The sequence below is a fragment of the Scyliorhinus torazame genome, chromosome 31, assembly GCF_047496885.1.
Source record: "Scyliorhinus torazame isolate Kashiwa2021f chromosome 31, sScyTor2.1, whole genome shotgun sequence".
NCBI classification, from domain to species: Eukaryota; Metazoa; Chordata; class Chondrichthyes; order Carcharhiniformes; family Scyliorhinidae; genus Scyliorhinus; species Scyliorhinus torazame.
In genome coordinates, this window is record NC_092737.1 from 14,872,737 (window position 1) to 15,015,572 (window position 142,836).

At 50.9% G+C, this 142,836-nt stretch overlaps 4 protein-coding genes across 4 annotated transcripts in view; 2 read left to right on the forward strand and 2 right to left on the reverse strand.

Moving 5' to 3' along the window:
- Positions 1–2,256: 2,256 nt before the first annotated feature.
- LOC140404703 (histidine N-acetyltransferase-like) lies at positions 2,257–39,970 on the reverse strand. Its single transcript, XM_072493378.1, has 5 exons — positions 39,812–39,970; positions 38,206–38,299; positions 29,460–29,621; positions 19,252–19,464; positions 2,257–6,288 (listed from the first exon to the last, which is right to left on the reverse strand). The coding sequence occupies exons 1-5, from the start codon at positions 39,838–39,840 to the stop codon at positions 5,719–5,721; spliced, it is 1,068 nt and encodes a 355-aa protein (XP_072349479.1). The 5' UTR covers positions 39,841–39,970; the 3' UTR covers positions 2,257–5,718.
- A 22,196-nt stretch (positions 39,971–62,166) lies between these two features.
- On the reverse strand, positions 62,167–77,400 carry tm4sf5 (transmembrane 4 L six family member 5). The gene is made up of 5 exons (XM_072493380.1): positions 77,171–77,400; positions 68,687–68,767; positions 66,756–66,901; positions 65,193–65,379; positions 62,167–62,953 (listed from the first exon to the last, which is right to left on the reverse strand). Exons 1-5 carry the CDS (start codon positions 77,339–77,341, stop codon positions 62,939–62,941), a joined length of 600 nt encoding a protein of 199 aa, XP_072349481.1. The 5' UTR covers positions 77,342–77,400; the 3' UTR covers positions 62,167–62,938.
- Positions 77,401–81,540: 4,140 nt separating this feature from the next.
- On the forward strand, positions 81,541–127,982 carry LOC140404705 (proline-, glutamic acid- and leucine-rich protein 1-like). Its single transcript, XM_072493381.1, has 17 exons — positions 81,541–81,823; positions 84,995–85,059; positions 87,555–87,660; positions 87,813–87,962; positions 92,539–92,610; positions 97,241–97,300; positions 98,785–98,935; positions 100,878–101,007; positions 103,507–103,594; positions 104,769–104,857; positions 113,904–114,020; positions 117,065–117,215; positions 117,474–117,639; positions 118,250–118,305; positions 121,195–121,398; positions 124,070–125,617; positions 127,482–127,982. The coding sequence occupies exons 1-17, from the start codon at positions 81,683–81,685 to the stop codon at positions 127,602–127,604; spliced, it is 3,417 nt and encodes a 1,138-aa protein (XP_072349482.1). The 5' UTR covers positions 81,541–81,682; the 3' UTR covers positions 127,605–127,982.
- Positions 127,983–132,920: 4,938 nt separating this feature from the next.
- LOC140404575 (chymotrypsinogen B2-like) overlaps positions 132,921–142,836 on the forward strand; it is an 81,433-nt gene continuing 71,517 nt past the window's right edge. The window contains exon 1 of the mRNA XM_072493178.1: positions 132,921–133,041. Within this exon, the coding sequence (XP_072349279.1) occupies positions 132,921–133,041 (121 nt within the window). The remainder of the gene's footprint in view (positions 133,042–142,836) is intronic.

Sequence of the window (142,836 nt, forward strand, 5' to 3'; positions counted from 1 at the left end):
TATTTAATTGGAAAAAGTGAATTCGGTACTCTAAAATTAAAAAATAACTAATTCCTTCGTAATATTTTCGAATCTAATTGTGTAGTGTAATAAATTAGCTTTATTAAACACAGCTCGCACTACAACCTTCACTATCCTGAAAGAACTAAAACAAAAAACAGAACAAAAGGGTTTGACCTGATTATGACCTGACATCAGGGCAAGAGTGGCAGAGGTGCAGGAATAGATATTTACCTGAGGGCAGATTTGAGCTGATGTTCGCACAGATGGTCGAACTGCCAACTAACAGGTTCTGATCTGCATCCTAGCACAGTGATGTTGAAACCACAATGATCGTCGTGCAAACCCGAATACCAAAGGCAACATTCCACAGCTGGCTGAGCACAGGAACCCACACCGCAGGATGTCCCAGGCTTAGATATTAAATATTAAACTCGATCCTAATACATGGAACAAAAACCTTGTAAAGTCCCAAAAGAAGTCTCTGCCATCACGCCATTTTGATATTTATGGGGAAGAGAGTCAAATAGCTTCATTACAAGTGAATCCAGCACAAGGCCAAGGCCTCCGACCGCACCTCCAACACCCACTTCATTCCCACTATTTGCAATTGGTGAAGCAAATCGAGACTTGGTCTAAAGTCACACATGGGGATGGCGGCAACCTAGAGTTTAAATCGTTTTATTTTGTGCATTTCCTGAACACCCCTCTGTCAAAGAGACTGGTGTTGCTTGTATTTCTGATGCCAATACCTCATGTTATGCCCTGTACCCGTTTGTCACCAATTCTGCTGTCAATCTGTTTCATTTATTGTTCAAAAAGGGGGGGGGGGAACCTAATAAAAAATACACTCAAAGGAAATGACTGGAACTTCATTTCACAAATTGACCATCAGTAATGAATCGTTTATTAATTAGGCAAACAGCAATTTACATCAGCTGATGCTGAACCTCAAGAGGAACGTCCCAAACCACATAATTGAATAATCCCCAGAAACAGGATCTAAATACCATGCTCTCAAAGAGGAATTCTCAAATGATGTAACAATCCGAATACTGGGCATGTGTCCACCTTTTAAGTGCTCACATTTCCAACAGAGTTAAATAAGGGTTAGACAAGAGTTAGAAAAAGAGAGAGGTAGAGACAAGGACAGAGTGATGTCCGGTTCATGTGCACTGGGTTAATGATAGATGCTCTGTGTCAATCTGCGGCTCGGATACAAAGAACATAAGAACTAGGAGCAGGAGTAGGCCATCTGGCCCCTCGAGCCTGCTCCGCCATTCAATGAGATCATGGCTGATCTTTTGTGGACTCAGCTCCACTTTCCCGCCCGAACACCATAACCCTTAATCCCTTTATTCTTCAAAAAACTATCTATCTTTATCTTAAAAACATTTAATGAAGGAGCCTCTACTGCTTCTCTGGGCAAGGAATTCCATAGATTCACAACCCTTTGGGTGAAGAAGTTCCTCCTAAACTCAGTCCTAAATCTACTTCCCCTTATTTTGAGGCTATGCCCCCTAGTTCTGCTTTCACCCGCCAGTGGAAACAACCTGCCCGCATCTATCCTATCTATTCCCTTCATAATCTTATATGCTTCTATAAGATCCCCCCTCATCCTTCTAAATTCCAACGAGTACAGTCCCAGTCTACTCAACCTCTCCTCGTAATCCAACCCCTTCAGCTCTGGGATTAACCTAGTGAATCTCCTCTGCACACCCTCCAGTGTCAGTACGTCCTTTCTCAAGTAAGGAGACCAAAACTGAACACAATACTCCAGGTGTGGCCTCACTAACACCTTATACAATTGCAGCATAACCTCCCTAGTCTTAAACTCCATCCCTCTAGCAATGAAGGACAAAATTCCATTTGCCTTCTTAATCACCTGTTGCACCTGAAAACCAACTTTCTGCGACTCATGCACTAGCACACCCAGATCTCTCTGCACAGCAGCATGTTTTAATTTTTTATCATTTAAATAATAATCCCTTTTGCCGTTATTCTTACCAAAATGGATAACCTCACATTTGTCAACATTGTATTCCATCTGCCAGACCCTAGCCCATTCACTTAGCCTGTCCAAATCCCTCTGCAGACTTCCAGTATCCTCTGCACTTTTTGCTTTACCACTTATCTTAGTGTCGTCTGCAAACTTGGACACATTGCCCTTGGTCCCCAACTCCAAATCATCTATGTAAATTGTGAACAGTTGTGGGCCCAACACTGATCCCTGAGGGACACCACTAGCTACTGATTGCCAACCAGAGAAACACCCATTAATCCCCACTCTTTGCTTTCTATTAATTAACCAATCCTCTATCCATGCTCCTACTTTCCCCTTAATGCCATGCATCTTTATCTTATGCAACAACCTTTTGTGTGGCACCTTGTCAAAGGCTTTCTGGAAATCCAGATATACCACATCCATTGGCTCACCGTTATCTACCGCACTGTTAATGTCCTCAAAAAATTCCACTAAATTAACACGACCTGCCCTCTATGAACCCATGCTGCGTCTGTCCAATGGGACAATTTCCATCCAGATGCCTCGCTATTTCTTCCTTGATGATAGATTCCAGCATCTTCCCTACTACCGAAGTTAAGCTCACTGGCCTATAATTACCCACTTTCTGCCTACCTCCTTTTTTAAACAGTGGTGTCACGTTTGCTAATTTCCAATCCGCTGGGACCACCCCAGAGTCTAGTGAATTTTGGTAAATTATCACTAGTGCATTTGCAATTTCCCTAGCCATCTCTTTTAGCACTCTGGGATGCATTCCATCAGGGCCAGGAGACTTGTCTACGTTTAGCCCCATTAGCTTGCCCATCACTACCTCCTTGGTGATATCAATCCTCTCAAGGTCCTCACCTGTCATAGCCTCATTTCCATCAGTCACTGGCATGTTATTTGTGTCTTCCACTGTGAAGACCGACCCAAAAAACCTGTTCAGTTCCTCAGCCATTTCCTCATCTCCCATTATTAAATCTCCCTTCTCATCCTCTAAAGGACCAATATTTACCTTAGCCACTCTTTTTTGTTTTATGTATTTGTAGAAACTTTTACTATCTGTTTTTATATTCTGAGCAAGTTTACTCTCATAATCTATCTTACACTTCTTTATAGCTTTTTTAGTAGCTTTCTGTTGCCCCCTAAAGATTTCCCAGTCCTCTAGTCTCCTTGCTACTTTGTATGTTTTTTCCTTCAATTTGATACTCTCCCTTATTTCCTTACATATCCACGGTCGATTTTCCCTCTTTTTAACCGTCCTTCCTTTTTGTTGGTATAAACCTTTGCTGGGCACTGTGAAAAATCACTTGGAAGGTTCTCCACTGTTCCTCAACTGTTTCACCATAAAGTCTTTGCTCCCAGTCTACCTTAGCTAGTTCTTCTCTCATCCCATTGTAATCTCCTTTGTTTAAGCACAAAACACTAGTGCTTGATTTTACCTTCTCACCCTCCATCTGTATTTTAAATTCCACCATATTGTGATCGCTCCTTCCGAGAGGATCCCTAACTATGAGATCCTGAATCAATCCTGTCTCATTACACAGGACCAGATCTAGGACCGCTTGTTCCCTCGTAGGTTCCATTACATATTGTTCGAGGAAACTATCGCGGATACATTCTATAAACTCCTCCTCAAGGCTGCCTTGACCGACCTGGTTAAACCAATCAACATGTTGATTAAAATCCCCCATGATAACTGCTGTACCATTTCTACATGCATCTGTTATTTCTTTGTTTATTGCCTGCCCCACCATAATGTTACTATTTGGTGGCCTATAGATTACTCCTATCAGTGACTTTTTCGCCTTACTATTCCTGATTTCCACCCAAATGGATTCAACCTTATCCTCCATAGCACCGATGTCATCCCTTACTGTTGCCCGGATGTCATCCTTAAATAACAGAGCTACACCACCTCCCTTACCATCCACTCTGTCCTTCCGAAAAGTTTGATACCCTTGGATATTTAACTCCCAGTCGTGACCATCCTTTAACCATGTTTCAGTAATGGCCACTAAAGGATCAGGAAGATTGCGGCTTTGATACCCATCTTGGTTTCTGAATAAACCTCAGGCAGGGTGAGAGTTGCAGCAACAATTCCATTTTGATAAATGAGAGTAAGGAGCAAAGCCCATCGTGAAGGAATGTGGCGACATTGGAAAGACTATAGGAGGAGATTTAAATTCAATGAAACAATCTGGGATTGAAAGCAAGTCTCGGTCATGGTGATGGTGGGATGATCAGCGATTGACATAAAAACCCATCTGGTTCACTAATATCCCTGGGTCAAGGAAATCCGCCATGCTGACCCAATCTGGAAGGAGGAACAAAGGCATAGACTATTTTCTAAATGGGGAGATGCTTAGGAAATCAGAAGCACAAAGGGACTTGGGAGTCCTTGTTCACGATTCTCTTAAGGTTAACGTGCAGGTTCATTCGGCAGTTAGGAAGGCAAATGCAATGTTAGCATTCATGTCGAGAGGGCTAGAATACAAGAGCAGGGATGTACTTCTGAGGCTGCATAAGGCTCTGGTCAGACCCCATTTGGAGTATTGTGAGCAGTTTTGGGCCCCGTATCTAAGGAAGGATGTGCTGGCCTTGGAAAGGGTCCAGAGGAGGTTCACAAGAATGATCCCTGGAATGAGGAGCTTGTCATTTGAGGAGCGGTTGAGGACTCTGAGTCTGTAATTGATGGAGTTTAGAAGGATGAAAGGGGGGATCTTATTGAAACTTACAGGATACTGCGAGGCCTGGATAGAGTGGACGTGGAGAGGATGTTTCCACTTGTAGGAAAAACTAGAACCAGAGCGCAGAATCTCAGACTAAAGGGACGATCCTTTAAAACAGAGATGAGGAGGAATTTCTTCAGCCAGAGGGTGGTGAATCTGTGGAACTCTTTGCCGCAGAAGGCTGTGGAGGCCAAATCACTGAGTGTCTTTAAAACAGAGATGGATAGGTTTTTGATTATTAAGGGGATCAGGGGTTATGTGGAGAAGGCAGGAGAATGGGGATGAGAAAAATATCAGTCATGATTGAATGGCGGAGCAGACTCGATGGGCCGAATGGCCTAATTCTGCTCCTATGTCTTGTGGTCTTATGGTTTACTGGCCTGACCTACATGTCAGTGCAGACACACAGGAGTTCCTCTAAGTGTTTAACTGCTTTCTGAAGTGGCCAAGCAAGGCAGACACACAGTGTACAAAACAGCCAGAGATGTCGAAAGGGCAGCGGAGGTTCAAACAGGCGACTCATCTCTGTCTTGCCAACGGCAATTAGGGATGGAAAATAGGTGCTTTTCCCTTACTGGTTGTGGTAAACCACTGTTGCACCTATATTAGGTGATGTATGGTCGGACCTGTACAGGTACGACGGTAGTCGCTGCCTGCTGGCTCCGCCCAGTAGGTGGAGTATAAATATGTGTGTCCTCCGTGCAGCAGCCATTTTGCCAGCTGCTGTGGGAGGCCACACATCTTAGAGCAATAAAGCCTCAGTTGTATTCAACTCTCGTCTTTGTGCAATTGATCGTGCATCACTGGTGAAGCTCATGTCCCATGAAGCAATTGAAGAACAAAATCGCAGGTGGTCAGAATGACCGAGTGAAATAAGGATTGTCAGAGCTCTGAGATTATAGGGTAGAATTAGAGGAGGAGGCCCCAGTCTTTGGGGAGGGCGCATGGGAGGAATGTCAGTTCAGGTCTTGTTTGGTCTGATTATAATTTAGCCATAATTACGGACATATCTCCCTCTGCTATGTAGCGATTCATCAAGTGTGTCTTCCCTTTCTCAAGCCCCATTTCATTGATACAGAATTCCCACATCTGTGGGGAAAGTGATGGATTTACAGACAGGAGACAGATTACATTGTCTTGTAAAGGAGGCAGGCTTTGCAGCTGAGAGAGGAAGACACTTTTCACGGCTGATAAATCATCCCCAAACACGTCGATCACGAAAATGCGGTTCCCCATGGGACCTCTGTTGGGAGCTGAGCCCAAACTCAGAGCCTGTGGATTCCCCTTTCGATCAGCTCTCCAGACGATATCTCGCGACAGTAAAATATCCAGGTTACTCTCCAGCGGTTTGAACACGGATCCTCTCTGAATGATTCTCCCGCCTGGCAGCAACGTGTCGATCACGGTTCGGTTCAAGAATATCGACGGCACATCGTCCGGCTGGAGAGGAATCGGTTCGTAATATTCATCCCCACGTTTCTTCATGTTACTGATCACCTCGCTGATCAGAGTGGGAACATTTATCGATGGAACTCGAAGAAAACTCCGGGACTGGGAATGAAAGATATCGGGGAAAGTGTTAGTGAGAAAAATGTGGAATGAGGATGAAATATTGTCCCTTACCCTCTGCAGGGTGGCGATCTCCAACAGATTGCCACTCTCGCCAGACTGAGCTACGCTGCAATTACTAAGCTGCTCTCTTGCCCAATCCTCCTCACTCAGGCTGGGTGAGAGAGGAGCAGCGAAGACCACCCCCCGGCAGCATCATAATGGAGTAACTGGCGCAGAGAGGTAAGTCACTCCCTCTTTTTACACGATCAGCTGTCATAAAGAGGGAGGTTTAAAGGGACAATTTCCGGGGGGGGGGGGGTGTAAATTATAAGATTAGGGAATGGCGAGGGGGGAGCAGGTATTCGTACTCGATTGAGAGGGTGGCAGGGATTTTGAACGGCAGGGGGGCGAGTGGGGGGACTCAACTGGGAGGGAAGGAAGGATTTGGGGGGTCAGTCCAGGTGGATGATCTGTCCAGGAAAGAGGGAGAGGGATTTCTCCAGGATGGTAAGTTCGGGAGGATGGTCCTGGATGACCCTCTGATGGACTGAACTGATCTCTTCACGCGTCTTCTCTATTGAGTAGTGTCGTGTTGGGTGCTCTGCTACACAGACGAACCAACACGGTTGCAGATGGTACAATTCTGTTTTATTAATATCAATAACAACATCTGTAAGCTTGTTACTGTGGTTTGTTCATTACACTTCAACCTGTGGACCCAGCCCTAACACTGTCTTGGAGAGGCACTCAGCACATGGTGAATGTCTGAGTGGCTTGCTGTGAGCTCTGTGCCCTGAGCTGTCTCCTGCTGGAATCAGCGGGAACTGTGGTGTTCCCTGTTTTAGGGTGCGTGTGCCCTTGCATGTGATTGGCTGTGATGTTGCATGTGTGTTGATTGGTCCGTTGATCTGTCCATCAGTGTGTATGTGTGTTTGCACCATGATGTTTATCTGAATATCATGACATCCCCCCTTTTTTTGCAAAAATATGTGCCTATGTGTTAATAAATATAGATGTGTAGTGAGCGCAGCTGAATGTGTGTGTGCAATATCTACAACATGTACATGAGGCTAAACTATATACATAGAAAGGTGTCAGGTGCAACATAGCAACGATGTTGTACCATAAACAAAATAAGTGTAAACATTAAGCATCAAAACGAGCCCCTGTTCCGACAAAAACAGAAACATATTAACATTGTGGCATAAAACTTTAGTGAGTCCAATCTTCAAACAGGCTCATAAGTCCAGCCTAGTAGGTGGGCGACGAATTCGGGTTGACCGCCTCAAGGGTGGGTCAGGATCCACCGGCTGAGGAATGAGCCTGGCCACAGGCGACAGAGGAATGGGCATGGTGGCAGGAAGCTCCACAAAGTCGACATTAGGAACAACAGGAGGGCGTGGCACCGGTGTATGATCACGTAGCGAGCGCAGAAGCAGGCAAAGAGCCCGGCAATTGCGCCGGTGAATGGAGCCATCAGGCATGCGAACCAGGAACGAGCGGGGAGCCACGCGTTAGAGAACTTCGGCAGTTGCCGACCAGACACCCTCTGGTAGGTGGATGCGGACGTTGTCTCCAGGCGCCAAGGCAGGAAGATCAGTTGCCCAAGTGTCATGTGCCACCTTCTGCTGAGCACGCTGCTGTCGCATCCTTTGCAGTACTGGAGCATAGTCGGGTGTAGGAACAAGAATGGATGGCACAGTGGTCCTGAGGGCGCGACCCATCAACAGCTGGGCTGGTGAGAGGCCAGTAGCTAGTGGGGTCGAGCGATAGGCCAGCAGGGCTAAACAGAAGTCAGATCCGGCATCAGCAGCCTTGCAGAGGAGCCGCTTGACGATATGAACACCCTTTTCCACCTTGCCATTGGACTGGGGATGCAGAGGGCTGGACGTCACGTGTGTGAAGCCATACGAAGCAGCAAGACCATTCTTGGCTTGCAAAACAGGGCCCATTGTCCGACATGACAGTAAGTGGAATGCCATGGCGAGCGAAGGTCTCTTTGCATGCCCTGATGACAGCGGACGATGTTAAATCATGGAGGCGTATGACCTCTGGATAATTCGAAAAGTAATCTATGATGATGACATAGTCCCTACCAAGCGCATGAAAAAGGTCCACACCCACCTTTGCCCAGGGGGACGTCACCAACTCATGGGGCTGAAGCGTCTCGAGGGGTTGCGCTGGCTGAAACCTATGGCAGGTGGGGCAGTTGAGCACCATGTTGGCAATGTTGTCGCTGATGCCCGGCCAGTCGACAGCTTCTCTTGGCCCTCCGCCTGCACTTCTCAACCCCGAGATGGCCTTCCTGTAGTTGTTCGAGGACCAGCCTGTGCATGCTGTGTAGAATCACAATCTGGTCCAACTTTAGGAGGGCACCGTCAATGACGGCCAAGTCGTCCCGGACATTGTAGAATTGTGGGCACTGTCCTTTGAGCCACCCTCCCATCATGTGGCGCATCACACGTTGTAGAAGGGGGTCAGCCGCAGTCTCCCGGCGAATATGGGCCAGACATGAATCATTAGCTGGCAGACTGGCCGATGTGAAGGTCACATGCGCTTCGACCTGACAGACGAATCCCTCCGAATCGGGCGGTGTGCTCATGCTCTGGATAGGGCATCCTTTCCCGGGGTGTAGACCAGTTGGAAGTCGTACCTCCGGAGCTTGAGCAGAATGCGCTGGTCATCTCATTCAGGTCCTTTTGTATGATGCTGACCAGGGGGCGATGGTCGGTTTCCACAGTGAACTGAGGGAGACCATACACGTAGTCGTGGAACTTATCTATGCCGGTTAACAAACCCAGGCACTCCTTCTCGATCTGCGCATAGCGTTGTTCTGTGGGGGTCATGGCCCGCGAGGCATAGGCGACCGGGACCCATGATGCAGTGTCATCCCATTGCAGGAGTACCGCCCCAATGCCGGACTGGCTGGCATCAGTCGAGATCTTTGTATCTCGAGAGGTATCGAAGAACGCCAATACCGGTGCTGTGGTGAGCTTAATTTTGAGTTCTTCGCATTCCTTCTGGTGTGCGGGCAGCCACTGGAACTCCGTGGTCTTCTTCACTAGGTGGCGAAGAGCCGTTGTGTGGGAGGCAAGGATGGGAATGAACTTCCCCAGGAAGTTGACCATCCTGAGAAAGCGTAGCATTGCTTTCTTGTCTGCCGGCTGCGGCATGGCTGTAATGGCGCTCACTTTGTCTGCATCCGGACGCAATCCTGACCGGGATATGTGGTCCCCCAGAAACTTTAGCTCAGTCTGGCCAAAAGAACACTTGGCTTGGTTGAGGCGCAGGCCGTGTTCTCGTATCCGAGCAAAGACACGCTGGAGATGACTGATGTGCTCCTGTGGTGGACCAGATGATGACCTCGTCAACATAGACACGCACCCCTTCGATGCCCTCCATCATCTGTTCCATGATTCTGTGAAATACCTCGGATGCTGAGATGATGCAAACGGTTCTGTTGTACCTGCGGAAAGGAGTGTTGAAGGCGCACAGCCTTCCGCTGGACCGACCCAGCTGAACCCGCCAAAAACCCTTCGAGGCATCAAGCTCCGTAAAAACTTTAGTCCGGGCCATTTCACTCGTGACCTCTTCCCGTTTGGGTATGGGGTAGTGTTCCCCCATGATTTTGTTGTTCAAGTCTTTCGGGTCGAATCAGATCCGGAGTTCGCCAGAGGGCTTTTTAACGCACACCATGGAGCTGACCCACGGCGTGGGCTCCGTGACCCGGGACAGCACTCCTTGGTCCTGGAGATCCTGCAGCTGCTGCTCAAGGCGGTCTTTGAGTGGTGCTGGGACTGTACGAGGTGTGTGAATGACCGGGGTGGCGTCCGGCCCGAGCCGCACTCTGTAGGTGTAGGGCAGTGTGCCCATGACCCCAACTGCCTCCTATTTGTGGGCGAGGAGCAAGTGGAGCTGTGCAATAAATTCTGCATCGGGGAAGTCTGACGTGCCCCCTGGAGACAGAGCGTGCACCCGCTGAACGAGGTGGAGAACCTTGCACGCCTGTGTGCCTAGCAGGGAGTCCTTCGATGATCCTTCGTATCATCTCAAAGGACAGTGATGCTGAGTATGCATTGTGAGTCACCTGGAGCTGGCAGGATCCCATGGCCGGGATAACGTTTCAGTTGTAGTCGACCATCTTACAACGGGATGGCCGAATCGGTGGTCTGACCTTCAAGGCGTAGAAGGCTGACCATGCTATTAGGTTGGCGGAGGCACCAGTGTCTAAACGGAATGTGATTGGTGATCGGTTGACCGTTAGGGTGGCACACCATTCATCACCCGGATTGACACTTCACTGGCATCGGCTGGTGGGTCCTGCTTGGGGACATCCGGTTCCTGTCAATGACCGCAACACGGAAGGCTTCCCGGTCGTCTGCATCACCGGTCTGTATATCGTCAGGGTATGACTCGGTGTATGGAGGCTGAATGGTTCGCACATCCCTGCGAGGCTGGCGGAATTGGGGAGCGTTAGCAGGTTGAGCTGCTCGACAGCAGGCAGCGTCGTGGCCCATCTTGCCACAGCGGAGGCATTGTCGGTTCTTTGCAGGACATTGCCGCTTTAAATGTGTGGATCCAGTTGCCGCACGTCCAGATGGCGTCCGTTGCGCCATCGCGCATGCACAGTTCGGTCCTGCATAGAGCGCGCCTGCGCGTCATGTCCCTCTGCGTCGACGTCTCTTTTGGCGCGTGCAAGCGCGGCAGGCCGCGGAAAGCGTGCAAAATGACCGCCCTCGTCCGGGCCGCGAGGAATTCGATCGCCTGGACCTGCTCGACCTCGAAAGGTCCCCTGCTGTGCCGATTCGGCCACGTAGGACCCCTGCCGTGCCGATTCGGCCGCCTGGAATTGGGAGTAGCGGCTGGTCACGTTTTCATGGAGGACGCAGGCTTCGATGGCGGTGGCTAGGGTGAGGCATTTAATTGTGAGGAGCTGCTGGTATAGGGTGCCCGAGGTGACCCCAAAAACAATCTGGTCCTGAATCATGGAATCGGAGGTGGCCTCGTAACCGCAGGACTGCGCGAGGATACGGAGGTGTGTTAGGAAAGATTGAAAAGGCTCATCCTAACTCTGCAGGTGCTGCTGGAAGAGGTACCTCTCAAAGCTCTCATTTACCTCGACGCTGAAGTGTTGCTCAAGTTTAAGAAGGACCGTCTTGTACTTCGTCTTGTCCTCACCTTCCGCGAACACCAGGGAGTTGTCGATGTGGATGGCGTGTTGCCCTGCCGTGGAGAGGAGGAGGGCGATCTTCCTGGTGTCCGAAGCATTCTCCCTTTCTGTGGCTTCTAGGAAGAACTGGAAGCGCTGTTTACACAGCTTCCAGTTGACACCGAGGTTTCCAGCGATTTGGAGCAGCTGCGGCAGGCTGATGGTGTTCATGGCGGATTCCTGAAGATGTGTAGGTAGGTCACACAGTTGCTGGGTTCCAATCCTGGTACTATGTCGTGTTGGGTGCTCTGCTACACAGACGAACCAACATGGTTGCAGATGAAATGAAATGAAAATGAAAAATGAAATGAAAATCGCTTATTGTCACAAGTAGGCTTCAAATGAAGTTACTGTGAAAAGCCCCTAGTCGCCCCATTCCGGCGCCTGTTTGGGGAGGCTGGTACAGGAATTGAACCGTGCTGCTGGCCAGCTTTGGTCTGCTTTCAAAGCCAGCGATTTAGCCCCTGGTTTAGTACAGGGATGGTACAACTCTGTTTTATTACTATCAATAACAACATCTGTAAACTTGTTACTGTGGTTCGTTCATTACCCTTTAACCTGTGGACCTAGCCCTAACACTATCTTGAAGAGGCACTCAGCACATAGTGAATGTCTGAGTGGCTTGCTGTGAGCTCTGTGCCCTGAGCTGTCTCCTGCTGGAATCAGCGGGAACTGTGGTGTTCCCCGTTTTATAGTGCGTGTGCCCTTGCTTGTGATTGGTTGTGATGTTGCGTGTGTGTTGATTGGTCCGTTGATCTGTCCATCAGTGTGTTTGCACCAAATGCTTCACCCAATGTCTATGTCTATTTCACTGTATTTACCGTATGTGCTATGTTTTTCATGTGTGGGACGATCTGTCTGGACTGTACGCAGAACAATACTTTTCACTGTGCCTCGGAACACGTGACAATCAATCCAAATTGGACGTCAGCGGGGAAGGGAGGCAGACGTCTGTCCGGGAGGGAGGGGTGTCAGTCTGGGACGGAGTGAAGGAGGGGGCTGCGTCCAGGAGGTTTCTGCATTTGGATTTTTTAAAATAGTTACTCTGCAGTTAGGAGTGACTTCTTTCCTCTAACTCTTTCAGAGTAACTATCAGGGTGAAACTGGCAGGACCGTCTGAAGTTAGTGACCTAAATCATTTTCTGTCCAATGATTCCCAGCACAGCGTAATTGTCCAGATGAAGTTAGCACTTCCGGGAGGTTTTCGGGTAAACCTTTACTTGGGAACATCCGAGAGGGATTCCCAGGACATCACAGGGATATCCCCTACATGCGACACTGGAAAACCTGGAAGATATGGGTCATTGTCCTTCACTCATTAAAACTGTTCAGTGAGAAAGATTCAGTCAGAATCTCTCACTGACTCTGTCTGTGAAATTTATATTTCTGGTCGTTTGTTTCTGGAAAACATCATTCGAGTCAATTTTCCATCATTGCAGAGATTGGTCAGCACTGGAGTTTGTCAATGTTGTCCAGGAGAATACATTGTGTTCAATTACATGGTAAAAAACAGAGAAGCACAGATTTATATAATCGTTTGCAGCCAATGTGTGCACAGCAAGATCCCACAAAGAACACCGTGATAACGAGTGGATAATTTTTCTTATTCAGGGTAAATCTTTCCAGGGACAATGGTGAAATTCCCCATTTGTCTTACAGGAAGATATGGATGGGATACTTACAAAAGTGGCAGATGGAATTTAACACTGAAAAGTGTGAGGTGATTTACTTTGGAAGGAGTAACACGACAAAGGAGTATTCAATGAATGGCCTGACACTGGGAAGTTCCGAGAAACAAAGGGACCTTGGAGTGTTTGTCCATAGATCTCTGAAGGCGGATGGGCAGATTAATGGGATGGTCGAAAATGCATATGGGGCACTTGCCTTTATTAGTCACGGCATGGGTTACAAAAGCAGGGAGGTCATGTTGGAGTTGTGTAGAACTTTGGTGAGGCCACAGCTGGAGTTGTGTGCAATTCTGGTCGCCACACTATAGGAAGGATGTGATTGCGCTGGAGGGGGTGCAGGAGGAGATTCACCAGTTGCCTGGGATGGAAGTATTGCCGGGGTTATGAAGAGAGGTTGGAGAGGCTTGGGATGTTTTCCCTGGAGTAGAGAAGACTGAGGGGAGATCTGATCGAGGTGGACAAGATTATGAGGGGCATGGACAGGGTGGATAGGGAGCAGCTGTTCCCCTTAGTTGAAGGGTTGGTTACGAGGGGACACAAGTTCAACGTGAGGGGCAGGAGGTTTAGGAGGATTGTGAGGAAAATCGTTTTAACCCAGAGGGTGGTGACGGTCTGGAATGCACTGCCTGGGAGGGGGTAGAGGCGGGTTGCCTCACATCCTTTTTTTATAAATTTGTTTTTATTAAAGCATTTTTCAAACAGAATTTTTACATAACCAATAGCTGAAAAGTAATAAAAGAATATCTAACAAAACTAGGTGGCTGTTATCATTATACAAAAAGAGAATATACATTAAATGAACAGTTCCCCACCTAACACCCCCCGCCCCCCCCCCCCCCCGGATTGCTGCTGCTGCCGACATTTTAACGCTCTCCTAGAAAGTCAAGGAACGGTTGCCACCGCCGGGAGAACCCCAGCAAGGACCTTCTCAAGGCAAACTTTATTTGCTCCAGGCTGAGAAACCCAGCCATGTCACTAACCCAGGTCTCCACACTCGGGGGTTTCGCGTCTCTCCACATTAACAAGATCCGTCTCCGGGCTACCAGGGAGGCAAAGGCAAGAACCTCAGCCTCTTTCGCTTCCTGCACTCCCGGGCCCTCTGACACCCCAAAGATTGCTATCTCTGGACTCGGCTTCACCCGCGTGTCCAAGATCCTGGACATAGCCTTCGCAAACCCCTGCCAGAATTCTTTAAGCGCCGGGCATGCACAGAACATATGGACATAGTTTGCTGGACTCCCTGAACATCTCGCGCAGCTGTCCGCCACCCCAAAGAACTTGCTCATTCTCGCCATCGTCATGTGTGCCCGATGTACCACCTTAAACTGAATTAAGCTGAGCCTGGCACATGATGAGGAGGAATTTACCCTGCCTAGGGCATCAGCCCACAGGCCCTCATCCAGCTCCCCACCCAGCTCCTCCTCCCACTTGCCCTTCAGTTCCTCATCTGGGGCTTCCTCCGCCTCCTGCAGTTCTTGGTAGATGTCTGGCACCTTCCCCTCCCCTACCCAGATGCCAGACACCACCCTGTCCTGTATCCTACGAGGGGGTAGCAACGGAAATGTCCCCACCTGTTTTTTGAGAAAGTCGTGGACTTGGAGGTATCGGAAGGCATTTCCAGGGGGCAGGCTGAATTTTTCCTCCAGCGCCTTCAAGCTAGGGAAAGTCCCATCTATGAACAGGTTCCCCCTTCTTCTAATGCCTGCCCTGTGCCAGCTTTGAAACCCCCCCATCTATCTTGCCCGGAACAAATCTATGATTATTCCGTATCGGGGTCCAAACTGAGGTCCCCTCCTCCTTCCTGTGCCTTCTCCACTGACCCCAGACCCTCAGTGCCGCTGTCACCACCGAGCTTGTGGTGTATCGTGCCGGCGAGAACGACAGCGGTGCCGTTACTAGCGCCCCTAGGCTGGTGCCTTTGCATGACGCCGCCTCAAGCCGCCCCCACGCCGACCCCTCCTCCATTACCCATTTCCTAATCATGGCTACATTAGCCGCCCAGTGGTAAGTACAGAAGTTCGGTATGCAACGTCCCACCTTTTAAAGTCTCCCTCCATCTGCTCTACAAACCGAGACAGATTGAGCCTGTGGAGGGCATCCCCGTTCCTAGCCACCTGGTATACCTAGGTAACAAAAGCTCCTCTCCACCATCTTGCGTGGGAGCTCTCTGTCTCTCCTCCTGACCTCTAGCGTGGATTACAAACAACTGACTTTTCCCCAAGTTCAACTTGTACCCCGAGAAGCTCCCAAAGTCCCTTAGGATCCGCATGACCTCCCCATCCCCTCTAGCAGGTCCGAAATATACAATAGCAGGTCGTCTGCGTAGAGCGAAACCCGGTGCTCCTCCGCCCTTGGACCAGCCCCCTCCAGTTCCTTGAAGTCCTCAGCGCTATGGCCAACAGCTCAATTGCCAGGGCAAATAGTAGCGGGGATAGGGGGCACCCCTGCCTCGTCCCTCGGTGCAGCCTAAAATACTCCGACCTCAGCCGGTTCGTGGATACACTTGCTACGGGGGCCTGATACAATAGCGTGACCCACCCTATGAATCCCTCACCAAATCCAAACCTACCTAACGCTTCCCACAGGTACTCCCATTCCACCCGGTCAAAGGCTTTCTCTGCATCCATTGCAGCCACTTCTGCGTCCCCCTCCTTCTGAGGGCTTCATGATAATGTTTAGGAGCCTCCTCACATTTGTTTGCCCTTGCCGAAACCCGTCTGATCTTCATCAATCACTCCCGGACACAGTCCTCTATTCTAGTAGCTAAAATGTTAGCCAGCAGTTTGGCATCCACGTTCAGGAGCGATATCGGCCTGTGGGACCCACATTGGAGCGGATCCTTCTCCCTCTTCAGGATGAGCGAGATCGAAGCCCGCGACATCGTCGGGGGGAGGGTTCCTCTCTCCTTAGCCTCGTTAAAGGTTCTTAGCAGGAGTGGGCTCAGCAGCTCCGATAATTTCTTGTAAAATTCTACAGGGTAGCCGTCCGGTCCCGGGACCTTGCCCGACTGCATACTATCCAGGCCCTTAACAATCTCCTTCAACTCAATCGGGGCCCCCAGTCCCTCCGCCAGATCCTTGTCCACCCTTGGGAACCTCAATTGGTCCATAAATTGCTTCATCACTTCCCCTCCCACCGGGGGCTCCGACTCATACAGTTTACAATAAAACTCCTTGAAGACTTTGTTGATCCTCTCTGGGCCCAAGCCCGTGTTACCTGCCTTATCCCTAACTCCCCCAATTTCCCAGGCCGCCTCCCTCTTGCGAAGTTGGTGCGCCAGCATCCTACTTGCTTTCTCCCCATACTCGTAGACTGCCCCTTTCAACTTTCCTCAGCTGTGCCTTCGCCTTCCCAGTGGTCAGCAGATCGAACTCCGCCTGCAGTCTCCGGCGCATACTTCCTATCTACTCTGAGTATCTCACCCACCAGCCTCTCCCTCTCCACCCTCTCCCTCTTCTCTCTATGGGACCTAATGGAAATTAACTCCCCTCTAATAACTGCAATCATGGGCTCCCAGACCGTTGTTGCTGTTACCTCCCCTGTATCGTTTGTTGTCACATAGTTTTGGATGCTCCTCCTTATCTGCCCACACACTTCTTCATTCGCTAGCAGTCCCACATCCAATCTCCAGAGAGGGCGCTGCCCTCCCTCCGCCCCTAGTCGCAAGTCCACCCAGTGCGGGGCATGGTCTGAGACCGCAATGGCCGAATACTCAACCCCCTCCGCCCTTGGGATTAACGCTCTGCTCAACACAAAAAAGTCAATCCGAGAGTACACTTTGTGAACATGGGAGAAAAAGTAGAACTCCTTCGCCCTTGGCCGCGCGAATCTCCATGGGTCCACGCCCCCCCATCTGATCTATGAAATCCCACAGGGACCTGGCTGCCACTGGCCTCTTTCCCGACCTGCACTTAGACCGGTCCAACGCCGGATCCAGGACGGTGTTAAAGTTCCTCCCCATTATCAAATTACTTGACTCTAAGTCCGGGATTTTACACAGCATGCGTCTCATGAATTCCACGTCATCCCAGTTTGGGGCATAGACGTTCACGTTAAGTGCGAGAACACGCGAGCCCTCTTGACCGGCCTGTTCAGACCCCTCACATTCCACGTGACCAGCCTGGACGGGGGGTTAACTCCCCCTGCTGACTAGCTATTTCCCTTTCTCGGCCAGCCACGGGCCCGCGCCCCCCGCTCGCACAAGCCCTCCCGCCGGAGGCCCCCCAACCCGACTCTCCATCTGTTCCCAAAAGTTGGCTCCCCTTCAGTCAGCAAAGCAGCGCCCCATCCCCCCACCCCCCCCCCCCCCCACCCCCAGCCCCCCCAATCCCAATCCCCCATGTCAAGCACTCACTTAACACTGATTTCCCCCCATTACGCTTCCGTAGGTCAGCTGGCCCATGCTGACCCCGGCCGCTCCCACCTCTATCCCAAATCTTACTGTTGTCTCCTCCTTCGGGCCCCCAACCTCCCCTCCCCCAGAGGGTAAGAGAGCGACAGCCATCCACATTCTTCCCGTGAAACAAGAGACACACCCCGGGCGTTAACCTGCCCCCTGCAAAAAGAAACACAAAAGGAAAGCGTGCAACTTACATTCTACTACCAATCTTACATTAGGCCAACACCCGGTTACACATTCCCACCAAGGCGTTTCACCCACGTCCTTTAGCTCGAGTCCAGCTTTTCATGCATAATAAATGTCCACGCCTCGTCCGGCGTATCGAAGTAGTGGTGCCTGTCCTGGTACGTTACCCAAAGCCTCGCCGGATGCAGCAGCCCAAATTTCACCCTTTGTTGTGGAGGGCCGCCTTAGCCCGGTTGAATCCCGCACGCCTCTTAGCCAATTCTGCTCTCAGGTCCTGGTATATAGTTCTCCCACTTACTGCTCCGCTCCTTCTTTGCCCAACGCATGACACGCTCCCTGTCTGTGAAGCGGTGCAACCTTATCACCATCGCCCTCGGCGATTCGTTCGCCCTAGGCTTCCTCGCGAGGACTCTGTGCGCCCCGTCCAGTTCCAAGGGCCGCGGGATGGCCCCCGCGCCCATCAGCGTCTCCAGCATTGTGGTCACAAAAGCGCTCGCATCCGCCCCCTCCGCACCTTCAGAGAGGCCCAGAATTCGCAGATTTTGTCTCCTAGACCTATTTTTGAGGTCATCCAGTCTCTCCTGCCATCTCTTGTGCAGGGCCTCATGCGCCTCCACCCTGACCGCCAGGCCCAGGATCTCATCCTCGTTGTCAGATACCTTTCTCTCCACCTCTTGGATTGCCTTCTCCTGGACCTTCTGAATCTCCACCATCCTTTCCATGGAGACCTTTATGGGGGCCAGCATCTCCGTTTTCAGCTCTGCGAAGCAGCTTCTTAGGAACACCTGCTGCTCCCGTGACCACTGGGCCCACGCTGCTTGGTCAGCGCCGGCCGCCATTTTGTCTTCTCGGACCCGTTCCCCTCGCTTCCCCGCAATTGCTCTCTTCACGGCCCCACTCCTGGTCCCCTCCATGCAACAGTGAGGGGAACCTCTCCAGCGTCTCTTGCACGCTGGGAATCACCGCCGAAGTGCCGCTACAGCTCCGTTAAAGGGCCCAAATGTCGGTGGGAGCTGCCGTGTGCACGACCTATCCGGACATGGCCGCTACCGGAGGTCCCCGCCTCACATCCTTTTAACAGTACCTGGATGAGTACTTGGCACGTCATAATATTCAAGGCTATGGACCAAGTGCTGACAAATGTGATCAGATCGGCAGGTCAGGTGTTTTTCATGCTCAGTGTAGATTCGGTGGGTCTATGGTCCTCTTCTGCACTCTATTATCCTGAGATCCTTTGAAATAGTGCAATGAGAACCTTTACACTCAACTGATCAGACACTTGGGAAATCAGTGCACTTCATCCAAAAGACAGCATCACTGACAGTGCAACACTCCCTCCGAACTGCGCTGCGAGTAGCAGCTTTGGTTTTTATGCTCCATCTCTGATAGGAACACCAGCCCAGAACCTTACAGCTCAGAGACAGGAGTGTGACACAGTGAAACATAGCTGGTGTGCGAGTATAACTGCACGCAAACTGTACCTGTTTGCTTAAAACACGATATCCTCTGTAGATCTTGAGCGCCGTGACAAAACTTTGCTTCTGAACCTCTGGGGACATCGCTCTCATCAGCTTGATACACTTTTTGTGAAGCAAGCGGCCAACTCCTTTGCCCCACTCTGAAGCAGCTACTTTAACCAGTTCAATTAGGGCTGTGTGTCCGTCATCCACAATGTGAGCAGATCCCAGACCGATCTGAAAATAGAGAGATTAAATTCTATGATAATCTATGATTAATCTAGGACAAAGGTTCGGCACAACATCGTGGGCCGAAAGGCCTGTTCTGTGCTGTATTTTCTATGTTCTATGTTCTAGAGAGGAACACAGGGAGGATTCACACTGAGCTGATGCACTGGAAACACAAATGGAATAATAATGAGTGACTGAAGTGTAGGTGCCCTGGGTATAGATTTGGCAATTTTGCTTTAGAATTCGAGGTGTGATGATTGTTGGGATTCCAGATCTATTGTGTTATATGTATTTGGTGCAGAAAGGGTTAAAAGCCTGAGTTAGAATGTGTATGACAGCTGCAGTAGCATCTTAGGAAATCCAGGTTTGCAAGGCAGCTGGGCTTTTTGGGAGCCAGAAATGCAATTAAAGCATCGTAAAAGTTTGGGCTAATGCAATTTTGTTTGGATTAAGATAGTTTCCTGTGGGGTTAATTAGATACATTGTACTTCAGCTTGCAAAGGTGTTGTCTAATGGCAGGAGCTCAAGAACCAGGCATTTTGAAAAGAAGCCATTAATTTCAGTTGGGAGTTGAAAGTCAAACCATGAAGACAGTTTCTGAAGACTTCAGCTACAGATCCTGCATTGTTCTGACAGGGTTCAGGTCTATCTCTTAAAGCAGTCTCAAAGAATATCACTGTGCAACAAGTATCCCTGGGTCTGCTAACTGTGATTAAAAGTAGATTGAGAGCTGATATTGTTATGTTGTTTGAGTGTGAATAAAGATAGCAGTTAAGGGTTATTGTGTCAGTGTATTGATTATATCAGAGATTGTTGAGAGTTATTTGTTGTTTGATGTTAAAGATATTTTAATACTGTGTTAATAATAAAGTTTGTTTTAAAATACCATATCCCTATATTTGCATGAAATCACTCCTGGAGTGTGGCATCCTTTCCTCACAGACTTACTAAATTAAAATAACGTTATTGGGGTTTCGGTCCAGTATTGTGGCTACTGCCGGGGTCTGGTTTGGGATCTTTATAAAATTGGGGGCTGGTCCGGGATCTTAATCCCTTGTTCGGTTAGGGATTATTGAACTTAAAGACAATGGGTGTGCGTGGAATAGTTGTTTTCTTTCAGGTTTTGAAATGTAAATAGGGAGAGACTGGAGATGGTTCTTTCAGTAGTAAAAATCATCCTGGGTGCTGAAGTGGTCACTCGGGCTGGTTTACAAAGGGTGGCTAAATCAAAACTTTTGAGTTTCATGAACAAGCTGCAGTTGACTTTATTTGAAGGGATTGGGAAGGTAGAGATAACACAAGCAATAGCTCAGCATTTACATTTGCTAGAGATACAGCCTGAATCTTTAGAATTAGCTAGAATTCAATTACAAATTAAACTATTAGAAAAGCAGGAAAAAGATAAAAAGAAAGAAATAGAGCTGAAGAAATTGGAAAAGAAAGAAAAGGAGAGAATGGTTATGGTAGAAGTAAGTTACTCCAAAGAATAAAGATAGATGGGTGACGGTGAGAGGGGCTGGGAGGAAGCAGTCAGTACAGGGGTCCCCTGTGGTTGTTCCCCTTAGTAACAAGTATACCGCTTTGGATACTGTTGGGGGGGATGACTTACCAGGGGTAAGCCATGGGGTACAGGTCTCTGGCAAAGAGTCTGTCCCTGCTGTTCCGAAGGGAAGGGGGTGAGGAGTAGAGCATTAATCATTAGAGACTCCATGGTTAGGGGGATAGATAGGAGATTCTGTGGGAACGAGAGTTGGTGTGTTGCCTCCCAGGTGCCAGGGTCCGTGATGTCTCAGATCGTGTTTTCGGGATCCTTAAGGGGGAGGGGGAGCAGCCCCAAGTCATGGTCCACATAGGTACCAACGACATAGGTAGGAAAAGGGATAGGGATGTGAGGCAGAAATTCAGGGAGCTAGGGTGTAAACTTAGATCTAGGACAAACAGAGTTATTATCTCTGAGTTGTTAACCGTGCCACGTGCTAGCGAGAAGAGGAATAGGGAGAGAGAGGAGTTGAACACGTGGCTACAGGGATGGTGCAGGAGGGAGGGTTTCAGATTTCTGGATAATTGGGGCTCATTCTGGGGTCGGTGGGACCTCTACAAACGGGATGGTCTACACCTGGACCAGAGGGGTACCAATATCCTGGGGGGGAAATTTGCTAATGCTCTTTGGGAGGGTTTAAACTAGTACAGCAGGGGATTGGGAACCTGAATTGTAGCTCCAGTATACAGGAGGTTGAGAGTAGTGAGGTCATGAGTAAGGTTTCAAAGTTGCAGTAGCGTACCGGCAGGCAGGAAGGTGGTTTAAAGTGTGTCTTCTTCAATGCCAGGAACATCCGGAATAAGGTGGATGAACTTGCGGTATGGGTTGGTACCTGGAACTTCGATGTTGTGGCCATTTGGGAGCCATGGATAGAGCAGGGACAGGAATGGTTGTTGCAGATGCCGGGGTTTAGATATTTCAGTAAGCTCAGGGAAGGTGGTAAAAGAGGGGGAGGGGTGGCATTGTTAGTCAAGGACAGTATTCCGATGGCAGAAAGGACGTTTGATGAGGACTCGTCTACTGAGGTAGTATGGGCTGAGGTTAGAAACAGGAAAGGAGAGGTCACCCTGTTAGGGGTTTTCTATAGGCCTCCGAAAAGTTCCAGAGATGTAGAGGAAAGGATTGCAAAGATGATTCTGGATAGGAGCGAAAGCAATAGGGTAGTTGTTATGAGGGACATTAATTTTCCAAATATTGACTGGAAACGCTATAGTTCAAGTACTTTAGATGGGTCCGTTTTTGTCCAATGTGTGCAGGAGGGTTTCCTGACACAGTATGTAGGTAGGCCAACAAGAGACGAGGCCATATTGGATTTGGCACTGGGTAATGAACCAGGACAGGTGTTAGATTTGGAGGTAGGTAAGCACTTTGGTGATAGTGGCCACAATTCGATTCCGTTTAATTTAGTGATGGAAAGGGATAGGTATATACCGCAGGGCTAGAGTTATATCTGGGGGAAAGGCAATTATGATGCGATGAGGCAAGACTTAGGATGCATCGGATGGAGAGGAAAACTGCAGGGGATGGGCACAATGGAAATGTGGAGCTTGTTCAAGGAACAGCTACTGCGTGTCCTTGATAAGTATGTACCTGTCAGACAGAGAGAAAGTGGTCGAGCGAGGGAACTGTGGTTTACTAAAGTAGTCAAAACACTTGTCAAGAGGAAGAAGGAGGCTTATGTAAAGATGAGACATGAAGGTTCAGTTAGGGCGCTCGAGAGTTACAACTTAGCTAGGAAGGACCTAAAGAGAGATCTAAGAAGAGCCAGGAGGGTACATGAGAAGTCTTTGGCAGGTAGGATCAAGGATAACCCTAAAGCTTTCTATAGATATGTCAGGAATAAAAGAATGACTAAGGTAAGAGTAGGACAGTAGTGGGAAGGTGTGCGTGGAGTCCGAGGAGATAGGAGAGGTGCTAAATGAATATTTTTCGTCAGTATTCACACAGGAAAAAGACAATGTTGTCGAGGAGAATACTGAGATTCAGGCTACTAGACTAGAAGGGCTTGAGGTTCATAAGGAGGAGGTGTTAGCAATTCTGGAAAGTGTGAAAATAGATAAGTCCTCTGGGCCGGATGGGATTTATCCTAGGATTCTCTGGAAGCTAGGGAGGAGATTGCTGAGCCTTTGGCTTTGATCTTTAAGTCATCTTTGTCTACAGGAATAGTGCCAGAAGACTGGAGGATAGCAAATGTTGTCCCCTTGTTCCAGAAGGGGAGTAGAGACAACCCCGGTAACTATAGACCAGTGAGCCTTACTTCTGTTGTGAGCAAAGTCTTGGAAAGGTTGATAAGAGATAGGATGTATAATCATCTGGAAAGGAATAATTTGACTAGAGATTATCATAGATTATCATAGAATTTACAGTGCAGAAGGAGGCCATTCGGCCCATCGAGTCTGCACCGGCTCTTGGAAAGAGCACCCTACCCAAGGTCAACACCTCCACCCTATCCCAGTAACCCCACCCAACATTAAGGGCAATTTTGGACACTAAAGGCAATTTATCATGGCCAATCCACCTAACCTGCACATCTTTGGACTGTGGGAGGAAGCCGGAGCACCCGGAGGAAACCCACGCACACACGGGGAGGATGTGCAGACTCCGCACAGACAGTGACCCAAGCCAGAATCGAACATGGGACCCTGGAGCTGTGAAGCAATTGTGCTATCCACAATGCTACCGTGCTGCCCTATAGTCAACACGGTTTTGTGAAGGGTAGGCCGTGCCTCACAAACCTTATTGAGTTCTTTGAGAAGGTGACCAAACAGGTGGATGAGGGTAAAGCAGTTGATGTGGTATATATGGATTTCAGTAAAGCGTTTGATAAGGTTCCCCACGGTAGGCTACTGTAGAAGCCAGGTATTTTGAATACAACTAGTATAGGTAAAAGATAGCTGTTTAAGCATAAATATTAAGCCCTAGTTTTAAATACTCATTTAAAAATGAGAATTTCAGTACACATAAATTTAGGTCTTCAATACATGAAACAGCATAAAATTCCATCATAGATTAAAACAGCACAGTTGCAAGACAATTTGACACTGCTTGTGCTAATTGTCAAGGACAAGGACTGAGTTCCATGGCAATGAGGTGACAGGTGTCCAATGCAGTTTGTAAGAGCATTGAATCATATATATATTTTACTCAATCTTTCTCGATATGAAGTCTCCATTGTTACATTAGCCAAGCTAGTTTAAAACCAGTCTATTGCTGGTAAAGATTAGCAGAATATCACATTCCATAACATGTAGACATGAAACAATTAAAAGCTGATGTTGCACATTGAAGATGGACGGCTTGCCATCAAATCAAATGTGTTTGAGTCTAACCCAAACCAATTAGGATTATATTGGGGTGTGATTAGATGACTTAAGACAGACATGAAAATGTATAACTGAAAAGTTTCCGCCCGCCATTTTAGTCTTTCTGTAGTGTCTTTGTGTTATGTTCTGTTCGTGTTGTTGTGTTGTCTGTCCTTAATTGCTGTCTTTAATTCTCTTAGTCTTTCTGTTAGTGAGCCTTTGTGTTGTTGTGTTGTCTTTCTGTTAGTTTAGTCAGTTTTGTCTTTCTGTTGTGTTGTGTTGAGTTGTCTTTTGGGGTTCTGTCTTTCTGTCTTTGATTCTGTCAGTCTGTTAGTCTGCTTTTGACTTTGAATTTGAGTTTAGCTGAAGATTAGCTCTCTCTCTCTCTTCATGTTTCATTTCCAGACTTTGACCTTTTAAAAGTTACTTTCGAGCTGTCTGCCTAAGCAAAAAAGATAATGTCTGTAATTCTCTGAAAGCTTTGAATTGTCTACAAATTGCCTTTTAAACGACTTTCAAATTGTAATCAAGCAACTACAAATAAAACAATTATTTTTGGCACCTGAGAAGTTTTAACTTAAATTTCTGCTGAGTCCCAGTATTCGCAAAGTGCTACTGGTAACCGAATAGTGGAAATGATATAAATTCCTTCAACTTTACACAGTCGAATAATACTAGGAATCCAACAACTTGGTATAGTCTAGTAATATTACAAATCTTACAACTTGTCTTATTGCGCCAGGACTTTGATTCATCAACTAACCTTCCCCCAAACTTGGCGTAGTTCGGCAGGTTAAGATTCCCTTCAAATTAAAGATTCTAACAGCTACTACAGAAAATACAGAGGCATGGGATTCAGGGTGATTTAGCAGTTTGGATCAGAAATTGGCTAGCTGGAAGAAGACAAAGGGTGGTGGTTGATGGGAAATGTTCAGACTGGAGTCCAGTTACTATTGGTGTACCACAAGGATCTGTTTTGGGACCACTGCTGTTTGTCATTTCTATAAATGACCTGGAGGAGGGCGTAGAAGGATGAGTGAGTAAATTTGCAGATGACACTAAAGTCGGTGGAGTTGTGGACAGTGCAGAAGGATGTTACAAGTTACAGAAGGACATAGATAAGCTACAGCGCTGGGCTGAGAGGCGGCAAATGGAGTTTAATGCAGAAAAGTGTGAGGTGATTCATTTTGGAAGGAATAACAGGAAGACAGAGTACTGGGCTAATGGTAAGATTCTTAGCAGTGTGGATGAGCAGAGAGATCTCGGTGTCCATGTACACAGATCCCTGAAAGTTGCCACCCAGGTTGAGAGGGTTGTTAAGAAGGCGTACGGTGTGTTAGCTTTTATTCGTAGAGGGATTGAGGTTCGGAGCCATGAGGTCATGTTGCAACTGTACAAAACTCTGGTGCGGCCGCATTTGGAGTATTGCGTGCAATTCTGGTCGACACATTATAGGAAGGAGGTGGAAACATTGGAAAGGGTGCAGAGGAGATTTACCAGAATGTTGCCTGGTATGGAGGGAAGATCTTATGAGGGAAGGCTGAGGGACTTGAGGCTGTTTTCATTAGAGAGAAGAAGGTTAAGAGGTGACTTAATTGAGGCATACAAGATGATCAGAGGATTAGATAGGGTGGACAATGAGAGCCTTTTTCCTCGGATGGTGATGTCTAGCGCGAGGGGACATAGCTTTAAATTGAGGGGAGATAGATGTAGAACAGGGGCGGGATTCTCCGACCACCCGCCGGGTCGGAGAATTGCCGGGGGCTGGCGTGAATCCTGCCCCCGCCGGTTGCCGAATTCTCCGTCACCGGATATTCGGCTGATTGGCGCCCCCCCCCCCCACCGGCGATTCTCCGGCCCGCGATGGGCCAAAGTCCCACTGCTGGAATGCCTGTCCCGCCGGCGAGAATCAAACCACCTCTCTTTCCGGCGGGACAAGGCGGCGCGGGCGGGCTCCGTGGTCCTGGGGGGGGCGTGGGGCGATCTGGCCCCGGGGGGTGCCCCCACGGTGGCCTGGCCCGCGAGCGGGGCCCACTTTGCATCAGTCTTCACGGTGGAAGACACCAGTGGGATGCCAGAGCTCCAGGAGAACCAGGGGGCAGTGACCATTACTCAGGAGAAGGTTCTGGGGAAATTGAAAGGTCTGAAGGTGGATAAGTCACCTGGACCAGATAGACTACACCCCAGGGTCCTAAAAGAGATAGCTGAGGAAATTGAGGAGGCATTGGTGATGATCTTTCAGGAATCATTAGAGGCAGGAAGGGTCCCAGAAAACTGGAAAGTGGCTAATGTCACTCCCCCTGTTTAAGAAGGGAGCGAGGCAAAAGACGGGAAATTATAGGCCGGTTAGCTTGACTTCAGTCATTGGTAAGATTTTAGAGTCTGTTATTAAAGATGAGATCGCAAAGTACTTGGAAGTGCATGGTAAAATAGGACTGAGTCAGCACGGCTTTGTCAAAGGGAGGTTGTGTCTGACAAATCTGTTAGAGTTCTTTGAGGTGGTAACAAGGAAGTTAGACAAAGGAGAACCAGTGGACATGATTTATTTAGATTTCCAGAAGGCCTTTGACAAGGTGCTGCATAGGAGACTAAAAAAGTTAAAAGCCCATGGTGTTAAGGGTAAGATCCTGGCATGGATAGAGGATTGGCTGACTGGCAGAAGGCAGAGAGTGGGGATAAAGGGGTCTTTTTCAGGATGGCAGCTGGTGACTAGTGGTGTGCCTCCGGGGTCTGTGCTGGGACCACAGCTTTTCACAATATACATTAATGACCTGGAAGAAGGAACTGAAGGCACTGTTCCTAAGTTTGCAGATGATACAAAGATCTGTAGACGGGCAGGTAGTATTGAGGAAGCAAAGGGCTGCAGAAGGATTTGGACAAGCTAGGAGAGTGGACAATGAAGTGGCAAATGAAATACAATATGGAAAAGTGTGAGGTTATGCACTTTGGAAGGAGGAATTTAGGCTTAGACTATTTTCTAAATTGGGAAATGCTTCGGAAATCAAAAGCACAAAGGGACTTGGGAGTCCTTGTTCATGATTCTCTTAAGGTTAATGTGCAAGTTCAGTCGGCAGTTAAGAAGGCAAATGCAATGTTAGTATTCATGTCAAGAGGGCTAGAATACAGGACCAGGGATGTACTTTTGAGGCTGTATAAGGCTCTGGTCAGACCCCATTTGGAGTATTGTGAGCAGATATGGGCTGCGTATCTAAGGAAGGATGTGTTTGGGGCCTTGGAAAGGGTCCAGAGGTGGTTCATAAGAATGATCCCTGGAATGAAGAACTTGTCAAGAGGAACGGTTGAGGACTCTGGGTCTGTACTCATTGGAGTTTAGAAGGATGAGGGGGGGGATCTTATTGAAACGTACAGGATACTGCGAGGCCTGGAGAGAGTGGATGTGGAGAGGATGTTTCCACTTGTTGCAAAAACTAGAACCAGAGGACACAGCCTCAGACTGAAGGGACGATCCTTTAAAACTGAGACGACGAGGAATTTCTTCAGCCAGAGGGTAGTGAATCTGTGGAACTCTTTACCGCAGAAGGCTGTGGAGGCCAAATCATTGAGTGTCTTTAAGACAGAGTTAGATAGGTTCTTGATTAATAAGGGTATCAGGGGTTATGGGAAGAAGGCAGGAGAATGGGGATGAGAAAATATCAGTCACGATTGAATGGTGGAGTAGACTCGATCGGCCGAGTGGCCTAATTCTGCTCCTATGTCTTATGGTCTTATGGAGCAAGGAATCCTTTCCTCGCAGTCTTACAAAATTTAAATAAAATATTGGGGTTTCTGTCCAGTAACCGAGCTACTGTTGGGGCCCGGTCCGGGCTCGTAATTCAAGTTTTTAGACTTCCAGGATTTTTGGGGGCCATTTGCTTTTAAATAAAAGCCAACCCACAGTAAGAAATGGAAGCTCATAGAATCCAATCAAACAGAAGGACGCCATTCAGTCCATCGTGCCTCTGCCAGCTCAGGCAGTATTCCTGTTGCTCTACTCTTTCTCCACAGCCCTGCTATTCTCCCTTTTAAGCAGATATCCGAATTCCGTTTGGATCTTCCGATTGAACCTGCTTCCACTGGCCTTTCAGACGACATGTTCCAGATCATAACAATCTGTTACTTCAAAAGAATCACCCCTCTCCCCTCACAGCTGGCTCTCCACACAATGAACTTAACTTCAAAACCTGTGGTTACTGATCATTCAATTGTTGTAAATCAGCTTTTCCTTATTCGCCCTTATCAAATCGCTTGATAAATTTAAAAACCTCTCTTTATTCTCCCCGTCAATCTGCTTTGCTCAAAGGCACGCACCCCCAGGTGTTTCCAGGACCTACTTTTAACCTAAATCCCACATGTCCAAATTCCAAATGAATCTCCTCGGCACCTTCTCCATAACTTCCTCCAACACGATGCTCAGAATTGGACCTAATTCTCCAACTGAGGCCTACAAGCAATTTAAAAGGTTCACCGTAACTTGTTCATTTCCAGTATAATTCAAATAACTCCCAGGATGTTCACAGTGGTAAAACCTATTGGATAAATGGGACAATAACAGAATGAATGCAGATTTGGCTCAGGGACGGAAAATATAGATTTGTGGCGAATGGTTGGATTTCAGAATGGGGAGTTATCCAGTGCTACTCCCCAGATTTCAGGACTGGGACCAGACACAGACGTGATGGGCCAAAGGGCCTTTTTTGTGCTGTAGACCTCCATCACCACTGCTCTTATCAATTTACATTCAAGACTTTAAACACATTCACCAATCCTTACGCGCTGAAGCAGCCTGTCCGTGGAGGAAGCAAGACCTGGACGGCGTTCAGACTTGGGATCATAAGGGGCATGTAACATGAGCGCCATCAAGTGCCACACAGCGACCATATCCAACAAGAGAGAATCTAAACATCTCCCATCGTCTTCCAACTGAACTCTCCCACCGTAAAGTTACTGGGACATACCTCTAACTGCAGAGAGAAATTCCTCACACATTGATGCGTTTATTACTGATTTCACAGAGTGATTTCACCTTCATTTTGTGTGTAGATTACAGTAAATGGTGATAAGAGAATGTGAACTCAGCTGAATTGATGCAAAATGCAAAGGATTTTGAACGTGACAATTTCCACAATTTGAAAAGTGCCTCTGATTTCAACAGAACTCACCACTTGACCCTGACGTTTGGACAAAATGACCACGCGGTTTCTCTCCCGGAGCCAGGAATGGTAGCTGCTCAACATGTAATCTGTCTCAGCGTTGAAGAGGGACTCAACCTGTCCGAAGTCCTTCTCTGTAGCCAGGACAAAATCCAGGTCCGACTCTGAGTACTTGACAGATCAACAAAGGAGAAAGATTAAGATCACTGCTGAATGTTTGGATTTTAATTTTCAGTTGGAATGTGATGACCCAGGGCCTCAGGAATTGCCTGGCACTGAGGCACAAAGTGCCCAGTTTATTGAAACTTGTTACATCATTGCCTGGGCCACTGGGTGGGGATTGAGTCAACAAACATTAACAGCAACAATTAGCAGAGGGTGACATTCACTGAGAAACACAATCCAAACAACTGCGCGGGGGCACAACTGGACAAGAAACGACACGGAAACCTATATAGAAACCTACATAGAAAACAGAAGTAGGAGGAGGCCATTCATCCCCTCCAGCCTGCTCCATCATTCATTATGATCATGGCTGATTATCAAGTTCAAGACCCTGATCTTGCCTTCCACCCATATCCCTTGATCCCTTTAGCCCCAAGAGCTATAACTAATTCCTTCTTGAAATTACACAACGTTTTGGCCTCAACTACTTCCTGTGGTAGCGAATTCCACAGATTCACCACTCCCTGGGTGAAGACATTTCTCCTCACCTCAGTCTTAAAAGGTTTATCCCTTATCCTCAAACTATAACCAGCAGTTCTAGACCCCATCCACCATTGGGAACATCCTTTCTGAATCGACCCTGTCTAATCCTGTTAGACTTTTACAAGTTTCTATGAGATCCCCTATCACTTTTCTAAATTCCAATGAATGTAATCCTAACCGACTTAATCTCTCCTCATGACAGTCCCGCCATCCCAGGAATCAGCTTGGTAAACCTTCGCTGTACTCCCTCCATAGCAAGAACATCCTTCCTCAGATAAGGACACTAAAATTGCACACAATATCCACTTGTGGTCCCATCAATGCCCTACAATTGCAGTAAAACATCCCTATTCCTATACTCAAATCCTCTCGCTATGAAGGCCAACATACCATTTGACATCTTTACTGCCTGCTGTACTTGCACTTACTTTCAGTGACTGATGCACGAGACCACAGAGGTGTCGCTGAGTGTCCACCTCTCTCAATTTACACCCATTCAAATATTTTTGCCTACTATTTTTGCTATCGAGTGGATAAACACACATTCATTCACATTATGCTGCATCTGCCATGCATATGCCCACTCAGTCAACCTATTCAAATCCTGATGAATCATCTCTGCATCCTCCTCACAGCTCACCCTCCCACTTAACTGTTTCATTTGCAAATTTGGAGATAATATATTTAATTCCTCAGTCTAAATTATAAATATATAATAGCACATGTCCCTGCGGTGCCCCACCAACACTGCCTGCCAATTGGAAAAAGACCCATTTTTTCCAACTTTTTGCTTCCAGCTTTGCAACCATCTCAAGACACGACCCGCAATTGCATGCGCTTTAACTTTACATAGTAACCTGCTACGTGAGACCTTGTCGAAAGCCTTCTGAAATCTAAATCAACCACATCCACCGGTTCTCCATGGTCAATTCACCTAGTTACATCTTCAAAGAATTCCAGTGGATTTGACAAATATGATTTTCCTTTCGGAATCCATGCTGACTTTGTCTGATTACACCAGTGCTTTCCAATTGCTGTTGTTTTGAATTGCGGGGTTATATTAGTTACCCTCCAATCTGTCGTAACCATTCAACGGTCCGGAGAATTTTGGAAAATGACCACTGATTTACTATTTCTAGGGCCACTTTCTTAAGTACTCTGGGATGAAGACTATCAGGCCATGGAGATTTATCCACCTTCAATCCCATTAATTTCCCCAAAACAATTTTTTTACTAGTACTAATTTTCTTTCAGCTCCTCACTGAAATTTGTGTTTCTCAGAAGCATTATTCATGTCTTCCCTTGTGAAAACAGAAGCAAAGTACGAATTTAGTTCCTCAGCCATTTCTTTGTTCCCCGTTATGAATTCCCCAGTTTCCAACTGTAAGGGGCCTACATTAGTTTTCATCAGTTTTTTTCTCTTTGCATACCTATAGAAACTTTCAGTCAGTTTTTATGTACTCTGCTAGCTTACATTCATATTGTATTTTCTCAATCTTAAACAATCCCTTGGTCCACATTTGCTGAATTTTAAACTGTTCCTAATCCTCAGGTCTATTGATTTTTCGTGTTAATTTGTATGATTCTTCTTTGAATCTAATACTATCTCTAAGACTATCTCTAATTTCCCTTGTAAGCCATGGTTTGGCCACGGTTCCCTTTTTACTCTTGCACCAAATAGGAATAAATAATTTTTGCAGTTCACATATTCGTTCTTTGATTGCCTGCCATTGCCTGTCCTCTGTCCTTCCTTTCAGTAATGTTTCCCAATCCATCATAGCCAACTCATGCCTCATACCTTCAGTTACCTGTATTGAGAGTCAGGCCCATGGTCTCAGAATCAACTACCTCATTGTCCACCTTGATAAAGACTTCTATCATATTATGGTCACTCATCCCCAAAGGTTCTCTCACAACTAGATTGCCAACTAATCCTTTCTCATTGCACAACATCCAGTCTAAAATGGCCTGTTTCCTTGTTGGTCCTGTCATGTGAGAGTACCTTTAAGGAACGGGTGCTCATCGAACAGCTGAAGTGGGTGTACCTTTAAGAAATCGGTGTTTATTAGATAGCTGCAGTGATGTCAGAGAGTGGGTGGAGCTAGGCTGTCTGTCTGCTTTTACTTTCGCTTTGGGCTCGCAGCTACAGGGTGTGTTTAGTTTCATTTTAGATTTGGAGAAGCTGCAGTCACAGCAAGATTTGTATGAATCTCTGCAAGTTCAAGAATGTTCATTTGGTGGTTTCAAAGTGCTAAGTGCTCTCAGTAGAAAAGTTAAACCTGATGTCTTTCTGTAAAAAGGGTTCTTTTTTGTCTTATGGATGTTGCAAGGAAAGATTAAGAGTTACTTATAGAGTACTATATTCACTGGGGGATTTATCGGTGTTGATAGTTGTTAAGATGTTTACTGTGGGTTTATAAAGTGTTAACCGGTTTCATAAATAAACATTGTTTTAATTTAAAAGTACTGTAGATCTCTATTGCATCACACCTGCAAAGTAGGCGCGTGTGCTCCCCATGACCACAATCTCTTAAAAGTTGTGGGTCAGGTGAACTCCATGATACACTTTAGGGTTCTCTAAACCCTGGCCCATAACAGTTCCTCAATGTATTAGTCCAGATAAGGTAAATGAGTTGATGGCGCAAATCATCGTCAATGACTATGATTTAGTGGCCAATACTGAAACATGGTTAAAGGATGGTCACGACTGGGAGTTATATATACAAGGGTATCAAACTATTCAGAAGGATAGAGTGGATGGTAAGGGAGGTGATGTAGCTCTGTTATTTAAGGATGACATCCGGGCAGTAGTAAGGGATGACATCGGTGCTATGGAGAATTAGGTTGAATCCATTTGGGTGGAAATCAGGAATAGTAAAGTGAAAAAGTCACTGATAGGAGTAGTCTATAGGCCACCAAATAGTAACATTATGGTGGAGTGGGCAATAAACAAACAAATAACTGATGCATGTAGAAATGGTACAGCAGTTATCATGGGGGATTTAAATCTACATGTCGATTGGTTTAACCAGGTCAGTCATGGCAGCCTTGAGAGGAGTTTATAGAATGTATCCGGGATAGTTTCTTAGAACAGTATGTAATGGAACCTACGAGGGAACAAGCGGTCCTAGATCCGGTCCTGTGTAATAAGACAGGATTGATTAATGATCTCATAGTTTGGGATCCTCTTGGAAGGAGTGATCACAATGTGGTGGAATTTAAAATACAGATGGAGGGTGAGAAGGTAAAATCAAACACTAGTGGTTTGTGCTTCAACAAAGGAGATTACAATTGGATGAGAGAAGAGCTGGCTACGGTAGACTGGGAGCAAAGACTTTATGGTGAAACAGTTGAGAAACAGTGGAGAACCTTCCAAGCGATTTTTCACAGTGCTGAACAAAAGTTTATACCAACAAAAAGGAACGACGGTAGAAAGAGGGAAAATCAACTGTGGATATCTAAGGAAATAAGAGAGAGTATCAAATTGAAGGAAAAAGCATACAAAATGACAAAGATTAATGGGAGACGAGAGGATTGGGAAATCAACAGAAAGCTACTAGTAAAAGCTATAAAGAGCAAGCTAGATTATGAGAGCAAACTTGCTCAGAATATAAAAACAGATAGTAAATGTTTCTAAAAATATATAAAACAAAAAAGAGTGGCTAAGGTAAATATTGGTCCTTTAGAGGATGAGAAGGGAGATTTAAGAATGGGAGATGAGGAAATGGCTGAGGAACTGAACAGGTTTTTTGGGTCAGTCTTCACAGTGGAAGGCACAAATAACATGCCAGTGATTGATGGAAAGGAGGCTATGACAGGTGAGAACCTTGAGACGATTGTTATCACTAAGGAGGTAGTGATGGGCAAGCTAATGAGGCTAAAGGTAGTCAAGTCTCTTGGTGGAATGCATCCCAGAGTACTAAAAGAGATGGTTAGGGAAATTGCAAATGCACTACTGATAATTTACCAAAATTTACTCGACTCTGGGGTGGTCCCGGCGGATTGGAAATTAGCAAACGTGACACCACTGTTTAAATAAGGAGGTAGGCAGAAAGCGGGTAATTACAGACCAGTTAGCTTAACTTCGGTAGTCGGGAAGATGCTGGAATCTATCATCAAGGAAGAAATAGCGAGGCATCTGGATGGAAATCATCCCATTGGACACACGCAGCATGGGTTCATAAAGGGCAGGTCGTGACTAACTAATTTAGTGGAATTTTTTGAGGACATTACCAGTGCGGTAGACAACGGGGAGCCAATGGATGTGGTATATCTGGATTTCCAGAAAGCCTTTGACAAGGTGCCACATAAAAGGTTGATGCATAAGATAAAGATGCATGGCGTTAAGGGTAGCATGGATAGAGGATTGATTAATTAATAGAAAGCAAATAGTGGGAATTAATGGGTGTTTCTCTGGTTGGCAATCAGTAGCTAGTGGTGTCCCTCAGGGTTCAATGTTGGGCCCACGATTATTCACAATTTACATAGATGATTTGGAGTTGGGCACCAAGTGCAATGTGTCCAAGTTTGCAGACGACACTAAGATGAGTGGTAAAGCAAAAAGTGCGGAGGATACTGGAAGTCTGCAGATGGATTTGGAGAGTTTAAGTGAATGGTCTAGGGTCTGGCAGATGGAATACAATGTTGACAAATGTGAGGTTATCCATTTTGGTAGGAATAACAGCAAAAGATATTATTTTAATGATAAAATATTAAAAATTGCTGCTGTGCAGAGGGACCTAGGTGCCTTAGTGCATGAGTCACAAAAAGTTGGTTTACAAGTGCAACAGGTGATGAAGAAGGCGAATGGAGTTTTGTCCTTCATTGCTAGAGGGATGGAGTTCAAGACTAGGAAGGTTATGCTGCAACTGTATAAGGTGTTAGTGAGGCCACACCTGGAGTATTGTGTTCAGTTTTAGTCTCCTTACCTGAGAAAGGACATACTGGCGCTGGACGGTGTGCAGAGGAGATTCACTAGGTTAATCCCAGAGTTGTGGGGGTTGGATTACAAGGAGAGGTTGAGTAGACTGGGACTGTACTCATTGGAATTTAGAAGGATGCGGGGGGAATCCTCTAGAAACATATAAAATTATGAAGGGAATAGATAGGATAGATGCGTGCTGTAGTCAATATATTCCTGCTTCTGTAGGAGAAAGATTCGACAACGCTCGTTGAGACAAAATAATAAGGCTTTATTTACAAAGAGACTGCATGCAGGAATGGCTGAAACTTGAGGTCAGAGAGCAATTAGTGAAACTGCTGATTCCTTCTCAAGTCCGCGCTTTTACAGAAAATCAGTTCAGTATTTATACATTATCACTATCAAGATTGCGTGACTACAGCTTAGTCAGGAATTCGATCGGAAGTAGAAACGGAAGCAATGCCTGCTGATCTTAGTGGGCTCTTTGTCGCATCACTCATACCATTATCTTGTCCTTGGAGGGAACATTGAGAGGTCGGAGGAGACTTATTTCTTCCTGACCTTATCTTGTCTTATTCCTACGGCCCTGAGTTATGACGAGTTAGTCTTATCAGGAGTTGCCGAGGTCCGGTATTTTGGAATGGCTTGACCTTCTCTGATCTTATTCATACTTCAAGTTATGCAGAGTCTACCTTATTAGTCTTACAGGGGTCTGAAATGGTTAGGGCAGCATTTCTTACATTGTATCAAATATTTTGACCAGTCTTCCCATTGACCAGTTTTCCCATCATGCCATTACTTTATTTGTACCATATCACAGCGGGGAGGTTGTTTCCATTGGTGGGTGAAAGCAAAACTAGGGGCATAGCCTCAAAATAAGGGGAAGTAGATTGAGGACTGAGATTAGGAGGAACTTCTTCACCCTAAGAGTTGTGAATCTGGAATTCCCTGCCCAGTGAAGCAGTTGAGGCTCCTTCATTAAATGTTTTCTAGATAAAGATAGATAGTTCTTTGAAGGATAAAGGAATAAAGGGTTATGGTGTTCGGGTGGGAAAGTGGAGCTGAGTCCACAAAAGATCAGCCATGATCTCATTGAATGGCAGAGCAGGCTTGAAGGGTCAGATGGCCTACTCCTGCTCCTAGTTCTTATATAAAACCATCTCTTGATACAATCCAGAAATTCTTCCTCTATTTCTGTGACTAATTTAACTCATCCAATCAATATGCAGATTAAACTCATCCATTAACACAGATGTTCCTTTATCACATGCATCTCTGATTTCCTGTCTAATGCAGTTAGACAGGTAATGTCCCAACATTACCGCTGCAGTTTGGTGGTTTGTATACCACCCCTACGAATGTTTTTTGCCCCTTGGTGTTTCGTAACTAGTCCCAGACAGATTCCACATGAGCTGTGCTAATATCTTCCCTGAATATTGTATCAATACCTTCTTTGATCAACAATGCAACACCACCACCTTTTCCTTTCTGTGTGTCCTTACTGAAAACTAGATAACCCTAAATGTTTAGTTCCCATCCTTGGCCACCTTGGAACCATGTCTCCGTATCACAACTATATCATACCCCTTTACATCTATTTGCACAACTAATTCATCCATTTTTTTGACTGCTCCACTCATTCAGGTACAAAACCTCAAGGCTAGTCCTTTCAATGTTCCTTGTCCCATCCCTACTATTTTTTTAGTATCATTATCTGACACGGGCCCTTGATTTCTCTGCCAATCACTTTGCTTATTCTCCTAGCTGACTTTTTCTCTTGTTCTTGCTTCTACCTGCTCTGAATACTTACTTAGGTTCCCGTCCCGCTACCAAATTAATCTCAACCCTCCCCAATTGCTTCAGCAATTACGCCCCCTACCCAAGGTCATCAAGGAAAACATAGAAGGATGCTTTAGGAGGAGGAGATTGGACAAAGAGGTAGGTTTTCAAAGATGTTCCTCAAGGGAGACGGAGGTAAGGGGAAAGTGTCTGGATGGTGGCAGCACAGTCACCAATTGTGGGGCAGAGGATGAGGAGACGGACAAGAGGCCTCAGGTTGCAGGAACAGAGATTTCCTGGAGGGATATCGGGCTGGAGGAGGTGACCTTTAGGAAGAGACACAACCAGGAAGAGACTGAATGGTTGGATCTGCCCATTCCACCAACTTTACTGTGTCACTTTGACGTTCTCCGCTATCTTCCTCACAGGTCACGACTCTTTCAAGTTTTGTATCATCCGCAAACCTTGAAATTGTGCCACGGTCGATGTCATTAATATAGATCAGGAAAAGCAAAGGTCCCTGTAGAAATTCACATCTGACCTTCTTCCAGCGGGAGTCAGGGGTGAGTTACTCTCCTCAGATGCCCAGCCTCTGGCCTGCTTTTATAGCCCTGGTATTTATATGGTTGGTGCTGATAAATGTTACGCAGATGTAAACCTCCAGGATATTGATAATTGGGGAATTCAGTGATGGTGTTGCCATTGAATGTAAAGGAAGAATAGCTCTGTTTTGTTGGAGTTGATCAAAACCTGAAACTTGTGCAGCATGGCTGTTAAAAGACAGAATAAACATCATTTCCCCACTGGCTCTCTACAGGACCCACTCAGCTAGTCCCCCTCCCACAACAGTTCCCTCTTAATGTTGCAAATCTTTTCCCTTCAGGTGTTTATCCAGTTCCCTTTTGGACACAACTATTGAATCTGCCTCCTCCACACGCTCAGGCTGTGCATTCCTAACGACACACTGAGTAAAAATGTTTTCCTCATGTCACCTCTGGTTCTTCTCCCAATCACCTCTGGTTTCTGATTCTTCCACCAATGGAAGAGTTTTTTCACCTCAACTACACCCAGGCCACTAATGGTTTTGAAACACCTCGATCAAATCTCCCCTCAAACTTCTCTTCTCCAACAACAATCCCATCTTCTCCAGTCTGTCCACGTGACTGAAGTCCCACATCCCCGTAAACATTCTCGTCAATCTTTACCCCACACTCTCTGAATCCTCTACGTCCCTCCCGAAGTTCGATGCTAGGATTTGGACACCATTTACATTTGGTTGATCACGTCTGGGTCACGAGGTGACAGTTGAGTTAAAAAGTGTCACGGAGAGCAGCTCACGCTACCCACCTGTATGGTCGTATAGCTCCTCACTCCGGGCCTCCCCATCGGTCGCCCGCCTGGTGCTCTCAGGTAACTGTGGATCGCAGAAGACCTCATCGCCCTGGATTCAGGTAGGTGTGGAGATGGGATGACAGAACACGAGAAGCCAAATTAAATGGAAAAATATTTCTCCAGTAAGGTTGGTTGAGTAACAAGTTTTTTCCAGGGCACCAGGAGAACGGATCGACTCTTTAAATATTGACCGAGGGACAGTTACATCCATCTGAGAGAGCGAACGGGACTCACGTTACCATCATACCCATCAAATATTTTCTGACAGTGCTGCACTCTCTCAGTGTAGCACAGGAGGATCAGAGCCTGGATTATATGCTCACGTTTCTGGAGAGGCCAGTCTGACTCAAGGGTGAGGTAAACATCCAGGCAGAATAACCTGAATTGCAAATATCTTTTATGCAAAACATGGGTTGCAACTATAGTGAAATGTGATTAAACTGGTTGTGAATGTAAAAACCTTCTCCTGGGTCCACAACTCTCTGTTTTTCACATTCTGTCTGCCACTTACCAGGTGTTAATTAATTTTAACCACCTGAGTGGTCGTTCCTGGGCAGCGGATCCCCCAGGTCAGGGGGGAGAGATTGTAGCTCCCTTTTAATGGTCATATTGACAGGATCAAAGAGCTGGTGGCCATTTTGGTGTCGACGGTGACTCCGGAACGAACCATGAATTAGCCGCCGAAGGTGAATTATTGAGCAGTTTGATTGTTGGATATAATTTTATTTTGGGCTGGCCTTTACAAAGCTTCCAAGTGATGAGAAATGTGTCAGGACAAGGGAGTTTAGAGATTTGCTGCCCTGTCCCTACCTAACCCTCCGCACCCCCCTTCTCCTGGGAGCAGCTGCTCTTTCACAGCAAATCATTTTAGTCGCGGAAAAAACAAACGCGTCTCACACCAATCGTACAAGAGTCAGTTACTGCGGACAAATACACACTCCTCTTCCCGGGAGTTTAATAGATAGATAGAGAGAGAGATAAATAGATAAAGGGATAGCAAAGAGATAGACAGAATGATGGACGGCCGTCATCATGGTGTCAAGTGCCAGATGGTGGTGAGGATACAAAGAAAACAAAAATTCATCGTTCACAACATAGTTATGGACAGTCATTAAAATTACAGTAAAGTTGAAAGTAAAAAATTATTGCACAGGTATGAACATTTCAGTACAAATAATTATACGTTGCAAAATTCAGGATTCCTTCATTTACACAGTAAAAATGAAAGGTCTACAACTCTTTATTTTCTATTTAATCCACAGATCATCTATTGTGAGGCTGAGTTCATTAAATATCTCAATCATTGACACACTAGGAGTTTATAAAGTTAGCAGAGGGACTGATTGAAACAGTTCAGGCAGAACAACTGGTTCAGGGGCTGTTTTATCACAGTGGGCTAAACAGCTGGCTTATAATACAGAACATAGCCAGCAGCTCGGGTTCAATTCCCGTATCAGCCCCCCCCCCCACCCCCGCCAACAGGTGCCAGAATGTGGCGACTAGGGGCTTTTCACAGTAACTTCACTGAAGCCTACTTGTGACAATAAGTGATTATTATTACCTGTTACAAATCGAGAGAGACAGACCCATATTCTGGAGTCCTGGTTCTGCCTGTGTTACGGATACTGACCAGAACAACCCAACTGGTGGAAGAGAGTCGGATGTTGGGATTTTCCCTCACACGGCGGGAATTCCTCCGTCAGAGTAGGAGACAGAATCGAGACGTGTCACAGCAGACCCTTCAACATGCAGGTGAACAGAAATTGCCTGCCTGTCTTCACATACCTGATGTCACTATCCTATTTGCAACTTTGTGGGTGACATTTGCATGTGGATAAGTGTGGGGAGGGATTGAACTAATTTGTCAGGTTGGTGGCATTCAGGCAGTGCCAGCTGTGGTTTGATTGGTCGCACGCTGACCTGAGTCACAAAGTTCCTGCTTCAAGTTTCACTCATTGGAAATATGAGGTAGTCGGTGATCAGAGTGTGGTAGTAAGATTGCCAATCTGCACTGGGATTGTGACGTTGAAACAGCAATCTTCCCCCCGAAGCCCCCATTGTGGGAACGTGCCTCGTGTGTACCTGAACGATCTCTCTATGAGACCCTCCCATTGCTCATTTACTCCCCATCTTAAACCTCATTCTTTTCTAACCTGTACGGTGGCACATTTGTTAGCACCGCTGCCCAACAACGCCAGGGACCCGGCTTCAAATCCGACCTCGGGTCACTGTGTGTGTGTGTGGAGTTTACACAATCTCCCCGTGTCTGCGCGGGTTTCCTTCGGGTGCTCCGGTTTCCTCCCACAGTCCAAAGATATGCAGGTTAGGTGAATGAAATGTGCTAAGTTGCCCCTAAGTATCCAGGGAGGTGCCGTTTATGTTATGGGGTTACAGGGATAGAAGGGAGTGGACATGGATAGAGTGTTCATTCGAAAGGTAGGTGCAGACCTGATGGACCAAATGCCCACGACCAGAACTGACGACGGCAGGACTGACCACCAACTAATCCGCTCTTCCACCTCCATCACCGTGGCCCCAAAACACAGGCAAAAGAAACTCTGCCGCAGAAGATTCAATGTTGCTGGACTCAAGGACCCCAAGAAGAAAGAGTTCCTCAGCCGCCGCCTCACAGCTAACCTGGCGACAACCAACGACCCAGAGCCGCAGAGCATCCACAGCGTCTGGGTCGCATTAAAATCCACCATAGTCAGCACCTGCAAGGAGATGCTCGGGTTCTTGATCAGGAAAAAACAAAATTGTTTCAACGGGAAAGATCAGGAGATACAAAATCTCCTTGACCACAAGGCGTTCCTGAACTGGCAGCTCCACCAAAGTTCAAGTGAGAAGAAACAGCCTACTGGCAACTGAAGGCCGAGGTGCAACAAAGAACCTGCAACCTAAAGATCAGATGGTGAGTAGAAAGAGCACAGGAGACTCAGCAACTCACCAACAGTCACAATGTGCGCAGTTTCTTCAGCACCATCAAAACCATCTACGTTGCGAGTACCCAGGGGCTCACCCCACTGAGAGCCAAAAACGTAGATGCACTCATTAAAGACAGAGAGGCAGTCAACGCTGACTGGAAAGAGCACTTTGATGACCTCAATCAAGACACAGCCTTTGACACATCCCACCCTGTCACCCTGAAGCTCCCTGCAGCTAACCTACCAGGCAAGTGGGAAACAGGTAAACCTACGATGCCTGCAGGCCAGGCGCAGACAACAGGGCTGGTTTAGCACAGGGCTAAATCGCTGGCTTTGAAAGCAGACCAAGGCAGGCCAGCAGCACGGTTCAATTCCAGTACCAGCCTCCCCAAACAGGCGCCAGAATGTGGCGACTAGGGGCTTTTCACAGTAACTTCATTTGAAGCCGACTTGTGACAATAAGCGATTTTCATTTCAATTTCATTTCATTCAGAGACCGAGTTACAAACCATCGTTGACACATTCACCGAGGCATATGAGAGTGGGCCTCAGACTAAACAAAGATTCTCTGCCAGGCTGCTCCTGCCGCACAAAACTGCAACCCCCCCATCAAGATCCACGGTGAGCCCTTGGACAATGTGGATCATTTCCCATACCGGGTTTCGGTGCGAGCAGACATTGACGCCGAAATCCAACATTGACTCCAATGCGTCAGTGCAGTCTTCAGCTGCCTGAGGGACAGTATTCGAAGATCGAGACCTCAAACCCAACAGCAAGCCCATGGTCTGCAGAGCAGCCGTGGTCCCCTCCCTCCTGCGTGCATCGGAAACATGGGCAGCAGACACCTCAAGTCCTTGGAGAAATATCACCAACGCTGTATCAGCAAAATCCTGCAGTTCCACTGGCGTACCCACGTCAGCGTCCTCTCCCAGGTCAACATCCCAGGTATCGGGGCACGCTCGACCAGCTGGGACAGGCGGGCCACATTGCCCGCGTGCCCGACGCAAGACTCCCGAAGCAAGTGCCCGACCCCGAGCTTCGCCGAGCATACCCCCCACCCGAAGCACCCGCTGCACAAAGAGGGTTTCTTTTCCACATGGGGGCCGCGGCTCATTTTGCCAATCATTTCTGATAGTTTGGCGAGGGGACGTTTCCAAGTGGTCCCTCCATCACCCTTCATTTAGCTGATCCAGACGGCGTTTGAGGGCAGTGTGGATATGGGGGAAGACTCTGCTGCGCCCAGCGAGTGAGGAGACGGTTGGGGGGCAGCAACTGAACCTCAAGAGGGGGGAAAAAACCGTCAACGGCAAAGAGAAAGCGCGCGAGAAGCGGGCGGGGGCGGGGGGGGAAGGGCCTCTGTGATTGGCGGATCGGCGACGCGCGAGCTTTCAAACGCCAACGGCTGGAGCGTGAGCGGGAGGGCGCGGGAAGGAAAGGGTGCGATTGGCAGATCGGTGAGCGCTGGGATTGGCGGAGCGCCGAGCGCTGTGATTGGCTGATCGGCGAACGCTGTGATTGGCGGATCGGCGAGCGGACGCTATGATTGGCGGATCGGCGAGCGCTGTGGGCGTGCTCGGTTTCAAAGGCCAACGCTGAAAGCGCGAGCGGGAGGGAGCGCGGCGCTGTGATTGGCTGATCGGCGAGCGGCAGTTGGCCAGGTGGGGTGGAAAGCCCGGATTATCGCCTGTGTCCCGCATGAGAAGGTCCAACCAGCTCCGCCTGTCGTCGAGGGGGCCAATTCTTCAGTCAGTGAAGCGGGACCTGGAGCCCTCTGCCAGGTCCGGAGCCCAGTTCACCGATCGACAACTGACCGTCCCCGTGCGGGCCCGCAGCGGGCAGCGCTCAACGTCAAGGCTGAGGCATGGACACGGGGTGGGAAGGCTGTGCCAGACCAGCCCAGCCCAGCCGTGTAGCCCCCTCCATGGGTGGCACGGTCAAGGCCTGAGGGTGTCCATGCTCATGGATTCTGGAAGGGGGGCCTCGAATGCAGGAAGGCCTGAAAAGGGGGACCCCATAGCCGGGTTTAATCACTTTGGGGGTGAGGGGGAGGATGTGGGGTAGTGTGTGACGAGGTGACATTGCCCATGGGTGTGGGGGGGCCCCTCAATCCCACGTAGAGATCAGGGCACCCTTTCATAATGGTGGCCCGATCTCTGAAGAGCTGGACTGTCCAATAAGTTCAGCTCCTCGGTGATGAAAATAATGGGCTAGCCCAGTGAGAAACTGCCCAGGGCCCATAACAGTTGTTCAGGAGCATTGGGGAACTTGCTGACCAGACAGAAAACTCCCAGCAAAACCTGCCACAAGTGACACTTAGAAACGTTTCCGTTAGATCACACCCAAAGTTTCAGTGAGATTGGTTAGCATGCAACGGGTGCAATCTAACCAAATGGGAATTAGAGTCCCATAGCACGTGGGCGAATAGCCAGGTGTTACCCAGTACTCGGAGTGCCGAGAAACACCACGCTATTGAGTGTCCATTTGGGTAAATTGGGGGCCTCAACAGGAAATGCATGGCTGAGGCCGCACTTAGTTTTGTTTCCTGCTCTCTGGAACTCTTCCGTGCACGATGAGATTGGGATGCCATTAACGAAGAGGACTGTAGAAATAGGTTCCAATTAGGAAAAGGACAACTGGGAGCAGACTTTAAAAGTTTGGCTCAGGAGAAGCCCGGGTAATATCAAAGAGTGCTCCGAAGAATCCCTGAAGATCAGAGAAGGCATTGTGAATGGTTGGAGACTCCATGCTGCAGTTGGTTGTGCCAATAGTAAACCTTTTGAGCAATATTCACGGGTCAAAACTAATTAAATTGTGCTTGTGCATTTGTGTTTCAGTCAGACATCCAGGGGAAAGTAATACAGAAACTGAGATGAAATTAAAATCGCTTATTGACACAAGTAGGCTTCAATAAAGTTACTGTGAAAAGCCCCATGTCGCCACATTCCGGCACCTGTTCGGGGAGGCTGGTATGGGAATTGAACCATGCTGCTGGCCTGCCTTGGTCTGCTTTAAAAGCCAGCTATATAGCCCAGTGTGCTAAACCAGCCCCTGATTGAAGCTCTGAAGAGATTGAAACTGAAGTCGACCTTTGTGGAATCTATCCAAATGCAATGATTTTTGGAGAGCGATTAGGAACCCTCGTGAGTGAGACAACGTTTCAGTGAGGTTGCTTGGCTCTCTGTTGGTGAATTCATAGAATATCTGCAATGTAGAAGGAGGCCATTCGGCCCGTCAAGTGTCCACCGACCCTCCGAAAAGAACACTCTACCCACGTCCACTGCACCATCCACCCTATCCCCATAACCTAACCTGCACATCGCTGGACACTTAAGGGGCAATTTAGCATAGCTGGTCCACCTAACCTGCACATCTTTGGGCTGTGGGAGGAAACCGGAGCACCTGGAGGAAACCAACATAGACATCGGGAGAACCTGCAAACTGCACACAGATAATCAACCAAAGCCAGAATCAAACCCGGGTCCTTGGCACTGAGGCAGCAGTGCTAACTGCCACTATGCTGCCTGGGTGAATTGGTGAGAAATCTTTGGAAACTATTTGGATCCAATATGTGTTCAGATATAGAACACAGGGGGTGAGGAAAACCCTCTGTGATGGAGAGCTTTGTGAACCATAGGCCCAAACACGCTTGTTCCTCTCGAACTTGCTCCACATTTCCCTTTTTCCCACTGTGCCAGGTGGCACTCCCAATGTGCCACATTGCCAGATGCACTTTGGCAAAGGAGGCAACATAGAAATTTCCTGAATGAATGCCACAAATCTCATAATCACTCCTTGATATCACAAGAGTTTATCAGAGACCCGTTTTGGGGACCCAGATCACAGGGCGGAAAGCACAGAAGGCCGCCTCCACTCCTGATGTATCATCTGGGGATCCACCTATACGGACTCCTAAGGCCAGAAAGTTAGACACCAGTTAAGATGGCATGGGTGCAGGGCACAGTTTAGTTATATGTGTATGCATTTGTACTTGTCCGGGATCTCTCAGGGTCACAGTCTGAGGATTCAGGGTAAACCATTTCAGACAGAGATGAGATATTTCTTCACCCAAAGACTGGTGAGCCTGTGGAATTCATGACCACGGGAAGTAGTTGATGCTAAAACATTGAATATATTCAAGAGAGGGCTAGATATAGAACTTGGGGAGAATGGGATCAAAGGCTATGGGGAGAAAGCAGGATTAGGCTATTGAGTTGGATGATCAGCCATGATTGATGAATGGCGGAGAGGACTCAAAGGGCCAAAAGGCCTCCTCCTATCTTCCATGTATCTATATATGTATTTATTTGTGCACATTGAACATCTGTTCACAGAGTTGCAACCTCCCCCGGTGCTCTGTCAGATGGGTGTGAGGGGTGGACTGGTCTGGGCTGGCCAAAGAGGAGGTGGGGGGGGGGGGGGGAAGTTGAAATGGGCAGATGTTGCGAGTGGACTGGCCTCCCCACCCTCCCCCTGACCGTCCCCACCACCGCCACCCCAGGGAATCGATGGGACCGTGTGATGGAGTGGCCAGTTCGCATGCAGGGATCACCCAGGTGGACGGTGGAAAGTGCTACCGCAGACAGGAGTCAGACATTGTCAAACGATGCAGGGCACCACAGCTCATCATCATCCATCTCATGGACCAGACCCACTGATACTGCCAACCCAGGGACAACACCCTGTAGTACGACAGGTATGTATCATGGAGGGGGTTGCGGGTGGGGTGGTGGCCATGAAGTTACTGTGAAAAGCCACTAGTCGCCACATTGCAGCGCCTGTTCGGGTACACGGAGAATTCAGAATGTCCAAATCATTCAAATTTTTCAAAGGAAGGCGAATGTCACAAATATGTGCATATTGCAAAGCACATAAAGGGTTAATGTAATGTTACTATTCTAGTCACTAGATGGTGCTACAGACCAAGCATGTAAATGTCACATGCCTCCTTGACTTTGGGAGATAGATGGAGATAGCAAGACAGAGTAGTTGTGAGATAGTTGAACTAATCGTGAAACTAAATGAAATGTTGCCCTGTTTTTCTCTGTTTTCATTTTAAAAGCTGTTCCAGTGGAAAAAGTACATTGGGTGTGGCAAACTGCCTTGGTAAGTTTAAAGATAGAGTTGCTTCCCGGAAGGAGTTTGAATCTGCTGGTTAGAACTAGATCAAAATTTCAGGAAAAGGACCAGTCCCATTCAAGTGAGAATACAGTATGATAGGCCACACCCTTGAAAGGGGTTTTGGTTTATTGGATTTTGTTATTGAATTGGAACAGTACTGTAATCTTTACTGAACTAATTGCTTAGAAAGGGCAGCACGGTGGCGCAGTAGTTCGCACTGCTGCCTCATGGCGCCGAGGTCCCAGGTTTGATCCCGGCTCTGGGTCCCTGTCTTTGTGGAGTTTGCACATTCTCCCCGTGTTTGCATGGGTTTCGCCCATACAGCCCAAAGATGTGCAGGGTAGGTGGATTGGCCACGCTAAATTGCTACTTAATTGGAAAAAATTAATTTGGTACTCTAAAATTTAAAAAATAACTAATTCCTTTGTGATATTTTTGAATCTAATTCAGTGTAGTGTAATAAATTAGCTTTGATTTGATTATTAAACACAGCTTGCTGTTCTTTGTTCGCACTACAACCTTCACTATCCTGAAAGAACTGAAACAAAAAACAGAACAAAAGGGTTTGACCTGATCATGACCTGAAGTCAGGGCAATAAAGGTGGAAATGAGAGAGTGATTGAGCAGACTGGTAGCTGCAGAATCATTACAGTGAAAGGATGGGCATGGGCAAGTGGATCGGGAGTTTGAAAGTGACAATGTAACTGATATATGGGAGAGATCGCTCCAGCATGGATATAGACTCAAGCGATGTCGAAATGGAGAAGGAAGATTCAAACTGGTGAGTGATACAAGGAGGTGGTCAGAATTGACTTTGTTTGTGATGGAGGTGAAGGGAATCGAGAGGCCGTGAATGGAAAGGTCAAGGGGTGAGCCGTGAATACGGATAAGGGATATCTATGGAAGCAGAGGGTTTGGGAGTGACAGCAATGAATGAAATCCGAGGGTCAGGTACGTTGAGATGTAGTATGATATCACCGAGGGTGGGGAGTTGCTCAGTGCAGAGGCTGAGGGAGAAATGGAGTGAGGGTATCTCAGGGTGAGGTTTGGGTTGAGGATGATAGAGGATGTGGGTTTTAAAAAAGAGGTGATAGGAGTGGAACAAAGTGAAACAGTGATAGGAGGAGGAGGTGCCAGAGGAGATGGGGCAGAGAGCAAGTTCTGATTTTGTGTTAACACTGTGTAGCCAGCAGTTTGTAGGGACCCTGATGTAACTTACCCCTCTGGCATGTTCCTCCCTGACTCGTGGACGATGCATTAATCGTGTCCCTGGTGCTCATGAAAGTATGGAGTACAAAACATGTCAGTGCCCTGGATGCAGGAGGGAGCTCGGATGTGAGATCATCGAAGGGCAGAGAGAGGAGACAAGTCAATTGCATCTCAGTGTGTTAATCCAGAAACACAATGTCAGTTTTTACATGAACGCTAATATCCCTCAGCTCAACTTCCCCGCCCCCCCCCCCGCCCGAGCACCAAGCTGGCAGTATCAAGCTGGCAGCCTGGTCTTGTACCCGTTTGGCACCAATTCTACTGTTAATCTGTGGTGTTTATTGTAAACAGAATAATGGGGAGGGAAAAACCTCCAAAAAATACACTCAAAGGAAATGACTGAAACTCCACTTCACAAATTGTCCATCAGTAATGAATCATTTATTAATCAGGCAAACAGCAATTTACATCAGTTGGTGTTGAACCTCAAGGGAAAGATTCCCAAACCTCATAACTCTTAAAATCAAATAATCCCCCAGAAACAGGAACAAAATACCTTGCTCCAGAAAAGGGATTCTCAAACGATGTAAGAATCCAGGTACTGGGCGTGTATCCGTCTCTTTAAGTGTTCACATTTACAACAGAGTTAAAGGCGGGTTAGACAAGAGACAGAGAGAGAGAGGCAGAGACAAGGACAGAGTGATGTCCGATCCACGTGCACTGGGTTAATGATAGATGCTCTGTTTCAATCTGTGGCTCGGATACAAAGGATCAGGAAGATCACTGCTTTGATCCACATCTTGGTTTCTGAATGGACCTCAGGCAGAGTGAGAGTGGCGGCAAGATTTCTATTTTGAGAAAAGAGAGTGAGGAACAAAGCCCTTCGTGAAGGATCGCGGCAAGATTGGAAAGAGTAAAGGAGGAGATTTAAATTCAATGAAACAATCTGGGATTGAAAGTGAGTCTCGGTCATGGTGATGGTGGAACTATCACCGATTGGCATAAAAACCCATCTGGTTCACTAATACCCCTGGGTCAAGGAAATCCGCCATGCTGACCCGGGTCTGACCTCCATGTCAGTGCAGGAGTGTCTCTGAGTGGTTAACTGCTCTCTAAAGTGGCCAAGCAAGGCAGACACATAGTGTACAAAACAGCCACAGAGATAGTATCCGCGATAGTTTCCTAGAAAAGTATGTAATGGAACCTACGAGGGAACAGATCTGGTCCTGTGTAATGAGACAGGATTGACTAGAGATCTCATATTTAGGGATCCTCTCAGAAGGAGTGATCACAATATGGTGGAGTTTAAAATACAGATAGAGGGTGAGAAGGTAAAATCAAACACTCATGTTTTGTGCTTAAACAAAGGAGATTACAATGGGATGAGAGAAGAGCTAGCTAAGGTAGACTGGGAGCAAAGACTTTATGGTGAAACAGTGGAGAACCTTCCAAGCGATTTTTCACAGTGCTCAACAAAGGTTTATACCACAAAAAGGAAGGACGGTAGAAAGAGGGAAAATCAACTGTGGTTATCCAAGGAAATAAGGGAGAGTATCAAATTGAAGGAAAAAGCATACCAAGTGGCAAAGATGAGTGGGAGACTAGAGGACTGGGAAATCTTTAGGGGGCAACAGAAACCTACTAAAAAAGCTATAAAGAAGAGTAAGATAGATTATAAGAGTAAACTTGCTCAGAATATAAAAACAGATAGTAAAAGTTTCTACAAATATCTAAAACAAAGAAGAGTGGCTAAGGTAAATATTGATCCTTTATTGGATGAGAAGGGAGATTTAATAATGGGAGATGAGGAAATGAACAGGTTTTTTGGGTCTTCACAGTGGAAGACACAAATAACATGCCAGTGACTGATGGAAATGAGGCTATGACAGGTGAGGACCTTGAGATGATTGTTGTCACTAAGGAGCTAGTGATTGGCAAGCTAATGGGGCTAACGGTAGACAAGTCTCCTGGCCCTGATGGAATGCATCCCAGAGTGCTAAAAGAGATGGGTAGGGAAATTGCAAATGCGTTAGTGATAATTTACCAAAATTCACTGGACTCTGGGGTGGTCCCAATGGATTGGAAATTAGCAAACGTGACACCACTGTTTACAAAAGGAGGTAGGCAGAAAGGGGGTAATTATAGGCCAGTGAGCTTAACTTCAGTAGTAGGGAAGATGCTGGAATCTATCATTAAGGAAGAAATAGCGAGGCATCTGGATGGAAATTGTCCCATTGGGCTGACGCAGCATGGGTTCATAAAGGGCAGGATGTGCCTAACTAATTTAGTGGAATTTGAGGTCTTTACCAGTGCGGTAGATAACGGGGAGCCAATGGATGTGGTGTCACACAAAAGGTTGCTGCATAAGATAAAGATGCATGGCATTAAGGGTAAAGTAGTAGCTTGGATAGAGGATTGGTTAATTAATAGAAAGCAAAGAGTGGGGATTAATGGAAATTTCTCTGGTTGGCAATCAGTAGCTAGTGGTGTCCCGCAAGGATCAATGTTGGGCCCACAATTGTTCACAATTTACATAGATGATTTGGAGTTGGGGACCAAGTGCAATGTGCCCAAGTTTGCAGACGACACTAAGATGAGTGGTAAAGCAAAAAGTGCAGAGGATACCGAAAGTCTGCAGAGGGATTTGGATAGGTTAAGTGAATGGGCTAGGGTCTGGCAGATGGAATACAATGTTGACAAATGTGAGATTATCCATTTTGATAGGAATAACCGCAAAAGGGATTATTATTTTAATGATAAAATATAAAAACATGCTGCTGTGCAGAGAGATCTGGGTATGCTAGTGCATGAGCCGCAAAAAGTTGGTTAACAGGTGATTAAGAAAGCAAATGGAGTTTTTTCCTTCATTGCTAGAGGGATGGAGTTTAAGACTAGGGAGGTTATGCTGCAATTGTATAAGGTGTTAGTGAGGCCACACCTGGAGTATTGTGTTCAGTTTTGGTCTTCTTACTTGAGAAAGGACGTACTGGAGCTGGAGGGTGTGCAGAGGAGATTCACTAGGTTAATCCCAGAGCTGAAAGGGTTGGATTATGAGGAGAGGGTGAGTAAACTGGGACGGTACTCGTTGGAATTTAGAAGGATGCGGGGGGATCTTATAGAAACATATAAGATTATGAAGGGAATAGATAGGATAGATGCGGGCAGGTTGTTTCCACTGGCGGGTGAAAGCAGAACTAGGGGGCATAGCCTCAAAATAAGTGGAAGTAGATTTAGGACTGAGCTTAGGAGGAACTTCTTCACCCAAAGGATTGTGAATCTATGGAATTCCTTGTCCAGTGAAGCAGTTGAGGCTCCTTCATTAAATGCTTTTAAGATAAAGATAGATAGTTTTTTGAAGAATAAGGGGATTAAGGGTTATGGTGTTCGGGCGGGAAAGTGGAGCTGAGTCCACAAAAGATCAGCCATGATCTCATTGAATGGCAGAGCAGGCTCGAGGGGCCAGATGGCCGACTCCTGCTCCTAGTTCTAATGTTATGTTCTAGGTTAGGTGAATGAAATGTGCTAAGTTGCCGCTTAGTGTCCAGGGAGGTGCCCTTTATGTTATGGGTTACATGGATAGAATGGAGTGGACATGTATATAGTGCTCATTCGAACGGTCGGTGCGACCTGATGGACCAAATGGCCTTCCTTGCCCTGTAGGGTTTCTGTGCACACCAACCCAGGAGTTTAATCCTCACTGCACCAAATACATTTAATACAATAGATCTGAAATCCCTACATTCATTACACCAGAGAGTGTGATGGAACGGGTGATATATTTCCATCTCAGGATGGTGTGTGGCTTGGAGGGAAACCTGCAGCTGATGATGTTCTCACCTCTCTGCCGTCCTTGTCCTTTGAAGTGGCAGAGATCATAGGTTTGGAAGGTGCTGCTTAAGAAACCTGGGCGAGTTACTGCAGTGCATCTTATAGATGGTACTCATGGCTGCCGCTGTGTGCCGATGGTGGAGTGAGTGAATGTTTAAGGTAGCGGATGAGATTTCAATTAAGTGGGCTGCTTCATCTTGGATGGTGTTGGAGCTGCACTCACATGGACCCCTGCCTTCACTATGTTCCAGCCTTCTGTATCAGGTTGCATCCTGCTTACAAACATTTTGTTGGATCTTGAAAGCCTTTGGCTCTCTTGACTCCTCCTCAGCTACCGTAGACCTGACACAGACAAGGCGAGGGTTGTGTGCTAACAGCAGAGTTTTGCCAAATCTTGGGGGTGGGCTGGGATGTTGTGTGTCAAGGATTTCAAGGATTCTCTCTGCATCTGACTATTTCTCTCCACCGCTCTACGGTCTTACTGTTTACCTGTCTCTATTTAGACCATTAAACATAGGAGCAGAATTAGGCTATTCGGCCTATCAAGTCTGCGCCGCCATTCAATCATGGCTGATAATTTTCTCATCCCCATTCTCCTACCTTCTCCTCATAACCCCTGGTCCCCTTATTGATCAAGAACCTATTCTATCTCTGTCTTAAGACACTCTGTGACTTGGCCTCCACAGTCTTCTGTGGCAAAGTGTTCCACAGCTTCACCACCTTCTGGCTGAAGAAATTCCTCCTTATCTCTGTTTTAAAGGATTGTCCTTTCAGTCTGTAGCTGTGCCCTCTGGTTCTAGTTTCTCCTACTAGTGGAAACATCTTCTCCACGTCCGCTCTATCCAGGCCTCGCAGTATCCTGTAAGTTTCAAATAGATCCCGCCTCATCCTTCTAAACTCCCAACGAGTACAGACCCAGAGTCCTCAACCGTTCCTCATATGACAAGCTTCATTCCCTGGATCATTCTTGTGATCATTGTAGACCCCCTCCAAGGCCAGTTCATCCTTCCTTAGATAAAGGGCCCAAAACTACTCCCAATATTTCTCCTTGGCCTGCTGAGCTTTCTCTCTCAATCTGTCGCTGCCCCGATGTACCTGGATCATCCACTTCCCTTTCTCTCTTCAGCTCTCTGTGTGTCTTCTGTTCATCTCCAACCCTATCCTTCCCATGGTCCCCTAATCTCCCAGTCCTGTTCATCTCCAACCCTATCATTCCCATGCTCCCGATCCGAGGATGAATGTGCTAAATTGGGGGAAGGCTAATTATAACAATATTAGGCGGGAACTGAAGAACATAGATTGGGGGCAGATGTTTGAGGGCAAATCAACATCTGACATGTGGGAGGCTTTCAAGTGGCAGTTGAAAGGAATACAGGACCGGCATGTTCCTGTGAGGAAGAAAGATAAATACGGCAATTTTCGGGAACCTTGGATGACGAGTGATATTGTAGGCCTCGTCAAAAAGAAAAAGGAGGCTTTTGTCAGGGCTAAAAGGCTGGGAACAGACGAAGCCTGCGTGGAATATAAGGAAAGTAGGAAGGAACTTAAGTAAGGAGTCAGGAGGGCTAGAAGGGGTCACGAAAAGTCATTGGCAAATAGGGTTAAGGAAAATCCCAAGGCTTTTTACACATACATAAAAAGCAAGAGGGTAGCCAGGGAAAGGGTTGGCCCACTGAAGGATAGGCAAGGGAATCTATGTGTGGAGCCAGAGGAAATGGGCGAGGTACTAAATGAATACTTTGCATCAGTATTCACCAAAGAGAAGGAATTGGTAGATGTTGAGTCTGGAGAAGTGGGTGTAGATAGCCTGGGTCACATTGTGATCCAAAAAGACGAGGTGTTGGGTGTCTTAAAAAATATTAAGGTAGATAAGTCCCCAGGGCCTGATGGGATCTACCCCAGAATACTGAAGGAGGCTGGAGAGGAAATTGCTGAGGCCTTGACAGAAATCTTTGGATCCTCGCTGTCTTCAGGGGATGTCCCGGAGGACTGGAGAATAGCCAATGTTGTTCCTCTGTTTAAGAAGGGTAGCAAGGATAATCCCGGGAACTACAGGCCGGTGAGCCTTACTTCAGTGGTAGGGAAATTACTGGAGAGAATTCTTCGAGACAGGATCTACTCCCATTTGGAAGCAAATGGACATATTAGTGAGAGGCAGCACGGTTTTGTGAAGGGGAGGTCGTGTCTCACTAACTTGATAGAGTTTTTCGAGGAGGTCACTAAGATGATTGATGCAGGTAGGGCAGTAGATGTCTATATGGACTTCAGTAAGGCCTTTGACAAGGTCCCTCATGGTAGACTAGTACAAAAGGTGAAGTCACACGGGATCAGGGGTGAGCTGGCAAGGTGGATACAGAACTGGCTAGGCCATAGAAGGCAGAGAGTAGCAATGGAGGGATGCTTTTCTAATTGGAGGGCTGTGACCAGTGGTGTTCCACAGGGATCAGTGCTGGGACCTTTGCTCTTTGTAGTATATATAAATGATTTGGAGGAAAATGTAACTGGTCTGATTAGTAAGTTTGCAGACGACACAAAGGTTGGTGGAATTGCGGATAGCGATGAGGACTGTCGGAGGATACAGCAGGATTTAGATTGTCTGGAGACTTGGGCAGAGAGATGGCAGATGGAGTTTAATCCGGACAAATGTGAGGTAATGCATTTTGGAAGGTCTAATGCAGGTAGGGAATATACAGTGAATGGTAGAACCCTCAAGAGTATTGAAAGTCAAAGAGATCTAGGAGTACAGGTCCACAGGTCATTGAAAGGGGCAACACAGGTGGAGAAGGTAGTCAAGAAGGCATACGGCATGCTTGCCTTCATTGGCCGGGGCATTGAGTATAAGAATTGGCAAGTCATGTTGCAGCTGTATAGAACCTTAGTTAGGCCACACTTGGAGTATAGTGTTCAATTCTGGTCGCCACACTACCAGAAGGATGTGGAGGCTTTAGAGAGGGTGCAGAAGAGATTTACCAGAATGTTGCCTGGTATGGAGGGCATTAGCTATGAGGAGCGGTTGAATAAACTCGGTTTGTTCTCACTGGAACGAAGGAGGTTGAGGGGAGACCTGATAGAGGTATACAAAATTATGAGGGGCATAGACAGAGTGGATAGTCAGAGGCTTTTCCCCAGGATAGAGGGGTCAATTACTAGGGGGCATAGGTTTAAGGTGAGAGGGGCAAGGTTTAGAGTAGATGTACGAGGCAAGTTTTTTACGCAGAGGGTAGTGGGTGCCTGGAACTCGCTACCAGAGGAGGTGGTGGAAGCAGGGACGATAGGGACATTTAAGGGGCATCTTGACAAATATATGAACAGGCTGGGAATAGAAGGATACGGACCCAGGAAGTGTAGAAGATTGTAGTTTAGTTGGGCAGCATGGTCGGCACGGGCTTGGAGGGCCGAAGGGCCTGTTCCTGTGCTGTACATTTCTTTGTTCTTTGTTCTTTGAGTGCCTTGCAATGATTGAGTCAGTGCACCAAAGAATGTCTAGTTCGTGACTAGTTAAGATTTATTAAATTACAATAACGTGGGTAGAAAATAACACTAATACTACTATCGTACTGTAAACTGTTAACAACTAGAATACGAGAGCTAATACAAAACATGATTATCCATGACAACTCCTGACCCAGACTCCTCGAGGTTGCAGTGTCACGTGGTGTAGTTCTATTGCCACCTGCTGGTTGGAGGTCTAACATTAAAATTCAGAATTGCTTATGCAGATCATTAAACTCACCACCCACATTCCTCTCCCATCAGATTAACTCTTCCTGTACGAGGGCCCACGTCATGAACCAGTATCAGCACACACAACACTGCAAGCTCCATTTTGCAAATTATCCATCAGTCGTAAATCATTTATTAATCAACAAAACAGCAATTTTCACCAGTTGGTGCTGAGTATTTCCACCTCGAGGGAAAGATCCTGAACTTCGGAATCCTTTAAATCAAATATTTCCCGAGAAACAGGATCAAAATACACAGGAAAACACAGATAATGTGGCAACACGGGTGTATCTGTCCCTTTAACTGTTCACATTTCCAACAGAGTTCGAGACAGGTTAGTCAGCAGTCAGAGCGAGGGGGGAAACAAGGACACAGAGCAGTGTGTAACCGGAAAACTCTGGGAGAGAGGCAAGGGCTGGAATTCTGTTTTCAGGGTTACTTTTTCCACTGGAACCACACCCCCATCAGCGGGTTTCGCGGTGGTGCAGGGTGGTTTTGATTGGAAATCCCAAAGGGCAGCAGCGGGAAGAGAGAATCCCGCCGCCAGCGAATGGCGCGGTGCCGGAAAACACGTGGCTGGGGGCCGGAGAATCCATCCCAATTAGTCTCCGAGTGCTGAGGTCATCGGGCCGAGCAGGCTGCATTGGCTTGGACTTCAGAAGTTCATAAGATGTGGCAGCAGAATTAGGTCATTTGGCCCATCAAGTCTGCTCCGCCATTCGATCATGGCTTATCTCATCCTGGCCTTAACTCCACCGTCCAGCCCATTCTCCATAACTCTTTAACCCATCACTAATTAAAAATCTGTCTAACTCATCTATCAAACCTGACTTAGAGGGAGGGGCAGTCAGGGTCTATTGGTTCTCTGATTTCAATCATAAAAATATTTGTTACATATCCCCCTCTACTATGTACCGATCCTTCGCGCATTGCTTCCCTTTCCCAAGCCCCATTTCATGATACAGAATTCCCACATCTGTGTGGGCAGTGATAGATTTACGGACAATCGATAGATTACATTGTCTTGTGAGCTGAGCAAGGAAGACACTTTTCACAGCTGATAAATGTTATCCAAACATGTTGATTCTGAAAACACAGTTCTCCGTGGGATCTCTGTCGGGAGCTGTGCCCAAACTCACAGCCCGTGGGTTCCCCTTTCAATCAGCTCTCCAGACGATATCTCGCTTCAGTGAAATATCCAGGTTCGAACATAGATAGAACAATATCCAGGTTACTCTCCAGCTGTTTGAACACGGATCCTCTCTGAATGATTCTCCCGCCCGGCAGCAATGTGTCGATCACGGTTCCGTTCAGGAATATCGACCGCACTTTTCAACTCTTTGATGAGTCCAATGGGATCCAGCACGTAGGGGACAGGGCCCCCTACCAACCCGCGTCAAATGGGCGGGCCGAATGAGCTGTCCAAACTCTCAAAGCGTCAATGAAGAAACAAGCAAATCAGCCAGTCCTGCTTCGTACAATTCAACCCTGCACACCACCACTGGGGTCAGCCCAACTGAGTTGTTAATGGAGAGGTGCCTCAGGACCATACTTGAATACATTTTCACAAATTTGTCGGGAGGAGGGAAGCCTCAAAGAAAGGCCACCGCGATACAGCCAAGAGAGGCAGTTCGTTTCAAACAGAAGATTTAGTGAGTGTACGGAGCTTTGATGGAGGACCAGAATGGTTACCCAGGAGAGTCATTGCTGGGACTGGGCCAGTATCCATTGTCATAGACCGACAGGGCCGTGAAGCTAGAATACATGTTGATCATTTGAGAAGGAGGGAATTTGTCGTCCCCGCAAAGGGGCGGGTAGACCTAATCTCAGCTACCAGTACACTACTTGCCGAGTCTATGGTGTTAGGACCGAAACCTTCTCAAGTTAAATCATCAGGGTCCATGGAAGGAGTTGACGACGTGGTACGTACCATCCCTACTTTGGACTCCGCCAACTTGCCTGCCCCTTGCTGGAGACTTGGCCGCTTCTAATCTGGGAAAGCCAGTTACCAGGTTGAGGCATTCCTTGGCCGGGATTCTCCGACCTCGCTCGAGACTGGGATTCTTCGGTCCCGCTGGATGTGAATGGACGTTTGGCTGGGACGCCACGTTCTCCGATCTCACGTGTTGCGGGGCGGGAACAGATGAGATCGGAGAAGCATATAGCCCCCTACAGTGCAGAAGGAGGCTATTCGGCCCATCGAGTCTGCACCGGCCCTCTGAAAGAGCTCCCTAACAAAGCCTCCACCCTATCTCCGTTACCCCACCCAACCTACACATCTTTGGACACCAAGAGACAATTTTAGCATAGCCAATCCCCCTAACCTACATACAGACAGTCATCCAAGATCAGAATTGAACCCGGGTCCCTGATGCTGTGAGGCAGCAGTGCTAACCATTGTGCCACCGTCCCGCCCACCTAGCGTATCGCCCTTGGTCGTTCTGACTGCCTCCAATTATTTTGTTTCATTCTTTCAGGGGATGTGGGCGACGCGAGCAAGTCCAGCATCAACATTCCGTTCCTAATTGCCCTTGAGAAAGTGGGAAGGAGCCACTGCAGTCACTTCCGCATCTCTGTGGTGCTTTGGGAGATGTGAGCGACTTGGTTGATCATTTAAGAGGGAGGTTAACATTCAACCGTGATGCTGTGGGTCTGCACTGACATGTAGGCCAGACCATGTCAGGGTGGCAGATATCCTTGGCCAAAAGAAATTAGTGAACCAGATGTGTTTTTATGACAATCGATAATAGCCTCATGGCCACCATTACTGGAATTAGCTTTCAATTTCAGGTTATTTAATTGAATTTCGGTGTCTCCTCATAAGCCAATCCTCTCAACTCTGCAATCAACCTAGTGAATCTCCACTGCACACCCTCCAGTGCCAGTACATCCTTACTCGAGTATGGAGGCCGAAACTGTACACAGTACTCCAGTTGTGACCTCACCAGCACCCTATACAGCTGCAACATAACCTCCCTGTTTTTAAACTTCATCCCTCAGATTCTACTTGCCTTCTTAATTACCTGCTGCACCTGCAAACCAACCTTTTTTCTCTGCAGCTTGGTATGTAAATCTTGTTTCTGGGGGGGGAATTATTCGATTATACGTTTTCCGAAGTTTGGGATCTTTCTCTCGAGGTGGAAACACTCCGCACCAACTGGTGAAAATTGCTGTTCTGGTGACTAAGAAATGATTTATTCCTGCTGGATAATTTGTGAAATGGAGCTCGTAGTGATTTGCAGCGATGTGTGAGCTGATACTGGTTCAGTTCGCTCATTCCCTTACCCTGTCAGGGACCAATTCAAAACAAGACAATTTCTACATTTCAGTTGAAAAATGGTCGGAATTTTCCAGCCACTCATGCCAGCGGGATTTTCTGGTCTCGCCGATAATCTATCCCGGCCCAGGTTCCCCAGCAACGAGGGGTCTATTCATCTGGAAACCCCGTTTGATAGCAGGGGGATCAGAAGGTCCTGCGCCAGGCAAATCTGAGCCGTCTCTGCCTCCCACACGGAAACTCCTGCCCAATGTTTTCCATGATAAATTCTGGAGCCAGGGTTCCATTCTGGGATCTTCCCGTGCAGTTCTAACATCAACTGGGATGGTAACACACACACCTCTCTCTCTCACAAACACACGCACATACGCCTCTCTCCGAGGCCCAAACCCCATACCCTGCTCCTTTCCGAGGCACAAACTCCCTCTTCCCACCCACTTATTCCCAGAGCTCTGGCCACCCCCCCCCCCTCCCCGTCCTTTTCCAAGGCCTCCCCACCCCCACCACTACGACATGTAGGCCATGTGCAGCCTCCCCTAGCCACCGTCACCCAGCGTCTGGCCGATTCATAGAACCATAGTCATAATCATAGAATTTACAGTGCAGAAGGAGGCCATTCGGCCCATTGAGTCTGCACCGGCCCTTCGAAAGAGCACCACACTTAAGCCCGCACCTCCACACTATCCCTGTAACCCAGTAACCCTTCCTAACCTTTTTGGACACTGAAGGCAATTTAGCGCGGTCAATCCACCTAACCTGCACATCTTTGGACTGTGGGAGGAAACCGGAGCCCCCGGAGGAAACCCACGCACACACGGGGAGAACATGCAGACTCCGCACGGACAGTGACCCAAGCCGGCAATCGAACCTGGGACCCTGGAGCTGTGAAGCAACAGTGGTAACCACTGTGCTACCGTATCACCTGACCTCGGCCTCGCTGTTGGCAACGAGCTATACTGCCGAGAAACAGCGAGATGGAATAAATTCCTTATTGGTTGATTAGTCAGCCTATCAGCATCCAGTGTTCTGAGAGGCCTTTCTCTGATTGACCCACTTGATTTCTCGAATACGTTTAAAGTTTTGTGTGTTTGAACTGGCGTTTACTGGTCACGTGGGGGCCGTCAGTTTCACAACCTCTCTGGAAACCCTTCGAGGACCCCCGGGGATGCGCGGATCCCATTTTGGGAACCCCCAATTTCGCATATAAAATTGGCCTGGCCACAGTAACATGGTAAACTATTTCTGTAACACAAAAAGCTATCAGAAATTTAAAATTTACAGGAAGGAGACGGCGAGAGATTCTTAAAGCATCATTTTCAGTCAACACTTCACCAATATTTAATTTTTGTTTCTCATCCCACCATCAGCACTTCTCTTGATGTTCTACTCCAGGAAGCCAGGTGGTGAAGGATACAACTGGAGCCCATATTTTCACCCTTTCAGAAGTATTTATTTACAGAGGTACACTTTTTCACTAACCAATTACATTTCAAACTGTTTCGATTACCAGAATCAGAAACAGATCCCTAATTAGTGCTCAACCCCAATAGCATGCCATTAATGCAATTAGTACAGGATACATTTCATCTATAGCTGTGGAGTTCTCTACGACTTCTATCAATTAATGTACCCACTTTGATAAGCGAAGTGATCAGTAATATGAAGAAAAGTGGGGACGAATGATACAAACTGATTCCTCTCCAGCCGGCGGACGTACGGTCGATATTCCTGAACCATGATCGACACGTTGCTGCCGGGTGGGAGAATCATACAGAGAGGATCCGTGATTAAACTGCTGGAGAGTAAAGGCTGAGGGACTTGAGGCTGTTTTCGTTAGAAGAAGTTTAAGAGGTGACTTAATTGAGGCATACAAGATGATCAGAGGATTGGATAGGGTGGACAGTGAGAGCCTTTTTCCTCGGATGGTGATGTCTAGCACGAGGGGACATAGCTTTAAATTGAGGGGAGATAGATATAAGACAGATGTCAAAGGTAGGTTCTATACTCAGAGAGTAGTAAGGGCGTGGAATGCACTGCCTGCAACAGTAGTGGACTCGCCAACACTAAGGGCATTCAAATGGTCATTGGATAGACATATGGATGATAAGGGAATAGTGTAGATGGGCTTTAGAGTGGTTTCACAGGTCGGCGCAACATCGAGGGCCGAAGGGCCTGTACTGCGCTGTAATGTTCTATCTATGTTCTAACCTGGATATTTCACTGCAGCGTGATATCGTCTGGAGAGTTGATCAAAAGGGGAACCCACGGGCTGGGAGTTTGGGCACAGCTCCCTACAGAGATCCCATGGGGAACCACATTTTCGTGATCGCAATGTCCGGGGAAGGTTCATCAGCCATGAAAAGTGTCAACAAAGAACAAAGAAAAGTACAGCACAGGACAGGCCCTTCGACCCTCCAAGCCTGCGCCGACCATGCTGCCCGTCTAAACCGGTGTCTTCTTTGCTCAGTTATGAAGCCTGCCTCCGTCACAAGACAATGTAATCTGTCGACTGTCTGTAAATCCATCACTGTCCCCACAGATGTGGGAATTCTGTATCAATGAAATGGGGCTTGAGAAAGGGGAGACATACTGGGATGGCTAAGTACACAATGGAGCGAAACATGCCCTAGAACCAGTGATAAACCTTGAATGGTTCGTCCTCCATTATCAATGTGTTGAAATCAAGTCTGATCAATTCAAAACTTAAAGAACATAGAACATACAATGCAGAAGGAGGCCATTCGGCCCATCGAGTCTGCACCGACCCACTTAAGCCCTCACTTCCACCCTATCCCCGTAACCCAATAACCCCTCCTAAGCTTTTTGGTCACTAAGGGCAATTTATCATGGCCAATCCACCAAAGAGATTTCCTATTGCCCTGAGTTGACTGTCCACTGAGGATTATCAGCTTTTAAAACCCACAATAATGACACTAATTAATCAGCACTGCCAGGTTGTGACTATCTTTCACTTTTTCTTTTTCACAGATTTTCTCTGGCAATGCAGGATTCTCTCTTGTTATTCAAAGAAAAGACATCAGGGTAGATTCCCCATTCCACAACAGTAGACAGTTGCTGAGGGGGACATTGAGCAAGAGTTAAAATCAGCCACTTCTTAAATTGACCCCAATGTTGTTCTGCAGTGAATTTAATATGTCCGATTTGCCTGCCTTAATCCCAATACTGTGCCACATGGAAACACGGTGACCAAAATTCTCCGCCCTCGCTCGCGGCGGGTCCCGTCACGGCCAAGGCCGGAGAATCCCGCCCGCGGTAACTCACGCACACCACTCACATATTCACACTCGCCCTTGCCATCCAGCTCCAACTCCACCAGGAACCCCAGTCAAAAGGATGGCAAAGCATCCCCCCCCCCCCCCCCCACCCCACCCCAACTGGGGCTGCACGTAGGAAGAAAGGCAAGGGAGCAGAGGTCAGATCTCGGGCAGTTCTCGGGCTGAGCGGTGAACCAGAAAATGCCGGGGCGAAGTAATCAAAGTTTTATGAAGGGACACGACAGAGTGGACTTCGATGTTTCCACTTCATGGAACCATAGAATCCCTACAGTGCAGAAGGAGGTCATTCAGCCCATCGATGCTGCACCGACCCTCCGAAAGAGCACCCAACCTTAGGCCCACTCCCTCACCCTATTCCCACAACCCTCCCCCCCCACATTGATCATGGCCATTCTACCTAACCTCATCTTTGGACACTAAGGGGCAATTTTAGGGTGGCCAATCCACCTAATCTGTACATCTTTGGACTGTGGGAGGAAACATTTTTAATCGCAACCCACAATTATGGTCTCAACATCACCCCCCCCCCCCCCCAGCCCTTCCCAACCCCCACCCATGATGAAACTCACCCCCATCCAAGCCTGCTCCCATGCTTTCCACAACCCCTCCTCTCTCTCACACTCCAATCTGCCCTGCCCACAACCTTATGGTTGGCAGCTCACCAGCACATTCAATCCCCCACTGGCCAGTTCCAAGGCCGAAGTGTCCCTTATTGTATGCCATAAGAGCTGGTCATCCTTCCATAGATTCATACAGTACAGAAGGAGGACACTCGGCCCATCGTGTCCGCACCGACCCTCTGAAAAAACCCACGACCTAGGCCCACGCCCCTGCCCAATGCCTATAACCCCACCTAACCTGCACATTTGTTGACACTAAAGGGAATTTAGTGTGGCCAATCCACCTGACCTGCATATCTTTAGACTGTGGGAGGAAACTGGACACCCGGAGGAAACCCACGCAGAGACGGGGGAGATGGTGCAAACTCCACACATACAGTGACCGGAGGCCGGAATTGAATCCGAGTCCCCAGCGCTGTGAGGCAGCAGTGGTAACCGCTGTGCCAGCGTGCCACCCGGAACGTCTTGCATTTGTCTAGGGCCTTTCCCATCCTCAGGCCGTCCCAAAGTTCTTGAGAGCGAATTAAGTGCCGCATAGCCATGCTGTAAGAATGAAAACGGGGAGAGAGAGAGAGAGGCAGGACAGAAGAGAGGCCAAACAGAAAGCAGTAGGCTAGGATCAGAAGGGCATGTCACATCAGACCAATCTACAGCAGGAACTGTCTTCTCATCACCGCTTCGGGCCCAGCACCTTCACAAATCATCGTCCTGTAATAAAAAACACACAGCGGGGGTTTAAAATGAAAGCTAGCTTTCAAAACGGCGACAGGCAGAAGGTGCTGAGCATTGAGCCACACACAGGGTTCAAAGCGAGACACAACGTTTGAGTAGCTGAGGACCAGAGAAGCACACCCTCCCAATTTTGCTATTTAGAAATAAAAGTTCTGTAAACATTGGGAAAACCTTCGCGAGGACAAGGGGCAGGTGAAATCTGATACAGTGATCCATTCTACTTGGGAAAAATGCAAATAAACAATGTAAAACAAAGGATAAAGTTCGAAAGGGGCTCCGACTATTTTGATTGAACCGATGAAACAAACTCAGTGATAAGTTTAAAAAAAAGAGCAAATGAAACTTAAGACATCAAAGTGAAATGTGATTAAAGGGGTCAATAAATCACCCCAGATCCTGCAGTACCCATCGGGTACGTAAGGCCCTCGATAGTGCCCATGGTCACCGCATGCTCCCTCTCCAGGGACAATCAGCCACGAATGTAGCCGCAGAAGTTAAAAAGTGCTTCAAGAGGACAGGGGCCTGACGCCTCAATCATTACAGGTGGCAGAACAGGTTGAGAGAGCGAATAATGAAGCATACAAGAATACTGCGTTTTTATACTTGGGGGTAGAGCAGAAAAGCGATGACCCTCTGATGCACTGCTTTCGAACTGGTTCAGCTTCAGATGGAGTATTGCTTCCAGTTCTGTGCGCCACGCCTTAGAAAGGATGTGAAGGCTTTAGAGAGAGAGAGTGCGGTCAATATTCACGAGAATGGCTCCGGGGGGTGAGGACCTTCAGTCAGATCCGTAGACTGGAGAAGTTGGGGCTGTTTTCCCTTGATGAGCAGAAAGTGGCGGGGAAATCTGATTTGGCGTTTTTTTGTCAAAATCACGAGGGGTCCCAGCCAAACAGAGAGAGGGTGGGACAGACTGCTCCCATTGGCAGGAGGATCGGGAACGAGAGGGCACCGAGTTTAAGGTGGTTGGGTAAAGCGAGCAACAGTGAAATGAAGGGAAACCTTTTCTTCTGCAGCGACAGTAAGACCACATATGGAATACCGTGTTCAGTTCTGGTCACCCCTATTATAGGAAGGATACGAAATGAAATGAAAATCGCTTATTGTCACAAGTAGGCTTCAAATGAAGTGACTGTGAAAAGCCCCTAGTCGCCACATTCCGGCGCCTGTTCGGGGAGGCTGTTACGGGAATCGAACCGTGCTGCTGGCCTGCCTTGGTCTGCTTTCAAAGCCAGCGATTTAGCCCTGTGCTAAACAGCCCCTGCTGTTAAACTAGAAAGAGTGCAGGAGAGATTTACGAGATTGCTACCACGACTTGATGGCCTGAGTTATAAGGAGAGGCTGGATAGGCTGGGACTTTTTAAAATCTGAGTGTTCAGCTAAGGAGGGAATAATGGAATATTGTAGCGTAATCCAATTTTCCATGTTTAATAAATGTTTTTCTTGTTGGTAAAACTAATTTGTGGTCATGTGACTCTGTTCTTTCATGTTTGATAAAAAACAATTATGGTCTTTAGATCCTAGGTTCTTTTCTGGGATCTTTACATCCAATGATAACATCAACTGGGATTGTAACACTTGAACATGTTCCTTTTGTTTGCAGAGAACTGGTCCCTGTGTATGAATGTATGTTGCTCAGAGCAGGTATAAATGAGTCACATTATGAGCTGTTAGTGCAGCTATTGGCACACTCGCGATTGTTCAACAAATGCTGCCCAATCGCGGAATCCCATCTAATAGTGGACGTTTAGTTTTGGCTGTCTGCGAGCGTGGGCTGGTTCAGTATGCCCCCATGGCAATGCCAACGCCAATCAACCTGCCAGCAAATCAGCACCCGTGTGTCACTTCTTACGATTGTTTAAAATGATGGTCTGGGTTATAAGGAGAGGCTGGATAGGCTGGGACTTTTTTCCCTGGAACATAGGAGGCTTAGGGGTGATCTTATAGAGGTCTATGGATAGACATATGGATAGACAAATGGAAATTGGACAGAGACCTGAGGGAAGTAAATGCCCAGGGCCGCGGGAATAGAGCGGGATTGACTGGGGTGCTCTACACAGGGCCAGCATGGAATCAATGGGCTGAACAGCCTCCTTCTGTTCCTTTGAAGATGGAGCCTAGACCTAGTACTGGAAAAGCGGAAGAAGCAACATTGTGAAAACCCCTGGAGGAGAGAATGACTGATCGAGGCTGATGACGTGAAACAAGTTCTTACATCTTTCCCGCCTTTCTTCCGGCAATCTCCGCAGAAAACCCCGATGCATCCATTGATGACCTGTAACGCGCAGAAGACCAGTTCGATCGCACTGGACACCAGTAAAATGGAGAAGAGCACCAAATTCCACATGACGATATTGGGGGGAGTTTTGCAAATTTCCCACACAGTCTGGTTGGATAGGTAGCTGGAGAAAATAGGTGGATTTCAATCAGATTCAACACATGGGAGGAGAGGGGTGAAAAATTATTATTTTATGCCCTCATTCTCATCCTGTTCTGCCCTCCCACCACTCTTACCTATTTACAAACATGGGGGGGGGGGTGGCAAGTGGTGTAGTGCTAATGCCAATAGGCTAGTAATCCAGGGGCCCAGGCTAATGCTCTGGGATTAGAGTGGGGTGGACAATTCAATCAATTAGCAAACTCTAGAATTCCAACCCTGTGCCAATTGAAGCCCTTATGTGGGTAATAGTGCTCACTCATGCCTCCGCTTTTCCACGCACAGGGGAAGTTGCTGATTGCCTCTCTTCCTACACCCAGTGGCGCACAAGGCAGACTTTCATCTGTTCCCATGGGGATTTTTGTCCCTGGAAGAGGTCTGTCGCCAGAAGGTCATAGCTTGAGGGGTGCCACTCCACATCAAGCGTGACTGACCCGGAATCTCTCCAGCTCTTCCAGCGTGCATTGGGAAGGGGTTTTGCAGGTTGACACTCAATCCGTTTTTGGCCGTGTTACGAACGTACCTTCCTTGGCCATCAGGTCCTGGGGTGGGAGTCGAACCGAGAGCTCCTGGCTCAGAGGCAGGGAGGCTTCCCACTGCGCCAGACGATCTCCCACAGGAGAAGGAAGGAGCTGAATTTCCCTCGGGTGACGGGGTGCGGTGAGCTCAGGGCGGAGTGACGATTGGAAACATTCCGAGCGGGGGTGGGGGACAAATGAATGAGCATCTCAGTCCGCACAGCGACAAGGCAGCAGGTGCATGGGGAACATCACCGCTTGCAAGTTCCCTTCCCTTCCCTACGCAGCATTCTATGAAAGAGGGGAAAGTGGTGGAAATACGCAGCAGGTCTGGCAGCTTCTGTGCCGAGAGAGAGACAAAAGAGAATCCCAACGGAGTGAGAATTCCGGCTTCTATTTCTCTCTCCACAGATGACGCCAGACCTCCTGAGTATTTCTAACTTCCCCTGGTTTTATTTCCATTTCAGATCCCCAGCAGAGTTCTGCTTTGGTTTTAGTTGGAGATTTATCGGCCATCCTTTTGCCATCACTGGGTCGAAATCCTGGAACTCCCTCCCTGACAGCACAGTGGGTGTACCTACAGCTCTTGGGCTGCAGCGGTTCAGAGAGTCGTCTCACCACCACCAACTTCCCAAGGGAAATTAGGGACGGGCACCGAATGCGGGCCTTGCTAGTGGCGCCCGCATCCCTCGAAGGTATTTTTAAAAGCTTCCTTTTTTTTGCCCATTACCTTCCGCCATTCCGCTCCCTTCCGCTTCATTGTCGCCCGGAATGAATCAATGAAACTTCAAAACACGTTCGGCTGGCAGAGTTTGTGACCTACCTTGTTTCCAAATTCTGGAAGGGGTATTCCCAGTCTCCAGTGCCAATATCACACAACGGCCCATTTGCCAAACCAGCAGATGAAACACTGAGACAATACAGGGCGCCCAGGCAACCAAAGGCGGAAGAGAATACAGACCGCAGCATCTACAAGAAAATGCAAATAGAGTTAACTACGTCGATCGAAAGAGGTTCAACTGGCAGACAGGCGAGAATACGGCAGCTGCTATCCCCTTTTGTAGTTCCTTCCAGAGCTACTGCGACAGACAAGAAACAAATTCCAAAGGAAGCTCAAAACGCCCAAACTAAATGTGATTCACGGGGTGGGTTAAATGCCCCGGTCTCTGCGGTGCCCACCGGGCACGAGAGGCCAGCAGACACCACATGCTCCCCCTCCAAGGAGACACGGGTGCAAACGTGGCCGCAGAGGAGGGACAGACTGTCAGGCCAGAGGGGACCGCCCCCCTCTGTCTTCCATTGCCTAGACTTGTTAATAGGCAACTTCAGCCAGGAGCAGGATCACGGGGAAGCCCTCCTCCCACCTCGTCCCTCTTCACACCGGGTGTGGTGGGTGGGACTAAAGTGCAAGCAAATCTGAAGTGGGAGGTTTGCAAGAAGCCCACAACACATGTGTCCACGGACTCCACAAGGCCGCAATATTTATAAAGGCAGTGCTCGGCTTTGCGACTTTTGGGTTACAGCCATACGGCACTTACGATGTTTAAAAGTGGTCATCCTGTTTTGAATTTACGACGCCGGTTTTGACTTTACGATGTCAAGTCAGCCCTGCTTTTATATTTTTCTAGGCCATGATTTACAAATTTGATACATTTTGAACGGGTCCGGGGGAACTGTGAAACCTCCTGCTGAAACATTGGGGCCCTTGCGTCCTTCTCACACTAGGCTGAAACTCCAGGCCGGAAGGTCGCGAGGGAGAACGGTTGCTGTTGAAAGCTGGAGAGGAATGGCCTCTCAGCTTTGCTCAAAAGAGGAAAAGTTGTACAATAGAGAAATGTGCAAGAAAGCAAACTCCAGAGAAACTGAAGGGCGGTTGGTTCTAGAATCCTGGAAATAGAAAAAGATATTGTTCATGGCCATCACAGGCAAAGCTGAGAAGGAATTGGCTGGTGAGAAGCTACACTTCTAAAAGTTTCAAAAGTAACCTAAAGTTTTTGGAAGTAATCCTAAAGTTTGGAATATCTTACTGTAGTCTGTGAAACTGATTTTAACAGTAATTGGGAAGACAGTATTGGTTGGTTCTCAGAGTTTTTGCAACAGTGGAATTCAGTCGAGATAAAGGGATCCTGAAGGGCTGTTGGAAACTCCTGGTCTGGATTCGCTGGTAAAAGTGGAGCACATTTTGAGCTGATAGTGCAGCTATTAGCACACAGCTATTGTTCAACAAGTGCTGCCCAATCGTGGAATCCCATCTAACAGTGGACGTTTTGTTTTGGGGGTTTGCGAGCGCGGGTTGGTTGAGTACACCCTCAGGGCATTGCCAAGGCCAATCGACCTGCCAGCAAATCAGCACCCGTCGTGTCACTTCTTGCGATTGTTTAAAATGTGGCAATTTGTCCTGATGAGTGTAAGGTGAAAAGCTTTGGCAGCATATTCCTCTTTTCAGAAATATCGCCCTGGGGCCAATAGATTATCCCTCACATTAGCATTACGAAAGCAGGTCATTGTGGTGTTGATGTTCATGGGATCTTGCTGTGTGCAAATTGACCTCAGGTTACAACACTGACTGTCCTTCAAAAAGCGCTTCACTGGTTGCTAAGCTCTCCGAGGCATCCAGTGGTCAAGAAAGGCACCATATAAATGCAAGTCTTTATTTTTATGTATTGCATTATGTTTTCAAAACAGAGAACCAACCAGGAGTTCTCAAGGCGGCCACACGCTAAACGGGGACAGTTTGTATGTCTTACGTCTTACCCGGCATCTGTTCCCGCAGCAACCGGCTCCACAACATCCTTTCCCCCCGGCCCGTACAGCAGAACACGCAGGGCAAAGGATCTGTGAATAAAAACATGTGCCCAACAATCAAACGGAGGCGAGTGCAGGGGGAAGGAGAGAACCCACGTCACACCGAGGCGAGCTCCTTCATTTGGTATAATTTTGTCAGGTCATCGAATTGCAAAAGTTGGAACATGTGGGGAGCAAAGATGGCAAGGGGGCGGGGGGGGGGGGGGGGGGGGGGGGAGGGGTCTTTTAGTTTTTGAAGCTGAGGATGAACAGGAGAACAGTGGAGGGCGGGGGCGGGGCAGAGGCTTGTTTCTCAAAGATAATCAAATAAGGGCAGCACGGTAGCATTGTGGATAGCACAATTGCTTCACAGCTCCAGGGTCCCAGGTTCGATTCCGGCTTGGGTCACTGTCTGTGCGGAGTCTGCACATCCTCCCCGTGTGTGCGTGGGTTTCCTCCGGGTGCTCCGGTTTCCTCCCACAGTCCAAAGATGTGCAGGTTAGGTGGATTGGCCGTGATAAATTGCCCTTAGTGTCCAAAATTGCCCTTAGTGTTGGGTGGGGTTACTGGGTTATGGGGATAGGGTGGAGGTGTTGACCTTGGGTAGGATGCTCTTTCCAAGAGCCGGTGCAGACTCGATGGGCCGAATGGCCTCCTTCTGCACTGTAAATTCTATAATCTATGAAAAAATTCTGGTTCGGGGGCCGTGTCTTTTATTGCTGATGGAGTGGATTCTCCAGTCCCCCAGCTGGGTGTTTCTCAGAGGAGCACCATTCGCTGGCGACAGGATTCTCTACTCCCCCATCCATGCCCCCCCCCCCCCCCCCCCCCCGTGGCGTATTTTCCAGTGGCGGAGACAGCCCTCCATTGGTGGGCAGCGGGATCTCCCGATTCTATAGGGTTTCGCATTCCCAGCACCCTCCCCCACCGAGGTGACGGGACGGGGCTGAGGGCTGTTGGGGAAGGAGGGCACCATCGGCGGGACCGGTCAATCCTGCCGGCTGAGAGGCCTGGAAAATGTTGGCCCATGTCTTGTCTGTCGGCAAGCCCCGTTCTCTTACCGCCACCCTCATCCCATGATTGCAAACCAACTCCCTAGTCAAGCAGTGTATTACACACGTACATCTGAACATACAAACTAGAAGCAGGATGAAGCCACTCGGTCCCTTCATCCTGCTCCCCCATTCAATAAGATCTGGCTGTAACCTCAGTCCCACATGCTTGCCGAACCCCCGATAACCTTTCACCCGATATAACCTTTCCCCCCCCGTTAATCAAGAATCTATCCAACTCTGCCTTAAAAATATACCACGATTCTACTTCCGCCGCCTTTTGAGGAAGAGAGTTCCAGCGACTCTGCCCCCCTCTGAGAGAAAATATTTCTCCTCATCTCCGTCTTAAAGGGGCCACCCCCTTATTTTTAAACAGTGACCCCCCCCCGGTTCTCGATTGTCCCACAAGAGGAAACATCCTCTCCGCATCCCCCCCATGTTGACACCCCCTCAGGATCTTAAAGGTTTCGATCGAGTCGCCCCTCACTCTTCAAACTCCAGCGGACACAAACCCAACCTTTCCTCATCAGACAACCCGCCCGTTCCTGCATTCAGTCTCGTCTTTATTTTAAAATTTTCATCTTTATCAGATCCCTTCATGATCTCACCCCTCCCTAGCTTCTGCAACCTGCCGAGTACGACAATCCTGGGAGAAATCGGTGCTCCTCTAATTCTGGCCTCTTGTGCGTCCCAAAGTTGAATCCCTTCGCCTTTGGTGGCCATGCCTCCTGTTGCCATGGGCCCCAAGCTATGGAATTCTCTCACTGAAACTCTGTGTGTCTCTCTACCTCACTTTCCCCTTTAAGACATTAATTGAAACGTAATTCTTGGACCATCTAACGTAATGGTCAGGATTTCTGCTCCGTAGGCGAGCACAATTCCCAGTGAACTGCGCCTGGCTCAGGAAAGCGTGCTTCAAATTCCGGGGTCTTGTTCGGTGGGAGGGGGAGGGGGGCAGGGAACGTGGGCGCATGCCGAGCTCAGGCTTGCCTATCGATAGTGGACTCGGGCTACAGGGCGTCAAAGCGAGCTGCTTGGATGGCCCCTCGCGGCCCTCTGCCACTTTGTCCCTCTCGCATCCGTCAGGTTTAGGCTTTCCAGCCCTCAGTCCTCACAGTCAACCACAGCCACCAACCTCCACTACCCCCTCTGCATCATCTCCTCATGCCAACTCATGACCACCCCCTCCTCTCAAACCCACCCCCTCGCCGTGAGCCCACATACCCTCCAAAGTTAAAGGTACCATATAAATTTAAGCTGCTGTATAAATATAAACACAAATATAGCGTTAAAAGTTTGCTGATGACAGAAAACTTGGATGCATTGTGAACTGAAGTAAACAGTGTAGAACTTCAAAAGGACATACAGTGGGAATAAAGATAGCAGTTGAGTTATTGTGTCATTGTATTGCTTAGCATTGTTTAAGGGTTCATTGTAAGATATTGTCTTGCGTGATGTTAAATATATTTTTATACTGTGTTAGTAATAATGTTTGGTTTAATAAACCACATCTCTATTTTTGCATGAAATCACTCCTGGAGCGAGGTATGTGTAATGTTCTTGTCGGATGGCCTGATTTATATTACAAGAACACTTGTTGCTAAATTGTACAAACAATTCATTAACATTAACTGTGGGTCAAATATATACAAACAACAGATAAATAACAGTAGGAACATGCACAAGCAACCTCTCTCTTCTGGCTCCCTAGTCAGTCTGACGTCGCCTGACTCTAACATTCGCTTATATAATAATGAGACTCCTAGTGGTTAGTCAGCAAATTACAACACAACCGTGATATCATTACAGTATCAAAGAACAATGAACATCTTGCCAAGGTCATCCCCACACCCCCACTACTTGCCTTCAAACAACCGCGCAACCTCAAACGAACCATTGTTTGCAGCAAACTACCCAGTCTTCAGAACAGTGACCACGACACCACACAACCCTGTCATGGCAATCTCTGCAAGACGTGCCAGATCATCGACATGGATACCACTATTACACGTGAGAACACCACCCACCAGGTACGCGGCACATACTCGTGCGACTCGGCCAATGTTGTCTACCTCATACGCTGCAGGAAAGGATGTCCCGAAGCGTGGTACATTGGCGAGACCATGCAGACGCTGCGACAACGAATGAACGGACATCGCGCAACAATCACCAGGCAGGAATGTTCCCTTCCAGTCGGGGAACACTTCAGCAGTCAAGGGCATTCAGCCTCTGATCTCCGGGTAAGCGTTCTCCAAGGCGGCCTTCAGGACCACGACAACGCAGAATTGCCGAGCAGAAACTTATAGCCAAGTTCCGCACACATGAGTGCGGCCTCAACCGGGACCTGGGATTCATGTCACATTACATTCATCCCCCACCATCTGGCCTGCGAAATCCTACCAACTGTCCTGGCTTGAGACAATTCACACCTCTTTAACCTGGGGTTACCCCATCTCTGGATCTGTAAAGATTTAATCACCTGCTAATGCTCGCATTCCAAGCATTGTTTGGCATCTTTGAATTTGTCTATATATGTGTTTCTGGAACAGACCTCTTCATTCACCTGAGGAAGGAGCAGCGCTCCGAAAGCTAGTGACATCGAAACAAACCTGTTGGACTTTAACCTGGTGTTGTAAGACTTCGTAAAGAACAATACGGCACAGGAACAGGCCCTTCGGCCTTCTAAGCCTGTACCCTTGGCCAAAACCCTCAGCACTTCCTAGTTCCTTTCCTCAAAGCCTTACAAAATTATAATAAAATATTGGGGTTTCTAGTATCCTAGCCACTGTTCGGGTCTGGTCCTTGATCATAATACATTAAATACATTTCTGCCTGGTTTAATAATCAATTAAGAAATGCTTTCCATGACCTTGCTTCCTAAGATGGATGTTCAGAGAGACTTGGGCGTACTTGTACATGGAATGAAGGAAGGTTCAGCCAGCAATTTGGAAGGAACATGGAACATTGGTCTTCAGGTCAAGGGGACTGGAGTACAGAATAAAGCCGCTTTGTTACAAATGTGTATGGTGTTGGTGAGACATCACCTGGAATATGGGGTGGAGATTTGGTCTCCATGTTTAAGGGAGGATATGCTTGCAATGGAGGTGGCACAGCGAAGGTTCATTAGATTGGCCCCTGGGATGAGGGGGTTGTCCTATGATGAAGGGACAAATAAACTGGGTCTATATTCTCTGAAATCCAGGGTATGAGACCTAGCAGAGATCTATAAGATTGTGCATGGTATTAATAGATTGAAGAATGCAGGGAAGAGGCCATCAATGTCAGATAGTCACCTGGAAATCCGATCGGGAATTCAGAACTAGAACTAAGAACTAGAAGCAGGAGTAGGCCATTCTGCCCCTCGAGCCTGCTCCACCATTCAATGAGATCACGGCTGATCTTTTGTGGACTCAGCTCCACTTTCCGGCCCGAACACCATAACCCTTAATCCCTTTATTCTTCAAAAAACTATCTATCTTTATCTTAAAAACATTTAATGAAGGAGCCTCTACTGCTTCACTGGGCAAGGAATTCCATAGATTCACAGCCCTTTGGGTGAAGAAGTTTCTCCTAAACTCAGTCCTAAATCTACTTCCCCTTATTTTGAGGCTATGCCCCCTAGTTCTGCTTTCACCCGCCAGTGGAAACAACCTGCCCGCATCTATCCTATCTATTCCCTTCATAATTTTATTTGTTTCTACAAGATCCCCCCTCATCCTTCTAAATTCCAACGAGTACAGTCCCAGTCTACTCAACCTCTCCTCGTAATCCAACCCCTTCAGCTCTGGGATTAACCTAGTGAATCTCCTCTGCACACCCTCCAGTGCCAGTACGTCCTTTCTCAAGTCAGTCCATCTTTGGACTGTGGGGGGAAACCGGAGCACCCGGAGGAAACCCACGCTGACACGGGGAGAAAGTGCAAACTCCGCGCAGACAGTGACCTGGGGCTGAAATTGAACTCGGGACCCAGGAGTTGTAGGCAGCAGTGCTAACAACTGTGCCACCGTGCCACCCATAAGAAGAGAGATTGAACAGGTTAGACCTATACTCTCTAGAGTTTAGAAGAATGAGGGGAGCTCAAATTGAGGCATACAAGATGATAAAAGATATAGATAAAGTAACCATGAGCTGATGCTTCCTCTTGGGCATTCCAGCACAAGAGGTCATGGTCCTAGGATAAGAGTAGCAAATTTAAAACGGAGTTGATGAGAAACCGCATCTCCCAAAGGATTGTGAATCTGTGGAATTCGCTACCCCGGAGTGTGGTGGGACAGTGAGTAAATTTCAGGAGGAGTTAGACAGATTTTTAATTGGTAATGGGTTGAAGGGTTATGGAGAACGGGTAGGACGGTGGAGTTGACGCCTACCGTCATTGTCCCTAATGTTTCCGACTCAACTACTTCCACAGGCAGTGCATTCCATGCCCCCACTACTCTCTGGGTAAAGAACCTACCTCTGATATCCCTCCTATATCTTCCACCTTTCACCTTAAATTTATGTCCCCTTGTAATGGTGTGTTCCACCCGGGGAAAAAGTCTCTGACTGTCTACTCTATCTATTCCCCTGATCATCTTATAAACCTCTATCAAGTCGCCCCTCATCCTTCTCCGCTCTAATGAGAAAAGGCCTAGCACCCTCAACCTTTCCTCGTAAGACCTACTCTCCATTCCAGGCAACATCCTGGTAAATCTTTTTTGCACCTTTTCCAGAGCTTCCACATCCTTCCTAAAATGAGGCGACCAGAACTGTACACAGTACTCCAAATGTGGCCTTACCAAAGTTTTGTACAGCTGCATCATCACCTCACGGCTCTTAAATTCAATCCCTCTGTTAATGAACGCGAGCACACCATAGGCCTTCTTCACAGCTCTATCCACTTGAGTGGCAACTTTCAAAGATGTATGAACATAGACCCCAAGATCTCTCTGCTCCTCCACATTGCCAAGAACTCTACCATTAACCCTATATTCCGCATTCATATTTGTCCTTCCAAAATGGACAACCTCACACTTTTCAGGGTTAAACTCCATCTGCCACTTCTCAGCCCAGCTCTGCATCCTATCTATGTCTCTTTGCAGCCGACAACAGCCCTCCTTACTATCCACAACTCCACCAATCTTCGTATCGTCTCAAATTTACTGACCCTTCAACTCCCTCATCCAAGTCATTAATGAAAATCACAAACAGCAGAGGACCCAGAACTGATCCCTGCGGTACGCCACTGGTAACTGGGATCCAGGCTGAATATTTGCCATCCACCACCACTCTCTGACTTCTATCGGTTAGCCAGTTCGTTATCCAACTGGCCAAATTTCCCACTATCCCATGCCTCCTTACTTTCTGCATAAGCCTACCATGGGGAACTTTATCAAATGCCTTACTAAAATCCATGTACACTACATCCACTGCTTTACCTTCATCCACATGCTTGGTCACCTCCTCAAAGAATTCAATAAGATTTGTAAGGCAAGACCTACCCCTCACAAATCCGTGCTGACTATCCCTAATCAAGCAGTGTCTTTCCAGATGCTCAGAAATCCTATCCTTCAGTACCCTTTCCATTACTTTGCCTACCACCGAAGTAAGACTAACTGGCCTGTAATTCCCAGGGTTATCCCTAGTTCCTTTTTTGAACAGGGGCACGACATTCGCCACTCTCCAATCCCCTGGTACCACCCCTGTTGACAGTGAGGACGAAAAGATCATTGCCAACGGCTCTGCAATTTCATCTCTTGCTTCCCATAGAATCCTTGGATATATCCCGTCAGGCCCGGGGGACTTGTCTATCCTCAAGTTTTTCAAAATGCCCAACACATCTTCCTTCCTGACAAGTATTTCCTCGAGCTTACCAATCTGTTTCACACTGTCCTCTCCAACAATATTGCCCCTCTCATTTGTAAATACAGAAGAAAAATACTCATTCAAGACCTCTCCTATCTCTTCAGACTCAATACACAATCTCCCGCTACTGTCCTTGATCGGACCTACCCTCGCTCTAGTCATTCTCATATTTCTCACATATGTGTAAAAGGCCTTGGGGTTTTCCTTGATCCTACCCGCCAAAGATTGTTCATGCCCTCTCTTAGCTCTCCTAATCCCTTTCTTCAGTTCCCTCCTGGCTATCTTGTATCCCTCCAATGCCCTGTCTGAACCTTGTTTCCTCAGCCTTACATAAGTCACCTTTTTCCTCTTAACAAGACATTCAACCTCTCTTGTCAACCATGGTTCCCTCACTCGACCATCTCTTCCCTGCCTGACAGGGACATACATATCAAGGACACGTAGCACCTGTTCCTTGAACAAGTTCCACATTTCACTTGTGTCCTTCCCTGCCAGCCTATGTTCCCAACTTATGCACTTCAACATCGTATTTACCCTTCCCCCAATTGTAAACCTTGCCCTGTTGCACGTACCTATCCCTCTCCATTACTAAAGTGAAAGTCACAGAATTGTGGTCACTATCTCCAAAATGCTCCCCCACTAACAAATCTATCACTTGCCCTGGTTCATTACCCAGTACTAAATCCAATATTGCCCCTCCTCTGGTCGGACAATCTACATACTGTGTTAGAAAAGCTTCCTGGACACACTGCACAAACACCACCCCATCCAAACTATTTGATCTAAAGAGTTTCCACTCAATATTTGGGAAGTTAAAGTCGCCCATGACTACTACCCTATGACTTCTGCACCTTTCCAAAATCTGTTTCCCAATCTGTTCCTCCACATCTCTGCTACTATTGGGGGGCCTATAGAAAACTCCTAACAAGGTGACTGCTCCTTTCCTATTTCTGACTTCAACCCATACTACCTCAATAGGGTGATACTCCTCGAACTGCCTTTCTGCAGCTGTTATACTATCTCTAATTAATAATGCCACCCCCCCACCTCTTTTACCACCCTCCCTAATCTTATTGAAACATCTATAACCAGGGACCTCCAACAACCATTTCTGCCCCTCTTCTATCCAAGTTTCCGTGATGGCCACCACATCGTAGTCCCAAGTATCGATCCATGCCTTAAGTTCACCCACCTTATTCCTGATGCTTCTTGCGTTGAAGTATACACACTTCAACCCATCTCCGTGCCTGCAAATACTCTCCTTTGTCAGTGTTCCCTTCCCCACTGCCTCATTACATGCTTTGGCGTCCTGAATATCGGCTACCTTAGTTGCTGGACTACAAATCCAGAACCTTTTCCTTCCAAGAGATCCACCCACCCTGTTGTTTCCTCATCTGTATAGCCACACATTTCTGGTACCGTCCTTGCAAATCACCACTACGTCCTCTCCAGTGCCTTTTGTATATGGCGGCCAGAACCTTGTGCAGTATTGTAAGTGTGCTTTAACCTGCCTTACTTTTCAATTATATCCCCCCCATAAATAAATGCGAAACACACTTACAAAAAGTCCGCCGCCGATTACTCCTCCCATCAACCAGACCTGCACGGTGATATGGTCGGTCCATTCTCTCTCCGCATTAGGGAAAATAAGGAGGATGTTGGCTGTAATGCATATAAAGGCCAGGGGCAACAGGAACAGGCCAATGCAACGCGCACAATGCCCGGTGCACATCGTCCTCCAGGATAGTCTGACCGAGATCTCTCTCCGCCCCAGCTGGAGTGCTCTGCGCTCTCCTTATCTGAGCGGACTCTGACCAGTTGTTGGGAAGTGGTACGGCTAGATCCCGCACTGTCATCAGTATTTGCTCTTTGATAAGGGAGCTCAGCTACCTCACTGTGCAATCAACATGAGCTGGCCACTGAATTGGGGAAACCGTTGAGCAAGGAGATAGATAGGTAGATAATTGGCTCATTGAAAAATCAACCTGGGGCTGGCAATGAATTATGACAAAACCAGCCAAACAAAGGAATCATAATTAATCACAGTTATTGACAATCATTAAAATAGAAGTAATGTATAAATGATTGCACAATTATGATTAGTTCAGTGTACGAATAGTTACAATACGTTGCCAAATATAGGTCTCCTTAAGCTACAGGCGGATAATCAATGGTTTAACACATTCTGTGATTTATTATAGTCTGTAGATCTTATGCTGACAGGTTGGGCGACATGGTAGCACAGTGGGTAGCACTGCTGCTTCACAGTACCAGGTTCCCAGGTTCAATTTACGCTTGGGTCACTGACTTTGCGGGGTCTGCACGTCCTCCCCGTGTCTGCGTGGGTTTCCTCCGGGCGCTCCGGTTTCCTCCCGCAAGTCCCGAAAGACGTACTTGTTAGATGAATTGGACATTCTGAATTCTCCCTCGGTGTACCCGAACAGGCGCCGGAATGTGGCGACGAGGGGATTTTCAGAGCAACTTCATTTCAGTGTTAATGTAAGCCTACTTGTGACAATAATAACGTTTTTTTAAAAGATTCTTAATCATTTGTCAGTTTTTCTGAAAAAGGGGTCATGTCGAAGCTTTTGGTCTTACACTCATCAGGCCGGACACTTGGCAAGAACACCGGTACACAGCCCTCTCTTCCCACACGGTATAAATTGTTGTTTTTCTCCTTCTGCTGGCATCTATCCTTTGCGAATGCCCTGATGGGGCCAAAGCGAAAGATTTTTTTTTTTCATCTTTTCTCAGCCACACTCAAGTTCTGGACTGCCAAACGACTGTTTACGAGTTTTATAAAGCTGGGTGTCGAGCTGTCACATGATCTGTTCACTCTATATTTTATTTGGCGAATCTCCTCAATTCCGTCATGTTCCCCACTCTGCAACTGGATCCTCGATTTTCTGACCCACAGACCACAATCAGTAAGAACGAACAACAACACCTCCTCCGCAATAGTACTCAACACCAGCGCCCCGCAAGGCTGCGTACTTAGCACCCTACTCTACTCCCTGTACACACACGACTGCGTGGCAAAACTTGGTTCCAACTCCATCTACAAGTTTGCTGACGATACGACCATAGTGGGCCGGATCTCGAATAACGATGAGTCCGAATACAGGAGGGAGATAGAGAACCTAGTGGAGTGGTGTAGCGACAACAATCTTCTCCCTCAATGCCAGCAAAACTAAAGAGCTGGTAATTGACTTCAGGAAGCAAAGTACTGTACACACCCCAGTCAGCATCAACGGGGCTGAGGTGGAGATGGTTAGCAGTTTCAAATTCCTAGGGGTGCACATCTCCAAAAATCTGTCCTGGTCTACCCACGTCAACGCTACCACCAAGAAAGTACAACAGTGCCTATACTTCCTCAGGAAACTAAGGAAATTCGGCATGTCCACATTAACTCTTACCAACTTTTACAGATGCACCATAGAAAGCAACCTATCGGGCTGCATCACAGCCTGGTATGGCAACTGCTCGGCCCAGGACCACAAGAAACTTCAGAGAGTCGTGAACACCGCCCAGTCCATCACACGAACCTGCCTCCCATCCATTGACTCCATCTACACCTCCCGCTGCCTGGGGAAAGCGGGCAGCATAATCAAAGATCCCTCCCACCCGGCTTACTCACTCTTCCAACTTCTTCCGTCGGGCAGGAGATACAGAAGTCTGAGAACACGCACGAACAGACTCAAAAACAGCTTCTTCCCCACTGTCACCAGACTCCTAAATGACCCTCTTATGGACTGATTTCATTAACACTACACCCTGTATGCTTCATCCGATGCCAGTGCTTTTGTAGTTACATTGTATATGTTGTGTTGCCCTATTATGTATTTTCTTTTATTCCCTTTTCTTCTCATGTACTTAATGATCTGTTGAGCTATCGCAGAAAAATACTTTTCACTGTACCTCGGTACACGTGACAATAAACAAATCCAATCCAATCCAATCCTTGGCTTTCATGCGGGTGTGGCAAGAGTGGGAGTGGAATTCATGAGGTTTCTATTGAAGTCCAACCTGGGTCACAGAATCATAGAATCCATACAGTGCTGAAGGAGGCCGTTCTGCCCATTGACTCTGCCCAGTTCTAATCCACCATCGCCCGATCCCCGAATCCTAACCTGCACACCCCTGGACACTAAGAGACAATTTAGCATGGCCAATCCACCTAACCTTCACGCCTTTGGACTGTAGGAGGAAACCAGAGCACCCGGAGGAAACCCACGCACGACCGAAACTCACCAAGAACTTGAGGGTCCGGCCAGGATCATAACATAATAACATACTAATAATCGCTTATTGTCACAAGTAGGCTTCAATGAAGTTACTGTGAAAAGCCCCTAGTCCCCACATTCCGGCACCTGTTTGGGGAGGCCGGTACAGGAATTGAACCCGCGCTGCTGGCTTTGTTCTGCATTACAAGCCAGCTGTTTAGCCCACTGTGCTAAACCAGCTCCATTGTTTAGGACCATGGATACATCACACTTTTGAGTACAGTGTACAGTTCAAGTCCCTGCATAAAAATATTAGTGGTGTTGTTACTGGATTAGTAATCCAGAGACCCAGGATAATACTCTGGGGACCCGAGTTCGAATCCCACCACGCAGATGGTAAAACCTAAATTCAATAAAAATCTGGAATTTTAAGTCCAATGGTAGCCATGAAATGATGGTCGTAAAAAAAGCCCAGCTGGCTCACTCATGACCTTTAGGGAAGGAAATCTGTTGACCATTTCTGGCCTGGCCTAGAGGTAACTCCAGACCTACAGCAATGTGGTTGACACTGAAATATCCTCACAGATGAGCAATAAATGCTGGTCCATTCAGTGACACCCACATCCCATGAACAAATTAAACAATAATTGCAGAGACATATTTAAAAGGACGTGTAACTATCGTGAAAGGTTGAACAAGCTGGTGGCACCCGGAGGAAACCCACGCAGACACGGGGAGAACGTGCAGACTCCGCACAGACCCAAGCCGGGAATCGAACCCGGGACCCTGGAGTTGAGAAGCAACTGTGCTAACCACTGTGCTGCACCGCCCACTAGGCAGATTTCTACTTGGTTAATTAACTGGGTCACTGTCCATGTGGAGTTTGCACATTCTCCCAGTGTTTGCGTGGGTTTTGCCCCCACAACCTAAAGAGATGTGCAGGGTGTTTTGTTATGTTCTTGACGTAGCAGAAGCTGCTTCCTTGATGTGCATTCTGACAGAGGTTCAGACTTGGAGATAGCTTTAACACATTTATTAAACTATTAACAATTCTCCTACTTGGATTCAACTCTACTGTTAATCCTGCTATAGCTACTCAGACTGACGAACCAGTCTGCTACAATCCACGTGGTGGGTGTGATGTTCAATCCACCCTGTGTCTGTACTCACTGAGTGTCTCCACTGGAAAGAGACTGAGCATGTGTGCTGTGTCCTTTTATATGGGTTGGTGTAATGCCCCCCCTGTGGTAGTGTCACCTCTGTGTGCATCGTGAATGCCCATTGGTCGTGCCCTATCTTACTGACCTATTGGTTGACTCTCTGTGTGTCATGTCTCTGGTGCTCCCTCTAGTGTCTATCTAGGTGTAGTGTATGTACATTAACCCTTTGTGTACTCACAGTGATGTATATCACCACACAGGGTAGGTGGATTGGTCACACTAAATTGCCCCTTAATTGGAAAAATTAATTGGGTACTCAAAATTTACCCCCCCCCCCCCAGGTGTCGATGACGTCATTGCGCGGGGTATGGCGGCGCTGTTAATTACGCTGAGACGGGGCGGAGCGTTGGTGTCCATGACGTCACTGTGCGTCACAGTCGCCACTCCGATGACGCCCTTGCGGGGCACGGCCTCGGTGCAGATTACGGGCACGGTCGCGCTGTTGAAGACGCACTGACGAGGCACGGTGGAGCCCCTGATTGCGGTCGTGCATTCGGGGAGCACGGTCGCGGACTTCACGCAATTGCGGGTGACGGTCGCGCCCATGATGATGCAGATAGGGAGCCCGGTCGCGCGGTTGATGACGCCATTGCGGGGCACGAGCGCACCGCCGGTGAGGCCGGGAGCAGGATGGCCGCCTCGCTGCTGTTGGACGGCGTCTCCCGGCTGCTGCGGCCCGGGGACGGAGACGGGGGCCCACAGCCGGCCCAGCACCAGCACCTGGCCGAGCGGGTCAGGCAGCTGAGGGGCCAGAGGCTGCTGCAGGCCGAGGTAACCCCCCCACCACCCCGGGGAGGCGGAGGAGCAATTGGTCCACGAGGCCCCCCCCCCCCCCATCCCCCTCCCCCCCCATGCCCCCTCCCCCCATCCCCCTCCCCCCCCCATGCCCCCGCCCCCCCATGCCCCCGAGCCCCCTCCCCCCCCCCAGCCCCCGCCCCCCCCATGCCCCCGCCCCCCCCCAGCCCCCGCCCCCCCCCCCATGCCCCCGCCCCCCCCAGCCCCCCAGCCCCCGCCCCCCCCTGCCCCCGAGCCCCCGCCCCCCCCAGCCCCCGCCCCCCAGCCCCCGCCCCCCCCCCCAGCCCCCCGCCCCCCCCCCCATGCCCCGCCCCCCCCATGCCCCCGCCCCCCCCCCCAGCCCCCGCCCCCCCCAGCCCCGCCCCCCCCCAGCCCCCGCCCCCCCCCCCCCAGCCCCCGCCCCCCCCCCCATCCCCCGCCCCCCCCCCGCCCCCGCCCCCCCCCCCTCCCCCCGCCCCCCCCACATGCCCCCGCCCCCCCCCACATGCCCCCGCCCCCCCCCACATCCCCCGCCCCCCCCCCCATCCCCCGCCCCCCCCAGCCCCCCGCCCCCCCCCACAGCCCCCGCCCCCCCCACAGCCCCCTCCCCCCCCCACATCCCCCGCCCCCCCCCACAGCCCCCGCCCCCCCCCCCACAGCCCCCCTCCCCCCCCCCACAGCCCCGCCCCCCCCCACAGCCCCCTCCCCCCCCCACAGCCCCCGCCCCCCCCCACAGCCCCCGCCCCCCCCCACAGCCCCCTCCCCCCCCCACAGCCCCCGCCCCCCCCCACAGCCCCCGCCCCCCCCCACAGCCCCCGCCCCCCCCCACAGCCCCCCGCCCCCCCCACATCCCTCCCCCCCCCCCCTCATCCCCGCCCCCCCCCCACAGCCCCCACATGCCCCCCCCCACAGCCCCGCCCCAGCCCCCGCCCCCCCCCAGCCCCCGCCCCCCCCAGCCCCAGCCCCCTCCCCCCCCCAGCCCCCTCCCCCCCCAGCCCCCCGCCCCCCCATCCCCCGCCCCCCCAGCCCCCTCCCCCTCCCCCCCCATGCCCCCGCCCCCCCCAGCCCCCGCCCCCCCCAGCCCCCGCCCCCCCACCAGCCCCCTCCCCCCCAGCCCCCCCATCCCCGCCCCCAGCCCCCGCCCCCCCCAGCCCCCTGCCCCCCCCAGCCCCCGCCCCCCCCAGCCCCCGCCCCCCCCAGCCCCTCCCCCCCCCCATGCCCCCGCCCCCCCCCCAGCCCCCGCCCCCCCCAGCCCCCTCCCCCCCCACATCCCCCGCCCCCCCCACAGCCCCCGCCCCCCCCACATCCCCCGCCCCCCCCACAGCCCCCGCCCCCCCCACAGCCCCCGCCCCCCCCACATCCCCCGCCCCCCCCACAGCCCCCGCCCCCCCCACATCCCCCGCCCCCCCACATCCCCCGCCCCCCCCCATCCCCCGCCCCCCCCACATCCCCCGCCCCCCCCCCACATCCCCCTCCCCCCCCACAGCCCCCGCCCCCCCCCACAGCCCCCGCCCCCCCCCCACATCCCCCTCCCCCCCCCACAGCCCCCTCCCCCCCCACATCCCCCGCCCCCCCCCACAGCCCCCTCCCCCCCCACAGCCCCCGCCCCCCCACATGCCCCCTCCCCCCCCCCCACATCCCCCTCCCCCCCCCCCACATCCCCTCCCCCCCCCCCCCACATCCCCCTCCCCCCCCCCCCACATCCCCCTCCCCCCACATCCCCCGCCCCCCACATCCCCCTCCCCCCCCCACATCCCCCTCCCCCCCCCACATCCCCCTCCCCCCCCCCACATCCCCCTCCCCCCCCCACATCCCCCTCCCCCCCCCCCACATCCCCCTCCCCCCCCCACATCCCCCTCCCCCCCCCACATCCCCCTCCCCCCCCACATCCCCCTCCCCCCCCCCACATCCCCCTCCCCCCCCCACATCCCCCTCCCCCCCCCCACATCCCCCTCCCCCCCCACATCCCCCTCCCCCCCCCACATCCCCCTCCCCCCCCCACATCCCCCTCCCCCCCCCACATCCCCCTCCCCCCCCCACATCCCCCTCCCCCCCCCCACATCCCCCTCCCCCCCCACATCCCCCTCCCCCCCCCACATCCCCCTCCCCCCCCCCGCACCGTCTCCCCCCCCCGCACCGTCTCCCCCCCCGCACCGTCTCCCCCCCCCGCACCGTCTCCCCCCCCCCGCACCGTCTCTCCCCCCCCCGCACCGTCTCCCCCCCCCGCACCGTCTCCCCCCCCGCACCGTCTCCCCCCCCCGCACCGTCTCCCCCCCCCGCACCGTCTCCCCCCCCGCACCGTCTCCCCCCCCCGCACCGTCTCCCCCCCCCGCACCGTCTCCCCCCCCCGCACCGTCTCCCCCCCCCGCACCGTCTCCCCCCCCCGCACCGTCTCCCCCCCCCGCACCGTCTCCCCCCCCCGCACCGTCTCCCCCCCCCGCACCGTCTCCCCCCCCCGCACCGTCTCCCCCCCCGCACCGTCTCCCCCCCCCGCACCGTCTCCCCCCCCCGCACCGTCTCCCCCCCCCGCACCGTCTCCCCCCCCCGCACCGTCTCCCCCCCCCGCACCGTCTCCCCCCCCGCACCGTCTCCCCCCCCCGCACCGTCTCCCCCCCCCGCACCGTCTCCCCCCCCCGCACCGTCTCCCCCCCCCGCACCGTCTCCCCCCCCCCGCACCGTCTCCCCCCCCCGCACCGTCTCCCCCCCCCGCACCGTCTCCCCCCCCGCACCGTCTCCCCCCCCCGCACCGTCTCCCCCCCCCCGCACCGTCTCCCCCCCCCGCACCGTCTCCCCCCCCCGCACCGTCTCCCCCCCCCGCACCGTCTCCCCCCCCCGCACCGTCTCCCCCCCCCCCCGCCCCCCCCCGCACCGTCTCCCCCCCCCGCACCGTCTCCCCCCCCCGCACCGTCTCCCCCCCCCGCACCGTCTCCCCCCCCCGCACCGTCTCCCCCCCCCGCACCGTCTCCCCCCCCCGCACCGTCTCCCCCCCCGCACCGTCTCCCCCCCCCGCACCGTCTCCCCCCCCCCGCACCGTCTCCCCCCCCCGCTCCCCTCCCCTAGCCACCTCCCCAATCTACCCTCAGAACCTCCTTTCACAGTTGCTGCAAAGTCTTGGCCTTTGAAAGTCCTGTCAATCTCTTGCCTGAACTTAAATGCTTTCTCTTTCAGAATTTGTCAGATCTTGGAGGCTTGATTGGCATCAGCAACTCCAATCTCCGATCTGTCAAAACCAGGTAACGGTCACGAGCAGTAGCTTGCCTCTGTCTGAACTCGTGCGAGGGCGACTGTGTCTGCACATGTTAATTTGGGTCCCTGGCACATGTATCACAAAAAGCTAATCCGCAACACAGCAAGAGTGGAGCGGGAGAATGGGAGTCCACACCTTACATACTGTGTCTGATTTTCTGAATGAAGCCGGTGGCACTCTTGCATTGGAAGCAGTGAAGGTTCACTCGCCGAATTCCGGGGTATTGTAAATTGACGTTTACAATAACGTAGTATCCCTACAGTGCAGAACGAGGCCATTCGGCCCATCGGGTTCACACCGAAATTGTGAAAGTGCACCTTGCCTAGACCCACACCCCCGCCCTATCCCGGTAACCCCACCTAATTTAGCATGGCCAGTCCACCTAACCTTGTTCATCTTTGGACTGTGGGAGGAAACCCACGCAGGCACTGGGATAAAGTGCAAACTCCACACAGACAATCACCTGAGGTTGGAATGTAACCTGGGTCCCTGGTGCTGTGTGGCAGCAATGCGAACGCAGTGTACCGCCCCTATAAGAGCAGCGGGGTTACGACAGAGCAGTATAAAACGCTGGTTAGGCTGCAGCGAGAGTGTGTAGTTCTCGTCGCCACACTATAGGAAGGATGTGGCGCTGGAGAGGGTGCAGGGGAGATTCACCAGGATGCTGCCTGGGCTGGAGCGTCTCAGCTATGGGGAGAGGCTGGTTAGGCCGGGGTTGTTTTCCTTGGAGCAGAGAAGGCTGAGGGGGGATCTTATCGGAGTGAACATAATTAAGAGGGACATTGTTAGGGTGGATAGGAGGAATTTTCCCCCTTAGTAGAGGGTCAGTAACCAGGGGGCATAGATTTACGGTCAGGGCAGGAGATTTTAGGGGGGGGTTTAAGGGAAAACCTTTTCACCCAGAGGGTGGTGGGAATCTGGAACTCGCTGCCTGAAAGGGGGGTCGAGGCAGGAACCCTCACAACATTTAAGAAGCATTTAGATGAGCACTTGAACCACCACCACCACACACCCCAGATGGAAAGAGGCGGGAAAGGTGGAGGACCACCTCGAGAAACTGGGCCTGGTGAAACTCTCTATCAGCAGGTCCAGGCAGCAGGCAACCGAGGGGGTCGTCCGGCTGGACTGTCTGCCCCGTTACGCGGCCGGGTGTCCCTGGAGGGGGTGCATGTGGTGACTACGGGCACCATGGAGGTCCTCCATGCCCAGTGGGCACCGCAGGGGCTGGATTGCTCTATCAACCCTCTTAATCACATTTTGACTTGATGTTGGCAATTTTTCAGTGCTCTTTGGGCAGTGCCCTCTGCCAGGTGCGACCCCTTTTAATTTGGCCTTGATTTTGTTTCTTTTAATACAATTAGTTGGATCAACCTTAAAATGCTGCAAGGCTATGGACTAAGTGCTGGGAATGGGATTAGAATAGATCGGTTCTAGATGGCTGGTGCAGACCCGATGGGCCATAGGCCTCTTTTTGTTGCTGTAAAACTCGTGAGAGGTGATCTTTTTGAAGCATAAGATTCTGAGAGGATGTTTCCCCTCCTATGGGTCGAAATCTAGGGAACATCATTTGAAAATAAGGGGTCTCAATTAAGATGGAGATGAGCGAGATTTTCTCTGATAGTCCTTAGTGTTTGGAATAGTGTCACCCAGAGAGCAGTTAAGGCGGGATCACTGAATATATTCAAGGCCGCGTTCGAATTTTGAAGTCTCGGGTTATGGGGGGAAACGTGAAGTTCAGGCTACAATCCGATCAACCATGATCTTATTGACTTGTGGAGCAGGCTGGATACTTTGAGGAATTGTAGTTAGTCCTAGCTAAGGCCATCATGGGACATCTCAGTGCGATACAGGTGATGTAATTAAAGGGAGGAGCCAGGTCTGTCTAGTTTTTGGCAGTTTGCAGTAGGATTCGAGTCTGGCAAATAAGAAGGATGTTCAGGCTGTTCCTGAAAGGGGCTCTCTCCAAAGGTCTGCAGAGAACAGCAAGTAACCCTGATTGCTAACTTTATTTATGAGTGGATTTTGAACTCTATTGGGTTGCTTAGTTGGAATATATATTAGAGGCAGGTGTAGATAGTGAGTAAAGATTGTTTTTCCTTTTTATTCAAGAACTGTTTAGCTGTTAATTGTAAAGCTAATTCTTTGATGTTAATGCAGTTAATTCTGTGTTTAAATTCAAATTTATTTTAACATGAAAGATACAAGTTGGTCAGAGTCATCACTCCTGGAGTGAAGTATCCTTTATCACAGTTCTACAAATTGAAAAATTGTTTGGGGTTTCTGGTCCAATATCCCAACAAAAACTGGGGTCTGGTCCGATATCCCAACAAAAACTGGGGTCTGATCCACTTTCCGAACACGTACCCGTTCCATCGTCCCAAGATTGAGAGATTAAAGGTGTGCTACTGTATTCAGTTCAGGTTTAGCCAGTGCTGTTGACCTGTTGTTGCTTCTCTCTGCCCGCCCCCCCCCGCCCCATAGATTCGAAGGGGTTTGCCTGCTGGCTCTGCTGGTAGCCGACAGTCCCACGGATACGTTCCAGGACCAGTGCATCTCATGGCTGCGGACTGTGCAACACACAATCCAGGTAAGCAGCGGGCTCCCGGGCTGCCGTTCAAAGACATCTCTCGTCCCTCCGCCCTCAGAGAGGAGGCAGTGCAAACTGCCAAAAACTACAGACGGCCCTGGCTCCTCCCATTAATTACATCTTCTGTATCTCTCTCTCCTTCCTTGTTCCAGTCCCAGGACCCCCAGACGACGATAGAGGTGGCCATCTGGGCGCTGCGCGACCTGCTGAAGTACTCGGCCCAGCTTCCGGAGCTAGCCCGGGAGGTGGCAATGAATCACATCCCCACCATTGTCACCTCGCTGCTGGGGTTGAAGCCTGAGGTGAGCCCCAGATTGCAGCACAAGCAATCTCCGTTTTTCCTGATAAAAGGCCTACGGCACGAGACCGGCAGTAGAGTGCGTTTCGGATCTCGGGAGTCTTTATAACACATGGGCAGAGGTGAAGCCACGTTTCTCCCTACTCCCCTGTGCCTCTCACTAACACAGTGAAGTGGCTGGTACCCTGGATTGAACAGGCGCGGGATCACCTACACTGCTCTGCTACAGAAGAGTGGCTGAGCTTTTATAAATAGGGAGGGCTTCGGGACAACAGGCGAGGGAAGACTAGCCCCTTCTAGTTGGTGAATGGGGGGGGGGGTGAGTGTTATTGGTTTTTAACATGGGCACAGAGATTCGCTTTGTGTCTGCCGAGCGATGCCTTCAGCCAGAGCTGCATCCCCATGGATCAGTTCAGTCCGACATCCAGCGTGTCTTTCCTGAGCGGAACAATGTATGAAATACGAGTATTACACCAGCGAGAGGGATTAGTTTGGGATTGATACAGGGCTATGGGAAGGGAATGGGGCAGTGGGATTAGTCCGGGATTGACACAGGGCTATGGGGAGAGAGCGGGGCAGTGGGATTAGTTTGGGGATTGAGACGGGGCTATGGGGAGAGTGGGGCAGTGGGATTAGTTTGGGGATTGATACAGGGCTGTGGGGAGAGAGTGGGGCAGTGGGATTAGTTTGGCGTTTGATACAGGACTCTGGGGAGAGTGGGACAGTGGGATTAGTTTGGTGATTGATGCTGGGCTATGGGGAGAGTGGGATTAGTTTGGGGATTGATACAGGTCTATGGGGCGAGAGTGGGGCAGTGGGATTAGTTTGGGGATTGATACAGGGCTATGGGGAGAGTGGGGCAGTGGGATTAGTTTGGGGATTGATACAGGCTATGGGGAGAGAGTGGGGCAGTGGGATTAGTTTGGGGATTGATACAGGGCTGTGAGGAGAGCAGGGCAGTTGGATTAGTTTGGGGATTGATACAGGGCTATGGGGAGAGTGGGGCAGTGGGATTAGTGTGGGGATTAATACAGGGCAATGGGGAGAGAGCGGGGCAGTGGGATTAGTTTGGGGATTGATACAGGGCTGTGAGGAGAGAGCAGGGCAGTGGGATTAGTTTGGGGATTGATACAGGGCTGTGAGGAGAGCAGGGCAGTGGGATTAGTTTGGGGATTGATACAGGGCTATGGGGAGAGAAGGGGCAGTGGGATTAGTTTGGGGATTGACACAGGGCTTTGGGGAGAGTGGGGCAGTGGGATTAGTGTGGGGATTAATACAGGGCAATGGGGAGAGAGCGGGGCAGTGGGATTAGTTTGGGGATTGATACAGGGCTGTGAGGAGAGCAGGGCAGTGGGATTAGTTTGGGGATTGATACAGGGCTGTGAGGAGAGAGCAGGGCAGTGGGATTAGTTTGGGGATTGACACAGGGCTATGGGGAGAGTGGGGCAGTGGGATTAGTTTGGGATTGATACAGGGCTATGGGGAGAGAGCGGGGCAGTGGGATTAGTTTGGGGATTGATACAGGGCTGTGGGGAGAGAGTGGGGCAGTGGGATTAGTTTGGGGATTGAGACAGGGCTGTGAGGAGAGAGCAGGGCAGTGGGATTAGTTTGGGGATTGACACAGGGCTATGGGGAGAGTGGGGCAGTGGGATTAGTTTGGGATTGATACAGGGCTATGGGGAGAGAGCGGGGCAGTGGGATTAGTTTGGGGATTGATACAGGGCTATGGGGAGAGAGTGGGGCAGTGGGATTAGTTTGGGGATTGAGACAGGGCTATGGGGAGAGAGCGGGGCAGTGGGATTAGTTTGGGGATTGATACAGGGCTATGGGGAGAGTGTGCGGCAGTGGGATTAGTTTGGGGATTGATACAGGGCTATGGGGAGAGAGTGGGGCAGTGGGATTAGTTTGGGGATTGATACAGGGCTATGGGGAGAGAGTGGGGCAGTGGGATTAGTTTGGGATTAATACAGGACTATGGGGAGAGTGGGGCAGTGGGGTTAGTTTGGGGATTGATACAGGGCTGTGGGGAGAGTGTGCGGCAGTGGGATTAGTTTGGGGATTGATACAGGTCTATGGGGAGAGAGTGGGGCAGTGGGATTAGTTTGGGGATTGATACAGGGCTATGGGGAGAGAGCGGGGCAGTGGGATTAGTTGGGTATTGATACAGGGCTATGGGGAGAAACCGAGCAGTGGGATTAGTTTGGGGATTGATACAGGGCTATGGGGAGAGAGTGGGGCAGTGGGATTAGTTTGGGGATTGATACAGGGCAATGGGGAGAGAGCGGGGCAGTGGGATTAGTTGGGGATTGATACAGGGCTATGGGGAGAGAGTGGGGCAGTGGGATTAGTTTGAGGATTGATACAGGGCTATGGGGAGATAGTGGGGCAGTGGGATTAGTTTGGGGATTGATACAGGGCAATGGGGAGAGAGCGGGGCAGTGGGATTAGTTGGGGATTGATACAGGGCTATGGGGAGAGAGTGGGGCAGTGGGATTAGTTTGGGGATTGATGCAGGGCTATGGGGAGAGTGTGCGGCAGTGGGATTAGTTTGGGGATTGATACAGGTCTATGGGGAGAGAGTGGGGCAGTGGGATTAGTTTGGGGATTGATACAGGGCAATGGGTAGAGAGTGGGGCAGTGGGATTAGTTGGGGATTGATACAGGGCTATGGGGAGAAGCGGAGCAGTGGGATTAGTTTGGGGATTGATACAGTGCTATGGGGAGAGTGGGGCAGTGGGATTAGTTTGGGGTTTGATACAGGGCTATGGGAAGAGTGGGGCAGTGGGATTAGTTTGGGGATTGACACAGGGCTATTGGGAGAGTGGGGCAGTGGGATTAGTTTGGGGATTGATACAGGTCTATGGTGAGAGAGTGGGGCAGTGGGATTAGTTTGGGGATTGATACAGGTCTATGGGGAGAGTGGGGCAGTGGGATTAGTTTGGGGATTGAGACAGGGCCATGGGGAGAGAGCGGGGCAGTGGGATTAGTTGGGGATTGATACAGGGCTATGGGGGGAGAGAGCGGGGCAGTGGGATTAGTTTGAGGCTTGATACAAGGCTATGGGGAGAGTGGGGCAGTGGGATTAGTTTGGGGATTGATACAGGGCTATGGGGAGAGAGTGGGGCAGTGGGATTAGTTTGGGGATTGATACAGGGCTATGGGGAGAGAGTGGGGCAGTGGGATTAGTTTGGGGATTGATACAGGGCTATGGGGAGAGAGCGGGACAGTGGGATTAGTTTGGGGATTGATACAGGGCTATGGGGAGAGTGGGGCAGTGGGATTAGTTTGGGGATTGATACAGGGCAATGGGGAGAGAGTGGGGCAGTGGGATTAGTTTGGGATTGATACAGGGCTATGGGGAGAGAGTGGTGCAGTGGGATTAGATTGGGGATTGATACAGGGCTATGGGGAGAGAGTGGGGCAGTGGGATTAGTTTGGGGATTGATACAGGGCTATGGAGAGAAGCGGAGCAGTGGGATTAGTTTGGGGATTGATACTGGGCTATGGGGAGAGTGGGGCAGTGGGATTAGTTTGGGGATTGACACAGGGCTATGGGGAGAGTGGGGCAGTGGGTTTAGTTTGGGGATTGACATAGGGTATGGGAGAGCAATGACAGTGAGATTAGTTTGGGATTGTTACAGAACATGGGCCAGTGGGATTATTTTTTTATTTAATCTTGTAGGTTGTGAGCATCACTGGTTGGATCAGCATTTGTTACCCTTCCCTAATTGCTCCTTGAGAAGGTGGTGGGTGAGCCGCCGCCTTAAATCGCTGTCGTCCTTGAGGTGTCGGTATGCCTACTGTGCTGTTAGGGAGGGAGTTCCAGGATTTTGACCCAGCGACAGTGAAGGAACGGCCGATATATTTTCCAGTCACGATGGAGGAGGTGGTGTTCCCGTGTGTTAGCTGGTAGAAATCGGGGGTTTGGAAGATAATGTCGAAGGAGTCTTAGTGAGTTGCTGCCGTGCATCTTGTAGACGGTACACACGGCTGCCGCTGTGCGTCGGTGGTGGAGGGAGTGAATGTTTGTGTGAAGGGGGAGCCAATCAAGCGGGGCTGCTTTGTCCTGGATGGTGTCGAGCGTCTTGAGTGTTGGAGCTGAGCTCATCCAGGCAAGTGGATAATATGGGATTGAAGCAGGGATGTGGGTAGCAGTGAGAGTAATTTGTGATTGCTGATGCTATAGGAAGAGAGCGAGGCGGTGGGTTTAATTTGGGGTGGATTCAGGACTCGTGAAGAGAGCGGGACAGCGGGATTAATTTGGGATTAAAAAATTCCGATGGGTAAGAGACCGATTCGTCAATCTCTCCCGATGATATTTGCAGGCTCTCCGGTCTCACAGCCTCTTGCCGAATGTTTTCCTGCAGTTTCTCCGGTGCATTCGTCCTTAACTTCCTCTGCGTTAGCAGTATTCCACCCCAGTGATCGTCCTGTGACGATCTCGGCAGGATTGGCCGACTCCATTTTTTTTTTTTTTAATGATTAATACATTCAATAAAGTTTCTGTTCCTGACGGGTTTAACCTTGTGTAAGTGAAAGTATGGGAGATGTGTCTAATGCCCTGCCTTTTCTTTTTCCAGTGTCATCGGGCAGCCATGGAAGGGATGAAGGCTTGTATGACATTTTATCCCCGAGCTTGCGGATCCCTGCGGGTAAGGAATCTTCCTGTGGTGTGCACATCACACCCCCTTAAAGGCAGCAGCAACTTGCTTTGTTTAAAGCTGACCATCTGCCCCCTCCCAAAACTCGCAGCTTGGTTATTTTGATATCTCAGGCCAGTGGCATTCAGTTTCTCAATTTCCAATGCGCGGTAAGGTGAGATTCTCTTTCCAAATTGTGCAACCCAGTAAGGTGATGCAGACTAGTCCTTCAGAGATATGGTGGTATGTGGAGGGTGAAAGTCAACACTGGGGTACAGTACTGGTGGGGACAGGTCTGTCACTGTATAACACTGGGGTACAGTACTGGTGGGGACGGGTCTGTCACTGTATAACACTGGGGTACAGTACTGGTGGGGACGGGTCTGTCACTGTATAACACTGGGGTACAGTACTGGTGGGGACGGGTCTGTCACTAACACTGGGGTACAGTACTGGTGGGGACGGGTCTGTCACTGTATAACACTGGGGTACAGTACTGGTGGGGCAGTTCTGTCACTGTATAACACTGGGGTACAGTACTGGTGGGGCAGGTCTGTCACTGTATAATACTGGGGTACAGTACTGGTGGGGATGGGTCTGTCACTATAACACTGGGGTACAGTACTGGTGGGGATGGGTCTGTCAGTGTATAACACTGGGGTACAGTACTGGTGGGGCAGGTCTGTCACTGTATAATACTGGGGTACAGTACTGGTGGGGATGGGTCTGTCACTATAACACTGGGGTACAGTACTGGTGGGGATGGGTCTGTCAGTGTATAACACTGGGGTACAGTACTGGTGGGGCAGTTCTGTCACTGTATAACACTGGGGTACAGTACTGGTGGGGCAGGTCTGTCACCGTATAACACTGGGGTACAGTACTGGTGGAGACGGGTTTGTCACTGTATAACACTGGGGTACAGTACTGATGGGGACGGGTCTGTCACTGTATAACACTGGGGTACAGTACTGGTGGGGATGGGTCTGTCACTGTATAACACTGGTACAGTACTGGTGGGGACGGGTCTGTCACTGTATAACACTGGGGTACAGTACTGGTGGGGACGGGTTTGTCACTGTATAACACTGGGGTACAGTACTGGTGGGGACGGGTCTGTCACTGTATAACACTGGGGTACAGTACTGGTGGGGACGGTCTGTCACTGTATAACACTGGGGTACAGTACTGGTGGGGATGGGTCTGTCACTGTATAACACTGGGGTACAGTACTGGTGGGGACGGGTTTGTCACTGTATAACACTGGGGTACAGTACTGGTGGGGACGGGTCTGTCACAGTATAACACTGGGGTACAGTACTGGTGGGGACGGGTTTGTCACTATAACACTGGGGTACAGTACTGGTGGGGACGGGTCTGTCACTGTATAACACTGGGGTACAGTATTGGTGGGGACGGGTTTGTCACTATAACACTGGGGTACAGTACTGGTGGGGACGGGTCTGTCACTGTATAACACTGGGGTACAGTACTGGTGGGGTCGGGTCTGTCACTGTATAACACTGGGGTACAGTACTGGTGGGGATGGGTCTGTCACTGTATAACACTGGGGTTCAGTACTGGTGGGGACAGGTCTGTCACTGTATAACACTGGGGTACAGTACTGGTGGGGACGGGTCATTCACTGTGTAACACTGGGGTACAGTACTGGTGGGGACGGGTCTGTCACTGTATAACACTGGGGTACAGTACTGGTGGGGACGGGTCTGTCACAGTATAACACTGGGGTACAGTACCAGTGGGGACGGGTTTGTCACTATAACACTGGGGTACAGTACTGGTGGGGACGGGTCTGTCACTGTATAACACTGGGGTACAGTACTGGTGGGGACGGGTTTGTCACTATAACACTGGGGTACAGTACTGGTGGGGACGGGTCTGTCACTGTATAACACTGGGGTACAGTACTGGTGGGGTCGGGTCTGTCACTGTATAACACTGGGGTACAGTACTGGTGGGGATGGGTCTGTCGCTGTATAACACTGGGGTACAGTACTGGTGGGGAGGGGTCTGTCACTGTATAACACTGGGATACAGTACTGGTGGGGAGGGGTCTGTCACTGAATAACACTGGGATACAGTACTGGTGGGGACGGGTCTGTCACTGAATAACACTGGGGTACAGTACTGGTGGGAACGGGTCTGTCGCTGTATAACACTGGGGTACAGTACTGGTGGGGACGGGTCTGTCACTGTATAACACTGGGGTACAGTACTGATGGGGACGGGTCTGTAACTGTATCACACTGGGGTACAGTACTGGTGGGGATGGGTCTGTCACTGTATAACATTGGGGTGCAGTACTGGTGGGGACGGGTCTGTCACTGTATAACACTGGGATACAGTACTGGTGGGGACGGTCTGTCACTGTATAACACTGGGGTACAGTACTGGTGGGGACGGGTCTGTCACTGTATAACACTGGGGTACAGTACTGGTGGGGACGGGTCTGTCACTGTATAACACTGGGGTACAGTACTGGTGGGGACGGGTCTGTCACTGTATAACACTGGGGTACAGTACTGGTGGGGACGGGTCTGTCACTGAATAACACTGGGGGACAGTACTGGTGGGGACGGGTCTGTCACTGTATAACACTGGGGTACAGTACTGGTGGGGACGGTCTGTCACTGTATAACATTGGGGTGCAGTACTGGTGGGGACGGGTCTGTCACTGTATAACACTGGGGTACAGTACTGGTGGGGACGGGTCTGTCACTGTATAACACTGGGATACAGTACTGGTGGGGAGGGGTCTGTCACTGAATAACACTGGGATACAGTACTGGTGGGGACGGGTCTGTCACTGAATAACACTGGGGTACAGTACTGGTGGGGAGGGGTCTGTCACTGAATAACACTGGGATACAGTACTGGTGGGGACGGGTCTGTCACTGAATAACACTGGGGTACAGTACTGGTGGGAACGGGTCTGTCGCTGTATAACACTGGGGTACAGTACTGGTGGGGACGGGTCTGTCACTGTATAACACTGGGGTACAGTACTGATGGGGACGGGTCTGTAACTGTATCACACTGGGGTACAGTACTGGTGGGGATGGGTCTGTCACTGTATAACATTGGGGTGCAGTACTGGCGGGGACGGGTCTGTCACTGTATAACACTGGGATACAGTACTGGTGGGGACGGTCTGTCACTGTATAACACTGGGGTACAGTACTGGTGGGGACGGGTCTGTCACTGTATAACACTGGGGTACAGTACTGGTGGGGACGGGTCTGTCACTGTATAACACTGGGGTACAGTACTGGTGGGGACGGGTCTGTCACTGTATAACACTGGGGTACAGTACTGGTGGGGACGGGTCTGTCACTGAATAACACTGGGGGACAGTACTGGTGGGGACGGGTCTGTCACTGTATAACACTGGGGTACAGTACTGGTGGGGACGGTCTGTCACTGTATAACATTGGGGTGCAGTACTGGTGGGGACGGGTCTGTCACTGTATAACACTGGGGTACAGTACTGGTGGGGACGGGTCTGTCACTGTATAACACTGGGGTACAGTACTGGTGGGGACGGGTCTGTCACTGTATAACACTGGGGTACAGTACTGGTGGGGACGGGTCTGTCACTGTATAACACTGGGGTACAGTACTGGTGGGGATGGAGCTGTCACTGTATAACACTGGGGTACAGTACTGGTGGGGACGGGCCTGTCACTGTATAACACTGGGGTACAGTACTGGTGGGGACGGGTCTGTCAGTGAATAACACTGGGGGACAGTACTGGTGGGGACGGGTCTGTCACTGTATAACACTGGGATACAGTACTGGTGGGGACGGGTCTGTCAGTGTATAACACTGAGGTACAGTACTGGTGGGGACGGGTCTGTCACTGTATAACACTGGGATACAGTACTGGTGGGGACGGGTCTGTCACTGTATAACACTGGGTTACAGTACTGGTGGGGACGGGTCTGTCACTGTATAACACTGGGGTACAGTACTGGTGGGGACGGGTCTGTCACTGTATAACACTGGGGTACAGTACTGGTGGGGACGGGTCTGTCACTGTATAACACTGGGGTACAGTACTGGTGGGGCCGGGTCTGTCGCTGTATAACACTGGGGTACAGTACTGGTGGGGACGGTCTGTCACTGAATAACACTGGGGGACAGTACTGGTGGGGACGGGTCTGTCACTGTATAACACTGGGGGACAGTACTGGCGGGGACGGGTCTGTCACTGTATAACACTGGGGTACAGTACTGGTGGGGACGGGTCTGTCACTGTATAACACTGGGGTACAGTACTGGTGGGGACGGGTCTGTCACTGTATAACACTGGGGTACAGTACTGGGTGGGGACGGGTCTGTCACTGTATAACTCTGGGGTACAGTACTGGTGGGGATGGGTCTGTCACTGTATAACACTGGGGTACAGTACTGGTGGGGACGGGTCTGTCACTGTATAACTCTGGGGTACAATACTGGTGTGAAAGTGTTTGTCACTGTACAACACAATTTTACATCTTTGGGTACGACGGGATCGCTGAGGAGCCAATGCTGGGCGATCACTCCAGTGAAATAGCATTGTAGCAGCCGGGGAATTCTCCAGATGATTGAAATGTAACATGCTTCCCTTTGTGCCAACAGGGTAAACTGGCTGCTTATTTCCTCGGTAAACTGGATACCGCAAGTCCGCATGTCCAGGAGGTAAGCATAGAGCCCCTGAGAGGAGAAACGTGGCCTCGATGCAATGTATCCGAGTGGCGGCACCTCTGACAGTGCGGCACTCCCCCAGTGCTGCGCTGGGAACGTCAGTTTGGGTCGATGTGCAGATGCCTCCAGAGCGACTCATGGAGACAGCACGGTTTTATCACAGATGCCGTTGAATGTTAAATCGCTGCTGGATATACTAGGATCATGCGGCCATTCAACCGTCCCAGACCATATCTGCCCACCTTAGTTCTTTAAATCTAAATACCCGTTGAAAACACCAACATTAATATGGCTTAAAATCCTCAGCTGACCGCTCTAACCTTGGCAACGTTTCACAGATATTCCAGATCTCCACTTCCCTTGTGCTTCCCCACACCTCCCCTCTTCCCACCCTTCCCCGAAGGGCCTAGCTCTACTTTTAAGGTTATACCCGCCCCCCCCCCCCCCCCCCCCCTTGTTCTGAACTACTCCCCACGCCGGATCAAGTGGTGCCTGTCGAGTGTTTAAACCTGTCACCTTCATTTGATTGCACCTAATACTTCATGCTTGGCGCAGAGTGTAATTTTGACGACCGTGTTCCTCTAAGCCTTTCCCTGATGTAATTGTTTTGTTGGGATCCGTTGAGGGTCCTGGGCATCTGCTGGCTTTGGGCGGGCCTTTTTTTAGTCGGCAAGAGGGTGACCTGTGAGCAAGATCTCTTTTACTACAGCTCCTGGTTTCATAGTTATTACTGTTACTGCTGTTCTGCTGACTTCCTGGTAAACCTTGTTATTTATTTATATAAAGAAGTTCCTCCAAAGCACCATATTGACTCCTTCCTTTGTGGTCTCAAGTTACCGCAATGCTGGAGGATGCAAGCCTGGTCCCTGTTACTTGCCCTTTGTAATTTATCGGGAGATAGTGGTAATGTCATTAGACATCTAAAGCAAATGTCCAGGCGTCTGCGCTGTCGACATCTGACCACGGTCGTGGGTAGAATTAAAACTAAAGCAATTAACGTGTTCAATTAATTAATATAAATCTGGAATTGGCCACGGAACTATCATCGATGGTTGTACAAACCCATCTGATTCAGTAATGTCCCCTTTAGGGAAGGAAATCTGCTGGCCTTACCCCGGTCTCACCTACATATGGCTGCAGACCCGCACACAGCGATGTGGTTTGACTCTTAACTGCCCCTCTGAAGTGGCCGAGCCAGCCGCTCGATTGAAAGGGCAATTAGGGGTGGTAACCCGATGTTGGGCCTCGCCAGTGAGGCTCACCTGCTATCAAAAGAGACAAGGTGCCCTTTCAACCCTCCAGTATTCTGGTGACATTACTGCAGTGAGACCGAGTGGGTAATTCGCCGAGGGAGCTCGGATATGTGGAACGGGTCGAATGGCGCGCGGCTGCATTGTGCAATATCTCATTCTACATTTTGTTCTAATGATACTGCTCTCTCTCTCTCCGTCTCTCTCTTTCCTCCTCCCCTTCTCCAGCTGGCCTGCCAATGCTACGTGTTGCTGCCGGGGCTTGGCACTGGATTCGCCCAGGGTATGAAGTACGCAGAGTCCTGGGCGCAGCAGCTGCACTGCCTCCTCGCCACCCTGCACGGCCTGGTGGAGCAGCTGTACGAAGAGGCAGAAACCGGTGAGTGCCAGTCCAGTGCGTTCTGCCACCGTGCAGTGGAGCTGGAGCGAGTGGGCAGGAAATAAAACTTGGCCGCTGGAGTTTAATGTGGGGGGGGAAATGACCACTTTGGCAGGGAGAGCAGAACAGAATGTTATTGAAATGGAGGCTGACCGACCGCCGAACCCTACGGGTACCATAAACACAGGAGCAGAATTAGGCCACTCAGTCTATCGAGTCTGCTCCGCCATTCAATCATGGCTGATATTTTTCTCATCCCCAATCTCCTGCCTTCTCCCCATAACCCCTGATCCGCAGCACGGTAGAACAGTGGGTAGCACTGTTGCTTCACAGCTCCTGGGTCCCAGGTTCGACTCCCGGCTTAGGTTACTGTCTGTGCGGAGTCTGCACATTCCCCCCCCGTGTCTGTGTGGGTTTCCTCCGCGTGCTCCGGTTTCCTCCTACAGGTCCCGAAAGACATGCTTGTTAGGTAATTCTCCCTCTTGTGTACCCGAACAGGTGCCAGAATGTGGCGACTAGGGGATTTTCACAGTAACTACATGCAGTGTTAATGTAAGCCTACTTGTGACAATATATTAATCAAGAACCTATCTATCTCTGTCTTAAAGACACTCAGTGATTTGGCCTCCACAGCCTTCTGCGGCAAAGAGTTCCACAGATTCACCACCCTCTGGCTGAAGAAATTCCTCCTCATCTCTGTTTTAAAGGATCGTCCCTTTAGTCTGAGATTATGTCCTCTGCTTCTAGTTTTTCCTACAAGTGGAAACATCCTCTCCGCGTCCACTCTATCCAGACCTGGGGCTGTTTAGCACACTGGGCTAAATCGCTGGCTTTGAAAGCAGACCAAGGCAGGCCAGCAGCACGGTTCAATTCCCGTACCAGCCTCCCCGAACAGGCGCCGGAATGTGGCGACTAGGGGCTTTTCACAGCAACTTCATTGAAGCCTACTTGTGACAATAAGTGATTTTCATTCATTTCACCTCTCAGTATCCTGTAAGTTACAATAAGATCCCCCCTCATCCTTCTAAACTCCCAAGAGTACAGACCCAGAGTCCTCAACTGTTCCTCATACGACAAAGTCTTCATTCCAGGGAGCATTCTTGTGAACCTCCTCAGGACCCCCTCCAAGGCCGGCACATCTTTGGGTACGGAGGGGTCTCGGTACATGAATCACAAAGCCAACAAGTAATTGGGAAGACAGACAGAATGTTTATCGCCAGGAGCACGGCATATAAAAGCAGGGCAACCTCGCCCGTAGTACAGGCTCTTCGTACGACCACACTGGGGCACCGTGCACTGTTTTGGTCGCCTTGTTTAAGCAGGGCGCACACTTGCAACGGAGGCAGTTCAGAGAAGGCTCACCCGGCTGATCCTTGGGGCGGAGGGGCTTATCTTGTGTGCAAAGGTTGAGCAGTTTGGGGCTAGGCTCGTTGGGGTTCAGAAGAACGTGAGGTGGTCTTCGTGCTGACCGGGATGACTAAGAGGCGGTGCCCAAAGTGACGATGGATCTTGGTGTTGCGCTGGTGGAGATTGCCCAGCAGCAGGAATGTTGATACAGGCACAAATGTAAGATAATTGTGAAAAGAGGCAGCTGAGAATTTGCTTTAACGCAGCCGATTGTTGTAACCTAAAAGGCTCTCCCTGAAATGGTCATGGATTCAGAGTCTCAGGAACGTTCCAAAAGGGGATTGGGTAAATACTGGAAAAGGAAAGATATGCAAGGCCACACGGAATGAGCAGAGGATAGTGAGGCTCATTGAAATGCTCTTTCTAAGAATCACAGGCAAATGATGTACCGTAGGAATATTTTATTTATTTGAACGCTTCTCTCTCAGGGAGGCTGCCTTCGTCAATTTACTCCTTTACTTTGTGCAGTAATGGTTCTGAAATCTGCAGGTTTAATACTGACGCCCCTCCCGGCCTCGATCTCTCTTTGCCACAGATCCGGTGCGTTACGAGGGCCCCGGCGTCGACCTGCCCCTGCCCGTGCTGAGCGACAGCGACCCCTTCTGCGTGCTGCGTCTGAGGCAGAGGTTCTCCGCGCTGAGCAAGTGCCTCTCGCTGCTTCTCAGGTACGATTCCCCCCCCAACAATGCCTGTTCACCGGTAAATTAAGCTGGGGTCGAGCAGCGAGTACCTCACGAGAAAGAGCTCGCATTCATATCGAGCCTTTACGCGACCTCAGGGCGCTCCGCAACAAATGGGAAAGTGCGTTTGGAATGAGGTCACCTCTACAGTCGCAATTCCCTCTGATTTCTCTTGTGTGGTCTGTCGGGTGCACTGTGAGGTTTGCCCACTCCCGCCCAGCTCTGAGGAAGCGTTTGCTATGTTGCAGGAAACATGCCGGCCAACAATACAGTGCGGCACAGTGACACAGTGGTTAGCACCGCTGCCTCACAGCGCCAGGGACCCGGGTTCAATTCCAGCCTTGGGTGACTGTCCGTGTGGAGTCTGTATGCTCTTCCCCCATGTCTGCGTGTGTTTCCTCCGGGCGCTCCGGTTTCCTCCCACAGTCCAAAGATGTGCAGGTCAAGCGGATTGGCGCGCTCAATTGCCCCTTAGTGTCCAAAGATTAGGTGGGGTTACAAATGGGGGGTTGGGCCTGGGTAAGATACTCTTTTGGAGGGTCGGTGCAGACTCAATGGGCTGACTGGCCTCCTGTGCTTTAGGGATTCTATGATTCAACCTGCACACTACAAACGCAATGTGATAGCCAGACAATCTCAATGCCGAGGGATAAATTGTGGACAAGACACCAAATCAGGAACAATGGCCATGAGATGTCTTGTGTCCAGCTGAAAGGACACATGGGGCCGTTGATTCAGTGGCTCACCGAGAGAGAGAACACATCAGTGCGGTCCAGTACATCCTCGATAGCACTGGGACTGTCGGCCTGAATCTTTATGCTGGAGTCTTCTGACCCGCCAGGTGAGAGAGTTACTGGGTCACGACTAAGTGCTGGGGCGGGCACCAGACTGGGGAAGAAGGAGTGTGAAGGAAGCGAGGAACAGTGGCTGCAGTTCTCTCTGCCCCCACCAGCACAGGTCCGTCGTTCTAGCGTCCCAGTCTTGGGTGTGCTGATGGGCCAGAGGGTTCCGCGTCGGCACGGTTTGGGGGGGGGGGGGGGGGGGGGGTGCAGGCAGGGGAGGGGGTTTAAGCCCCCTGCTGCCATATGTGGCAGCGTAATTATTACAGTGTTGAAGTTCCCTCGCTCAGCTCCTTTTAAAACAACGATGTAATGTGTGAGCCTTCTGCCCGGCCTGTCCCGTTGGACAGACGGTTGAAGATCTCTTTCCCCCCACCCCCCCGACTGATGGGGCCTCAATAAACTTCTGGCAACTTGGCACTCCCTCAGTCCTGCGCTGGGAGGGTGCTTTGTGCCTGAGACCCACAGACTGGCAGTCAGCGGGGCATGTAGACAGGAAGGCGTAACAGGGCATGTGGGCATCAGGAGACACCAGCTTGTACTGGCATGAAGTGTTTCGACAGTAAAAAAAAAAAAAAAAAAACAATTTGTTAACGACGTGAAACACCCCAAGTCGTTTCCCAGGGCGGTTCTAAAGCTAAATTTGATCCCAAGCCATTTAAGGCCATAGCAAATCCTCAGCAGCACAACTGTTGGTGAGATATTGCAGCGTTGGTTCCAGGAGTTTGGGAGATTGAAACATACAAGATCCTGAGGGGTCTTGACAGGGTGGATTTGGAGAGGATGTTTCCTCTTGTGGGGGTCTGTAGAACTCGGGATCACTTTAAAAATAAGGAGTCGCTCATTTAAAACCGAGATGAACCATCGAATCCCTACAGTGCTAAGGAGGCCATCCGACCCTCTGAAAGAGGCCCACTCCCCTGCCCTACCAACGTAACCCCACCTAACCTGCACATCTTTGGACACGGAGGGACAATTTATCACGGCCAATCCACCAAACCTGCACGTCGTTGAACTGTGGGAGGAAGCCGGAGCACCCGGAGGAAACCCACGCACACACTGGGAGAATGTGTAAATTCCGCACACAGTCACCCAAGGTTGGAATCGAATCCGGGTCCCTTTGCTCTGAGGCAGTGGTTCTAGCCACAGTGCACCCCTGAGGCGAAATGTTTTCTCTGAGGGTCATTAGTCTTTGGAACTCTCTCTAGGGGAGTCTTTGAATATTTCTTAAGCAGAGGTGGATAGATTGCTGATAAGCGAGGTCGGGGTCAGTGTTCTGTGGGGGGGGGGGGGGGGGGGGGGGGGGGCGGATGCAGATTTGCTCTCAAATCAGCCAGGATCTTATTAACTGGAGGTGCAGGCCCGAGGCCTGAATGGCCTACTCCGACTCGTTGTTCGTGTGACCACATTACTGCTCCCTTTCACTTTGTGATGGTCATGAGTAGCCCAAGGCTTAGGGGGGTGCTGGTTAATAGGGTGCCTGGCAGTGGCGATAATCCCGGTCGCATGTTTAGTGCTTTTCTCGGGTTGTTTGCGCACCTTATCCGTCGCTTTTATTGAATGATATTAGTTCCGGGGGTGTAAAACTTGTCTTCCCTGCCTCCACCTGTTGACATCTGACCCTCTCTCCTCCTCCTCACTTCAGTTCGGATTTCCCGGTGCCCGTGAAGCTGCCGCTACAGGATGTCTTGAATTTGGTTTGCCGGGTCTTGAACATCAGCACCAAGAACATGGTAAGGAAACGGGCCCTGCCGGCACCCCCCTCTACCTCGGGTGGCTCTCTTCAATTGGAAGACCTTCGCGACTTGTCGGCACCCTCCAGCGGGACTCCCCGGCCCCTCCCACACATCTGAAAACCTATCCGCACCCCCCTCTCCTCTCAGTTGTCCATTACCTTCAGGTATCCCTTTGAAAACGCAGGTACCCAAATATTAAAACTTGTCGCGTCCCCATTCTGCCTCTTATTTTGGGTCAATAAAATCTAAAGCGCCCGCCCGTGCCTGCTCAGGAATCTCCTGCAAAATGCGAATGTTCCTGGGCACCTTTTGAGGTGCCTTTTGAGTTGAGGCTGCTGCAAATCATTTTCAAAATTTACCCCCAGGTGCAGATTTCAGATCTGCCCTGCTCACTTGCAAGTTGCCGCGAGGCCGCATTACAAAGTGCAAGACGGTGGCGCCCCCCCCCTCAGTCTGTGCCTCTGCTGCCGCAGGCACGCTGGGCGTCGTAGCTCTTCCAAGGCCTTTCATCGCTTCGATTCCGCCGACAGGCGGCCTCCCAACAACTTTGTCTTTGTCACCCTCAGTTGGCACAGCGGTTAGCACTGCGGTCTCACAGCACCTGGGACCCGGGTTCGATTCCGACCTCGCGTGACTGTCTGTGTGGAGTTTGCACGTTCTCCCCCGTGTCTGCGTGGGTTTCCTCCCGCAGTCCAAAGATGTGCAGGTTAGGTGGATTGGATATGCTAAATTGTTTCTCGGGGGGGGGGGGGGATTGGGCCAAGATAGTGGGCTATTCTCAGAGGGTCGGTGCAGACTCGATGGGCCGAATGGCCTCCCGCACTGTAGGGATTATATAATATGCAGATGAACCTTTGCTTTCACCTACACAGAATATGTACTGCAGCAATATAAGAATATATACACCTCATCCCACCAGTACAACCTCCTTTATACCTCCGTGAGAGTTTCACCCTTGTTGCACCATGGGAAGCTGTTAATTAGAAGTCCCGTCTTAAGTTCTGACCGCTCTCGCCTCCCACCGTAACTTTGCGCTCCGTGCCGTGAATGGACTTGTTTTGAAAGTTGCAGTTTTCGCTTCGTCCCGACGCTGTTGTGATGCAGTGTGAAATGTCTGTTTGGTCCTCCGGAAAAATGTTTCTTCTTCTCTCTTCCTGACCCTTTGTTGCAGAGCTGGGTGGGCGAAGGGCCGCTGAGAATGCTGGTCCTGCCGACAATCCACTGCGACACCCTGGAGCTCCTGTCGTGTCTCATCACCGTGTAAGTGCAAAGAAAACCCTTCACTCAGCTCAGTGGGACACTCGCCTGGGCCTCGCACACGAGAGACCCCGAGCAAATGGGGCCTGGGGAAGGATCTTTTACAGCGCACAAGGAGACTGCTCGGGTCGTCATGTGGCAGCCCTTTGGTCGAGCTGTTCTGGTGGCGTTGATCTCCCGCCTCTTTCCCCCCCCCCCCCCCCCCCCCAGTAATTTCCTCGCAAATTTTCCCCTTTCCCCATTACGTTTTGCAAGTTCCACCCCGCCTCTTCAGCTTTAAACAAAGGTTCTACTTGTAGGCACTTGCCGCTGGAGCTTGTTAATTAGTGAATTGGATTAGGCCAGTTTTCAGAGGCGAGATTCACAGTATAAAAGTGATCCCCTACAGTGCAGACTTTGTTTGTACTGAGTGCTGAATTTGGTGCATTTGAGTGCTATAGTGAGAGTTTGGTGACTGAGGGAGTTAGGTGAGGAGGGAGTAAGGTGCTCCTTTCATTTTGTTTCCTACATTTCCGCAAAGAGCGAGAAGGGAGCCAGGAGTTTACAGAGAGTGCAGCTGACTGGGAAGAGAGTCGGAGGGTGGGAGGTCCAGTTGGTCCACAGGGCAGCTATATTCTGTAAGGTAAGAGGGGATGGAGGCTAGGCCAGTTGCATGCTCATCCTGTAGGATGTGGGTGGTGAGGGATACCACCGGTGTCCCCGCTGACTATACCTGCGTGAAGTGCACCCAATTCCAGCTCCTCCGAGACCATGTTAGGGAACTGGAGCTGGATGAACTTCGGATCATCCGGGAGGCAGAGGGGGTTATAGAGAAGAGTTACAGGGAGATAGCCTCACCCAAGGTACAGGAGTAGCTGGGTTACAGTCTGGGGAAAGAAAACAAACAGGCAGACAGTGCAGGGATCCCTCGTGGCCGTTCCCCTTCAAAACAGTATACCGTTTTGGATGCTGTTGGGGGGGGGGATGACCTACCGGGGGAAGGCCCTAGTGGTCAGGTCTCTGGCACTGAGTCTGGCTCTGGGGCTCAGAAGGGAAGGGGGGAGAATAGAAAAGCAATAGTTGTAGGAGATTCAATGGTTAGGGGAATAGATAGGAGATTCTGTGGTCGCGAGCGAGACTCCCGGAAGGTATGTTGCCTCCCGGGTGCCAGGGCCAGGGATGTCTCGGATCGTGTCTTCAGGATCCTTAAGGGGGAGGGAGAGCAGCCGGAAGTCGTGGTGCACATTGGTACCAACGACGTAGGTAGGAAAAGGGGTGTGGAGGTAATAAACAAGTTTAGGGAGTTAGGCTGGAAGTTAAAAGCCAGGACAGACCGAGTTGTCATCTCTGGTTTGTTGCCGGTGACATGTGATAGCGAGGCTATGAATAGGGAGAGAGTGCAGTTGAACACGTGGCTGCAGGAATGGTGTAGGAGGGAGCGCTTCAGGTATTTGGATAATTGGAGCGCATTCTGGGGAAGGTGGGACCTGTACAAGCAGGACGGGTTGCATCTGAACCAGAGGGGCACCAATATCCTGGGAGGGAGGTTTTCTAGTACTCTGCGGGAGGCTTTAAACTGGTTTGGCAGGGGAATGGGAACCGGATTTGTAGTCCAGCAACTAAGGTAGCCGATATTCAGGACGCCAAAGCGTCCACGGAAACTTGGATAGAAGTGGGGCAGAAATGGTTGTTGGAGGTCCCTGGTTATAGATGTTTCAATAAGATTAGGGAGGGTGGTAAAAGAGGTGGGGGGTGGCAATAAGATTAGGGAGGGTGGTAAAAGAGGTGGGGGGTGGCATTGTTAATTAGAGATAGTATAACAGCTGCAGAAAGGCAGTTCAAGGAGTATCTGCCTACTGAGGTATTATGGGTTGAAGTCAGAAATAGGAAAGGAGCAGTCACCTTGTTAGGAGTTTTCAATAGGCTCCCCAATAGTAGCAGAGATGTGGATGAACAGATTGGGAAACAGATTTTGGAAAGGTGCAGAAGTCACAGGGTAGTAGTCATGGGTGACTTCAACTTCCCAAACATTGAGTGGAAACTCGTTAGATCAAATAGTTTGGATGGGGTGGTGTTTGTGCAGTGTGTCCAGGAAGCTTTTCTAACACAGTATGTAGATTGTCCGACCAGAGGGGAGGCCATATTGGATTTGGTACTTGGTAATGAACCAGGGCAAATGATAGATTTGTTAGTGGGGGAGCATTTTGGAGATAGTGACCACAATTCTGTGACTGTCACTTTAGTAATGGAGAGGGATAGTGCGTGCAACAGGGCAAGGTTTACAATTGGGGGAAGGGTAAATAAGATGTTGTCAGACAAGAATTAAGTGCATAAGTTGGGAACATAGGAAGGACACAAGTGAAATGTGGAACTTGTTCAAGGAACAGGTACTACATGTCCTTGATATGTATGCCCCTGTCAGGCAGGGAAGAGATGGTCGAGTGAGGGAACCATGGTTGACAAGAGAGGTTGAATGTTTTGTTAAGAGGAAGAAGGAGACTTATGTAAGGCTGAGGAAACAAGGTTCAGACAGGGCGCTGGAGAGATACAAGATAGCCAGGAGGGAACTGAAGAAAGGGATAAGGAGGGCTAAGAGATGGCATGAACAATCTTTGGCAGGTAGGATCAAGGAAAACCCCAAGGCCTTTTACACGTATGTGAGAAATATGAGAATGACAAGAGCAAGGGTAGGTCCGATCAAGGACAGTAGCGGGCGATTTGTGTATTGAGTCTGAAGAGATAGGAGAGGCTTTGAACGAGTACTTTTCTTCTGTATTTACAAATGAGAGGTGCCATATTGTTGGAGAGGACAGTGTGAAACAGACTGGTAAGCTCGAGGAAATACTTGTTAGGAAGGAAGATGTGTTGGACATTTTGAAAAACTTGAGGATAGACAAGTCCCCCGGGCCTGACGGGATATATCCAAGGATTCTATGGGAAGCAAGAGATGAAATTGCAGAGCCGTTGGCAATGATCTTTTCGTCCTCACTGTCAATAGGGGTGGTACCAGGGGATTGGAGAGTGGCGAATGTCGTGCCCCTGTTCAAAAAAGGGACTAGGGATAACCCTGGGAATTACAGGCCAGTTAGTCTTTCTTCGGTGGTAGGCAAAGTAATGGAAAGAGTACTGAAGGATAGGATTTCTGAGCATCTGGAAAGACACTGCTTGATTAGGGATAGTCAGCACGGATTTGTGAGGGGTAGGTCTTGCCTTACAAATCTTATTGAATTCTTTGAGGAGGTGACCAAGCATGTGGATGAAGGTAAAGCAGTGGATGTAGTCTTCATGGATTTTAGTAAGGCATTTGATAAGGTTCCCCATGGTAGGCTTATGCAGAAAGTAAGGAGGCATGGGATAGTGGGAAATTTGGCCAGTTGGATAACAAACTGGATAACCGATTGAAGTCCGAGAGTGGTGGTGGATGGCAAATATTCAGCCTGGATCCCAGTTACCAGTGGCGTACCGCAGGGATCAGTTCTGGGTCCTCTGCTGTTTGTGATTTTCATTAATGACTTGGATGAGGGAGTTGAAGGGTCAGTAAATTTGAGACGATACGAAGATTGGTGGAGTTGTGGATAGTAAGGAGGGCTGTTGTCGGCTGCAAAGAGACATAGATAGGATGCAGAGCTGGGCTGAGAAGTGGCAGATGGAGTTTAACCCTGAAAAGTGTGAGGTTGTCCATTTTGGAAGGACAAATATGAATGCGGAATACAGGTTTAATGGTAGAGTTCTTGGCAATGTGGAGGAGCAGAGAGATCTTGGGGTCTATGTTCATACATCTTTGAAAGTTGCCACTCAAGTGGATAGAGCTGTGAAGAAGGCCTATGGTGTGCTCGCGTTCATTAACAGAGGGATTGAATTTAAGAGCCGAGAGGTGATGATGCAGCTGTACAAAACTTTGGTACGGCCACATTTGGAGTACTGTGTACAGTTCTGGTCACCTCATTTTAGGAAGGACGTGGAAGCTTTGGAAAAGGTGCAAAGGAGATTTACCAGGATGTTGCCTGGAATGGAGAGTAGGTCTTACGAGGAAAGGTTGAGGGTGCTCGGCCTTTTCTCATTAGAACGGAGAAGGATGAGGGGCGACTTGATAGAGGTTTATAAGATGATCAGGGGAATAGATAGAGTAGACAGTCAGAGACTTTTTCCCACGGGTGGAACAAACCATTACAAGGGGGACATAAATTTAAGGTGAATGGTGGAAGATATAGGGGGGATGTCAGAGGTAGGTTCTTTACCCAGAGAGTATTTTGGGGTTCAGAAACACCTTCCCTTCCTGCCTGTCTACCCCCCCTACCCTTCCTGACTGTCTCCCCCCCCCCTTCCCTTCCTGACTGTCTCCCCCCCTTCCCTTCCTGCCCGTCTCCCCCTTCCCTTCCTGCCCGTCTCCCCCTTCCCTTCCTGCCCGTCTCCCCCTTCCCTTCCTGCCCGTCTCCCCCTTCCCTTCCTGCCCGTCTCCCCCTTCCCTTCCTGCCCGTCTCCCCCTTCCCTTCCTGCCCGTCTCCCCCTTCCCTTCCTGCCCGTCTCCCCCTTCCCTTCCTGCCCGTCTCCCCCTTCCCTTCCTGCCCGTCTCCCCCTTCCCTTCCTGCCCGTCTCCCCCTTCCCTTCCTGCCCGTCTCCCCCTTCCCTTCCTGCCCGTCTCCCCCTTCCCTTCCTGCCCGTCTCCCCCCTTCCCTTCCTGCCCGTCTCCCCCCTTCCCTTCCTGCCCGTCTCCCCCCTTCCCTTCCTGCCCGTCTCCCCCCTTCCCTTCCTGCCCGTCTCCCCCCTTCCCTTCCTGCCCGTCTCCCCCCTTCCCTTCCTGCCCGTCTCCCCCCTTCCCTTCCTGCCCGCCTCCCCCCTTCCCTTCCTGCCCGCCTCCCCCCTTCCCTTCCTGCCCGCCTCCCCCCTTCCCTTCCTGCCCGCCTCCCCCCTTCCCTTCCTGCCCGCCTCCCCCCTTCCCTTCCTGCCCGCCTCCCCCCTTCCCTTCCTGCCCGCCTCCCCCCTTCCCTTCCTGCCCGCCTCCCCCCTTCCCTTCCTGCCCGCCTCCCCCCTTCCCTTCCTGCCCGCCTCCCCCCTTCCCTTCCTGCCCGCCTCCCCCCTTCCCTTCCTGCCCGCCTCCCCCCTTCCCTTCCTGCCCGCCTCCCCCCTTCCCTTCCTGCCCGCCTCCCCCCTTCCCTTCCTGCCCGCCTCCCCCCTTCCCTTCCTGCCCGCCTCCCCCCTTCCCTTCCTGCCCGCCTCCCCCCTTCCCTTCCTGCCCGCCTCCCCCCTTCCCTTCCTGCCCGCCTCCCCCCTTCCCTTCCTGCCCGCCTCCCCCCTTCCCTTCCTGCCCGCCTCCCCCCTTCCCTTCCTGCCCGCCTCCCCCTTCCCTTCCTGCCCGTCTCCCCCCTTCCCTTCCTGCCCGTCTCCCCCCTTCCCTTCCTGCCCGTCTCCCCCCTTCCCTTCCTGCCCGTCTCCCCCCTTCCCTTCCTGCCCGTCTCCCCCCTTCCCTTCCTGCCCGTCTCCCCCCTTCCCTTCCTGCCCGTCTCCCCCCTTCCCTTCCTGCCCGCCTCCCCCCTTCCCTTCCTGCCCGCCTCCCCCCTTCCCTTCCTGCCCGCCTCCCCCCTTCCCTTCCTGCCCGCCTCCCCCCTTCCCTTCCTGCCCGCCTCCCCCCTTCCCTTCCTGCCCGCCTCCCCCCTTCCCTTCCTGCCCGCCTCCCCCCTTCCCTTCCTGCCCGCCTCCCCCCTTCCCTTCCTGCCCGCCTCCCCCCTTCCCTTCCTGCCCGCCTCCCCCCTTCCCTTCCTGCCCGCCTCCCCCCTTCCCTTCCTGCCCGCCTCCCCCCTTCCCTTCCTGCCCGCCTCCCCCCTTCCCTTCCTGCCCGCCTCCCCCCTTCCCTTCCTGCCCGCCTCCCCCCTTCCCTTCCTGCCCGCCTCCCCCTTCCCTTCCTGCCCGCCTCCCCCCTTCCCTTCCTGCCCGCCTCCCCCCTTCCCTTCCTGCCCGCCTCCCCCCTTCCCTTCCTGCCCGCCTCCCCCCTTCCCTTCCTGCCCGCCTCCCCCCTTCCCTTCCTGCCCGCCTCCCCCCTTCCCTTCCTGCCCGCCTCCCCCCTTCCCTTCCTGCCCGCCTCCCCCCTTCCCTTCCTGCCCGCCTCCCCCCTTCCCTTCCTGCCCGCCTCCCCCCTTCCCTTCCTGCCCGCCTCCCCCCTTCCCTTCCTGCCCGCCTCCCCCCTTCCCTTCCTGCCCGCCTCCCCCCTTCCCTTCCTGCCCGTCCTCCCCCCTTCCCTTCCTGCCCGTCTCCCCCCTTCCCTTCCTGCCCGTCTCCCCCCTTCCCTTCCTGCCCGTCTCCCCCCTTCCCTTCCTGCCCGTCTCCCCCCTTCCCTTCCTGCCCGTCTCCCCCCTTCCCTTCCTGCCCGTCTCCCCCCTTCCCTTCCTGCCCGTCTCCCCCCTTCCCTTCCTGCCCGTCTCCCCCCTTCCCTTCCTGCCCGTCTCCCCCCTTCCCTTCCTGCCCGTCTCCCCCCTTCCCTTCCTGCCCGTCTCCCCCCTTCCCTTCCTGCCCGTCTCCCCCCTTCCCTTCCTGCCCGTCTCCCCCCTTCCCTTCCTGCCCGTCTCCCCCCTTCCCTTCCTGCCCGTCTCCCCCCTTCCCTTCCTGCCCGTCTCCCCCCTTCCCTTCCTGCCCGTCTCCCCCCTTCCCTTCCTGCCCGTCTCCCCCCTTCCCTTCCTGCCCGTCTCCCCCCTTCCCTTCCTGCCCGTCTCCCCCCTTCCCTTCCTGCCCGTCTCCCCCCTTCCCTTCCTGCCCGTCTCCCCCCTTCCCTTCCTGCCCGTCTCCCCCCTTCCCTTCCTGCCCGTCTCCCCCCTTCCCTTCCTGCCCGTCTCCCCCCTTCCCTTCCTGCCCGTCTCCCCCCTTCCCTTCCTGCCCGTCTCCCCCCTTCCCTTCCTGCCCGTCTCCCCCCTTCCCTTCCTGCCCGTCTCCCCCCTTCCCTTCCTGCCCGTCTCCCCCCTTCCCTTCCTGCCCGTCTCCCCCCTTCCCTTCCTGCCCGTCTCCCCCCTTCCCTTCCTGCCCGTCTCCCCCCTTCCCTTCCTGCCCATAACACCATGGCCGATCCTCTATCTCAACGACATGCTCCTGCGCTCTCCCAATACGTCTTTAGGGTCTAGCAATCTACCCATTTCCTTCTTAAATATATTCAGTGGCTTGGCCTTCTGTAAAGAGGATTCCACGGGTTCCACCACACATGTTCCTCCTCAGTCTGTATCCTGGAACTGTGATTTCCCCTTGCCCCAGATTCCCTTCCATCAAGTGTCTCCAGCCCTGTCAGATTGGTGTGCATTTCAGTGAGATGCCCCCCCTCATTCCTCTACTCTTTATTGAAATGTGGGCAATACTGGTTGGCCAGATGGGCCACCGTTTATTGCCCACCCCTAATTACCACCTCCGAGGGCGTCTGTAGGCCAGACCCGGTACGGAAGGCAGATTTCTTTCCCTAAAGGCCAGGTGTGGTTTCAGGAGGTCTGAGGTTCAGTCATGGCATGCTCTGTATTTACGTGCGGGCTGTCGCCTGGAGCTGTGGATAGCGATGGTCAGATGTTCTCCCGTCATGCGGAGCAGGAATCTCTCGCTCTCTTCTCGCCTGCCATTGACGGAGTTGCCAGTTGACACAGGACCGACTGACACAGAAATGTGCATCGGCCGTGTGGCAGAGGCAGATTCAGCGACACCAGAGTTCTATACGGAAAGTGCCGAAACTTGGGACAGCCATGAAATATTTACAATGTTGGTTCCTGCCTGCCTGTCTCTCCCCCCTTCCTGCCTGCCTGTCTCTCCCCCCTTCCTGCCTGCCTGTCTCTCCCCCCCTTCCTGCCTGCCTGTCTCTCCCCCCTTCCTGCCTGCCTGTCTCTCCCCCCTTCCTGCCTGCCTGTCTCTCCCCCCTTCCTGCCTGCCTGTCTCTCCCCCCTTCCTGCCTGCCTGTCTCTCCCCCCTTCCTGCCTGCCTGTCTCTCCCCCCTTCCTGCCTGCCTGTCTCTCCCCCCTTCCTGCCTGCCTGTCTCTCCCCCCTTCCTGCCTGCCTGTCTCTCCCCCCTTCCTGCCTGCCTGTCTCTCCCCCCTTCCTGCCTGCCTGTCTCTCCCCCCTTCCTGCCTGCCTGTCTCTCCCCCCTTCCTGCCTGCCTGTCTCTCCCCCCTTCCTGCCTGCCTGTCTCTCCCCCCTTCCTGCCTGCCTGTCTCTCCCCCCTTCCTGCCTGCCTGTCTCTCCCCCCTTCCTGCCTGCCTGTCTCTCCCCCCTTCCTGCCTGCCTGTCTCTCCCCCCTTCCTGCCTGCCTGTCTCTCCCCCCTTCCTGCCTGCCTGTCTCTCCCCCCTTCCTGCCTGCCTGTCTCTCCCCCCTTCCTGCCTGCCTGTCTCTCCCCCCCTTCCTGCCTGCCTGTCTCTCCCCCCCTTCCTGCCTGCCTGTCTCTCCCCCCCCTTCCTGCCTGCCTGTCTCTCCCCCCCCTTCCTGCCTGCCTGTCTCTCCCCCCCCTTCCTGCCTGCCTGTCTCTCCCCCCTTCCTGCCTGCCTGTCTCTCCCCCCTTCCTGCCTGCCTGTCTCTCCCCCCTTCCTGCCTGCCTGTCTCTCCCCCCTTCCTGCCTGCCTGTCTCTCCCCCCTTCCTGCCTGCCTGTCTCTCCCCCCTTCCTGCCTGCCTGTCTCTCCCCCCTTCCTGCCTGCCTGTCTCTCCCCCCTTCCTGCCTGCCTGTCTCTCCCCCCCTTCCTGCCTGCCTGTCTCTCCCCCCTTCCTGCCTGCCTGTCTCTCCCCCCTTCCTGCCTGCCTGTCTCTCCCCCTTCCTGCCTGCCTGTCTCTTCCCCCCTTCCTGCCTGCCTGTCTCTTCCCCCCTTCCTGCCTGCCTGTCTGTCTCTCCCCCCTTCCTGCCTGCCTGTCTCTCCCCCCCTTCCTGCCTGCCTGTCTCTCCCCCCTTCCTGCCTGCCTGTCTCTCCCCCCCCCCCCTCCTTCCTGCCCGCCTGTCTCCGCCCTGCCCCCCCCCCTTCCTGCCTGTCTGTCTGTCCCCCCTTCCTGCCTGTCTGTCTGTCCCCTACGTGTCAGGTTGAAAACTGATGCCCCGGGTTGTGACGTTGGTTGTCTTGGGTCCACAGGTGCAGGAAGCATCTTCTGCGCTTCGCGGACGTCATCTGCAGGCTCTTCCCCCAGCTCCTGACTACATGGGGCACGCCGCGCGACGGAGCCGTACCCGGACAGGAGAAAGCCTACAGGTCAGATCGTGCAAAGTTCTCATTCCGGGTTGGGGGTGTTGTGTAAGCAGTGCCGAGACGGTCAGAGGGAGGGGGTTGGGGAAGCGCGGAGGACTCCCGTTCGTGACTCCCTCGTTCACTGGTTCGCTTAGCCTCTGTCCACCACGTCATCCATTGCTTGGCCCGAATGTTCACTTATCCCGGGATTTAAAAATGTGAGCCAACTTTAGGAAATGCCAAAATGCAAGTTTCAAGCAGGAAGCTGCCAGTGTGCGCCGTCTAGCCTTGTTTCCGCGTGGGGTGCGGCTTGTTGACGTGTTTAATCCCTGATCACGCTTCACCTCCAGTCTCGAGTACAGCTCCGTAAATGACAAATTTTAAGCTTCTCTTGTTTTGCTCAACAATCCCCCCCCCCCCCCCCCCCCCCCCCCCCCGATGACTTTCTGTTCAAATGCATCAAAAACATCGTTGATGCTTTCCACCCATAAAGTTTTAGGATGGTACCTGTCTTAATTGACTTCCAACCTGAAGCACGTCCGTTCGCGATTTTGCCGTTGCCGAGGTTTCATGGGGGTGCAAGTCTGGCAAGCGGGACCTTTACAGTAATTTCTCTCGCCCCGCCGCCCTCACGGTCTATCCCTTTTTTTTTTTTTGCCCTTCTTTCCGCCTTCCCCGCTTTCCGATCGACTGGGGGGGGAAACGCTCTGGAATTCCCTCCCTAAACCCCTCAGATCAACCTTAAACCGGCGCCGGAGACCAGGTTCGCTTGACCAAGCTTTTTTGTCCTGCGGCTTGGAGCCATGCTTAAACGCTCCTGTTGAAGCGCCTGTTCTAAAGGCGCCAGGTAAATGCAAGTTGTTGGAGGTGCGCCCACTCCTCAGTTTGAAAGTGAGCAAGGCAAACACTGCCTTGTGGATGTTCTTCAACGTGATCTTTCTTGGGGATGCGGGTGTCACTGGGCTGGGTCAGCATTTGTTGCCCGTCGAGTCTGCACTGATCCTCTGAAAGTACACCCTGCCCAGGCACACTCCCCCCTGCCTCATCCCCATCATCCCACCTAACCTTTGGACACAAAGGGACAATTTAGCACAGTCAATCCACCTAGCCTGCATGTCTTTGGGCTGTGGGAGGAAACCCACGCAGACACGGGGGAGAACATGCAAACTCGACAAAAACAGTCACCCGAGGCCGGAATCGAACCCGGGTCCCTGACGCTGTGAGACAGCAGTGCTAACCCACTACCCGCGAGTTCAGCGACATTAGCCTCAGGCCGGTGTCTTCCCCCCCCCCCCCTCGAGCGACGGGATTCTCCTTCATCTGCTCTGCTCTATTTTTCCTCACGTCTCGCTGGCTCTGGTAACCGCTCACACGGCAGGTTTTCTTTTGCCACCCAGGGCCTCGCATCAGATTGAGGGCGTGCCTCCTTCAGAGTGTAGGAGAGTTGATGGGGATGCAAGCCGTTCTGATGGGTTAAGTTTCACTGGTGACTGTTGGACCTCGGGAACAGGAGGAGGCCATTCAGCCCACCGAGCCTGATCCTCCATTCAATAAGAGAGGATTCAAAATGCTAACGGCCCTCTGAGGGAAGAAATCCTTGCTCATCTCCCGTCTTAGAAGGGACTCCCCTTATTTTGAAATTGTGTCCAGTTAGTTCCAGATTTCCCCCCGCTAGAGGGCGCATTCTCTCCTCCAGATGCCCTGTCAAAGCCCCCTCCGAACCTTGCATGTCTTAATAAGATCAGCGCTCATTCTTCTAAATTCCAACGGGTAGAGGCCCAACCTGCTCACCCCTGTGACTTGGGCGAGGGAAGTGAATGCGCTGTTGCCAAGTTTGCAGCTGATGCAAAGATATGTGGGAAGGGAAGAGGTGAGGATGACACAGAGGGATAGAGACAAGTTAGGTGAGTGGGCAAAAACTTGGCCGATGGGGTATAATGTAGGAAAATGTGAAACTGTGCACTATGGTAGGAAGAATAAAGGAGCTGAATATTATTTAAATGCCTTACAACACCAGGTTAAAGTCCAAAAGGAGCTGTGCTCTGAAAGCTCGTGATTCCAAATAAACCTGTTGGACTTTAACCTGATGTTGTAAGACTTCCTACTGGGCCCACCCCAGTCCAACGCCGGCGTCTCCACATCATTATTTAAATGGAGAGAGATTGCAGAAAACGCCAGCACACCGGGATCTGGGGGTCCTCGTGTATAAATCACAAAAAGCTACCACGCAAGTTCAGCAGGTAATAGGGAAGGCAACTGGAATGTTGGCCTTTATTTCAAAGGGAATGGAGTATAAAAATAGGGAAGTCTTGCTAAAAGTATACAAGACATTAGTTGGACCACACCTCGAATACTGTGAACAGTTTTGGTCACCTTATCTAAAGAACGATACACCGGCATTGGCGGCCGTCCAGAGAAGGTTCACTCGGTTGATCCCGGGTAGGGAGGGGTTTTCTTATGAGGAGAGGTTGAGTAGGTCGGGCCTGTCCTCATTGGGTGTTTAGAAGAATGAGAGGCGACCTTATTGAGACATATCGGATTCTCAGGGGGTTTGACAGGGTCGATGCTGAGAGGTTGCTTCCCCTTGTGGGAGAGTCTAGGACCAGAGGGCAGAATCTCAGAATGGGGAGACAGAGATGAGGAGGAATTTCTTCTCTCCAGAGGGGAGTGAATCTGGGGAATTCTTTACTGTAAAGGCTGGGTCGTTGAGTACGTTCAAGGCCGAGATTTTTAATCTGTGAGGGAATCGAGGGTTATGGGGATAAGGCGGGAAAGTGGAGTTGAGGATTATATCCGATCAGTCATGAATCATTGAATAGCAGAGCTGACCCGAAGGGCCTACTTCTGCTCCTCCGTATTATGGTGACTCCCATCGTTCTCCTGACATGGTTGAACCTCAGCCGCCCCCTGCGGTGACCTGCATCCGCGCTCAGTGTATCGAACCACTGCCACCGATCCAGGGCAACACGGGAGGGGTAATAAGTGCCCTTGTCAGCGACGCCCACCATCCGTCCCATGAACACCTTGGACCAAAACAGTAACTAAAATGACAACCGTTGTGTTTGCAGCTCAGTGCGGGTCAAGGTCTACGAGGTCCTGGCCACGTGGGTGAAGGTCTGTGGGGCTTCGTCCGGGGTCCTGCAAGGATCATTCCACCATTCTGATATCTTATTGGCCAACTTGATCGCTGACATCACTCCGGTGGCGGACACGACGAAGGTAAGGAAGCCGGGGGGGCAAGGTGCGTGGCTCGCCAGGAGGCTAACGTTCTGTCCAAATGCTCCTGATGGTGTTTGATGAGGGAGTGAATCCATAATGGACCCGCTTGCTGAAACCCCCTCCCCTCCGCCGCCTCCCAGGCAACTAGGCACATATCGACGTGGGGCAGTCGGAGGGCAAAGGTGGTGCGAGGGGGTTGGGGGGGAGAGAATGACCCTGCGCCAACCTGACGGTGGCTTTTGTCCTTTGCCCACCCAGCTGCGAGCGGGCAAGCCAGCAGGGGATGGGGCCCAGCCCGTCAGCTACAGCAAACGCCGCAACAAGAAGCAGAAGCTGATGGACCTGAATGACGCTGCGGTGATGGCAGGCCACAAGAAGCAGGACGTGACCGCCAACAGCGATGTCTGCCTGGCGGCATTGAAAGGTACCTCGCATGCGCAACGTCCTTCTCCCTGCTCCTCTCGGCGCGGCGCCCCTCCCGCCTCGCTGCCGCCGCCTCATCTCGACAGTCGAAAACCGGGGGACACTGTCTCACAATAAGGGGCAGTCCATTTGGGGACTGAGTTGAGGAGAGATTGCTTCACTCGATAGAGGGTGGCGGAGCTTTCGAATTTCCTACCCCGGAGAGCTTCTCTATCTATGCTCCTGCAGCTTTCTTCATCTATCTGTTTCCGTCTCTCAGCACGATTTGCCTCGGTCACTCGCTGTGGCGGCAAGTTCCACGTTCCCGCCACTCTCTGGGCGCCGGAGGTTCCTCTGGAGCCTCCACGTTCCTCCAATCCGCTACGTTGAAAATTGGCTCAGTCGCCTCCCGCGTGGTGAAGCCCCCATCCCCCACCCCCATCGCGACCCCCCCCAGAGGCGCGGCCTCTGCGTGCACCCTCTCGGGCCGGGCTCTCCCGACAGTCTGATGCAGAACCGCTTCGCTCTCCTCGCCTGCGCTCCACCGACCTCTTGGCTCCGTCACCGGCAGATGGGAGTCCCTAATTCTCTGATTTGTTTTATGTTCTCCCCACCCACCCCCACGCCCACAGTCTGCAGCGATGTGATCCTGTCCTGTGGAAGCTTGGTGAAGGAGGAAACACATAAGGTGAGTGTGGCTTACTCCAGGGGTCGTGTACAAAGTCAGCTTGGCTTCCATTCTGATAACGGTTCACGGGCTGTCACTTGTGGTTTAACAATAGTGCATCATTTGCAAAGCACATTTACTCCACCTCGGGATAACCTAAAGGACTTCATTGTTGGAGGGGGGGGGCTAGGGGGGATGTTGGGGGGGGGGGGGGTGGTGGCGGTCGGGGGCCAGGGGGGGGGAAATGTTGGCAGGGGGGGAGGGGGCCAGAGGGGGATGTTTGAGGGGTGGGGGGGGTGTTGGCGGGAGCTGTTACAATTCTGTACTGGAAAATGAGTACAATTAATATAAGTAATAGTTTTTCAGCAACCTGTGTCATTGCAAGGACCGTTCGTAATGAATTGATGGCGAGAAACATTCTCCCTTGGCTGGAGAGTCAGTGACCAGAGGGCACCGGGAGAGCACAGAGTTGAGAATTTCTTTCATGCCGCGAATTACCGCGATCTGGAAAGATAGTGGAAGCAGATTGAATCGGAGGGGCATCAAATAAATACATGGGAATGAAACTCCTGACAACTGAATGTTAACGTGCGACGACTATTAGGGGTGATAATGATGCCCCCAGTGGAGGGGGAGGCAGAGATAGTGGCGGCAATGGACGCAGAGAAGGCATTTGATAGGGTGGAGTGGGAGTATTTATGGGAAGTGTTAAGGAGGTTTGGGTTTGGGAACGGGTTTATTCGCTGGGTTAGACTTCTTTATGGGGCTCCAACGGCAAGCGTAGTTACAGGTCGACATAGATCGGAGTATTTCCGACTATATAGGGGAACAAGACAGGGATGCCCGCTGTCTCCATTGTTGTTCGCGTTGGCAATTGAACCTCTGGCCATGGCGTTGAGGGACTCCAGGAAATGGAGAGGGGTGATTAGAGGGGGAGAAGAACACCGAGTCTCGTTATACGCGGATGACCTATTGTTATACGTGTCGGACCCAGCGGGGGGGATGATAGAGGTTATGCTAATTTTGAGGGGGTTCGGGGATTTCTCGGGGGTATAGGCTAAACATGGGGAAGAGTGAATTATTTGTGATACATCCAGGGGACCAGAGTAGAGAGATAGAATGCTTGCCTCTAAGGAAAGTGGAAAGAAACTTCCGATACCTGGGGATTCAGATCGCTAGGAGCTGGGGAACCTTGCACAGACTTAATCTGACACGGTTGGTAGAACAAATGGAGGAGGACTTCAAGAGGTGGGACATGCAGCCTCTATCGCTGGCGGGCAGGGTGCAAGCAATTAAGATGATGGTCCTCCCGAGGTTCTTATTTGTATTTCAATGTCTCCTTATACTAATCACCAAGACCTTTTTGAATAAAATAGACAGGAGCATCACGAGCTTCGTGTGGGCAGGGAAAGTTCCGAGAGTAAGGAGGGGGTTCCTTCAGCGTAGTAGGGACAGAGGAGGATTGGCACTACCGAACTTGGGCGATTACTATTGGGCCGCCAATGTGGCAATGATACGTAAATGGATGATGGAGGGTGAGGGAGCGGCGTGGAAAAGACTGGAGAGAAAGTCCTGTAAAGGGACGAGTTTAGAGGCGCTGGTGACGGCGCCGCTACCGATCTCACCTAAAAGGTTTACCACTAACCCGGTGGTGGCGGCAATATTGAATATCTGGGAACAGTGGAGGCGACAGAGAGGGGTGCGGGCAGCCCTGGTGGGGTCCCCAATCAGGAACAACCATAGGTTCGCCCCAGGAAGAATGGATGGAGGATTTCAGAGCTGGTACCAATTGGGAATTAGGAGGGTGGGAGATTTATTTATAGATGGGACTTTTGCGAGCTTGGGAGCATTGGAGGAAAAGTATAAGTTGCCCCAGGGAAATTTCTTGAGATATATGCAGGTGAGGGCGTTTACTAGACAACAGGTGAGGGAATTTCCGTTGCTCCCGACACGGGATACAGGACAGGGTGCTTTCAGGGGTGTGGGTCGGAGAGGGCAAGGTGTCAGAGATTTACCGATAGATGAGGGAAGAGGGGGAGGAGTCGGTGGGCGAACTAAAAGGAAAGTGGGAAGAAGAACTAGGGGAGGAGATAGAGGAGGGTATGTGGGCTGATGCCCTAAGCAGGGTAAATTCCTCTTCCTCATGCGCCAGGCTTAGCCTGATTCAATTTAAGATGCTACATAGAGCACACATAACGGGAGCAAGATTGAGCAGGTTCTTTGGAGTGGAGGACAAATGTGGGAGGTGTGGCGGGAGCCTGGCAAACCACGCACATATGTTTTGGGCGTGCCCGGCACTGGAAGGGTATTGGAAGGGAGTGACTGGAGTGATTTCGCGGGTGGTGAAGTCCCGGGTCAAACCAGGCTGGGGGTTCGCTCTATTTGGAGTTGCGGAAGAGCCGGGAGTGCAGGAGGCGAAAGAGGCCGACGTTGTGGCCTTTATGTCCCTAGTAGCCCGGCGTAGGATCCTACTCGTGGAAGGAGGCGAAACCCCCCGGACTGGAGGCCTGGGTAAATGATATGGCGGGGTTCATTAAACTGGAGCAGATAAAGTTTGCCCTGAGAGGATCGGCTCAAGGGTTCACCAGGCGGTGGCAGCCATTTCTCGACTACCTAGGGGAACGTTAGAGGGAAGACAGATGACCAGCAGCAGCAACCCGGGGGGTGGGGGGAGGGTTTAGTTTAGTTTAGGTCAAAGATAAAGGGGTTTTGTTACTTGTGTATTGTTAAAAATTTCTGTATTATTGTTGCGTTTGCTTTGTAAGAGGGGAAAAATTGTTGTTTGGGGAAAAAATTTCAATAAAACATATTTATAAAAAAAAAAAGGGAATGAAACTCCTGCAGCCTGTCGTCTTGTTGTACTGAGGAGCCGTCGCCTTGTTGCTGACCTCCTCCTCTCTCTCCCCGCAGAAGTTCCATGAGCTGGTGCTGCCCCTCCTGATCCGTCTGCAGCAGGGCGTGGGCAAGGCGAGCCCCTACCTCCGCGCGGACTGCCGGAGGGAACTCTGCCGCCTCCTGCTCTTCCTGCTGCTGGTTCCCAATTCAAAATGGCCGCCGCCGCTGCATTGCGCCGTCAGAATCTTCAGCCGGGGTCAGAACGATGGAGACACCGAGGTAACACAAGGAAACAGCTGCCGGGTCCCCGGACACTTCACTGCTCCAAATGTTCCCATTTATAATAACCCTTGTCCGTACATATAATAAGACTATGTAAACGTCATGCTGCAGTTCCACCTTCTTGCCTGAAGTGGTGCTGCAGCTGCACAACACTGTCCTGTAGAAGAGCAGAAACTGCTCAGCCAACTTGTAGCTTGTAAATTTAAGTGCGGAACAATCCCATAAAGCAGGGACCTAATTAAGTCTGTCTCAATTCCGTTTGAGAATGCTCAGTTGTACCTGTAAACTACTCTTTTTTTTTTTTTTTTTTTACATTGTTTCGTGGGCCAGCACCAATTACCCACCCCTAATGACCCTTGAACTGAGGATATTTGAGAGTCAACCACATTGCTGCAGGTCTGGAGTCATATGTCAGCCAGACCAGGGTAAGGACTTCCTTCCCCAAAGGGTCCTCAGTGAACCAGATGGGTTTTGCGACAATGTGACCGCCGTTAATTACACTTTCATTTCCAGATTTTTATTGAATTCAAAATTCGCCATCTGCCGTGGTGGGATTCGAACCTCAGTCCCCCAGGGCAATACCCCGGGTCTCTGGATGACTAGTCTAGTGACAATACCACTACACCACCTACCTGGCTTCCCCTCAAATGCTGCGGCATCCCCAGCTGTGGTGGTCTAGAAACTGAGGGGGGCGGGGAGCAGCCTTGGAAAAAGTGGCAGTTCATTTAGGGTGGTGGTGAGGTGGAATCTCTTCGCTCGGAGGCTGGTGAATCTTTGGACTCCTCTACCCCAGAGAGCCTGCGGAAGCTCAAAGTCATTGAGCACGTTCAAGACGGTCGATGGGGGTTTTGAGATGCTAACGGACATCGAAGGATAGAGGGGATAGCACGGGGTGGAAGATCGGCTGCGATGGAACTGAGTGGCGGAGCAAGCTCGAGGGGCTGAATGGCGGAGCAAGCTCGAGGGGCTGAATGGCCTCCCCATGGAGAGTAGAAAAATGGTTATGTTTCTGGACTAGTTACACAAGTCGTGGGAAAATGGCCCAGCAACTTGAGATGGGGGGGGGGGGGGGGATTTAAATTCGATTCATTAAATAAACCTGGGATAAAACTGATCTCAGCAATGGTGAAGGTGACACTGTCACATTATTGTGACGGTTTCACCTTTACGAGAACCTTCTAGTCCTTCAGGGAGGGAAATCTCTGCAGCTCGCCCCGTCTGGCCTCCATGTGACTCCAGACCCCCCCCCCCCCCCACAGCAATGTGGTCCCCTCTGAAATGATCCAGAGAGCCGCTCAGTTGCGTTCGAGGCAGTGGCTCTCCAGCGCCTCCTCGAGGGCGATTTGGGATGGGCAAGCAAATACTGGCTTTGCCTGTGGCACCCCCGTCCTTGTGATTGAATGACATTTTTTGGAAAAAAAAAGTTGACTAAACCACTCCTTGTGCCACGCTCTCCCCGCGCTCTGAGCAAAGAATCTTAACGGGCGCCAAGTCCTGGGGTCCCCAACGAGCGCAAACATCTCCGTATATCCCCCATCGAACCCTTCAGTCGTATTGAAGGTCTCTTATCAGAGCGCCCGTCAATCGAGAGAAACGTCAACCATTTCAATCATACCTGATGGGTCTAATCTCTTGGGTTTTAATATCAATCCAGTACTGATCTTTTTTTTCTTTGTGTGCCCTGTTTATACAATGAAGACCAGAACTGTGAGCATGTTTGAAGAGTGGTCCATCAAGGGTTTAAAGTAACCCCTCTCCACTCCCTGTGCGCAGTCCCGCAGGACATTATATCGGGGAATAAGAAATAGGACCAGGAGGGGGACATTTGACCCCCTCGAACCTGCTCTGCCAGTCAGTAAGATCTGATTGTGGGCCTTAAGTCCACGCTCCTGCCTTGCCACCCCCACCCCCGTAGCCCTTGACCCCTCTCTTGGCGGTCACAAATCTGTCTAACGCAGCCTCGAATATATATTTTTTAAAAATAAATTTAGAAGACCCAATTAAGGGGCAATTTAGCGTCGGGCCCAATCCACCGACCCCGCACATCTTTTTGGGTTGTGGGGGTGAAACCCACGCAAACACGGGGAGAATGTGGCTGTTTAGCAGGGGCTGTTTAGCACAGGGCTAAATCGCTGGCTTTGAAAAGCAGGCCAGCAGCACGGTTCAATTCCCGTAACAGCCTCCCCGAACAGGCGCCGGAATGTGGCGACTAGGGGCTTTTCACAGTAACTTCATTGAAGCCTACTTGTGACAATAAGCGGTTTTCATTTCATTTTTCATTCAATGTGCAAACTCCACACGGGCAGGGGGTCCGAATCGAACCCGGGCCCTCAGCGTCACGAGGCAGCAGTGCTAACCACTGTGCCGCCGTGCCACCTCTAGCCCTGAATAGATCTAATGTCCCTCAGGCTCCACTTCCCTCTGGGGAAAAGTTCCAAAGACTGACGACCCTCGGAGGACGTGCGTCCTCGCCCCCCCCTATTTTGAAGCTGTGTGCCCCCGGTTCTAGATTTCCACCCTCGCATCCACCCCACCCTTCAGAATCTTACAGCTTTCAATAAGACCACCTCTCATTCGTCTAAACTAATAAGTCAAGTTAGGTTAAGTAAGGTGTGGAAACCTGGACGTTTAAGGTCACTAATGAACTTGCATCTTGTTTGTTTTGCAGGTCTCGGCTTTTTGCTCAGAAGCATTAGTCATCTGCAACTGCTTGATACACCCGCGGGTTCCGTCTCTTCAATTGCCCCTTAACACCGCGAGCCTGATCGCCGCAGCTTTCAAACCGTCGGCGCCCGACTTGCAGGCGTCCAGCAGGCAACCTCAAGTGCCCACCTTCCACCTGCCTGCCCCTCCTGTCCGGCCGCAGTCTGACCCCCTGGCGGGCCTGACCTCGCAGGGGCGCTTTGGCGGCCTGCCGGTGCCCGCCCGCTTCCCCTTACCGCTGGCTGCAGCTGGATCGGCGGAAAACCACGCCCCCGAGGGGGAAATGGAGACGGAGGTAGCCACGCAGCAGGACGACGACGCCCTGTTCGGGAACGGCGGCCACCGCCCGGTCTTCGTGCGTTACGACAAGGAGGAGGAGTCCGACGTCGAGATCTCCCTCGAGAGCGACTCGGATGACAGCGTCATGATCGTCCCGGAGGGGCTCCTGCCCGAGCGCGGGGGCACCCCCGACGCCAAGAAAGAGGAGGTGGAGGAGATCGAGAAGGTGGTGGTCACTTCGCCCCCTCAAAGCCAGGCACCAAGCGCAGTCCCTGATCAGGCCCAGGCTCCGGCTCCCGCTCCACCTCCAGCACAACCCCTAGCCCAACTTGCGACCGTCGAAGAGCCGAAGCTGGAATCTCAGGACGGGGACGAAGAGCTAACGGTCATCAACATCAACAGCAGCGAGGATGAAGAAGGGGAGGAATATCCCGAGGACGAGGACGACTATTACGATGACGAGGAGGAGGACTACGATGATGAGGAGGACTTTGAAGAAGGGGAAATGGAGGACGAGGAGGAGGAGGAAGAGGAGGATGAAGATGAGATGGATTACAAGGAGATCGACGAACTGGAGGAGGATGAGGAAGACGAGATATACGGACAAGAGGGGATGTCCGAGGAGGACGAGCTTCCCCCGGAGTTGACGGTGCAGATTGAAGAAATCGGCGACGTCGTGCCCGTTGCTGTGCCAGCGGCGGATGAGGATCCAGTCGAAGCAAGTTCGCGGGCATACAGCACGCAGCAAGCACCTCCAAGTTCCCAGGAGGACGACGCGGGGGAGGGGGCTGTGCTGCAGCAGAACGAGGGGGTGCTGGAGGAGCCCCCGGAAATCCGTCAGGAGGAGCAATCCAGCGAGGTGAAAGCGGCGGCGGAAAAGACAGAAGCGGCGGAGCAGCCGGCCGCCGTCACAGAGGCCAAGGTGGTGGCCGGGCTGCTGGAGGAACCCGTGGAGGAAGCGGCGCCGCGGGAAGAGCCCGGGCAGGAAGGGGAGGCGTGCTCTGAGACGGCGAATGCAGCATTGGACGGGGACAAAGCGGATGTTACGGCATCGGAAGGGTTGGTGGAAGGGACTGCTGCTTCAGATAAGGGAAGCACTGAGGATCCAGATGAGAAAGCGAAGAACGGAAGCACAACTAAAGTCGCTGACGCCAGTGAGGTGACGGCGGAGGAAAGCACAACCGACCAACCAAACCAGGAGGAAACGCCCACTGCAAAAACTGAGGAGGCCGAGGTAAGATGTCCATCCCTTGTAGTAAAACTGGCGTAATGTTTGAAGATGTATTCAACAATCTGCGCTAAGAGAACCACTGCACCTTCTTCATGTGCTGAAGGGGTGGGGGGGGGGGGAAGGGAATCTGGTAGGAATTCTTAACGGCAGGTAATTCCTGAGGGCGAGGAAAGGCCTCGCTCACAGCCCACCTTGATGTAAAGCCCTGCTTCGTTACCCGAGAGCATTTAGGAGGGGCGGCAGGTTGCGGCATGGCACAGTGGTTAGCACTGCTGCCTCACAGCGCCAGGGACCCGGGTTCAATTCCCAACCTTGGGGGTGACTGTGTGGAGTTTGCACGTTCTCCCCCGTGTCTGTGTGGGTTTCCTCCCACAGTCCAAAGGTGTGCAGGTTAGGTGGATTGGCCATGATAAATTGCCCCTTTGTGTCCAAAAGGTTAGTTGGGGTTACGGGGATAGTCGGGAGTGACCCTCGATAGGGAACTCCTTCGGAGGGTCGGTGCAGACTTGAGAGGCCAATTGGCCGTCTCCTTTTACTGTTGGCATTCTAGGGCTGTCCTCAACCGCCATGTTGTTTGTCATCGACCAAAGACTATCTCCGCAGATCCCCCCCCCCCACAGTGAAGAACTAACCCCATGAGCAAACAAAAGATGTTGCCTTAAGGGAGTCAAAGTAATCTTTTGCAAAACAGTTGGTTAAGTCTGGATCAGAGTAGACCTCATGTTTAGTCCTGCTGCATAATTGCAGCCGAGGAGATTTTGAATCCCTAGTTTGCTTGAGTGAATTATGCCAGTGTTTCACATTTAACAAAAATCTTTACTGTGCAATGAGTTAATTAATGCAAGAACCACTAACTTAACACGCTATTTTTTAGTGTCAACTTTTTTTTTTCTTAAGCCTAAAAATCTCAGCAGGACTCACTCCCAGTTTTACCGTTATTTCCATCCAAGAGCTCCCTTTATACATTCAATCTTGAGGGTTCCTTCATCAAGATGTGCCACAGATCTCAGAAATTCACTTCGATTTTTCTCAGCTTTCCTGCTGTGTTCAGTTAAGAGGTGCCTTGAGATCCTCCCACTAGCATTCAACCAGGTGGCGACACCTTCTCTTCTTCCCCACCCCCCAAACTCCCTTTGAATGAAAATGATGCCACAGCTGAGATGGTCCAGGCAGAGATTTAATTAACTTCACCTTCCCAAACCTGACCTAGAATCTGAAAAGTATATGGATACTTTAAGGACTTACTAGCTGCTTTCCGACCTTCCTTTGATCTGGGGAATTACACAAATAATTTAAATTCCTTTTGAAGAAAGCGAGGCACCGCGCCTCGAAAAAAAAAAACTCAGAAAGGGGCCACGTTTAACTTTGACCTTTGTTAAATAAACACACCCTTTGAACTGCAATCATTTTATTCACAAACTTGGTTTCTTTTCCCCCATTTATCTTGAATTCCAAGTAATATTCCTACAACTTAAAACACTAAATTCAAAATGTTCAGAACAATGGATTTTCTTTTGTTCCGTATATAATTTCTGAGTTTGTTGGTGCTAACTATATTAAAGGAAAGGGCATGTTGGTTAACTTGCGGGTGACTGGTGCCACCTGGAATGATCGGAGAGGCATGAAAGTTAGCAACTCTCAAGTGTGGACCGGGACAGGCATAATGGGCCACAGGGCCTCATCGAGCACTCACTGTATTCGGGGTGGCTTTTCTGTCGCGTCAAGCACGTTCCTGGGTCGGTTATAGACTGCTCAACAGGCGCTGTAGCTGAGCGAGAGGGACTCTCAAGACTGCTTCATTCGTTCATTGGCGTTTTTCTTTCTCCCCCCACCCCCCCCCCCCCCCCCCCGCCCGCTTCGTCCTCAGGGCCAAGCCGACCCGACTGTGGCCATGTTAGCGGACTTTGTGGACTGCCCGCCCGATGAGGAGGAGAAGATGGAGGTGGAGGAGATGGCAGAAACAGCAGAGGAACCAAGCACCAGCAGCTGAACACGTTACCCGTCGTGGCGGAGACGGCCGAGTCGCCAACAGCATTGGCCAACTCCGCTGGGGGGGGTGCGGAGGGGGCGGAATGGGTTGCACCACCGCACAGAGCACACTTAGTCATGGAGTGAGTGCGGTGGCCAGGACTCCATTGGTGCTACGCTCACTTTGTGTGTGTGTGTGGGGGGGTGGGGGTGGGGTGGGGGGGGGTCAGCCAACTGGCTGGTTTTATTTACAACCACCCTATAGAGGTTACCTGGCTGTATGGGCCGGGGGCTGAGGGTGAGAGAGCTCACAATGTTTCCTTTCTGTCTCCGCATGTGTATTTTCTATGTTTTTATATATAAAAAGTCAATAAAATCTCGACGCAATTGCAGAACCTGAGACTTGTGTACGCAATAAATAAACGCAGCAAACCATGGCGAGGCTAATACTCAACTTGTTTTGACTCTGCTCGGCAATCCGTGTCTCCCTCTGGCACAGGACTGGATCTTCCTGCTCCCGAGGACACTATCTCGTTCACGCAGCCACTTGATTGATCGCTTCAGATCTAACGGCGAGTTCGTCATCCCCCGAACAGCAGGACTGCCAGCAGATCGATTAGATGTGACGAAATGGCCGTTATTTGCCTGGACGGTTTAAGGCTGATGGGATTAGTGATGTTTCAAATTTTTGCCGATATTGATTCTTTAGTCGGCAAATATCAGTGTCCCTGTCACGTTCCTCTCGCCGCATTCCATGAAAGGCTTAAAAGGAATACATACCAGCCAATTCAAAAGTGATCATCGCAAAGATCTCTGGACTGGAGCTGAGAGTTTTCTGGAGTTGTTGGAACGCTCTCGGACATTCTCTCGCGCCCAAACCTCCTCCCAGTTGTCAAGCCATGCAAGGAGTAGTTTTCCAGTTGGAACTCTCCCAACGATGACCACAAAACCATCGCCAATTGTCACAAAAACCCATCTGGTTCGCTCGTCCCCTTTTGAGGGAAGGAAATGTGCCACCTTCACCCATTCTGGCCTCCGTGTGACTCCAGGCCTGCACAGCCAATGTGCGGGTGACTCCCAGCTACCCGGGAATTCAGTGATGGGCAATGAGTGCTGGCCTAGCCAGCAATGCCCACATCCTTTGAATGAATTATAAATTAAGTATTGCCTCGTTTTCTAGGTAATTCTGTCTCCCTCGGTATGTCTCTTCTCTCTTTTCCCACCCCCCGTCTCTCATGTCTTCGATTGAGTTGTACATCAGAAAGATGAGTTGCAGCGGAGGGGTTGCCTCTCTTATGAGTGGGGTGGTGGAGGAGAGAGTGAGCTATCAGCCTCGCTCACAGCCTAACCTTTGACCCCTGAACCCTCAAGCGAGTGGCTCGGCCTGCACTGAAATGGTTTCATGTTCGATCCTTTGGGATTGTGGGTGGGCTGGGAGAGTAGTCTCTTTGCACCCCCACCCAACCCAAAGCAAAGGTCAGCTCCAGAATGGTGACCTTGATCTCACTGGTCATGCATTTTCCATACTGTTGTCCAGTGGTTTCACTCCCAGCTTCCTATCCAAAGGTGAAGAGTTTGAAGTCACTGAGAGCAAAATACCCCCCCCCCCCCCCCCTTTATGGGGTATTGTAAACTTGTGTGTGTGTGTCAGTCCTGTGCTGTGTACACAATCTGAAAGTGGGAGGGGCAGGCCAAACGCAAGAATTGATTCACCTGAGGAAGGAGCAGCGCTCCGAAAGCTAGTGACATCGAAACAAACCTGTTGGACTTTAACCTGGTGTTGTAAGACTTCTTACTGTGCCCACCCCAGTCCAACGCCGGCATCTCCACATCATGGCAAGAATTGGAAGCAGAGTAGGCCCTTGACAAGATCCTGGCCTTCGTAGCGAGAGGATTTGAGTATAGGAGTAGGGATGCTGTGCTTTAGTTATACAGGGCCTTGGTGAGGCCACACCTTGAGTATGGTGTGCAGTTATGGTCTCCCTAGTTTGAGGGTGGACATTCGTGCTATTGAGGGTGTCCAGCGAAGGTTCACCAGGCTATTTCCCGGGATGGCAGGACTGACATATGAAGAAAGACTGGATCGACTGGGCTTGTATTCGCTGGAGTTTAGAAGAATGAGAGGGGATCTCTTCGAAACATATACAATCCTGATGGGACTGGACAGGCTAGATGAAGGAAGAATGTTCCTGATGTTGGCGACGTCCAGAATTTGGGGTCACAGCCTAAGAATAAGGGGTCAGTCATTCCGGACTGGATGAGGAAGAACCTCTTCTCTCAGAGAGGTGGAATTCCCTACCACAGAAAGCTGTTGGGACCAGTTGGATATATTCAAGAGGGAGCTGGACATGGTCCTTGCGGCTAAAGGGATCAAGGGTTATGGAGAGAAAGCGGGTGTGGGATATTGAATTTGCATGATCAGCCATCATATTGAATGGGAGGTGCAGGCTCAAAAGGGCCAAATGCCCTACATCTCCACCTATTTTCTATGCTTCTGCCTGATTGTGATTTATTTACACCCACACACTTGGGTGATTTGCACATGTTAGTGTCATTGGTGCGGGGATAGATTATCATAGAATTTACAGTGCAGAAGGAGGCCATTCGGCCCGTCACCGGCTCTTGGAAAGAGCACCCTACCCAAGGTCAACACCTCCACCCTCTCCCCGTAACCCCACCCAACACTAAGGGCAATTTTGAACACTAAGGGCAATTTTGGACACTAAGGGCAATTTAGCACGGCCAATCCACCTAGCCTGCACATCTTTGGACTGTGGGAGGAAACCGGGGCACCCGGAGGAAACCCACGCACAAACAAATCACAAATGAAACTTGAAGCATCGAATCAAAATGTGGTTGGGAGGGTCGATTATGGCACCCTGATCCCTGCGGTGCCCACTGAGCACGGAGCCTGAAGGGCAAACCCAAAACTAACAATGTTTAAGTAACTGACTAGGGAGTGTAGTCTTAAGCAGTCTATTTGGCGTCCAGGTCCACAGAACCAACAAGGCTGCAGAAAAAAAGGCAGGCTTCTTGGGAACTGATGCGACCTACGGTTGTGTGGGACTGCTGCGTGCAATACCCTCAGGCCTCGGTCCATGATGTTAAGACGGAGGTCTCCTCCCTAGATTTTCTTTACCACCCTCCCCATAACCCTCGACTCCTTATCCGTGAAAAATCTATTGAACTCTGCCTTGAATATTTTTGATGACCCTCTGCCTCTCGTGCTCGCTGGGGGAGAGAGGTCCACAGGCCAACGATTCTCAGAGGAGAAAAATATTCTCCTGATCTTTTAAGCGGGAGGTCATGACTTTTTAAATGCCATCTCCTAATTTTGGACTCCCCCACAAGAGGGAGCTCCTTCCCACATCCACTCTTATCAAGTCCCCAGCTTTCAATAAGATATCTCATTTTTACCAAACTCCGATGTGTATACTGTAGAGGCCCAACTTTTCTCCTTCAGACAACCCATTCGACCCAGCATTTAGTGGAGTGAACTTGCTCTGAACAGCTAATGCAGTTATCCCATTTAATGTAATTCCCTCCTGCCTTAGCACTCCGTGCGTGCAGGGTAAGTGTGAAGGTCGCCACAGTCCCAGAGTCTGCTCGCCCCTTTGAGAATTAACCTGAGGGTCATCACACCTCTGGCAAGGGGAGGGCCAAGGTTGAGAAGGTGGGGACCTCACAAATAACCTCAGCCGGTGCAGGAATCGAACCCATGCTGCTGGCGTGACTCCGCAACACGAATCAGCTGTCCACCCAACTGAGCTAACGAACACCCCTCTTCTCTCCCCCCCTCGTGTACAGGGCACGCAGTGCGTAAGAGGGGGTATGACCCCTGTCTGTCTCTATACTTTATGCTTGACTACTATCTTACTTCGTATTTTCATATTTCCATTCTAACTAAAGTCTGCGCATGCTGTTTTGCCTTGAGCAAGAAACCATTACTGTATTTTTGAAAGTTCAATTTGTTTGTTACCTACTAAGTTTAATTATATCTCTTATAATCTTCTGCTGGCAGGGGCTTTATTGAGAACATTCAATTTGTAACCACAAGAAGGTTTCAAACTCCCAATTATAATCAATAGACGCAATAAGGATTTCATTACGCAGCCGAGACGTGTAGTGCAAATTTCTACTGAGTTGAGGTGTAGTCGAGACTACACTTAGCTGCAGGGTAGATTTCTTCAAGGACCCAATCACTACCTGTTACGGGGCAGAACACGGCCTTTTTGCCAATTCATTGGCCACCAGCCAACCAATTGGGCTTAGTCCCACCCCATCTCTCGGGTGCCACAAAGTCCTGCTCGAAAACTCGCGCCATCCACTATTTTGCAACTTTGTGAATTTCTCATTCTGGAAAAGAAAGGGGAAATCAACAGGAAGGACCCTTAAACTATCATTAAATGCCCCTTAACCTCACCCAACCCAGGCTCTGTGGAGGAAATGCAGTCAAAGCACTCAACGTAGATTCAGGATACAATCGATTGGGTTATTTATTCAGGATGGGTTTATCTAATACTGCCAAGCGAATGGGTCAGGCTTCCTCTATGTCACTGTTGTGTCTCTCCCTCTGTTTGTCTCTCTCCGATTACCTCTCTCTCTCTCTCTCTCTCTCCATTACTCTGTCTCTCCATCACTGTCTCTTTCTCTCGCTCTCTCTTTCTGGTCTCTCTTCTCACTCTGTTTCCTTCCCTCTCTGTTTGCTCCACTGGCCTCTCTTTTCTGTCTCCCTCCAACCTCTCTCCCCCTCACCCCTGTCTCTTTCTCATTTTCTCCTCGTTGCTCTGTCTCTCCCTCTCTCTCCTGGTCTCTCCGTGTCTTCCTCTCTCACTGTCTCCCTCCCGCTCTCCACCTCTGTTGTTCCATCTCTCTGTCGGACACTCTCACGCTGTTTATAATCAGGTGGACACTGCTGGAAGCGAGTGCGGACGCAGATTTCTCCTCCCAGTGGCCGAGCCAACATGGTAACTGGGGCATTTGGGTCCGCCGTTTAAGGCTGTGAATTGTTTCCCTCTCTCCGAGGCTGCCTGATTTTCTGGTTCTTTCTGGAGGTAACCTCGCCTCGTAACTTAGCCCCTGTAGCCCAGGTATCATTTTTGTAAAACTGTGTTGCACTCTTTCCCCCCACACCACCCCCTCCAATGTCACCGTTAAGCTCTCTGCAAAAGATCGGCAAGGGTAGCGGAGGTGGATTTGTGGCTTGCTTGAGCACAAGAAACCACCCTGAGACATTCTCATTCAGGCCTGCGGGCAGTGCCTTGTGTTCACGCCCCACAGAACTGGAGCGGGGTGGGGGGGGGGTGAGGAGGGGAGTCTGGCAACGTGAGACTGAGAGATGACAGCAAAAATACTGCAGACGCTGGAAATCGGAAATAAAAACTGCCGAGTGTTTTTGGAGCCGGGAATGTCCGGCAAGATCTTTGGAGAGGGGACCGAGCTAACTTTTCGAGTCAAAAGTACAGGGAGGTTGGGCAGCACAGTGGCGCAGGGAGTAGCACTGCTGCCTACGGCGCTGAGGACCCGGGTTCGAATCCCGGCCCTGGGTCACTGTCCGTGTGGAATTTGCACATTCTCCCCGTGTTTGCGTGGGTTTCTAATCGGTCTGTTGGCAAAAAAAGCCCCTCCTTCCTCCCCACCCCCTTCCCCACTGCCCCCCTCAACAACCCACTAGTGCAAGCACCTCCTCTAGCCAACCTCCATTGGGTCACCCCTCGCTCTTCGCTTACAGTCATAGAATCCCTACAGTGCAGAACGAGGCCATTTGGCCCATCATCTCTGCACCGGTCCTCTGAGAGAGCACCCTACCTCGGCAGGTCTTGTTGACCGGGCAGTGACGCAATGAAGAGACTTTTCTATGCTGTAAATCTCTTATGACTCTAAGGCAGGTGGGAAGAGCGGGAAAGATTCCTGGTCACCTGTGTGACAGAAAGAACATTGTAGCCTCTACCATTGCTATCCACAGCGCCAGGCATCAACATGCATGTGAAAATGAGCATGTCACCACACAAACCCAGACTCCCAGAGTGAAGGTGGTGGATTAGTGGTGTTGTCAACGGGCTAGTACTCCAGAGATCCAGGGTAATGTTCTGGGGACGAGTGTTTGAATTCAATAAAAATCTGGAATTAAAAGTCCAATGATGACCATGGAACTGATTGTTGTAAAGTCCTGTCCGGTTCACCGTGATGACTGGACGACTTGAGGAATATTGGATTTGAATTATTGGGCAATTTAAAGATTAAACACCGGGGGTTACAGTGTGTTTGACTGCAGTGGTCAGGTTTTTTTTTTAAAGAATTCTGTTTTGCAGGAACCGAAGGGTAAATTGACAAAGTAATGTGTTTTTCAGTCTGGGCTAATGGACTGTGGCATGACTGGGGAAGTCCCTGGGGAGTTAAAGTGCGTTGCAGCCTGCAGAGAGGCAATTGGTTTTTTTTTAGCTTGGGGAGATGAGGTCATTGCTGGGCGGAGCCAAGGACGGCAGAGAGACATTTTGAGAAGCTGTGGACAGAGGCAGTTTTTCGTCGGAGAAATGTTCGGGAGAGGAGTTGCATTTCCAGCATATTGTTTCTCCTTAATTTCAGAAAGCTGAGCAAAGTGAACGGGACCAATGCTTCACTGGGCCGCAGCATATCTCGTGCAGAGCGTCATGCTTAACTGCAACACGCCCAAACCACATGAGTACAAGACAAAGACACTCTCACGACACACCATGTGATGGCACAGCATGCTAAAACATACCACAACACGTGCTACCAGAATACGCTATACCACATCAGAACACAGCACAGGATCATTGGAATTAGGAGCAGAATTCCATTTGTCTTTTTAATTACATGCTGCACCAGCGCTTGGTCCATAGCCTTGTTTGCTGTGGAGTTTCAATCGCTCATCCAAATGCTTCTTAAATGTTGTGAGGGTTCCCCGCCTCTCCCACCCTTTCAGGCAGCGAGTTCCAGATTCCCAGCACCCTCTGGGGAAAAGGTTTTTCCTCAAATCCCCTCTAAGCCTCCTGCCCCCTTTGCCCCCTGGCTACTGACCCCTTGAACAAGGGGAAAAGTCCATTCCTATCCACCCTATTTACGCCCCTCATAATTCTGTCCCCCTCGATCAGGTCCCCCCCTCGGCCTTCTCTGCTCCAAGGAAAACAACCCCGGCCTAACCAGCCTCTCCTCATAGCTGAGACGCTCCAGCCCAGGCAGCATCCTGGTGAATCTCCCCTGCACCCTCTCCAACGCAACCACATCCTTCCTATAGTGTGGCGACGAGAACAGCACACCGTACTCTAGCTGCGGTCTAACCAGCCTCTCCTCATAGCTGGGACGCTCCAGCCCAGGCAGCATCCTGGTGAATCTCCTCTGCACCCTCTCCAGCGCAACCACATCCTTCCTATAGTGTGGCGACGAGAACAGCACACAGTACTCTAGCTGCGGCCGAACCAGCATTTTATACAACTCCATCATAACCTCCCCGCTCTTATATACTACACCTCGGTTAATAAGGGAAGCATCCCATATGCCTCCCTAACCACCTTATCTACATACCCTGCTGCCTTCAGGGATCTATGGGCATGTACCCCAAGGTGCCTATAGTCCTCTCTACTTCTGAAGGTCCTACTGCTCATTGTGTATTCCCCGTCTTGTTAGTCGTCCCAAAATACATCACCTCACAAACGGTCCATGAGCAACTAAGGAGAGTGAAATATCGCAAGAGTTCCTCAGGGTGGTGTCCTAGGCCCAATCATCTTCAGCTGTTTCATCAAAGACCTTCCCTCCATCAAAAGGTCAGAAGTGAGGGTGTTTTGTGGATGACAGCACAATGTTCAGCACCATTCACGACCCCTCAGACACTGAAGCAGTCCATGTCCAAATGCAGCAAGACCTGGACAATATCCAGGCTCGGGCTGACAAGCGGCAAATTATATTCGTGTCACACAAGTGCCAGGCAATGACTATCTCTTACAAGAGAGGATCTAACCACCGCCCCTTTGACATTCAATGGCATTGCCCTCGTTAATTCTGTCACGATCAACGGCCTGCGGGTTACCAATGACCAGAAACTAAACTGGACCAGCCATATGAATACTGTGGCTACAAGAGCAGGGCAGAGGCTGGGAATCCTGCAGTGACTAACTCACCTCCTGACACCCCCCCCCCCCCCCCCCCCCCAAAGCTTGTCCACTATCTACAAAGCACAAGTCAGGAGTGTGATGGAATACTCTCCACTTGCCTGGATGAGCGCAGCTCCAACAACACTCGAGAAGCTCGACACCATCCAGGACAAAGCAGCCCCGCTTGATTGCTCCCCCTTCCACAAACATTCACTCCCTCCCCCACCGACGCACAGTGGCAGCCGTGTGTACCGTCTACAAGATGCACTGCAGCAACTCACCAAGGCTCCTCAGGCAGCACCTTCCAAACCCACAACCTCTACCATCTAGAAGGACAAGAGCAGCAGATACCTGGGAACCCCACCGCCTGGAGGTTCCCCTCCGAGTCACTCACCAACCCGACTTGGAAATATGTCGGCTGTTCCTTAGCTGTCCAAATCCTGGAACTCCCTCCCTAACAGCACCGTGGGTGCACCTACACCTCAGGGACTGCAGCGGGTTCAAGAAGGCGGCTCACCCACCACCTTCTCAAGGGGCGATGGGCAACAAATACTTGGGCCCGGCCGGCGACATTCAACTCTGACGGAAGGGTTGGTGAACAGCAACAGTGCGGGGTGCCTGGTGTCAGCCCGTGACGTGCGAAGCGTCGCAAGATACTGGAGCGCGACGGAGTGAGGCCATTGCCCGAGGGACTCGACGAGGGAGGCGGATTACCCACTCGGCGGAACATCCGCGTAAATCCTGCTCAGGTGGGGTTATTGGGTTACGGGGATAGGGTGGAAGTGAGGGCTTAAGTGGGTCGGTGCAGACTCGATGGGCCGAATGGCCCCCTTCTGCACTGTATGTTCTATGTTCCATGTTCTAGTCCAGCTTCATTGAAGCTAAAGGTGACATCACAGAGCCGGCGGTGCACAGTGAGGGATGATTATACCACAGCGGTGACATCACAAAGCTGGAGTCTTGTTTACCACACACACCTCCCCCCGCATTCACTTCTAAATGAGAAGCCTGAAAAGGCCCATTTGCTGCTGGAGGCAAAACCTGAACGATGAGGGCGAGGTACCTGCTGCTCTTTGTCCTCTTTCGCCTGATCTGGGAGTGTGACACTAACCGGGGTAAGCTGGGGCCAGCTGGTGGGCCATGAGGACATAGAGGGTCTCTTGTCAATAAGGTGGGAGGGTAAGGCAAACTGTGAAGCATGCCATTAGGAGCCAGCAACCTTCCATGGGACGTTGGGGGGGGGGGGGGGGGGGGCAAGCATTTATTGCCCATCCCTAAATGCCCCTTGAGAAGGTGGTGGGTGAGCTGCCTTCTTGAACCCGCTGCTTTTACCTGCGGTGTTGGTACACCCACAGTGCTGTTAGGGAGGGAGTTCACGGATTTTGACCCAGCGACGGTGAAGGAACGGCCGATATATTTCCAAGTCGGGCGGTGAGTGACTCGGAGGGGAACCTCCAGGTGGTGGGGTTCCCAGGTATCTGCTGCTCTTGTCCTTCTAGATGGTAGAGGTGGTGGGTTTGGAAGGTGCTGCCTGAGGAGCCTTGGTGAGTTGCTGCAGTGCATCTTGTAGACGGTACACACGGCTGCCACTGTGCGTCGGTGGTGGAGGGAGTGAATGTGGAAGGGGGAGCAATCAAGCGGGGCTGCTTTGTCCTGGATGGTGTGGAGCTTCTTGAGTGTTGTTGGAGCTGCGCTCATCCAGGCAAGTGGAGAGTCTCCCACCACACTCCTGACTTGTGCCTTGTAGATGGTGGACAGGCTTTGGGGGGGAGGGGTGGGGGGGTCAGGAGGTGAGTTACTCTCCGCAGGATTCCCAGCCTCTGACCTGCTCTGGTAGCCACAGTATTTATATGGCTGGGTCCAGATCAGTTTCTGGTCAATGGTAACTCCCGAGGATATTGATGGGGGGGGGGGGGGGTTCTTATGACAAGACTCACCAGGCCCTGCACCACATGAAACAATAGTAGGGCAGATGACCATAGGTTTGGCCAAAGAAGGATGTTTTAATGAGCGTCCTAATGGAGAAAAACAAGGTGATGAGGTGTAGGGATGAGGTTTAGGGAGGGTATTTCTAAAGCTCAGGAGCCCAGGCTGAGTGGAGAGATCTCGGAGGGTGGTTTGGCTGGAGGAGGTCACCGAGATGGGGAGAATTTGAAAATCGAGGATTGGCTTCAGGTGGGGACCAAGGTAGGCCGGATGCTTCAGGTGGGGACCAAGGTAGGCCGGATGCTTCAGGTGGGGACCAAGGTAGGCCGGATGTGCACACGGGGAGGAGGGGGGGGGGGGGGGGGGGGGGGGGGCGGTGGGTGAGCAGGATTTAGATTAAGGAAGAATATGTATAGAACGGTTTTGGGTGACTTCCAGGTTTACGGAGGATAGAGTGTTGTAAAACCGACCAGGTTTGCGTTGGCATAGTCGAGTCCAGAGTTAACAAAGGCACGGAATGTGGACTTCATTGGCGGAGGAGCCGGAACATGGGCCAGTGAGTTGGCGGGATGTCACAAAGGTAAAACAATGAGGATCTTAGAGATGGCTTTCGAAAGGAGGGAGGTGATCAATACCCTCCAAATCCACAGATACCAGCCAAAGTCAAGTTTCTTTGCATTGGGGTTATTCAAGTGTGTGCATGGAAGCGATACCCATACAAGATGGAGTACACCTCTCAGATCAACAAAATAGACCATTCTGATACTATTGTACAGATAATCGTTCATTTGCATTGACCAATCACTTCTTAACATGGTTTGACACTTTAATAGTTCCCAATCAATAATCACCCACGTATACAGTGATTATACCATTATGTTCACACAATAACTCAGTGGTGCCTTCATACGAGGGTGGCACGGTAGCACAGTTGCTGCACAGCTCCAGGCACTTGCGACACTAATAAAGATTATTATTACCTTCAACTCTGAGTTACAATGGACAAAGCAGCATCGTGTATCTTTGGCGGAGAGCTCCCACAGAGTTTTGTAAATACAATTTAACTTATGTGTTGTTATTAATCCTTGGTTTCCCCTTTTCCTCAGTCGTGGCCGGATGCTCATTTCGGAACGTCACAGGCGGAAAACCCAATCGCCGCGTTGGGTTAAATCTGCGGGCAGATATGGGGACGGGTAATGGTGGGCCGGTGGGTCGGCAGCCAGAGTATTTGGGATCTCTTTCTGGGATCTAGGGTGCTGTGGTTGAGACTGGGACACGGCTTGCTTCGGGAGGTCTTGTGGCTCTGCCGGTGGCATCCCTGCATCTGAGCCAGAAACCCGGGTTTCGAAGTTTACACCAGGCCATGTTAACCAAAGGAACATAGAAAATAGGAGCAGGAGGAGTCCATTCGGCCCCTTTAACCTGCTCCGTCCTCCATTCATTATGATCATGGCTGATCATCCAACTCAATAGCCTAATCCCGCTTTCCCCCCATATCCCTTTGAGCCCCTTCGCCCCAAGTGCTATATTTTGAAAACATGCAATGTTTTAGCCTCAACTACTTCCTGTGGTAATGAATTCTGCAGGCCGACCGCTCGGTGAAGAAATTTAATCTCATCTCTGTCCTAAATGGTCTCCCCCGTATCCTCAGACTGTGACCCCTGGTTCTGGACACCCCCCACCATCGGGAACATCCTTCCTGCATCGACCCTGTCCAGTCCCCCCCACCCCCCCTACCACCGGGAACATCCTTCCTGCATCGACCCTGTCCAGTCCCCCCCACCATCGGGAACATCCTTCCTGCATCGACCCTGTCCAGTCCCCCCCACCATCGGGAACATCCTTCCTGCGTCGACCCTGTCCAGTCCCCCCCCCCCCCACCATCGGGAACATCCTTCCTGCATCGGCCCTGTCCAGTCCCCCCCACCATCGGGAACATCCTTCCTGCATCAACCCTGTCCAGTCCCCCCCCACCATCGGGAACATCCTTCCTGCATCGACCCTGTCCAGTTCCCCCCCCACCATCGGGAACATCCTTCCTGCATCTACCCTGTCCAGTTCCCCCCCCCACCATCGGGAACATCCTTCCTGCATCGACCCTGTCCAGTCCCCCCCCCACCATCAGGAACATCCTTCCTGCATCGACCCTGTCCAGTCCCCCCCCTACCACCGGGAACATCCTTCCTGCATTGATCCTGTCCAGTCCCTCCCACCATTGGGAACATCCTTCCTGCATCGACCCTGTCCAGTCCCCCCCCCACCATCGGGAACATCCTTCCTGCATCGGCCCTGTCCAGTCCCCCCCCCCACCATCGGGAACATCCTTCCTGCATCGACCCTGTCCAGTCCCCCCCCACCATCGGGAACATCCTTCCTGCATCGGCCCTGTCCAGTCCCCCCCCCCCACCATCGGGAACATCCTTCCTGCACCTACCCTGTCCAGTCCGCCCCCACCATCGGGAACATCCTTCCTGCATCCACCCTGTCCAGTTCCCCCCACCATCGGGAACATCCTTCCTGCATCGACTCTGTCCAGTCCCCCCCACCATCGGGAACATCCTTCCTGCATCGACCCTGTCCAGTCCCCCCCACCATCGGGAACATCCTTCCTGCATCCACCCTGTCCAGTTCCCCCCACCATCGGGAACATCCTTCCTGCATCGACTCTGTCCAGTCCCCCCCCCACCATCGGGAACATCCTTCCTGCATCTACCCTGTCCAGTCCCCCCCACCATCAAGAACATCCTTCCTGCATCTACCCTGTCCAGTCCCCCCCACCATCGGGAACATCCTTCCTGCATCTACCCTGTCCAGTCCCCCACCACCATCGGGAACATCCTTCCTGCATCGACCCTGTCCAGTCCCCCCCACCATCGGGAACATCCTTCCTGCATCTACGCTGTCCAGTCCCCCCCCACCATCGGGAACATCCTTCCTGCATCGACTCTGTCCAGTCCCCCCCCCACCATCGGGAACATCCTTCCTGCATCTACCCTGTCCAGTCCCCCCCACCATCAAGAACATCCTTCCTGCATCTACCCTGTCCAGTCCCCCCCACCATCGGGAACATCCTTCCTGCATCTACCCTGTCCAGTCCCCCACCACCATCGGGAACATCCTTCCTGCATCGACCCTGACCAGTCCCCCCCACCATCGGGAACATCCTTCCTGCATCGACCCTGTCCAGTCCCCCCCCCACCATCGGGAACATCCTTCCTGCATCGACCCTGTCCAGTCCCCCCCACCATCGGGAACATCCTTCCTGCATCCACCCTGTCCAGTCCCCCCCCCACCATCAAGAACATCCTTCCTGCATCGACCCTGTCCAGTCCGCCCCCACCATCGGGAACATCCTTCCTGCATCGACCCTGTCCAGTCCCACCCCCCCCCCCCCACCACCACCATCGGGAACATCCTTCCTGCATCGACTCTGTCCAGTCCCCCCCCACCATCGGGAACATCCTTCCTGCATCGACCCTGTCCAGTCCCCCCCACCATCGGGAACATCCTTCCTGCATCGACCCTGTCCAGTCCCCCCCCACCATCGGGAACATCCTTCCTGCATCCACCCTGTCCAGTCCCCCCCCCCCCACCCCCCCACCATCAGGAACATCCTTCCTGCATCGACCCTGTCCAGTCCCCCCCCCCACCATCAGGAACATCCTTCCTGCATCGACCCTGTCCAGTCCCCCCCCCCCACCATCGGGAACATCCTTCCTGCATCGACCCTGTCCAGTCCCCCCCCCCCACCATCAGGAACATCCTTCCTGCATCGACCCTGTCCAGTCCCCCCCCCCCCACCATCGGGAACATCCTTCCTGCATCCACCCTGTCCAGTCCCCCCCCCACCATCAGGAACATCCTTCCTGCATCGACCCTGTCCAGTCCCTCCCCCCCCCCCCCCCCCACCATCAGGAACATCCTTCCTGCATCTACCCTGTCCAGTCCCCCCCCCCCACCATCGGTAACATCCTTCCTGCATCGACCCAGTCCAGTCCCCCCCACCATCGGGAACATCCTTCCTGCATCGACCCAGTCCAGTCCCCCCCACCATCGGGAACATCCTTCCTGCATCGGCCCTGTCCAGTCCCCCCCCCACCATCGGGAACATCCTTCCTGCATCGACCCTGTCCAGTCCCCCACCACCATCAGGAACATCCTTCCTGCATCGACCCTGTCCAGTCCTGTTAGAATTTATAGGTTTCTATGAGATCCCCCCTCATTTTTCTGAACTCCAGTGAATACAATCCTAACCGACTCAATCTCTCCTCATACGTCAGCCCTGCCATCCCATAAATCAGTCTGGTAAACCTTCGCTGCACTCCCTCTGGAGCAAGAACATCCTTCCTCAGAATCCCTGCAGTGCAGAAGGAGGCCATTGTACCAATCGAATCTGCACCGACCCTTTGAAAGACTACCCGACCAAGGCCCAATCCCGTTCCCTATTCCTGCAACCCCACCCTAAGGGGCAATTTAGCTTGACCAACCCACCTAACCTGCATATCTTTGGACTGTGGGAGGAAACCGGAGCACCCGGAGGAAACCCACGCAGACACGGGGAGGATGTGCAGACTCCACACAGTCACCCGAGGTCGGAATCGAAACGGGGCCCCTGTCGCTATGAAGCAGCAGTGCTAACCACTGTGCCACCGTGCCTCCCTCACGAAGGGTGAGGAGATAAGGAGGCCAACTGCCCACAGTACTCCAGGTGTGGCCTCACCAAGGCTCCTGTATAATAGCAGCAACACATCCCTGCTCCTGTACTCAAATCCTCGCGCTATGAAAGCCCGCAAACCATTTGCCTTCTTTACCACCTGCTGCACCTGCACGCTTACCTTCAGTGGCCCCAATGTGGTCAAACAGTGGGATAGCCAACCTTCGTGGAGGCCTTGAAGTCTTATGTTTGACGTGGATTGGGGTGCCGCAAACTATTTCCAAGCAATTAAGGCGGCAAGTTGACCCTTTATTACAAGTGGATTTGAGTTTGTGATGAATGCAGAACTTTTTAGATACTACATTTCATATTTATAGCAGTAATGTTATTAAAAACCCTGTGTTAAAATATATACAAGCAGTGTGTCTACTAAAGCTGTAATTAAAGAGTCGTAAAAGATGTTGTCATTATTGTTTCTAACCACTCACTTGGTTACAGATGGGCTGAATGGCAGTGTAGGAATTCTATGATTCTATTGATCACTCCTGCGGTGAAGTATCCTT

Bases quoted from the DNA above. Each gene is read 5' to 3' on its own strand.
- LOC140404703 (XM_072493378.1), bottom strand. From the start codon at position 39,840: ATGGGTCTGTCTCTCTCGATTTGTAACAG. The intron at 38,300-39,811 runs GTAATAATAATC...ACCTGAATCCAG, and splicing joins TCTCTCTCGATTTGTAACAG to GGCGATGAGGTCTTCTGCGA. The intron at 29,622-38,205 runs GTGGGTAGCGTG...TGATCTGTCAAG, and splicing joins GGAGCTATACGACCATACAG to TACTCAGAGTCGGACCTGGA.
- tm4sf5 (XM_072493380.1), bottom strand. From the start codon at position 77,341: ATGTGCACCGGGCATTGTGCGCGTTGCATTGGCCTGTTCCTGTTGCCC. The intron at 68,768-77,170 runs GTAAGTGTGTTT...TTTTATTCACAG, and splicing joins TAATCGGCGGCGGACTTTTT to ATCCTTTGCCCTGCGTGTTC. The intron at 66,902-68,686 runs GTAAGACGTAAG...ATTTTCTTGTAG, and splicing joins GCTGCGGGAACAGATGCCGG to ATGCTGCGGTCTGTATTCTC.
- LOC140404705 (XM_072493381.1), top strand. From the start codon at position 81,683: ATGGCCGCCTCGCTGCTGTTGGACGGCGTCTCCCGGCTGCTGCGGCCC. The intron at 85,060-87,554 runs GTAACGGTCACG...CCCGCCCCATAG, and splicing joins CTCCGATCTGTCAAAACCAG to ATTCGAAGGGGTTTGCCTGC. The intron at 87,661-87,812 runs GTAAGCAGCGGG...TCCTTGTTCCAG, and splicing joins CTGTGCAACACACAATCCAG to TCCCAGGACCCCCAGACGAC.